Here is a 144,179-nt window from a genome sequence, read left to right on the forward strand (position 1 = left end):
CCTTGAACTTTTCTAAGTGCCCTGCTATAACGTCTTTGCTTCTAACATTTTCTCTATGACAGATGTTAAGCTAATTGGCCTGTAGTTTCCTGCTTTCTGTCTCCCTCCCATTTTGAATAAAGGAGTTATATTTGCTATTTTCCAATCTAACAGAACCTTCCCCGAAACTAGGTAATTTTAAAAAATTAAAACCAACGCACCATTTCACTAGCCACTTCTTTCAAGACCCTAGGATGAAGTCAATAAGGACCCCGGGAGTTGTCAGACTGCAGTTCCAACAATTTGCTCAATACCACTTGTCTGGTGATTGTAATTTTCCCGAGTTCCTCCCTCCCTTCCATTTCCTGATTTATAGCTATTCCTAGGATGTTATTCATTTTCTCTATAGTGAAAACCAATGCAACATACCTGTTTAATTCATCTGCCATCTCCTTCCTTTCCATTATTAATTCTCCAGACTCAACTTTCTATAGGACCAATGCTCACTTTGTTAACTTTTATTTAAATATCTAAAGAAACTCTTACTATCCATCTTTATATTTCCAGCTAGCTTTCTCTCATACTCTTTTTCCTTCCTTTTTAATTTTTTGTCATTCTTTGCTGTTCTTTATATTCTGTCCAATCTTCTGACCTGCCACCCATCTCTGCACATTAATATGCTTTTTCCTTAAGTTTGAAACTGTCTTTAACTTTTTTAAGTTAACCACGGATGGTGGGTCCTCCCCTTGGAAGTTTTCTTTCTCATTGGAATGTATCTATTCTGTGTATTCTGAAATATCCCTATAAAAGTCTGCCACTGCATCTCTATGGATCTACTATTCCTTAACCTCATTTGCCAGTTAACTTTAGCTAGCTTTGTTTTCATGCCCTCAATTATCTTTATACAAGTTTAAATTTCTAGTCTTGGACCCACTCTTCTCTCCCTCAAACTGAAGGTAAAATTCAAATCATATGATCGCTGCAGGAGGCAGCCAATCGGCCCATCATGTCTGTACCGGCCCTCCAAATGACCAATTCCCTTAGTACTATTCTTCTGCCTTCTCCCAGGAACCTTGCATATTCTCCCTTTTAAAATAAGAGTCTAATTTTCTTCTGAATACTTCGATTGAACCTGCCTCCACCACACTTGGTCAGTGTATCCTAAATCCTAACCACTCACTGTGTTAGAAAAGCTTTTTTCATAATGCTTTTGCTTCTTTTGCCAATTACTTTAAATCTGTGCTGTCTCATTCTCGATCCTTTCATGAGTAGAAACAGTTTCTCCCTATCTACTTTTTCTAGACCCCTCATGATTTTGAATACCTCTGACAAATCTACTCTCAGTCTTCTCTTTGCTAAGGAAAACTGTCCCAACTTTTCCAAACTATAATTGAAGTTCCTCATCCCTGGAACCATTCTAGCAAATCTTTTCTGCACTATCGCCAATGCCTTCACATCCTTCCTAAGGTGCGGCAGCCAGAACTGGACGCAATACTCCAGCCGAGGCCGAACTACTATCTTATACAAATTCAACATAACTTATTTGTTCTTGTACTCAATTCCCCTATTAATACAGCCTGGCATACTGAATGTTTTATTAACCCTGCTCTCAACCTGTCCTGTCACCTTCAATAACTTATGCACATATAAACTCAGGTCCCTCTGCTCCTGCATCCCCTTTAGAATTGTACCCTTTATATAGTCTCCCCATGTTCTTCCTACCAAAATGAATCATTTCACAATTCTCCGCATTGAACTTCATCTGCCACCTGTCTACCCATTCCACCAACTTGTTTATGTCCTTTTGAAGTTCTACATTATCCTCCTCTCAGTTCACAATACTTCCAAGTTTCCTATCATGTGCAAATTTGAAATTGTGCCCTGTAAACCAAGATCTAGGTCATTAATAGATACCAGGAAAAGCAAGGGTCCCAACACTGACTCCGAGGGAACTCCACTACAAACCTTCCTCCAGCCCGAAAAATATCCATTAACTATTACTGTTTCCTGTGACTCAGTCAATTTCATATCCATGTTGCTACTGTCCTTTTTATTCCATGAGCTATAACTTTGCTTACAAGTCTGTGTGTGGCACTGTATCAAACGCCTTTTGGAAGTCCATGTATACCACATCAATAGTATTGCCCTCATCAACCCTCTGTTACATCTTCAATAGAATACAAAGGCAAGGAGGTTATGTTAAACCTGTATAAAACACTGGTTCAGACTCAACTATTGTGGAAGGGTGTGAAAGGCATTAGGGAGGGTGCAGAAAAGATTCACAAGAATGATTCCAGGGATTAAGAACTTCAGTTACATGGATAGATTGGAGAAGCTTGGGCCGTTCTCCTTGGAAAAGAGAAGATTTGACAGATATTCAAAATTATGAGCTGTCTGGAAGGATTGAGAACCAGACAACACCAATTAACCAGAGAGATAAAAACAAAAAAACTGCGGATGCTGGAAATCCAAAACAAAAAATAAAAAATACCTGGAAAAACTCAGCAGGTCTGGCAGCATCGGCGGAGAAGAGTACAGTTGACGTTTCAAGTCCTCATGACCCTTCAACAGAACTACAGTTCTGAACTGTAGTTCTGTTGAAGGGTCATGAGGACTCAAAACGTCAACTGTACTCTTCTCCGCTAATGCTGCCAGACCTGCTGAGTTTTTCCAGGTATTTTTTATTTTTTGTTTTGGAACACCAATTTACACTGTTTGGCAAAGACAATAATGAGGAATTTTTTTTTAATGCAGTAAGTGGTTAGGATCTGGAATGCACTGCCCGAGTGTGTGGCAGAGGCAGATTTAATCACGGTCTTCAAAAGGGAATTGAATAATTATTGGAAAAATAAAAAATTGCAGGGCTACCAGGAAAGGTAGGGGAGTGGGACTAGGTGGGCGGTCTTGCAGACAGACATGACATGCTAAATGGCCTCCTTCTGTGCTGTGACCACTCTATGATGACTCAAAAATGAAACATTGTGACCTATGGATTTAACAGACATATACTCTAGTTCTATCATCCTATTTCAAATAGCCCCCCTAAAAGGACTGCATCTTTATTTAAATTAAGTCCAATTACCCCTTGCAGACTGCTTTCCCCCTAATTCCTGAGGCCTATCCTTAAACAAACTCAATGACTTAGCATCAGTGTGCAGGGACATAAGATGGACACAATGCATCAAATGCAGAATTTCAAACCCTTATATAGTTAAAGTATAGTGCTGTTCACTCTGTACTCTGTGATCCTTGTAATACAACCTAAAACTACTCGTTTCCCATATAACAATATCATGCTACACCTTTAACAAGTGATCAAATTCTCTCAGGTCTTTTTGCTAATCTCTTAAATTGCTATCACACCATGCTACACACATCTCTAGGCTTTCCTAACTCTGTGCACAACCCTCCTCTTGTCCATATCAACTGAAGAGACCCTCAACCAGTTGCCTAAACATGCCTTCAATCAATTTGTTCTGAATTATTAACTCCATAGGCATTTAAATCAACAACACATTTGAGAATGATTCAGTTTTAAGCACATCTCCAAGATCATTGACGAAAATTTATGTTTTTAACCTTGGCCCTAGAAAACACAAAAAACGGCTCCAAGAGATTTGCCTCTTAATAACTCAATGAATTTTTCAATTAGCCATGGACTATTACTTACTTGATACTTTTTAGAGTTAATAGCTGTTGTTACTCTGCCCTTTCTCTCAATGTTTTAGAATGTGGGAGACAATTAAACATTTGACTTTGGTGAAAGACAGAAATATAGGTTATGATCAGAAATGGTTAGTTGTAGGTTCAGTAAGCTACAAAACTTGTGAATAACCAGCAATAAACAAATTATAATCACTATAAAAGCAGAGTGTGTGTTGTTTGACCTGAATAAATCAGTACTAAAATCACTTAGAATATCAAGACAGACCCACATCTCTAGAGAGAAAGCAAAAATTAAGTTGAATGTTTTTTTCCAACAAAAATTCTAAGCTGGAACGTACTTTGTGAAACCTCATTTCCAATTGCAGCTCAAGGGAGAACAAGAATAGAACAAGAAGACTGTTGAGTTGGAGGAGGATTAGAAAAACATATAGCACATAGCCAGTTCTAGAGTACAGCACTTCTAGCTCATGAAAAATGATCAGATATAGAATGAAGCTCAGAGTAACTATGATCCATTGTGCCAGAGTCTTAATTTCAGTAATCACTTTCTACTAGTGTCAGCCATGGCTCAGTTGGTAGCACTCAGCCGAGTCAAAAAAATTCTGAATTAAAGTTCACTTCAGGACTTGAGCACAAAAATCAAGGCCAACACTCCGGTGTAGTAGAAGGAGTACTGCACTTTGGAGGTGCCGTCCTTCAGCTGAGACGTTAAATCAAGATGTTGTCTATCCTTTTAGGTGGACGTAATGGTCCCATAGCACGTTGCTGAAGGAATTAAGGTTATTGACCTGAAATGTTAACTCAGTTTCTCTATCCACAGGTGCGGCCTGACCTGCTGGGTATTTCCAGCATTTTTGCTGAGAAGTCAATGTTCATAGCCATTTAGAACTTTCTGATGTAGAAGAAGTTGCAGAGATGTCTAAATATTCTCTCCATTTTCCAATCCCAAAGTTTGAACTCCTCACACTATTTTTAAAGGACTGGAAATGAATGTATAGTTTGTTTCAAAGCTGTTTCTGGCAGACAGTCCAAACGATGCACATATTAATCGACAGCATTTCACAAAGACTCTCCATATCAACTCAAATAAATCATTTATTCAAAGTATTGTAAACAAATCAGAGGAACATAAACCATTTTACCATGCAGTATCTTCTTACAGCTTTACAACACGGGTGTAACATTTCAGAAGCACAAAAACCCAATGCAATTATTTAACTTGGAAAAAGAATAACCCCAGCCCTCCCTAAAAAGCTGCACACAGAGGCAGAACTACTGATTTTTGTTTACATGACTAAATTTGGCAATTACAGAATAAAATACCCAGAAGGAAGTTAGAAATGGTGTAATTTAATCTAGTGCTTCAGATAATGCAAGGAACCATAAAATGAAGTAATTGATAGGCCAGAAGGTTCATTATGAGCTGTATTATTTACTCCCAGTTATCCAATCGTTAATCACTAAGTTAAAAATGAATCATTTTTATATATTGCATTCCCGTGTGTCCACTCAATGGCATTGATGGGATCCCACAATTTATGGGAGATGTATTATCATTCCTATTGAAGGCTACTTTACCCCACATGAAATTAGAAGGGCCATAATAAGGTTTGCAGTGACTTGAGTTATCCCACAGAGTATATATTGCAGTATTTTATTTTTTAAATTATGAGTTTATGCTTAAAAATGCATTATTTTTCTACCCTTTGAAATCCCAATTTTTGCTCTGAACATAATTTTTTTTTGAACTTTGCAATCAAATTTATTACACCTAATAATGAACATTCTGACTCTACAGAAGATTTCAAACTCATGGAGATAGTATATTGCAATACATTTCTCGGCTGTCTAAATTTTCCAAGTCTGCAAATTGTGTATTCACAGTATTTTTGCCTCATATTTCAACAGTAAGTTAGAGGGTTATACTTTTTTTATACAATGTAGAAAATCTACAACATTCACTTTAAAAGTGATAGTGCAACATTTTACTGCCTGCTGACTTATTAGAGGGTAATACAATATTGAAACTGCTGTGATGGTTTTCAGTTCCACATATGAGACACTGTTTAAACCACAATTGAGAATTTTTATTGTATTCCGGTATCCTAATATGGGATGGCTATTAAAGCCATGGAAAAGATTCAACATAATTTCACTAGATTAATATCGGATGGGAAGAGGGAACTAGAGTGGCTGAGTGGGTAGCTCTCCTGCCTTGGCCAGATGGTCCAAGTTCAAGTCCACTCCTGGGCTTGTTGGCCACGAAAGAACCCAGCCATCAGTGCAGGCAAGCCAGCATACATCGATGCCGGTCCCTGAACCTTTAGATGGGGAGTTAATGACAGGAAGGGCAACCCAGCTGTAAAACCACCTGCCGAATCCAAAAAAAATGATGGTTGGTATGGAATGATCAACCAGCATTCAAGTGATCCCATGTAACATAGGAAAAGCCGGAAAAAAAAGTGGGTTAACTGTATCGCAAAGAATGAAAACCATATCCAAAACACCATTGTGGGCTTGTATCTTATTTAATGTCAATTTATGTTAGACATGAGAGCCAATGTTCACTCAGCAGAGTAGATTAGGAGATGGCCAATGTTTAATTCATTAGGAAAGAAATCATATTAGTACTCTACTCACCGATTGTAATAACCTAAAGGGTCACACTGCACCACAATTTTCAAGATGGTGTTCTGTTTTTTTTTTACAGAGTTCCACTGTGATACTGCTGTTAGATCCAGCAACCTCTTCACAAAACAGACTGTCAGTAGGTAGCACTGTCCAAGTTTCATTGCTGTCCCTTTTTATTTTATTTACATAGCAATAAACAAGTTGATGGAAGCAACAAAAGGAACACGTGTGAAAATTAACATCCAAGCTATGCTTCTATTGAAGACTTTTCAGATGAATTTCCTCTGCTGCATTGGGTTCAATCATTACATGTATCTATACATTCTTTCAGTGTTGAAGTTAGAACGCATTCAAATCACCAGAGTATATTCTCATTGCTTCTCCCAAAGAACCAAGAGACAATATTTATCGTTTTCACAGCACAATGCAAAAACATCACTAAGCAAAAGTAAATCTTGTAGATGGCTGTACAAACCAAAATGTTTCTATTTAGTTGCTAAACTTTTTTTAAATATGGTAAATTTAAACAGATCAGTTCTCAAATGCTACTTTGATTAACCTGAATATAGCAGATTACTGCTAGCATGGACAGTCATTTCACTGATTTTATTATATTTATGTAATGGTTTTGTGAACACTAAACCCTTCTCAAAATGAAAACTAAATTTTGTTCATAAAATCTTCAAAAGTACAAAATATACAAAATAATGTACAGAGGTAAATGAAATTCCCTCCCCCCTCAAAATGTTTGCAATTATAAATCAAATCTAAACAATTTGCTTATAATCTTTAAGAAATATTAGTCTGCATCACCTTCTATTTCACCGGACATCAACACCAGAAGTTCTCAAACTTGTCAAGTAATGCACTTGTAAAAAGAAAAGGCCATGGCATACTGTAGAACGATTTTGCATTATTGCATCAAGAGTCAGATTCAAGATTCCTTCCACAGCCTATAAATGGGATTCCATTTCATGGCAAGCAGTTACAAACCATCAGCTACAAAACGGCGATTTTCATATACAGCAGGATTGTTCAGGTCCCCTGGAAGGTCTTGTTCCTCCTCATCTGGGATTGGAAATGATAGAATTAACAAATTAGAAATGGAGCTTCAGAAATAGTATTTTAGTAATGATTCACAATATATATTTTAAACATTAGTCCAAAATTTTAGCTATTGGGTCAAACTTCATTCTTGATTGAAACAAAGAAAATGATAAACACAAAGAAGCAAATTAAACTATATTTAGAATTGATGTTTTTCTCCACCTGTCCTCTTCCGAAGGCAGTGACTTGTGGCTCTGACACCTCACTCATTGGCTATTACTCATGAAGCAGGCATTGATATTTGACCATGAAGAGAATCACGGCTGAGCCAGATTCTGTCCTTACCCAATGGTTACATGTGCATACATTCCAGGGGTAAACACTAGATCACAAATGAGAGCAAACCTCACAGATGTTTTCCTCCCTCAACCTAAGAATACTAAAGTCAACAACAGTGTACCTGAAGATGTCCAGTTGACATTCTAACTCAAAGCAGAGACACTGATCCTAAGCTCTTCTTGGCTGCTATGACCAAGTACCAGACCAGGAATGTTTTTACCCCACACAGCCACTAAAGAATTCTATTAAATTGAAACCTTGTCTGTAGCAGAGAAATTAGTTAAGTAATACAATAACCATTGTAAGCAAAATGATTTATAATATTTGCTACAGTTATTTAATAATGCTGTCTGACATTGCTCACAATACATATCCAGGAAAGCATTAAAACAAGCTACATAAATATAATGCTGGGCAATGAATAGTTTCTGATTCTTAGTTCCTATAATTTATTTTACAATGATAATCCCTATATTCTAAGATGGTTACAACCTAAAATGCATTCAAGTTGCTTAATGGGATCCAAGGAGACCAGTACTTTACAGGCTATAAATGAGGACAAGTGATATGATCACAACATTGTTGTCAGTTCATTACAACTAAGTAAATGAGACTACAATTCAAAATCTGTGTCTCAACAGCCTGTGACACAGGAGTAACTCAGTGGGGTGGCATAAGAAGCTGGTACTTTTGATCAGCACCTCCTTCAATAGGAGGAGAGTTTAAACTGGCCAAGTGAATTACAAGCATGAACTCTCACTTCGCAGCAGACTTGGTTTTTTGACAGAGTATTAAATCTGGGGAGTATTAATCTAAGTTTAAGATATTCAGCGATTACATTTTATCAGCTAGAACAATGGAGTTTTTACTCATCATCAATGGAAACTGAGACTTTAGCAGAAAAAGATTATCAAATTTGTGCAGATCAACCTACTCATGAACTAGAGAAAGAAAGAATGGTCAAGAACAATGATGGAATAAGGGAGGAGTAAGATTGTGCCCTGCGGGAGTTCCAAGAACAGGTTTTAAGGTGACTTAGTGAGGAACTGCCATTTAACCCCTGCACACACTAATGAACCATAGAAAAGTTACTGCATAGAAAGAGGCCTTTCAGCCCATCATATCTGCGCTGGCCGAAGAAAAAGTAAAAAACTAGCTGCCCATTCTAATTCCACCTTCCAGCATTTGGTCTGTATCCTTGCAGGTTACAGTACTTCAGGTGCAGATCCAGGCGCCTTTTAAAAGAGCTGAGGGTTTCTGCCTCCACCACCAAACCAGGCAGTGAATTCCAGACACCCACCACCTCTGGGTGAAGAAGTTTCTCCTCATGGCCCCTCTAATTCTTCTGCCAATCATGTTAAATCTGTGCCCCCTGGTAATTGACCTCTCTGCTAGGGGTAAACAGGTCTATAGAAAATAATTAAACCAAAGTCAGAAAGAATGAGGTATGTTGTGGATAAAAAGCACTCAATCTGGAGTAAACTGAAAGTAGGAAATTTTATTACAAGCGTGCAGGAGAGTACTTCAGCGAACCAAGGCATCTGAGATTTTTTTATCCACAACAACTTGGCGTCATGAACAGGATTTCACTGATGGCTACGATTAAAGGAAAGTCCCTGCGGTCAGCAGACACCAGAGTGAGTATTGTTTTATACCACCCCATCTCTAGTTAAGTCCAACTGACTGCTGGGTGTCCTTGGAACCTCAGAGATCACAAACACGTGTGTAGTCAGAGTGGCAGAAAGAGGGAGCAAAAAGGTAAGGCGACAACATTGTACCTGGATCACTGCCAGCCGACGTACAGGCTGGGGGACAGGGCTTAGCAGGTACTCCTCTGGCGAAGAGCCTCGCGACTTAGCTAAACAGCATTGATTTTCTCCTTATGGAAAAGCAATTTCAGGAAAGGCAATTTCTAAACAGACAACTCTAAACATTCTCTTTATGCAGCAAGGTCCTTTGGTTCAGGCTGCCAAGCTGACATTCCCAAATTGGTAGGATGGTGTCTTGTGTACCCCCTTATCAATGCAAGTGTTTAGAAAGGGCCAGGAAATGACCCTCAGCATGACGTAAAATAAAAAGCTGACCTCAAACAGGGTGATGAACAGGGGAGGTGGTAACCACGCTGACATTCTGGGTGCCTGTCCTGTATCCATTGGTCAGAAGGGTTTAAATGGGTGATTGACACCAGGTAAGCTATCAGCCCCCAGATAAAGGGTATATTAACAAGTGCTGGGAGGTGGCAGTGCTCACCTGGCAGCCGCCTTCTTCAGATGGAGGAAGAGGAGGAAGGCCAGGGAAAGAGTTCCCTAATACTTCGACTTGAGAGCACAACTCAGTTGTTACAAAAAGCTGAGATCAATACACACTGTGCTAGCCAACCATTCATCCTCTGGGATCAGTAAACCGGTCTCAACCATCACAGGTCATATACTTTTCCTATCTAATTAGTTAATGCATCATATCTAAACTGTCGCTTCTTAATAAACTCTCAATTATTTACAAATAGACGACTGTTTATCTTAGGTATCTGTGGCCCCAAATCCTAAAATCTTACAGGTTGGTGTCAGAATTGGGACCCACAGTAGTCGAGATATCATTGACTTGAAATTTGAGAAGCAGTCTTAGGTTGTAGTTAAACATGTGTAGTAGTTATTAGATGAAGCCAGGATTAATGACAGTGGCATGTGCTAGAATGTTTCTGGTAGACAGTTTGACAAAAGAGACAGGAGCATCAGGAGTAAATGATGTACTGGGGATTATAAAAGAGTACGACGGAGATTACGAGTGTATCCTTGATAGGCTTTCTAAAGAGGTTTAGAAAGGAACCAGCTGGAGAAAGTCCAGAATAGGTTGGCATACAGTGCACATGTGCCTGCCTTACAGCTGAGTAAAAAGTACAAGGAGCTAAGGGTACTGGTAGATAATTACAAAAGGGAAGTGATGACTGGCAGGAGAGTACGGCTGTCCTGAATAAATCAGTTAATTTAGGAACACGAAATGCATGATAGAGTGCGTTATACAAAGAAAAAACTGCCACCTAGACCAAACACTGGAACAAAATAATGGCCCGAAACTTTGTGCTCCCCAGCATCGGATTTGGAGTGTACCCCAAAAATGCACTAGGGAATCCCTTTGGGAAGTTCCCAGGCAAGGGTTTGCACGGCAATTGCCCAGAAGTGCACACTTCTTCTGGACAATTATGCTGCGCTGGCAACCATCTGAAAACGCAGTTATATATACCAATAGTTACACAGAAAAAAAGTTAGAAGAATTAAAACCTCTTCTGGCTTCCAAGTAACTATTGTAAAGACCCAGACTGACCCCATGGGACTCCCCAATACCCCTCCCAACCCAACCTCCCAACTCATACACTACCCCCCACGCCTGAAACACACAGAACCGGCCCCCCTTCCACCTGACACCACCCTCCAAGACGGCCCCCAGACACCCCCACAAATCCTATCTGCTTACCTTCTCCCTTGTTTGTCAATTTCCCTGGCCTTTTAAACTTACCTGCTTTACGGCAGCTAGTGCCAATAAAGAAAGTATGGCCTCCTTGAATACGCTGGAGCTAGACTTTGCTGGGGCCTGCTAGGAGTCTTTCGATGCAGGCCCCAAGCAGCTCCAGTGAACCCAAGTGGCAGCGTAATTTTCAAGACCAGATAAGTAGGTATTTATTTCTAATTCCTGCAGGCCAGCACTTTCCAACACCAGTCAGAGTTTACAGCCCATTGATTTACTGACAGAAAATACCAGACTCAGTGAGGAGTTAGAAGATGCAGGGGGCTTTGAGGAAGTTAATTTGGCCACAGTGACGCCTCCCCTGAAGCAGACCACTCCCCATGTTTAGCTAAAATCAAAACTCCATACACAGATTGGTCAACAGCGAGTTGTCGCTGCTGTCTCCAAAACTAGGGCTGGTGGTTCCAAGCTTTGCTGGAATAATACAGTTGAAAGACTTCCCCCTCTTCTCCACCTCTCTGATATAAGAAGGGAATACTGGTGTGTGTGTTTACCAAAGCCAGGGCATGGACAGAGGCAGAGGGGAATGGTGAAGAACCACTCGTGGCCAGAGAAGAGGTTGCAATCTTACACCTTTCCCCTAGTGAGGTTGGGGCCTTAAGGAGGGAGAACATTGATTTTCATGAGGTCCCAGTTAGCAACAAACGTCCCCACCAAAAGCCCAAGTGTATTCACAAAGAGATTCTGCAGCTTGAATCTTTTCCCTGCATGCTTGTAATAAAACTTCTGACTTTAACCATCTCCAGACTCTGGCATTTGTCCCACAACAGGGTACGTCTTTTGCATCACTTTCCCCAATTTACACTTATCGCAATAGCTGCAACAAAGACAAAAGAATTATGTGACTAATCAAATAAACAAACAAACCAAAAAAATCAAGTGGAATGTTTGATTTCTGTTTTCCTTTATACAGAAAAAAGACATACATTGTATTGGACAGTAAAGTTTCTCCATGGAGATAGAATAATAACTAATGGGATATTCAAAATTGTGCGAGAGGAAGTGATTGGGGACGGACGAAAAAAAGTCATTATGGGTGTAATCTGTTGTTTTTGTACATTTTAGTGAAGGATTAAGGAGATTGTAGATTAGGTGAGTAATTTGATGACTTTCTCTTGGTGATGTTTGCCTAGGTTTTCTTTTCAAGAGAACTGAATTTGACAGCCTAACTGCCACCTAAACATTGGAACCACGAAAGGGCAAGTAAGCAAAGACTCCACCACAGGCAAACCACCCACAAACACCTTGTTCTTTCGGTAAGATCACCTGCAGTTCAGAAAGAGGGGCGTGATTTGGGGTACCAATGCAAGCATCCAGTTACGGTTGGACAAGCTTCATTCTTTAATTTAATCCTTCACAGAAACGAGTGAAGTGACTAACATGCAAATGATGGTAGAATGTGCTGAAGAATGAATTTCAAACATGTTCAGCTATAAGACAGCAGCATACATGGTTTAGGTGGGCAGTATAATAAGTAGAAATTTTTAGGCCATCAAGGTATTGACACATACTCCCTAGAGAAACTAATTTCACAATAATTTGAGATAAAATTTAACATACCAGTAATTGGTTAAAGGGAATAAAATAAAAAGCAATTAGTGTTGGGTAATTGGAGGGTTAGGAAAATAATATCCAACACTTAAATCCATCCTGTGGATAAAATCCATCCTGTGGATAAAATACATCCTGTGGATAAAATCCATCCTGTGGATATTCCTAAGGAAAAAATTGGAGAATCTTTTAAGTTCATACATGTTTTGTCCTAGGACAACATGATTGTGGTGAATTGGTCAAGGCATCAGACTGCGATAAGGGGGCTAGCCAATATTCTATTCCAGAGCATACTAACATAACTGTTAAATAAAACTTCATCCCAAAATACAGTTAGACCTATGCCAAGGAGAGCTCACCAAGGATTAAATTATGGAGTATCCATATATTCCCCCCACACTGCCTGAACACATGGCAAAATCAATACAAAGGATTAATATCAACATTTGTCACCTTTACACGATACAACAAATAGATAGATTAGATATAGATTTTGAGAGGAACCAGTATAAATATCTTCTTCCTTGAGACGGGGATTGTAAGATTTAAAAAACATTCTAATTTTAGGATTTTACATTAATTATGACTAACATTTTGGAATCTCATATGAAACCATTTTAAACAGACTATTTTAAATTCTTGCCTGCGAAAGTAGTAATTAAACAGTTAAAGTGATCAGGCTGCTCGCAGTTACAACTGAGACACTTAAGGCTGTCAGTACTGACAGAACTGACTTACTGATAAGAGTTAGCTTGCCTGCTTGTTTGGAGTGCTCACAGCACCCCTTTGGCTTAGCCACATTCGAGGCTAACAGAACTGACTCTCAGCATGAATCCCTCCTTATTGTAATAAAGACTAGTATCAACACGTACCTTTTAATTAGAGTAGTTTTTTAAAACATATTGATCATTTAAATATCAATAGAGTAAGTCATTTATGACATTCTCTTTGCTTATTTTTTCCTTTTTGACCACAAAGCACCATTTAACCCTGGTACTAATAGCTTTCAGGACATGCATGACTAGTCTCCAGGTGTGTGAAAACGTCGAAAGGGCCAAATATCCATATTTTTCAATAGAGGCAACAGGTCATTTGAGCTTCCAATTCATGTAACATGTAGAGATAATAAACTTCTGTTTTCAGTCACTAGTTATGTGACTTGAGCCATGAAGATAGAGAGAGAAAGCAAGTGACCTCACTTTCAACCAACTGAAAAGGCTAATACAAACTATGTCCAAATATGGTACAAGAATTTTCAGAATTAGGGATAAATATCAAAAGTTTCAAGACATTGTGGGCACAGTCATCATCATCGCTCCTATGGTGACAACTCTCCTGAAGACACAGCTCAAAACCAAGACGAAGAGAAAGACTTCGACTGTGCTGATAGGCCGTGGATCCTCCAAGTGCTTCCAGGGTTAATCCATGCTGTCTTCACTACCCTTTGTTAAATATATTTACATTCTTGCTTAATAAATTCTCAATAAATATCATTTGATTGCGCCTTGTAGGTCAGCTCAGCAAGACCCGTTTAAATTGAGGATTTACAAAGTTAAATTGACTAAAGACACCAACAGCCCTAAATTTTAATAGCATCCAAATTCTTACAGCGGTGCTGCAAGTTAGTAAACTCATCCACAAAATACAGACCGAAATTCTCTAGCCCACTTAATCCCCCAATTTTATGAAGTCTTTGTTGCTCATTCGAAAAATTATATTTTCATTTTCAGGAAGTGGGGTTTAGTGCCAAGACCCAGGCTAATAATTCAGAGAACATGAATCCAAATCCCACCACCTCACCTCAGAGACCCAAACCAATCCAGCACCAAAAAAACCTGAGAAAAATATCAAAAGTGGCTGTAAAGCTGTCAGACCAACACAAAACTCAATTAGTTCATTAATGTCCCCCAGATGTATCAAATAAGGGATGTGCAATACTTTCCAATTACAATATGTAAAAGGAAAAAGCTACCTGCTGTAAAATGCTTACCCTTTTACATAGGATAGAATTACATTAAATTTACAGCACAAAAAGACTGAGCCCAACTCATCTCTGCCAGTGTTAGTGCTCCACACGAGCCTCCTCCCAACTGCCTTAACTCTGTCTGCTAAAAGCACAATTCTTATTCAATTAGCTCTCATTTTCCTGGTTTAAATCATGGGATTGGTCTACTGCTGTTTTTTTTTAAAAACAATCTTTTGAGACACTATTTTACCTAGGCCATAGCATCAGTTTGATTTCCATGCACAAGCTAAATCACAGAATTGTTACAGCACAGAAGGAGGCCATTCAGCCTATTGTGACTGCACCAGTTCTCCAAATGAGCAACATGACTTAGTGCCATTCTCCTGCTTTTTCCCCATACCCTTGCACATTCATCCAATTCCCATCACGAATGCCTTAACTGAATGGCCTCCACCACACTTCCTGGCAGTGCATTCCAGACTCGAACCATTGAGTGAGAGAGCTTCTTTTTCATATTATATTTGCTTCTTTTACAAATCACTAAATCTGTGCCCTCTCGTTCTTGGTCCTTTTACAAGCAGGGACAGTTTCTCCCTATCTACTCTATCCAGTCCCCTCATGATTTTGAACACCTCTATCAAATCTCCTTAGCCTTCTCTTCTCCAAGGAGAAGAGTCACAACCTCTCCAATCTATCTACATAACTGAAGTTTCTCATCCCTGGAACCATTCTTGTAAACCTCTTATGCACTCTCTCCAATGCGATCACATCCTTCCTAGTGAGGCACCCAGAACTGTACACAATACTTCAGCTGAGGTCTAATGAGTATCTTATATAAGCTCAGCATAATCTCCCTGCTCCTGTACTCTATGTCCCTATTAATAAAGCCCAGGATGCTGTATACTTTATTAACTGCCCTTTCCACCTGTCCTACCACCTTCAATAATCTATGCCATATACACCCAGGTCCCTCTGCTCCTGTACCCGTTAAGAATTGTGCCCTTAATTTTATTCTGTCTCTCCATGTTCTTCCTACCAGACTAAATCACCTCACACTTCTCCACATTGAACTTCATCTGCCACCTATCTGCCCACTCCACCAACTTGTCTATGGCCTTTTGAAGTTCTACACTGTCCTCCTCACAGTTTACAATGCTTCCAAGTTTTGCATCATCCGCAAACTTTGAAACTGTCCCCTGTATACCAAGATCTAGATCATTAATATATACACCAGGAAAAGCAAGGGTCCCAATACCGACTCCTGGGGAACTCCACTTCAACCCTGTTACCTCTTTAAAAAAACTCCTCCAAGTTAGTTGAACATGATTTCCCCTTTAGAAATCCATGCTGGCTCTTCTAATCAACCCACATTTTTCCATGTGACTACTAATCCTATTGCGAATAATTGTCTCCAGAAGCTTCCCCATCACTGAAGTTAAACTGGCTGGTCTGTAGTTGCTGGGCTTATCCTTATAACCTTTTTTGAACAAGGGTGTAATGTTTGCAATTCTCCAGTCCTCTGGCACCACCCGAGTCTAGGGAAGACTTAAAGATTATGACCAATGCCCCTGCAATTTCCACTCTTACTTCCTTCAAAATCTTTGGAAGCATCTCATCTGGTCCCAGTGCCTTGTCGATCTTAAGTACTGACAGTTTGTCCAACACTTCCTCCTTATCAATTTTGAATCCTTCCAGCGACACAGTTTCCTCCTCTGTCACCATGGCTTCGGTAGCATCTGCTTCCTTGGTAAAGACAGATGCAAAGTATTCATTTAACACCTCAACCATGCCCCCTGCCTCCATGTGTAAATCCCCTTTTTGGTCCCCAATCGACCATACTCCTCCTTTTACCATCCTCTTACTATTTATGTGCCGATAGAAGACTTTGAGATTCCCTTTTACGTTGGCTGCCAGTCTTTTCTCATAATCCCTCTGCTTCTTTGCTTTTTCACCTCCCCTCTGAACCTTCTGTATTGCGCTTGGTTCCCAGTTGTATTTTCTACCTGATACCTGTCATAAGCACACTTATCTTCTTTATCTTAATTTCTATCTCCTTTTTAATCTAGAGTGCTCTGGATTTGTTTGCCCTGCCTTTTCCTTTTGAGGGAATATACCTTGACTGTGCCCAAACCGTTTCTTCTTTGAAGATAGCCCATTATAGTTTCTCCTGCCAACCTTTGGTTCCAGTCTATCTGGCCCAGTTCCATTCTTCCCTATTGAAGTTGACTCCCCCCCCAGTTAATTATCCTTCCTCTGGATTGCATATTGTCCTTTTCTACCATCATCTGAAACCATACGATACAATGATCACTGTCTCCTAAAATGTTCCCCCACTGACATCTGATCTGCTTGGCCTCATTTCCAAGAACCAAGTCCAACAGTGCATCCTTTCTTGCTGGACAGGACACATCTGCTGTAGAAAATTCTCCAGGACATAACTTAGGAACTTTTTCCCCTCTCTGCCCTGTACACGACCACTCTCCCAGTCTACATTCAGGTAATTAAAGTCCCCCCATTATAATTGCTCTATAATGTTTGCATCTCTCTAATTTCCCTGCAGATTTGTTCACTAGTTGGCAGTCTATAGGCTACACCGAGCAATGTAAGTGCACCCTTTTTGTTCCTTAGCGCTAACCAAATTGATTCTGTCCTTGAACCCTCTGGGACATCCTTTCTCCAGCACTGCAATTCTCTCCTTAACCAGTACCACCATCCCTCCTTTTCTTCCTTTCCTTTCTGAACATCTTGTACCCTGGAATATTTAACACCCAGTCCTGGCCTTCCTTGAGCCAGGTCTCTGTTATTGCCACATCATATTTGCACATGGCAATCTGCGCCTGTAACTCCCCAATCTTATTATACTCTGTGCATTCACATACATGCATATTAACCCTGATTTAGACTTCATGACTTTTTCCCTTACTCCGACTCCACCTAGTAACTTACTATTCTCTATACTAGTGCTATCTGTCTCTGCCAGTAGTTTGTGCACCCTGTTATTCCTCTCTAATACTCTCTTCTGGTTTCCACACCCCTGCAGAGTTAGTTTAAAGCTCCCCCACCAACAGCACTAGTAAAACGCCCCACAAGGGCTCTGTTCAGGTGCAACACGTCCGGCTTGACAGGTGTCATCTTCCCCTGCCATCTTCCCCAAAGCAGTCCCAGTGTCCCAGGAATCCAAAGCCCTCCCTCCTGCACCATCTTTCGAGACACACATTCATCTGCCTTATCCTCCTATTTCTGTACTCACTTGCACATGATACTGGGAGTAATCCGGAGATTACTACATTTGACGTCCTGCTTGCTAATTTTCAACCTAGCTTCCTAAATTCCGATTTGCAGGACAACATCCACCTTCTTCCCCAAGTCATTGGTACCATTGTGGACCATGACCCCTGGCTGATCACCCTCCCCCAGAAGAATGTCCAGCAGCTGCTCGATGACATCCTTGACCCTGGTACCAGGGAGGCAACATATCATCCTGGAGTCACGTCTATAGCTGCAGAAACGCCTGTCTGTTCTCGTAACTAATGAATCCCCTATCACTATTGCTCTTCCACTCTGATTCCTCCCCTCTTTTACAGCCGGGCCGCTTGTGGAGCCACAAACTTGGCTCTGACTGCACTCCTCTGAGGAACCAACTGGTATCCAAGACAGAAAACCAATTAGCAAGCGGGATCCCAGGGGACTCCTGCACTACCTGCCTGGTTCTCTTAGACTGCTTGGCTGTCACCCATTCCTTTCTGCCAGCATGCTCCTAGCCTGCAGTGTGACCGCCTCTCTGAAAGTGCTATCTACATCGCTCTCAGCCTCACAGATGCACCACAGTGACTCCAGTCGCCGACTGCTTTTAAGGGAAAAGATCTGATGTGGATATACCCAGTGGAGACTGTTCTCCATCTGAAGTTATGCAACCACCTCTTATTTTCAATTCAAGATCCTGTTCCATCTACTTAAACATCTGTCATTTTAGATCAGGATGTTCATGAACTCAGTGAAAAGCAGACAAAGGGACTGCAACCCGACAAACATTCCAGTAGCTCTGATACCAGGGAACGGTCCTCCGGGAAGTCCGCATTCAGAGATCAAACGCTTTTCTAAAGTGCAACCACAGATTTGATCCACATACTAAGGAATGCACGATGGATTTTGACAGCCAAAGGGTACATTAATAACTTGTAAGAAAGTACACACAATGAGTGTTGCTTGTAATATGGTAAACTGATTAAACTTACTGTTCTTATATGGTTCGTAAAGATTAAATCAGAAAGCAACTGCTCTCAGCTGCTAGACAGACAGGAGCAGCAAAGTTCATTTCCCTATTGGAAGATCACCCAATCTCCCCGCAGCATCTAAACTAAGACAAGTAAAAAGAAGTTTATTTCCCCAAAAACAGGAAACTGCTGAGCACCAGGAGTAAACATTCAGAGTGAGCACCAAGATCCTTACACTGTTGTGTCCATCACAAATTCGCTTGCAATTCACTCAGTCAACTAGCAATTATTGTAATCAACATAAAACAAGGATTTCATCTTTAAAGTTGCATCACAGCATGAGGAACTGACAGTATCACCCTGTTGAAGGATCAGAACATATTTAAGAACTCAAATGGCTTTAAGGAACAATGACACTAAAGTTTGCAAAACCATTGTACATAACAAATTTTGCTGTAGAGGCTGTATATACTCTGATCAAATGGATCAGAGGACTGCAGCTCAGTGAAGTGTTTACAATAACCACCGAAGTTCCTATTGTTGCTTTACTCAACAAATCAGATGTCTTGTTATGTTATCGTAGATGCATCAGGGATGGCATTAGGTTAGGAGGACAATTAGTTCCATACAACAATCATGCCAGATTAAGGCAGCTTCTCTCAAGGGACTACTGTTCAACAAATAAAGACTGAAAGGGCCATTGTAAGTCTTTAAGTATTAATCCTATGGTTCACTTTGAATTTTACCAGGGTAAAACTAAAAGGAGAATACATGTACAGTACATTTATGAACTGTTGGGTTCCTATAACATGGAAACACTATGTTCAAAATTTTATTCTTGCTAAATAGTTGTTTGGTAATACAGAATGAGTATTGCTGAAAAGAGACACGTCAAAGCTTTTTGTCTTGCACTCATGAGGACACTTTGCAAGAATACCAATAAGGAAAAACAACAATTTATACTGTATAAGAAGAGAGTGCTGACTGGTTGGGAAGTGGACTCTGATTGGTAGAGATATTGACATGGAGAATACACCAATTGATGGTGACTGACAGTTAACTGCCAAGAATTGTTTGAAATTTGCTTTCAATAAATTGCTGTTTTCTCTTATATTGGTATTTTTGAACTGTCCTGATGAGTGCAAGATGAAAAGCTTCGACATCTCTTTTTTCAGCAATACTTTATTCTTATTGCTTTTCTTAAAACGTATTTTCTGCTGAACCAAAAAGGATGGCTGCTACAAGTCACTTGACCACAGAGCTGGCACTTTGTTCAGGTAGCTACCATCAGAAGCTACAAGAACAAACAAATTCCTCACCCCATCCTGTGGAATTTCAGACCCCAGACCCCCTGTAATCAATGAAAGCAGAGGAAGTGCAGATGAACTGGCTCCCCAAACTAAACTCTCACAAAAGAGAAATCGAAACTCATTATAGCAGAAGAGATGCTAATAACCACCTCGCCTCTCTCCTGAGGAACAATGGAATTCTGGCTAGAAGCATTAAGTTGCAATTAACCACGGATGGACCATGTCACATGACCCAAGCCTCTGGTCTTTTGGACAGTTTTAATATTACATCTTTAGCTCATAGGTAGTCTGCTGTTTAACATCCAACTGGTGAACCATCAAGAAGCAGACCTCCAGGCAGAAAAATAGCCTCAAGCCTGTCTCTTCTGGAAGATTTCCTGCCACTGCCTGCAGAACTGACCCAGTCTTTGCATATCTACTTCATCCTGCAGTATTAGCACCAACTGTAAAGTGAATTCTACAATTCTGGTCTTCATCCAGCTGAACTAGAACTCCTACATCAAAGAATTTCTCACTGGATTCTGACTCTGGAAATCACGTGAACTAATATTCATTTCTACGGTTCTTGTACTGTTACTATCTTTAGCTGTAAAAGTCAGTTTTCTTTCCCTTCACCTTTACTGTGTCAATGTACACATGTGTCTGTGCCCATGTGTAATGGAGTGGGAAGTTACAAACACTCCTCCCCAAGATTTTGATTGTGAAATAAACTAACCTTCTGAGTTAATCCTAAATCAAGTTTACGACGGGTTATTAGTAAATTGGATCTCACAAACCAAGGGTTTGGGAAAACGAGCCACCTCATACTTTAAAAGTAATTTAAAATACCTTCTGCCTCACAGGTGGTGAGAGCAAATAAGTACCGTTTGCCTGTCTCTCTCCTGCCAATAACAAAACAGTCTACAAATAGAATGCAGTGTACATTTGCCAAAAGATTTCTCAGGTAATCCTTCAGTTTTAGAATTGTAAACAAGCTGCTGAAGATGCAAAAAGCCTAAAAGATGCTGCTAGAACATAGGAGGAGGGAGGAAGAGCAAATTAATGTCCATCTCCTTAAATGTGCAAGTGCTTCATATTATGTGCAGAAAATAATTTATGAAAGATGACAAAAGAAATAAACCCACTGTAAATTGTGATGATCCAAAAGTGACATTTGAGATAAATGAAATGGCAGGCCTAGTCCATCTAAATGGGAGTCAAAACAAATAAATCCCCAGAAACATGCTTATTATGCTTAAAACGTACAGTGCTCTGGTCAAAATCAGTGAGAAATGAATCCAGCTCTTCCCACCAAAAGATATTCAAGCTCTGGAGACCATCCAGAGAAGGACCACAGGATTGAATCCGATCAAAGAATTCAGTTCCGAAGAAACATTGGAGAAACTTGGGCTTTTTAGGAAAGACATAGCCCAGGTGTGGCAGCTAAAGGGGCAAAACAGCTCCAAACGGCTGGCATTCAACTAAAAAATAAAAGGAAAATAATGTGGGAAATCTGTAATCAAAACAGAAAATGCTCGAAACATTCAGCAGGCCAGGCAGCTTCTGTGAAGAAGGAAACAGAATTGACATGGTCAATTTTAACTAAACCTACATGTTGGAAACTGACCGGATTAGCTACGGCAAAGTCTTTACACCCCACCTGATTTCACTCTCCACTGAGACCAATGTCAGAGGATGTAAAAATGAACACTCCACCCCACCCAAATAGCTTGCCATTTGCTTAGCTTGGTTAAATTTGTCCCCAATAACTGAAAAAGACCAAACTAAAATATTAACCCAACCTTTGTTCTTCCAAGACGCTGACCAGCTTGTTGAGCGTTTCCAACATTTTCTATTTTTAATCCAACTAAACAAATTATGATGCTGCTGGCAGTGCTTTGAAATGATTCAGGAGGCTTAAAGAAACAACTTATTTGAAGAGAGGCAGCACGAAGAGAGGGAATTACAGTATAGGCAAAAACAGAGCAGACGCGAGCTGAATGTGTGCGTGCCACAGACATTATTTAACTTAATTATTATATATTTACCCTACTTAACTTCATTGGTTTGTCTCAGTCAGACAGAAGTTGAAATTGTTCCGTCTCAAGTGTTGATATGCCAAATCTTTAGAATGAGAACAGGGAGCAGGAAATTGAGACACCAGTTCTTATTATATATTGGTTGGGTCTTTCTCTAGCAATGATTGCATCAGTGCTCCAAGTGGTTGACTCTGGGATCTTTAGTTATATTTCAGGTTAAACTGTATATTTCTGTTTCTTGTTTCAGTCAAGAAAAAAAGAAACATTTAAAAAAAAACTATATATAGCTTATGAATTGTACAGAGAAAATAATTTCAAATTAAACTATGACACAGAGATAGTTCAAACTAATAAAGCACAATTTTTGAACAGATTATCAGGAAGCTCTTCCTCAGATGATGGGTCAATATCTCTGGCATCAAGGAACCCTAGTAAAACTGAAGTCAATGGTAATAAGGAAAAACTCTCCACTGATTGGAGTCATACCTAGCACAAAGATGGTTGTGGTTGTTGGAGGTCAACCATCTCAGTCCCAGGTCATCACTACAGTAGTTCCTCAGGGTAGTGCCTAGACCCAACCATCTTCAGCTGCTTCATCAATGACCTCCCCTCCATCCTAAAGTCAGAAGTGGGTATGATCGTTGATGATTGCAATGTTCAGCACCATTCCTGACTGCTCAGATACAGGAAGCAGTCCTTGTCCATAAGCAGTAAGACCATTCAAGCTTAGGCTAATAAGCGGCAAGTAACATTCACGCCACAAAAGTGCTGGGCAATGATTATCTCCAACGAAAGAGAATCTAACCATCTCCTTTTGACATTCAATGGCATTACCATTGCTGAATCCCTCTCTATCAACATTCTGGGGGTTACCATTGACCAGAAATTGAACTGGACCAGCCAAATAAATGCTGTGGCTACAAGAGCAGTTCAGAGGCTAGGAATTCTGTGGCGGGTAACTCACCTGACTTCCAAAGTCTGTCCACTATCTACAAGGCTCAAGTCAGGAGTGTAATGGAATATTCACCACTTGCCTGGATGAACACAGCTCCAATGACACTCAGAAGCTCGACATCATCCAGGATGAAGCAGCCCACTTGATTGTGTTGGTGGTGAAGGGAGTGAATTTTGAAGGTTGTGGATGGGGTGCTAGAGTGGCAGCAGTGTGTACCACCTACAAGATGCACTGCAGCAACTCACCAAGGCTCCTTTGACAGCACCTTCCAAACCCACGATCTCTACCACCTTGAAGGACAAGGGCAGCAGATGCATGGGAACACCACCATCAGCTGCAAGTTCTCCTACAAGCCGCTCACCATCCTGACTTGGAATTTGAATAAAGTCCCACCGTTCACAGGTGTTATGTTCCTACAAAATCTCACAAAAGGTGAAATCTCGAAGCGGGGACATGTTTTTGAATGGGACTCAATTAGATAGGTTCCAGCCATGCGAAGGCAGTACTGGACTCTCCAGCAAAACTGTAGTGCAGTGCCTGTTTAGGACTGGCGGGGGACGCTCTGGGCAATACATCGGTGAATAGTTAAAATTGAATCGAGCTGTTATTGTAGCTCTGGACCCAGAAATTCTGATATTTCCAGGTTAGCCTTTTCATTCAGGCTGCACTTCAGCTGAAACCATTTCAGTCTCTGCTCTGTCATGGTTGCTGTCTCCCCAGGAAAAGAGACAGAAGAAACCGAGGATAAGCGAATATTGCTCACACAATGGGCGATGCTGTGTACAAAGTGCAGGTAAGTGAAAACGCGAACAAGGAAGTCGCAAATGGTGTGACTTTACTGTATACTGCCATTTCTTCACTGTCACAGTCAAAATCCTGGAACACCCTTCCTAACAGCACCATGGGTGTACCTACGCCACATGGCCTGCAGCAGTTCAAGTTGGCTCACCGTAAGCTTCAAGGGCAATTAGGAATGGGCAATAAATGCTGGTCCAGCAAGCAACGTCCATACCCCTGGGATACCGAAGACAAAATTCTAGAATAATTTAAGTTAACAGTTGCACGCTATAATGGAGAGGAGAGGGGAGAGGAAAACTGTAGACTCTTTCTTGACTTCCAAAAGAAATAACCTTCCCCTGTATCTAACTTGAGATCCCAGAGGGCAACTTAAAAAGCATTACAACATACACAGGAATGGGTAATAACATTTTAGTCAGATCCACAAGGTATAGAATGTTCGAATGTGACAAATGGTCCAGACTTCAACAATCTTTTTATTGCATCAATAAATCTACTCCTTACACTTAAACATGAGGCAATGCTCAGTTATGGGGTGGAAATTGATTTGTTGAAACATTATGTTTCTCAGTATTCAAGATATTGCAAGAAAAGGAATGTGCAAATAAAATAAAAATTGATATCAGGTTTGTTCAATGTTTCAATCCACCAGCTAAAAGAGGCAGCTTCAAAAGTCAGGAAAAAAAATGATGATTTAAGAGAAAAAAAACAATGGAATTGAGGATTGGGTTCAACCTGGAATTGCCCCATTGACATTTGATTTAAAAAAAATCAAAACAGGATCTACATTCAACGAGAAGGTATAAACAATGGAGCCCAGCTATAGGTATTGACCAGTGCCAATAAATATCACTATAACTGAATGTACAGCAATTAAACTGATCAGCACTTAGCACGATTCTGCTTAGTGTTCACCTGTTTCAAGAAAACAGAAACACAGCATTGCCAATATTTAAAGCACAAAAATTCCTTTCCAGAGGGGAATCTAAGCTGTGCATCAGGCTGAGCAAATTAATAATTATCTGAAGAGTCATAAGGACTCAAAATGTTAACTTTATTTCTCTCTCCACAGATGTTGGCAGACCTGCAGAGCTTTTCCAGGATTTTATTCTTTTATTTTGGAATTCAAGCATCCGTAGTATTTTGCTTTTATTTCAGTGATTAATTATCTGGGTATTGTTCAGCTGCTTGCACTAACAAGGATGCCTAACACGCTACATTCATCGAGTAATCTCAGGATCCCTTTTTACCCGTTCATATGCTAACTGTCCAAACAAATGCCAACCTCAGGGTTCATTTATGTGCAAACTCTTTATGATCAAATTATGATTACAATCAGCAGATAGCAAGGTTGTACAAACAGCACATCAAGGTTGTACGGTATAGGGCTAAATTTGATACAATGACATTTGCCAAGATGACAAGGAAATCTTGAAACAATTCCATTTTTGAGAAGGGGAAAATTAACCTAATGGTGATTGAAATAATTTTGTGCTAAGCACAAATCCAAAGTAGACTCTGCTTATGGTTCCCAAAATTCACCTCTCTTCCACCTTCCCTTCCACCTATTTTACTGATTCTAATATTTTATTAATTGATCTTTATTTATAACAAAATAACTGATGAGACAAAACAGCTGGTAAAACTTATGAGCTAAACATTCAAGACACAAAAACAAAATAACCAGCAAATTCAGAATGACAAGTTTTAATTAATATGAATGCACACCACATTGAAACTAGTTACACTAGATGGAAAAGGTGGAAAAATAAAACAAATGATGCCATCATATTTTTTTGAGGGGGTTGGGGTTTGCATGCAGGATTCAGTGGGAAAACTAGCCAAAGTCAAGCTTATACACATTGAGAAACAGATGGCATCATGCAGACAAAACTAAATCTAAATGTGTTATCTGCATGATCATATACTTTGAATAAAAAGAAACCATTCTTCATTTGCTAGACTTGCAAATCGGTATACAATGCTACCAATTTACCTAGGCGAGAGAGAATGCATTTGAAAAGTAAAATTCTCTAAGTACTTGGACATACTAGAGAGCATTTCATTCATTACTTTTCCTTCTTTTTCTAAGCATTTTTAAAAATCTTTTCTTCATTTATCTTTAGATAACCCATGTGCAGGCCCCAGTAGGGAGGGTAGGCAAGCAATTTGTTCATTTGGCTATTAGAGGGTATACAAGAGAAGGCCTGGGCAATTCTCTTCCTTTTCAGCGTACCAGCAAGGAAGTCCTTGACTTACTCTTGCTCCCTTCCCTGCTCACCTAACTGGAATGGATAACTTGCAGGGTGGCTCATTGTGGGGACAAACTTCATGGTTTCGCTTAATTCACTGGAACATTAACGTGCAGTTCTGTACCATTTCGCTGCCTGTCCCATCCTAATTTCTGCACCGCTACATACTACTCTTTTGATAGGATTTATTTATGCCCTGCCATGACAAAAATACTTCAGGTTCAGCTAACAAGGTGTGCTTGCTGCACCACAAGATGAAAAGGTCAGTTCCCCCCAAAGGTAGGACACAGCACACAAGTGTCCTGCTGAGTTGCACTCCAATTCTATGAATTTCTCATTCATAGCAAGATTTTTATAGCTAGTTTATTCCTACTATAAAATCAGGTATATAAGTCATACCGTTCAGTTGTTTTTTTTATTTTTCTAAATAGTACCAAGTTGTGCATTTGTTTTATTTAGTTTGGCTTAGTTTTTAATCAAATAGACAGGCATAAAAGTGATTCACAAATCAGACTATATTTGTATGAGTGTCTCAGTGGATGTCATTCTTGATGTCCCAAAAGTTACTTGGTTTAATTATAAAATGAGGACTTCAAGAGAATCAGCAGTAATAAACTCATGTCCAATAAAGCCCAACCCCACCGTCAACAGCGGGAAATAAAGGGAGAAGAAAGGATTCACTTCCACATGTCCTTGAAGCCAGTTACACTAGACAATTGACAAAAGCCTGGGAGTAACATACTGCCACCCCACTCAGCTAAGAAAACAGTACAGGGCAATAAATTATTTTATTTTAGCTTTTCCCTTTTTAAGAGAACAACTCCAATAATGTTGCAAATTAAACCAAGAATCAAGCTGAAGTTTGTGTCTCTATCTAATCCATGTGGGTGACAGTACTTCACCCCTTGAAGCCTGTCACCACTATGCTAGCTCAAGCTAGCAAGGATGAGCAGGCATGTATGGTAGTTTGATCAATGCCATTCTGAAATATGTTAAGGGATGTCAGTCATGTAAGGGAGACAGATTTGCCAGGTTTCTCACTGCAAGGATCGGAAGGTTTACTTTGTACAACATCTCACCTTGTGGCCTCAGATAATCTGAAACTCTGAACTTAGGTAGATGAATTGGTGAAAGCAGACAGCATTTATAAATAAAAACACATTTACTGCCTCTTTAATATAAGCAGTTAGTTTACAGATTGTTCTGTCCTTTTACTCATTAGAAATTGGGTTCAAATTGCCAAAGGTCATTTTAGAAAGAGAGAGGGGGAAGAAAGGCTCCTTTAAAATACAAGAGAGGGATTTAACCAGTATGCTAAAATTAGCAGAAAAACAAGACGACGGGAAGGTGGGTTGAGAGCAGGGAGCATGAGAAGATAAGAAAAAATGGTATTGACTATTATGACTGACCTGTTCATCTGATGGCAGATTGCTCTAAGTTTGCAGATGTTTGAGATTTTGTATCTTTAGAGCCAGTGTGATAAAATATGCATATAGTTTAAGAATATAAACAAAGCAACAGACTGGAAAAAGTACACCAGTCTGAATGAAAGTAAACCTGTCCTTTGGAGCTGTAAAGCAGGTATTCAGCAGATAACACACTCAGATTTAGCACAGCTCTCAATTTCAAGGAAATAAGGCCCAAGCTCACCTTGGACGTCTTCTTCCCCACCATCACCATCCTCTTCCTCATTGTAAGCCAATTCGGCCTGCTTGTCTGCCTCGTACTCACCCACATTACCATCATCCCCATTATAATCCGCCACTTTAGAGTCATGCTGCGGATCAGCTGGGGATTCATTTTCATCAAAGAACTGGCCTGAGGAATCCAAGTCAGAAGCGAGAGAAAGCAGAGGGGGTTTTGGGGGTGGGGGGAAAGAGAGACAGAAATCCATATTGAAAATGGAGAACAAAAGAACTTTAATTGTTTTCTTTTTTAAAAAGGTGCCAACAGAAGCTGGACCATTAAACCTTTCCTTCAGGAATTCCAATCCTAATTCATCATCTTTGCTCACGAGGGCTGGTGCATGTGATGCAGCACATGAAAAGTCAAAAGCATGGGGTAGGACTAAAAGCACAAGCAAGTTGTAGGGTTCAATTTCTTGTAGCTCCTTAGAAGCTTTCCTCCTTCAGTCAACAACAACATTTAAACATGCTGGCATTCTGTTGCTTTCAGCCAACTCAAGGGTGAAGGCAGTTTCTAGCTGGTTAATATAGCAGTTTCTTGTACAGCTGGGTGCTATTCAAAGTTAGAATTAAACTAAGGTACCAAAGAATTGAGTGAAGCCAAACAGAATGCATAGCAAACTGTACAAGCAGCTGGAAATCTCCTTCAGTCTGAGGCATGCTGAGGGAAACACAACACCAATACTTAAAGGTCTGATTAAAATTGAACTATATAGTATTTACAATACAGAGACAGGCCGTTTGACCCAACTGGTCTATGCTCTACATGAGGCTTCCTCCACCTTACTTCATACAACCCGAAACTGAATGGAAGATAAAGTCAAAGGCAATGTTGTTCAAATAGCTTGTCATAATCATGGCTCAAATACTTAAGACTTTTGATGGTTTGGCGAGATGAGGAAAAAGAGAATTAATTGAGCTAATTTTTCAAACCTAAAACTGTTGTGCTTGCTTTTTTTTTTAAAAGAAAAGGTGAAAATTGTGTTCCAGATAGTATCTTTTTTTTAAAAAACATGATATACCACTGCAGCTCAGAGAAAAAAAAACATTTTCATCTGCTTACTTACTTGCTGATCACTAGTTCTGGAGGAAGTGCAGAGAGTGTTAATGAAAGCTGCTCAGAAACCCACTGTTTATTGCAAACAAATGTGCTTTGTATCCAGTGCATAATATTCATAAAAATAGTATTCAAACATGTATACATATACTTTAGGTAGCCGATTCCATATGGCATTGCACATGTTAAGTCAAGAGATTACTATTATACATACCCACCTCTATCTTCAGGCTGCTGTTTCTCTCTCATTCCTCCTCTCTCTCTTTAACTCTTTTCACTTCTGAATTTTTCTTCCTTTGGATGTTGGGTAAGTATGGCAGGGAAAAAAACTACAGTCTGCATTTGGGATTGAAGGCTGCAGGGAAAATGTAGCCTTAAGTGGCTCCCATTCCACTCTTTCACTACAAATCATGTTCCCATCACTTCCCACCAAACCTTCACTCCCATTCAACCCCTTTAACCTTCCCTCCTTGCTCCACTACCATCCATCTCAACCTTAACCCTCTCGCACTCTCAATTATCCCTTGCAAGGACAAGTAGTGATATGCAAAATCTTTTCATCTTCAAACATCTTCAAGCCCTCCTCCTGGTTTGCCTTCTTAGCTGTTCCCCAGAGGGTTCATACACTTTTCAAGATAATTTAAATAGACAAATTAGAACAATTTAAATATAAATAAAATTAGAACAAAGGAAATTGTTTGCCTTTCTCTAATTGTCTTTCTCTTCTCTGCCATCCCCATATTTTAGGTGTTTGAAATTAGAATTTCTGCCTGATAGGTATAAGTTGTTAACACTGATCTAGTCAAAATACAGGTGAGCTAATTAGATCATTTCAAAAAGCAACTTTTTTTTTGAGAACTGAGGTAACATTACATGAACACACACTTGCTTCATCTACTTTACCCCATCTCTTGCTCACCCATCTCACTTTCTGATTACACATCTTTTGTAGTTAAACCTACAGAAGATGTGCAATCATAAGTTTCTTTCTGGTGCACAAACCTTTTAAGATCATACTCCATGCACTTCATCTCAGTAAAGCTTTTGAAGTTTGTTCTCTCGTTTTTCTTCCTTGAAAAAATTGTGCAGAAACTACTAGAAGCTTAGAGCAGTGGCATGAATGGTACTGATGCATCCAATCAGGAATAGGCAATAAATGCTGGCCTTGCCAGTGATGCCCACATCCCATGAATGACTGAAAAAAATCCTAGAAAGTTAAGTACACTGCATATGCTCTGACTAAAAATCCAAATTCAAGTTCTGGACAAAATTGTCAACTCCAAGTTTTTGAAAAAGACCCACAAAAGAAAAAAAAACAATTTCAGAAAGCACTAAGAATTGTGGGAACCCAGTGGCCAAATTGCAGGAACAGCTTTATTTAGCCATTTCCCATTATAAATATGGGCATCATAATCTATTAGAAAAGTTGATACAGAGTGACAAAATCTGAGAAGTGGCACAGAGAGGGATATTTGTACTTTTACATATATACAAGGCATTGACTAGCACACACACTCTTTGGTGCCATGCACAAAATGCTGTGCAGCCAGAAAATGGTAAGAATTTCAATAAGATCATCACTCCACTATGAGAGTCAATCCCCAAGAGTGACCTTTATTTGAATGTGATGCATTTTCCTTATCAAGCTATGTAATGTTTCATCTTGTGCCAGTTTTAAGATTAATTTGTTTAATTTCATTTAAGTACTTTTATGGAAAATGTCTCATTTGTTCTTCTTACTGCTACTTGGGGAATCATACATTCCTTAAAGATGATCTTCATTTAAGAAATAACTTTTCCACTCTGCTGATTCCAGGCTTACTATAAAAGATCCTCTTTCCCATCACATGAAGTAACACGTCAAAATGGCAACCATAATGGTGGCAGGAATAGAAAGGTGAACTCAAGATCAATGAGGAAACTACAGCTTTTATGGCACACAGCATACAACAAATTAACTGACTAGGACATAGTCATGATAGGATTGCCAGCTCCAGTTGACATATTCCTGGAAGTTTCATCACAAGTCCTCCCAGTTCATCAGTTTTGAACAGTCATTTTCTCCCCTTTTCCAAGATTTCTATAATTAATAAGCATGTTCAAAGAAAATGTAAACAAACTTCTTAAAAATGTCTTTATGATTTTTCACCTAAGTTGTTCAAAATTAAATTAATTCCTGGATCAGACATTCTCTGGAAATGGTGCCCATTTTGTTTTGTTTTTCACAGTGTAAGCTGTGATATCCTTGAATATGAAACAATGATTGTTACACTGACCTTAAGCCAAGTGAGGCCACATAAATCTGCCCCCAACTAATCTATCATTGGGTTAGACTAGAATAGCCTTCAATGCCAAGCTCATTGTTTCCAGGACCATCACTGACCTAATCTCCTCTGGAGATCTTCCCTCCACAGCTTCCAACCTCGAAGTCTCCCAACCTCGGAAGGCCCTCGTAGTCTCCCAACCTCGGACGGCCCACTTCTAACTCCTACCCAAAATCCACAAACAGGACTGTCCCGGCAGACCCATCATGTCAGCCTGTTCCTGCCCCACGGAACTCATTTCTTGCTATCTTGACTCCATTCTCTCTCCCCTTGTCCAGTCTCTTTCCACCTACATCCGCGATTCCTCTCACGCCCTACATCATATCAACAATTTCCAGTTCCCTGGCCCCAACCGCCTCCTCTTCACCATGGACGTCCAATCCCTCTACACCTCCATCCCCCACCGGGATGGTCTGAGGGCTCGCCGCTTCTTCCTCGAACAGAGGCTCGAACAATCCCCATCCACCGCTACTCTCCTCCGTCTGGCTGAACTTGTTCTCTCACTGAGCAATTTCTCCTTAAACTCCTCTCATTTCCTCCAAATAAAAGGTGTGACTATGGGTACCCGTATGGGCCCCAGTTATGCCTGTCTCTTTATGGGGTATGTGGAACATTCCTTGTTCCAGTCCTACTCAGGCCCCCTCCCACAACTCTTTCTCCGGTACATCGATGACTGCTTCAGTGCCGCTTCATGCTCTCGTCTGGATCTGGAAAAATTTATTAATTTTGCTTCCAATTTCCACCCCTCCATCATTTTCACATGGTCCATCACTGACATTTCCCTTCCCTTTCTTGACCTCTGTCCCAATTTCTGGTGATAGACTGTCCACCAATATTCATTACAAGCCTATCGACTCCCACAGCTACCTCGACTACAGCTCCTCACACCCCGCTTCCTGTAAGGACTCCATCCTATTCTCTCAGTTCCTTCGCCTTTGTCGCATCTGTTCTGATGACGCCACTTTCCAAAACATTTCCTTTGACATGTTTTCCTTCTTCCATAACTGAGGTTTTCCACCCACGGTGGTTGACAGGGCCCTCAACCGTGTCCGGCCCCTCTCCCGCGCATCCGCCCTCACACCTTCCTCTCCCTCCCAGAACCTTGATAGGGTCCCCCTTGTCCTCACTTATCACCCCACCAGCCTCCGCGTACAAGGGATCATCCTCCGCCATTTCCAGCATGATGCCACCACCAAACACATCTTCCCTCCGGGACACCCTGGTCCACTCCTCCATCACCCCCTACACCTCAACCCCCTCCCACAGCACCTTCCCATGCAACCGCAGAAGGTGCAACACCTGCCCCTTTACATCCCCCCTCCTCACCGTCCAAGGGCCCAAACACTCCTTTCCAGTGAAGCAGCACTTCACTTGCACTTCCCTCAATTTAGTCTACTGCATTCGCTGCTCCCAATGCGGCCTCCTCTACATTGGAGACACCAAACACAGACTGGGTGACCGCTTTGCAGTACACCTTCGGTTTGTCCGCAAGCATGACCCAGACCTCCCTGTCACTTGCCATTTCAACACACCAGTCTCATACCCACATGTCCGTCCTTGGCCTGCTGCAATGTACCAGTGAAGCTCAACGCAAACTGGAGGAACAGCACCCCATATTCCGACTAGGCACTTTACAGCCTTCTGGACTTCATATTGAGTTCAACAATTTCAGATCATGAACTCTCTCCTCCATCCCCACCCCCTTTCCAACCCCCCCTTTTCCAATGATTTATAATTTTTTATAAAATATATATTTTTCTTTTCCCACCTATTTTTAAATTTATTATTTCGATCTATCGTTTTATCTCCACCTTTTAGTCCATTTCGATCCTTTCCCCCCACCCCACCCCCACTAGGGCCATCTGCCACTAGCTTGTCCTGCTTGCTACTTTTAATGTCCCCATTAGCACATTCCTTAGATAATATCACCACGGTCAACACCCCTTTGTCCTTTTCTCTATGACATCTTTTGCAATCTCTTCTTTGCCTCCACCTATCACTGACCCCCCTATCCAGCTCTACCTGTCCCACCCCCCTCTACCAGCTTATGTTTCACCTCATTTCTCTATTTCCTTAGTTCTGATGAAGTCATTTGGACTCGAAACGTCAACTGTATTCCTCTCCGCAGATGCTGTCAGGCCTGCTGAGTTTTTCCAGGTATTTTTGTTTTTGTTTCAGATTTCCAGCATCCGCAATATTTTGCTTTTATCGATAGGAAGAGCTGTTTATCTAGATCCATTCATAATATTAGAAGTCTGTGCACACTTCTTGGCTACCTTTTCAATTTTAAATTGCTTCATCCACATTTATACTGGAAAGACTACTTGTTAGGCTTGTCAAACTAATTATATATACCCAGCAGAGGTACAGTGGCATTGGTGGGAGGGGAGGATGTAATTGGTTTATAAATTTACACAGGTAGTTTTCATGGAATGGATAAAGGAATTTTCCTGAATTACATCTGCCATCCCTCATTTAATTATCTCCTGGTTTGCAAACTTGCTTCATCTGATGTCTATACTTTGTCTCGATTCCCCATGTGCAACACCATGAACATCAACCATACAATACTTGTTATCTTCCCAATTGTAAATTCCTGTGTCCACGCTGTAATTCTACCTTCCTACTAGTCAAGCTGCTGCAGAGCAGGGGGTGCAATTACTGGATGACAAGATTACACAGGCAACATCCATAACAAATGTCAACATAGAAATTTACAACAGGAATATATCAAAATAAGGATAGAATACATGACTTTAAAATAGATCACACCGGCATGCCTGGTCCAATTATCTCTAAACCTTTAACCCTGCATCATCTTAAGACTATATCTGTTCAGCTCCGTGTATAATGCCACTGGAGATTGCATGATGTATGCAAGTCTGTTATATAGTCAATCATGTCATACTTATTTCCTCTAACATTTTCTTGTCATATCAGTCATGATTTAACTTATTTTGTTGGATACCGATTGAAATTTGTTGCTGAAATACAGTGGCACTGCATACTTATCTTTGAAACCTCCTTGCTGCCCACCAATGAAAGAGCTTACTGCAAATGCATATAAATCCAAGTTCTATTGTGATTTACCATTTACGTAAATAGCCAGAAACTCTCATCAAAACTACAAGGCAACGTGAAGACCTCATAAATAGGCCATTTAGCACCTCTCACCTGTAAGATTTAATTAAGCCATAGCTGATCAGTATCTCAACTCCAGCTACACACTTGCAACTAATTTCCTGACGCATTTGAACATGGTAGCTGTGAAGTGTGATGCCACAACATGCAATGAATCAAACTTAAAAATGGTATTTTTAGCCTGTAAGAGTAAGCTCTGCAGCTTTTGTGGGGATAAGCCCAAATTAATCGAAATACAATTTAACCTGTTACACAACAGTTGCTGGTAATCCCAAATGGTAACGCATTGATGTAAAATTCTGACGTGCAGCTGTTGATATGAAGGTGAAGAAATTTTGTAAAACAGCAGTGGCTCTTGCTATGATGATCTAGTTACGATGCCAGACAGGGATAGTGGGCCGGATTTTCAGCACCCACCCACTGGGATTCCGTCACCGGGATCTTCCGGTCCTGCCACAAGTCAACGGACTGCTGGCTGGGCGCTGCCTCGCCCGCAGCGGGTCCCGCCCGCGACAGGACCGGAAAATCCTGGCCAGTGATTCAGCGCAAACCATCAATTGTGGTATTTAGTCTGCCCCATTATAACCAAGATCATGACTCTCCAAAACATTGTCTTGTTCAAGGAGCCAAATGCAGCCAGATCCATGGTTGCCCCAGGATTTTGTCTTTAGAAGGATGTTGAAATGATTCTCTCCCAAGGGAGAAGTTCCCAATGAAAATGGCACCATGCTAATATACAGTGAAGTGGCTTACCCTATTTGGGAATACACCCAGGTTCACCTAGTGCTGCTTTCTCGGATTACGGTTTGAAGCCGTGTATTGGTGTCTCAAGAAGATACACCCGTTTTATTTTACCCAATCTTCAGCAAGTGGGAGCTAAAGGATATTCATTGGTGACTAGCACAGTAGTTTCTTCACAGGTACTGGCCCCCAGCATCACGGAAACCTCCAAACTGAAGGGTCCCTGTATGAGGGCTCCCCCGACACATGCAATTACAGACTTGGGGGATAGGTATAATAGGAGCAGAGGAACAGAAGTAGGCCACACAGCCCCTCAAGTCTGTTTTGTCAGTCAGTGAGATTATTGCTGATCTGTACTTCACTTGCCTTGGTTCTATATTTTATACTCTAGTCTGGCAAAAATTTAATGATTGTAGATTTAAAATTAATTGAGCTAGCATCAGCTGCTACTGTGGGAGATGATTCCACACTTTCACCACACTGTGAAAAAGTGTTTCTCAACTCTCTCCTGAATGAATTGGCTCTAGTTTTAAGGCTTTTCCCCCATGTCCTAGATTCACCCACCAGCAGAAAATGTTTCTCTTTATCTGCCATATTATTTATTTTCAAAATTCTAAAAACCTCTTTCAAAGCACCCTTTAATCTTCTATATTCCATGGAATACTGGCCTACTCTAAGTAATTTCTTCTTACAATCCCCTGGTAACATTCTGGTGAATCTACATTGCAAGACTAATAAATCCTTTATAAGATGCAGTGCCTAAAACAATACAAAGAACTCCAGATGTGGTTCAACCAGGGATTTATATAGCTGCAGCAAAACTTCCTCCTCTTTATATTCTGGCCCTCTAGTTATAAAGGCTAACATTTCATTTGCCTTTATCTTTTGTCTCTGACAACATTAATGATCAGTGTGCATAGACCCCTAAATATCTTTGGACCTCCATTGTTCCTTAGTTTTTAAGTTTTGAAATACAATTTGCATAATATTCCCATCTGTCCTCTTTTGGTCCAAAATGGATGGCCTCATGCTTAGCCATTTTGAAATCCATCTGCCACAGTTTTGCTTACTTAATCCATCAATGTCTCTTTGTAATTTGATGCTCCTGTCTACACACAAACTTACTATACCATTTATTTTTGTATTCTGCTCTTAATTTATATAGAATTGGGTACTGGTCAGTACTCACTATGACAGATGCAGATCAGTGTTAAGTTAGTACTGGAGTTCTCAGTGCCAGCAAGCCCTGGCACTATGTGACATAAAAAGGCTTATGCTCCCAATTGCTGTCTGCACTATGTTGACATCATGTTACAGGATAGGCTCAAATTAAGCCTTTGGCATATGTAATGGTGAAGATGCCCCAACGTTTATCAGCATCTGTCAGACACAATTGGGCATGATTAATTCTGCAGTCTTGTATGCTTGCCTAACTTGTGCCGAAAAATAGAAAAATATAGGTGCAGCTGTTCTTTATGGGTATGGCTCTGTGTAACCAAGGCAAATTCAACAAGTTGCAGTATCATGTTTTATGCAACAATGAAACATTAATGATCACAAATTGATGCTGCACTTTGCATAGTATTTGAATCCTTTGGCAGATATTAGTGCAAATGTGGAACCCATCTATGGGAAACAATTTTATTTTTGATGCAAGTTACATATTACATGATCAGTGCTGTAAAGCACAGTGAATAACCACATACTCCATATGAAACGTAAAAGTTCAATTTGTACCTAAGCACTGCAAAGGTAACATTCATTTGTTTAGTAGTACAGAACTTGAGTATTGCTGAAAAAGGACATGCTGACAGTTAATTGTTCCCTGGTGCATTCTCCATGGCAATGCCTCTACCAGTCAGACTTCACTTGCTAACCAATCAGCATTCCCTTCTCATGCAGTATAAATTGCTGTCCCCTTTACAATTGGCATTCTTGCAAATCTGCCCTGATGAGTGCAAGATGAAATGCTTCGTCGGCATTTTTTTTTTAAGCAATACTCATTTGTTTGCTTCCCCACCTGCCTTAAATATCAGTTGTCCAAGGGGCAAACATCACTGGTGTTACTACAGGGCCTAAACAGCATGGCATTCCTTTCTTTCGTAGGCTTGTCCTGTAAAGAGCAAGCTAACATGGTATTTAGGGGGAGACAGTGGCTTAGTGGTGATGTTGCTGATCTAGTAATCCAGAGACTGAGCTCTAATGTTCTGGGGACACAGTTCAAATCCCACCACGGCAGTTGGTGGAAGTTAAATTCAATTAATTAACAAATCTAGAATTACAAGCTAATCTTAGTAACGGTGAACATGAAACTATCATAACTGTTGTAAAAACCAATCAGGTTCACGAATGTTCTTCAGGGAAGGAAATCTGCCTTCCTTACCTGGTTTGATTCCAGACCCATAGCAATGTGGCTGACTCAACTGCCCCCTGAAATGGCCTAGCAAGCCACTCATTTATGCCAATCTGCTACATGGATTGCAGCAGTTCAAGGAGGTGGCTCACCACCACCTTCTCAAGGGCAATTAGGGATGGGTAATAAATACTGGCACAAATAGCACGCACATCCCACAAAGGAATTTAAAAATATATATTTTTGGAAGCGCAGCAAAGTCTAAGAAAGCTGAGAAACAGAAAATCCCAGGCTGGCTGGATAGATTAACAAGAGTTTTGATATGCTCACCTACAGATCGAACCTACTCAAGTAGGTAAGATGAAGACTTAGATCTAAGTTTTTGATGGCAAATAATTAATCACAAGGAACAGAGAATCATTGGCTGCTGAAAAGTAAACTGATTTAATGGCACAAGTCCAGAGGTGATGTAGGTACAGCAGATTTATGCGTACCTATTTGCAATCCAAGAACATTTGTGTACATACACCGTCCGTGGCTTCCCAGAATCCATCAAGCGAATTATGCTCATGTGATGTGAAGAGGATGAATGAAAAAGAAACCTAGCCCATTATAAACAATGAAAACATCAAATCCATGAGATCCTTAAAACGGATTTCTTGTAATCTTGGTATTAATGACAAACTAATTTTAAAAAACTGTATGCCTTAACATGCTCAATTTCAAGATTATGTAATGAAAGAATTGGCCATATGTGTAGTGTAATTCTATATGACATTTTAACATGACAATTAACCTGCTACAATAAAGGGGTGCCACAATACAAAAGCAAGAGGAACAGAACATGGAAAGGACTGGTTCCCCAATAAATGCAGAGAACTTTGAAATGAATGCACAGATGATGACTGATTGAAAAAAGTTGAACATTAAAGAAACACCTACCCTGTTGACCATTAGGATGCTCTCCTGGTTCATTTGCTTTCTCATGTCCTTTCCCACCACGGTGATCAAAATGATTTGGAAAGGCTTGGCCAGCAGGAAAGTGTAAAGCTTGATTAGGTGGCGGCTGCATAGCAGGTTCCTTGGCTAAATGATGCATCGGTTTTTCTTGATGTTGTTTATCCAGGCCTATGTTGGTATGGTTCAGGAAGAGGAGAAAAATCAGAATCAGGAGGAATTTATTTATTGTGAAGTGTTCTGGTGAACAACTGCCAGTCCAAAATTGGAACACACATTTTAGCCAGAGTTTAATTATGGATTGATGTTTGTCCCTGCTCCTACTCCTGTTTTATGTTCCCTGTTGTACCTGGACACCAAGGAAAGGCAAGTGGGATTTACTCGTCTTGCTATCCTCAATTCACCATTAATTCAAGGTACAGCTCATTATTGCTAGTATTCTCAGTTTTCAATAAAGTCTGTTTTACAATGATTGGTCACTGAGAACAGATTTTCAAACACTGACTGAATTAAAGTCTGCAGTATCTACAATCAAGGGAATCCCATGTATCATTAACAGCATACGTAAAGCTTGATTGGTTTATTAAAGTAATCAGGTCTCCAAAATCCAGGTCAAGGTGTGGAAATCACTCCTACCTATCCATAATTTGCAACCAGGAGAGATTTATTTTCAGCTGCAATGCCACAGTAGACCGAGACACAAAATGATCTGTGCAGCTAATGCCAGAGGATGCCCTCGCTGAAAGATTAGCAAATGTAACATGATCACTATGCAATTCATAACCAAAAAACTCAATTAACATATATCGGAGGACAATGGAAAGCCCAAAGCAATGGGATTGTAATCTACTCGAGAGATTCAAATGATCTCATTAATACAAAGTTCCAATGTTTAGAACAAATTGCTAAAACCCCAGATTTAGATTTTTGGATTGTTGGTAACCCATTTATTATTTATAATATGTGGTTTTCACATCATTTCTCACTTCAGTCAGTTTTTCAGAAGGCAACACCTATCAATGAAGCTGGAACAGTCAGTTTGGTCTTCATCATTGATGCACTACAGATCATTTAACACCCTTCCACAAGCTTACTCTAGCATCAAAACGCTCCTTAAATTAGTCCAATATTCTAGCCTCAACTACCTTTCCCTGACAACCCATTTCAGCTGTTGAATCACCTTCCATCTCAAGAAACCCTGCCTGGCACATATCCACAGGATTATTTCCACCAATAAGTATTGCTGGAGTTTGACTTTCATATCCCTCATTTTGTACAAGAATGTTCACATAATGGAGTAATCATCACGGGGTAACTGACAACAATTATGGAGAAAATTCCTGAGACTATTTGGCCAAAATATAAGTTTCACTGATCTAAAACTTTTGGTGATATCCGGTTGGCTGACTGTCAAATCCCAAGGACCGCAATAATAACTCAGAATTCCAAAAACATGTTCAGAATCTTCTATTTTACGTAGACAGCACTTCAACATGGAGTTTTCCCCCATTTATTATTTGTGGGTAAAATATAGAAAGAGAACGGTTAGCTCAGTTGGCAAGATAGCTATCGTGCAGTTCAGAAGAACGGCAACAAGTGCAGGTTGGATTCCTGTTCTGGCTGAGGTAGTAGACTTGGCACCTGCCTCCTCACCCTGCCTCTAACAGTGGAAGGCAACCACCACTGACAAAGACTGCCAAAAAAACGTGGATCAGCAGAAAATGAGCCAAGGAGCTGCCTTCAGGCAGAGCACACATGATAACAATGAAGAAAATATAAAAACCTAGATTTTCCAATTGGGTTGTATTTGAAACAGGGTGGAATTTGAGTCCTGTGCATGGCAACAGTTAGACATAAACTTGAGGCTGGCACCAGTACTTTTGTCCCCCCAACCAGGCAGGCTGGTTGGGTCCAGTTCTTCACTGATGCCAATGCCAAAACATTTTTGACACAACAGGCTCATTTTATGTTGTTAAGCATGCCTGCTGTGAAATGGGAGCTGGTGATTAGTGTGATGTGGGTGGTGGTGTAGCTGGTTCTACCATAGGGCAGTAAAACACAGGACCACTGTGTAACAAAAAGTACATGTCAGATTGGCATCTGGATATCGCAGCTTACGGAATGAGATGTCACTGCAAACCACTGCCATAATAGAGTACCTTCTTGTTCAAGTTGACTCCATGAACTGAGACATTCAAGCTGTTAAGAGTGATTTACAAGAATGTGCATGTAAATTCTAAAAATAACTTCCTCATTATTTGGAGACGAAACACTCAAAGGGCTTGTATGCCTACCTGGCTGGTGATTCTGAGATTCTCCAATTTCATCTGCTCTGACATGAAGATCTTCGTCTTCCGCATTATCTGGGTCCTCCTGGTCTACAGGGCTTGGCATATTTACAACCAATGATTTCCCAAGTTTTGGAATGTTTTGCTGGTTATCATACGGCATGGCCTGGTTTGGAGGGGGAGCCTGCATAGCTGGACCCCTCTCAAAATGACGGACAGGCTTCATTTCAGCCTCCACATTCAATTTGTCTCCAGGAATCCCACCACCCCTAGATTTGGGTTTCTCAATTTCTTCAACCACCAGTTTGTTTTTCTTGTGATCTAGGGAAAGAATTTATTTAGTATAAAGGTAATCATTTTCTGCTTTACCCATTTTACCCTATACATTTGTTTAAGGCTTTAAACAGTGGGGTGACGGGTGAGGATTGAAGGTATAAGAACGGTGTTGGAGAGCTGGGCTGAAATCCCAGCAAACCGAGGCAGGCCTTCAAACCAACCCATCTCAGCACCTAAACTCCTCCAACACTGTCTTGGGACTTGGAAAACCAAAACCCTGTCTGTCCACATCTTCAGGAGATGAAAATATGACAGGTATGGGCAGAGGTAACAGCCCAGTTTTCTGAATTTGGGAAATGGCCAACTCTTATTTCCCCCGAGCCCAAACTGATCCAGCCCACTATCACTAAACAAAAGGATGAAAAACAAACAAGACACAATTAGATGGAGTGTCATTAGGACTTTTCTGGATGGATAAATCAGATGTGCTGAATGGCCTTCTTTACAAATATCTTGTGATTTTATAAAATCAACTTGAATTTCATTTATGTTTTTAATAAATTTCCCCATTTCAAAAATATTACCACAAGGTGGCACTGCAACCACAGTCTTTTGCAGCAATGGTTTATGTATGTCCCAGTCCCCTGAGGTCCAATGTGGAGAACTACATACACCCACACACACCTCTCCTGAATTACCTGCTCAGTTATAACTTTAAAGTTATTATTTTGAACCACTACAGTAGGTAAAAATAAACAAATTTAATTAGCTGACAAGTCATTTCATAAAAAGTATTTTAATTTTTCTTTTTGGTAATGATTCAGTTGGTCAGTGACTATGTAATTAGCCAGTCTGCTCTCATTTTGAATGCTTCAAACAGATGGGCAATGCAGTGTGGGTTTAGAGCTATTGCAAACCATGCCTTGAGCAGTAAGACAGGGAGATCGGAGGAAACATAAATCTGACACACTGCTCTGCACGTAATAGCCAGTTTTAGAATTTTACCAAGTCTTTGTTTTTTGTGTGACTAAAACACATGAAATCAATTAAAAGAGGGGAAACAGGGAAAACCAAATCAAGGCAGAAATCTAAGTGTATTTAAATAAAGGAAATAGGAAGGAAAATAATTAATTTGTTTTTAGGGATTAGTAAGATAATACCTGATGGTCCCATCTATTGCCCAGTTTCTGCTGTTAGAACCAAAAGGGGAGAAATAGGTAGATGGGAGCACACTGACTCCACCAGCTACAGTCATGTGGATAGCTTCCTGGTGTCTAGGAGAGAGTGGTGACATGAGATAGGAGAGATGGTTTCAGCACAGAGAGGAGATGATATATCCACTTCCCAACAGAAATTATTATTTGCACCAATGTTAAACAGTCTGGGGAAAATCCAGCTCATTTGATAATACAATTCAAGATGTAACTACGTAAAGAAATAGATTTTTTTGCATAGGCTCCAATTCAATAATCTAAATATACTTGAAAGTTACGTGAATTTTAATGTCAGACATTTTCTCTTTGTACATACCAATCAAACGATCTACAGGTTTTGCCTGTTCATTTTCTTCTATCCCAGGCATGCCAGCATCATCATCTGCTTTGACCAGATCTGCAATGACAATACTGAAATTATAGCAGTACAAGTACATTTAAAAAAACATATTATAGATAACTGATGTTTAAAAACATTAATTCAGGTGCAAAAATCCTGATCAAATTGAAGGGTGCTTCTATTAAAAGAAAATACAAATACATTTGCTGGCATGGCCACATTTATTGTTTATCCATAGCTGTCCTGAGGGGGATAATATTGGGTCTTATCCTTGAACAATCATTGATGTTGCTAGGTAGGGATTCCTGGCCTAGCAACGAAGGCGGAATGAAAAGTGATATATGGCCAAGTCAAAATATTATGCAACTTAGAGAGAAATTTGGGAAAAGATGGCGTTTACACATTATTGTTGTCCTGTTTGGTGACATATGGCACAGGGGAGTGTAGAGCTGTCAAAGTTACCTTGGTGAACAGCTGCAGCGCATGCTGTAAATTGTACACACTGCAGGCACAGGGCTCTGGCAAAGAAGGAATAAGGTTCATAGTGAAGATACCAAGGTTGAAAACAGCAAGGAGGAAGTAATAAAAGGAAAAATTGAAGGGAGGCAGTCCCACTAAGGAAGGAATTCCACAATTCCCTGGGAAAGTACCCATTAGAGCAGGAAAAATTGCATTCTTACTGTGTTGAAATCTGAGAGGTGTATTTGTAGCTTAGGAAGGGAAAAAAAAAGTTTGAGGAATGCTAACCATAGAGGGAGAGGGGTAAGAGATTATCAGGTTATAATTTTTCTTGTATTCTGCCAAAGAATACAACAGACATGTTGAAAGCATCTTCAGTTTTGGACAGACATGAGCTTTATAGAGGTTAAAAGCTGTTGAAAAAAAAAACTTTAGCAAAGCAAAGGACCACCCAATATCCCAGAGGCAGCTTTCACAGTGGAGTTTTGGCAGTTTCCTTTAAGAGCCAGGGAAATATAGTGAGGCTAAACGTGGCAACTAATGAAAAAGTACTTAGATTGAAGACAAAGGTCAAGAAGCGCAGATAATGCAAGAGACAAAGAAAAAGAAAACTGAATGACCATTGAGACTACGCCTCAACTAATTCTGAGTGCTGGATTTTACAGGTGTTGGCGGGGGTGAGGGGTGGTGTGGACTGCTCGATCCCCTGGAAGTCAGATGGCAGCCAATGCACATGGAAGAAGGCCGCCCCACAGCCATAAATCACTACTGGTGGGCTAAACTAGGTGAGAGTGGGACTTCCATCCCTCAGTGGAAGGAAGTCCTGCCCTAGAGCGTTCCCAGCCAATGTGACTGGCTCAACAGTGGGTACAGCCAGGAGGAGCAGGAAGAAGAGCAATGGTTGCCAGAGACAGATAGGTCTCTGGCTTTTTAGGGCAGGCAGGGATCTGAGAGAGCCTTTGTGGGGGGGGGTTTTGGAAGGCAGGTGGCAAGAAATGGGGCAGGGGGAGGGGGTAACAACTTGGGGGTTACCCCCGATGAGCTCAAAGCATCCCCCCCCTCCACCCTGGAATGATGTGCCCTCCCTTCCCTTTTCAACTTGGCCTCAATAAAACAGCCTGCCCACTCCCACCATGGCGTGGGTAGCATAATATCCCAGTCAATTGGCTTTGTAACAGGCTGAATCGATCTTTAATTCTTTTTTTAAAAATGGTAGGCAGACTGCAGATTTTGGCGTCCACACCCACTTAATGCATTATGGGGGATATTTCAGGGATGGGCAGGAAAGTGGAGGGCTGGGGATTCCTCATATTTTACATCCCCCTGCCGAAAACAGGCTGGGAAGGGGGCCGTAAAATCCAGCCCTCAGCATCTGTAGAAATTAGATCAGGAAGCAGCAAAATCAGGCGAGAGAAGACCGAAAAGGCATTAATAAAAGCTAGCCAGGATAAAGAGATTATTGGAACATTTAAATATTTCACTTTAAATATCAAAGTCATATTTAACCAAGTTCCTTTGCTCACACATGTATGGAGCCTGGACTTAGTTGCATCCCAGGTTGCTGTGTAAATGATTCTTCAAACTATCGGTTGTATGAAACCAAATGTATTGAGTGATACTTAAATATTTACTCATTCAAAATTCATTGAATTAATAGTCGTTCCACTCTTTCTCCCCGCCACCAATCAGCAAGTTTTCATCACAAATAGTCAAGCTGTCCATCATTCTGCAAAGGTGGCTGTACATTGGGTAACTACAGATCCACGAAGCAAACAATTACGCCAAAAATAGCAAAATCATTTTTAGCAGTTAATAAACTGTAAATTCCAAAAGACAGTCAATACTCAAAAAGGATTAATCGGTGTCTTTTCATTTCAGAGATGTTTGCCAGTCATAAAACACATGCTTGGGTGTTTTTTTTCAAAACTGCAGTGCTATTATGACTGGTATACTTTGAACATTTTTTGTGTGATTAATCTGATCACACGTTAGCAAATCAAGTCGAACTGACATGGCCTTTCCCTTTTGTATTACCATTTATTCTATTCAAAGGGTTGGGGTATGGCGAGATAGCAATGCAACTTGTTCAAAACTGACATTTCTGATTTGTAGGAAATAAGATAAATGTAATTTGGCTTGGTCTTTTGACATTTTGTTTTTAAGAATGCAGACTGCAAATTAAAGGTGTGCTAGAATTTAAAATGTCTAACATTTTATTTCAAAACTATCAGAATTGGACTCTACCTCATAGCTGAAATGTTGTTAATGTTTTGTATATTACTTTTACTTTACATACAATACAAATGGAGCAATAGTAGGCCCAAAGATTCAATTTATTTTTCCAAAGCTCAGTGATACAAACACCAAAAATGAATCATATCCCAGAGGCAAATTGGACTGCATCTATCAAATCAGAGAATTTTCAGTATATGTACAAACAAACAACTATTCAAACATGCTTATCTGAGAGGCAGTACTTCAGTTGCTGGGTTACATGATGACAATTCATTTACAAGCCTTTCTTACTTGGTAATTTCTTGTCATCATCTCGGTGAGGCTGCAGTTTGTTTCCTTCATTAAGATTGATGCTGGGTTTATTGCTCTCAGCTGTCTGCTTCTCAATCTGAAGATTTACTTTGGCTTTGTTGTAATCCCAGTCAGATTTCCGAGGATCAGCCACTGCCTCATCCTCTCTGGGCTGTGAAAACGAAGCAAAGAGAAATGGGAGGTGGGATTAAAGTCAGATTGAAGGCACCGTTAGCAGACTTTAACTGTGTGCAAGATTTTTACTCAAAAGATAGACCTCCACTGCCTGCAGCATCCCAAGTATCCTCATGCCTTGTACCTTCTACTCAGGCTGCTAGGCGATTTAGGAAATGCTACTGAAATCAGGGATCACTTTAGAAGTTGGTTTGGTCATAATCATGGTAGTTGCTAGTGTTCAGAGTAAAAGAGGTTGGAAATGCTGACTTCCAGGAGTACTCCCTCAATTTTCCTTCCTACGATAACAAGACACAGTAATGCACAAAACATTCATATCTGGAAATCAGAAGCAGCAGAAGAGAAGCACAACAGGGCATCAAAGAGAGGAGGGAATCAGAGGCAAAATATGGATAAGGAAAAGAATGCATACAGTTTTTCAATTAAAGTGCACAGTTCAAATTTAATTTGTGACGTACAGCAAGTTAATAGTTACGTTACTGGACTAATAATCCAAAAAATGGACTAATGATCTGGAGACAGGGGTTCAAATCCCACCATGAAAGCTGGGGAATTTAAATTCAATTAATTCAGCAAATCTGGAATAAGAAGCTAGCAATGGTGACCACAAAACTATCAATTGTCATTAAAAGTCATTAGCTCTTTAGGGAGGAAATCTGCCCAGCCTGGTCTATGTGAATACAGACCTATATTGATTGGCTCTTAATGCCCTCTGAAGTGGCTTGCTAAGCCACGCAGCTGCATTCAAGAAGAGGGCTCACCCCATCTTCGGAAGGGCAATAAACACGTTACCAGCAATGCCCACATCTCATGAATGAATAGTGAAAAAAGTTACTGAACTACATAGGAGGCTACTGCTAAGTGCAAATGTGTAATTGCTCTGTTATCTTAAGTTCATTTCGAGTTGGCTCACATTGGCATCAAATCAGCTAGCTTATGTTCTTGAATTCAGTCAGCAAAAATAAGCTATCTTGTAGGGAGATGGTGGCATAGTGATGTCATTGGACTAGTAATCCAGAGGACCAGGTTAATCCTCTGGAGGTACAGGTTCAAATCCCACCACAGCAGCTGGTGATAAAAAAAAATCTAGAATATAAAGCTAGTCTCAGTGATGATCACCATGAATCAGATTGTCGAAAAAACCCATCTGATTCACTAATGTCCTTTAGGGAAGGAAATGTGTCATTTTTGCCTGGACTGACCTAGATGTGACTCCAGACCTACAGCAATGTGGTTAACTCTTAACTGCCCTCTGAAATGGCTGAGTAAGCCAAACAGCTCAAGGGCAATAAGGGATGGTGCAACATCGCTCACCAGTGACATCCACATCCCATTAAAGAATAAACTTTTTAAATCTTTTTGCATCTGGGAAGCGCTTTAGAAATGCGGGTTGCTGTTTTGTGTGCATGCTTACTGCTCTTGGAAGTTGTCTTGCAGCTTGTAATGTGGTCAGTAAATCAATGCACTTCAGGAATAATGAGTTGAAGATTTTAGGGAAATTGCATGACCAGCCTGCACAACTCCAGAAGGTTCCATTACATTCACAAAACCAGCTAAGCTGCACAAAGCAGCTTAAAGGAAGATGAACGTCCATCAATGCTCACCTTATCTATCAGATCACCATGCACCTGCCTCCCCACCTAGTAATGCAGTGATGCTAATTCGTGGGGAAAAGACTAGAAAATTCCTCCTACTCCAAGCATTTTGGAAAAGATTACCAAAAATTTAAACAGTTCTAATTAAGTTTGGTTGGTAGAAAAATTATTTTGGCCTGTATGTTTCCCCAATCTCTTTAGGGACAAAGTGAATAAATTTTTACTGAGCACAACTTTACAAAGACATTAGTCAGATCTGGAGATCATGTGAGAAACTGAGTCTGAACATTTGTTTCATTGGACAGTGCAAAGAGCGCTCCATAATTCAGGGCTTTGCAATTATCTAAACATTACATACAGGTAGATTTGACTGCAATTAATCCATTTTCAGCAACTGAAATTCAATACTAACAGCAACATGAAATGAAACAAATATTTACTAATATCGGGTGAATGGTACTGAAACGATTGTTCCAAAAACTCCATGCAGCTTACCTTGTTTTGTTTAATGGAATCTTCTTGGTATTTTGCTGGCTGGTCATGCACTTTCCCTAAAGTCTTCAACTTCTCTTCACACTGTTCCTTAAGTGCACTGATCTGCTGACCACATTGCAGGCTACAAGACAACATCCAAGAACAGTAAGCCATGCTTACAAAACAGCAACCTGCATTTCTAAAGCACTTCCCAGATGCAGGAAGATAGCTTTGTTTCTGAATTCAGCCAGCAATACAAACTAGTTGACATGACACCAATGTGAGCCGATTCAAACTGAACTGTAAGATAACAGAACAAACACTGTTTTTGGTGTTGCAGGGTGTAACTAAATTCACAAAAAGCAACACTGCTGCTGACTGACACCACAAGTGTTTGCACTGGAGAAACTACCACGAAACACAGTAAAACAGTCAATGTTTCAATTAGCATTAATGAGCTCATATTTTAACAAGCTGCCAGCAATTTATTTACTTACTGAATTGGAGAGGGCAAAATCTAGTTTGGGCAGAGGTCAGATGCCTGTTAACACTCATATTCCATCTTACATTTTCAGGCCACTCTTCCCTTCTTCAAAATTGTTCTATGGATACTGTAAGAGCATTAACATACAAAATGTTTCCTCCAGCAAATTCCCAATAGGGATGAGGATTAGTCTGTGAGTCAGTGTTTGAAATTGCAAACAGAGGCTGAAGAGGGAGACTCCACTGTCCCAACAGAAGATACACAGAAGCATCAGTCTAAACACCTTACCTGGTAAATGATACAAACACTTTGTGCCCATGGTGTCAATAAAAGTGGGGACTTTTCCTTATCAAAATCATTTTCTTAACCTCAGTACAACATTAGCTAGGAACCAATGGTTCTCTAGAAAAGTAACAATGGCACACTGCATATAATATACAAGTCTTCCAATTTACCTAGAAGAACAAATCACATGCACCATATTTTACCCGTCAGTATTGTAGGTAACCTTGCTGGCAGGAAGTTTGCCTGCAACACTGCACTTTAGGATGTGGATTGTTTGATCTGGACTTGTAAAGATGCAGGTCATCTGGGTCACCAAGTTTTTTGGGAAGAGGGAGGGAGAGAAAAAGGCAGAAAGGAAAGGAGAAATATATAAATGATAATAAAGTCAAAAGATAGTTCTGTGGGCACATAGAATCAACCATGAGAACACCACCGCCTGAAAGCTCCCCTCCAAGTCACTCACCATCCAGACTTGGAAATATATCGTCGTTCCTTCACTGTCACTGGGTCAAAATCCTGGAACTCCCTCCCTATCTACAGCACATGGATTGCAGTGGTTCAAGAAAGGAGCTCACCACCACCTTCTCGAGGGCAATTAGGGATGGGCAATAAATGCTGGCCTAGCCAGTGACACCCACATCCAATAAATTTTTTAATTTTAATTTTTTAAATTTAATTTTTAATTTGTTAAAAAGTATATATTCAACACAACTTTCAGATGTATTAAGCATTTTATGTCTACCCAAATCTTGCAAATGTCACAAATCACACAGCTGTAAAAGGACTAAAATTCTGATATTTGGCATTCTAAAGTATGGCACTGTGCTACGATTGCCCAGAAATGCTTGGATAATAATTCAAGTGTGTCAGGTCTTTACATTTTTCAACAAGCACTAAAACTGATTTTCACTGGTCTTAACGCAGCTGCAATTGTACAAGGAAATGGATATCGCATTTATTTGATAAATATTCCCAGGTTGTAGTCTGCACCGAGAACTTCCCCTTCAAAGTTATCAGAATACAATTAATGCCTTCTACTGCTTTGAACAGATCTGCCACTTTGCTCCACAGTCTGAGATTATAGCATTGGTTGCTATGCAACCATTGGAATAGGAACAGACTAAAAAGATGCCTGCAACAGTGAGACGCTGCAGCAGCTGGCAGATTTAAATGTATTCAGCCTCAGACAATGACAGGTAATCTAGATAAGAGTAATTCAAATCAGAAAACTGCTGTGTTGCAGATAAGACTGATCAGCATTTGGAAAGTAATGCAAATCTGACTAATCTAAAACCAAATGAAGCAGATATACAGAGGATGGAATTACAAAGCATTAAGAGGAAAGATGTTGTAAAATGTGTTATTTGACACCTACATCTGCTAGTTTACCACAACAACAGAACCCATATAAAATTTGCATAGAAAATCATATTGAGACAAACATCAAAACATCTTTAGTGAAAAGTTGATCTGTATAAATTACACGTTTGTCATTCATTGATATTAACACATGCAATGCATTCTCAGTTTCCACTAATGATTTCATGTATTTAAGAAAAGTGTTAGCCACATACACTGATCACTTTTAATTTTGAAGAGTCATATTGGACTCAAAATGTTAACTATGTCTCTCTCCTGCTGAGTACTTCCAGCACTTCGTTTTTATTACATGAATCACTCCCTTATTTTGTGACACATTCCCAGAATCATGTGCAAGGACTTTGGAAATCCTCAATTTATAGCATTGACAGCCATTTACAGATTTTTTTTCTTTGCTGATTAGGGAACTTTAAAAAAAGACAAATTGATGCATCTCTTCTGAAAACATAAAAATGCATTTTTATTTCAAGCTGAGCCAAAATTTATGTAATGTTTTCTATTAGAACATTTAAGTCACCTATCAAATGTGGTTAGTCAATAAAACCACAGTATTCCAGTGGCAGAACTATATTCAGTGTGACATTTTTCCCATATAGAAAATTCTTTTGAGCTGGTGCCAGCCAAATATAGGCCATTGTTTCCATACACAGGGAGGGTGGAAAACAAGGATCAATTATTGCAGCCTGCATGTTTTTAATCACAGAAACAGGCTTTCTGGTCCAATCACTCCAGGTCAGCAATTATCCCTCTCACAAGCAAACAGTTTACTGACCCTGTTCCCATATCCTTTTATATGTATTATATGTTGGAATAAGTGATTAAATAATCAAATATAAATGGTACTTGTGTACTAGTCAAAAGGAAAGGTTATTAGTGTTCATTAGTGTTTATTTTCACTGCAATGTTAGCACATAGCATTAGTTTGCATAATTTCAGCCTAATTTTTATTTATATTCCTGTCACCAGCAGAGCAAGGGTTTTCACTTCACCATTCAGAGCTGGATTCAAATTTAAGGTCCTACTGGCAAAGGTCAGCTTTCTAACCTACCATGTTATTCTATGGGACACGTTAACTTTAATTATTTTATTACCTTCATTGATTTATCTAAATTTACCTTCATTTATTTTCTTTACATGGGAATAAGTTCAAGCAACTCCTAATTAGTGTAACAGTTAGTGTTCAGATGCAAGAATAAGCTGACTGAATCAAGATGACTCTTGGGTCATTAACTTGATTTATTTCAGATCTCATTTTGGTCAAGCATCTGTAATGGCGAAAATTAGACAAGCTAAGCGACTATTGATTTGATTTAAAAACAATTTTTTGTATGCAAACTAATGCACAAGAGAAATAACATCCCAAACCAAAGATGACGACAACAGAAGAGAAGAAAAAAAATGATACTTACAATGGGGCCAGCTGTATGAAAAAAATCAAGTATAACCTATTGGACACTTTGGTTTCCAACTAATGCAATTTACTGGTTAAGTTAATCTTAGTTGATCCTAGTTTTGACCAAGTTGGCCTCGGGCAGCTTTAGATTGTGTTTTTATAGCAATGTTCTATTTAATTCTGAACCATTATATATGCATCTTGTTAACAAGAATTGGGTAAAGTTAAAAAAAGGCTTCTATTCCCTTCAAAGTAGATAAGAGGTTCCGAAGTAACTCTAAACCTTAAAATTGATAACACATGACACCATGCAATACTGACTGAGGATTTTTAGAAACATGTTTGATCACCCAATTAAACGTATAACGCTGTCTACTTATGCCAACACCAGTTTTTGAAACCACTGTCATGCGTGATAGCTCTCAATTAAATTACATTTAGTGCATCAGTCCACCTGCATAATAATTAACAATAATTAGGTTATTTGAAAGCAAGAACAAGCACTGCAGGGCACCATCGAATATTGTAACTATCAATCTCAGATGACCATCAGTGGATTGTAATAAGTAATTCAGACCAGAGTCACATCACTGACTACACATGTTCCAATTTACATAAGCAGCTCTCTAGGTATCATTTTTAAACCAGTGCCATGCATGGGATTATCTGCTTTACAACATTAAAAAAGCCTATACAAAATTTTTTTAAAGGACCCAATCAATCTAACATCCTGCACACCTTTAAAACACAATCTCACACATGGGCTTAATTTATACTCCAAGACAGAACAAACTAAAGTAGTGCTTAGACAATCGCCTGACCAGATCTCCCACCACTTGACTTTGGTGTGCTTTAAGTATCAGACAATTATAAAACTTTCATATCTGCAGTACAGCTGAAACCACTTTGTGCCATTGGGAAAGAGTCAGAAAACTGTGACTTAAAATTTCTATCCAGTATTCAATTATAACCTCTTACATTTCACAGTTGGTATTTCCATGGTTCTGACCAGACAGATCAGTGCGTTCTGCAGAGTACCTCATCATATCTTTATCGATATATTAAAACTTTCAATTAATTTTGTAAATTAAGTTTTGGCTGCCTTTCAAAATGTTGATCAGCACAGCTTTCAACCACTTTCATTAAAAATTCAGTCCTGATCTCACTTGCATTCATGTCCTTTACTCAAGATTGTAGCTGAAGTCAAAGTAACCCTGTTTTCATCAATAGTCTGTATTCTTATCATTTTAAAAGGCCTGAATCATGTCCCCTCTTACTCTACTCCCACCTCAAGCTGTGTTGAAAACACAACTACTTTATTCTTCAGTACATATTGCTCTTCCTTCAATATTAAATGGTTTTATTAATTAACCAACTTTCCTGGTTATATTATAGCATTCATTAGCATGTTCTCCAGCAGTTACAGGGTTTTTAATCCACCTCCCACCACACAAATATTTAATATTTAATTAGTCTGCCTCGTACCATTTAAGATGTAAGTTACATGTCAATGTTTTCTCAAAGCACACATACAACATTACCTCCTTGCATTGAAACTATTGCTAACATTTGCAATTCCATTAAATGGTTATTAATTTTTGGGCCATTCTTTTAATGCATGCAATTCAGATAGAATGAGAGCCAGAGAAAAATATGCTACCTTTCACCTCCCACCATGGCAGATGGTGAAAGTCAAATTCAATAAAAATCTGAAACTAAAAGCCTGGTGATCACCAAGAAACCATTGCCGATTGTTGTAAAAACCCATCTGATTCACTAATGTCCTTTAGGGAAGGAAATCTGCTGTCCTTACCTGGTCTGGCCTATGTGACTCCAGACCCACAGCAATGTGGTTGACTCTTAAATGCCCTCGAACAAGGGCAATTTGGGATGGGCGTCCACATCCCATGAATGAATTTTAAAAACTCTTTAGTCAACAAGAGGGTTTCAGCATTTTCAGACCCATCCACTTTCACTTGCATCATATCAAATAGTACTGCAGAATTCAACATAAACGTGCACTTCCACAACCACAGCAAAGAATGTATAATATGTGGAGAAAAAAAAACAAAATAAGCCTGACAAAAAAGAGAAAATGGTTCAAAATCCTGAAGCATCACATGTTGACTTAAACTTTAAATGGAAATATGTACTTTACGTGTAATGAATAGCTCATGGCTAATGAGGGGATTAATATCAAAAAGGGAAGAATTGTTGTGGTCAATAGGCAAAGTAAAATTGTAAGTGTGCTCTTTTTTGAATATATTTACAATGTCACTGTGCACTGGAAGCAGAGACCATACATCCTAAACCATAAGTAAATTAAGCTCAATGTTCTCCATTGGCAAATTCGGTTTATATATTTAGCCAAGCTAGTTTTATTTTTAAAAAAGTAACTTAAGAATTTGACAATAAAATTGGAGTGCTTCAAAACTAGTCAATACCAAGATACATAGAAAGTTTGAAGGATTAGGTGTTAAAGAGTGTATTAGCTTTTAATTTACAAGGCTCAAATTTGACTTTAGGAGCACATTCATAAAGTTACCACCAGTACCGAAAGGACTGAGAAAGGGCAAAGTTAAGGTTTCACTGTACAGGAACTGTATAGAATGGGTACTTCACCTCTCATATTCTAGTTTCTTCTCCAAGGACGTGGAGTTCCTCCGGTACTCCTGGAGCTGATCATCCTGCCTTATGTACTCTTGTCGTAACTCAGTGAGCTGTTCTGTGCAAGAGAAAACACTTCAGTTGTACCAAATATTATTGGGGCAGCAATACCACATAACATAGGAAAAGCCCTGCCACAGAACAAAGTTCACGGATGCACTAATGGGGCACTTTCACAAGAACTTAAAGAAGTGGTTTTGGTGCGTATCAAGGCAAAGGTGGCTCAGGATTATGAAATGTGTTAAAAGTTTTTGGAGTGATAGCAACCTCTGTCTCTCACTGGCTTCAGTGTACACTGAGTGCAACCCAAAAGCACATATTGGCCATTAAAAATACATTCATTTTACTTTCTTGCATTAAGTAGCCCTCAAGTAATGCTTGGAATACTGTTAGCATAGCATAGGTGTCAGGAATATTGTTATAGCTGGTAAACTACATTTGTAGCCAAAATGTGAAAACTTAGCAATTGGCCAAAAAAAAATCCATCCCTCAATTCTTACCTTGTAACCGATGGATCAAAGACAGCTGATCTGTTAGATTATTCTGAAATTTAACCTGGAAGGAAAAGAAAAAGAATTGTGAAAGCCTGTTTTATGCCAGAAATTTAGTGTGCCTATCTCAAACTTGATGCAAATTTTTCACAGTTTGAATGGTTTCAGGGTGGCAACTATCAAAAACAATCTCTGTTGATAATTCTAACAGCACAAAGTTCACAAAGCTTTAACTATGCTAACCCAACCATTCCTCTTGAATTTGACTCAGTTAATGACTCAACCAGTTTATTCAGTATAGTTTACAGACCAGGAAATTTTAATGTTTAATCCTTGGTCTTTGCCAAGCTATAACCTGTATTTAGACAACCTCCTTTAATGCAAAAAAACTGCCAATGCATTTCACACAAGTCCAATCAGACAATTAAAATTGACCACCTCCAACAAGAGGATCTAATCATCTTCCCTTGACATTCAATAGCATTACCATCGCTGAATCCCCCAACTATTAAATCCTGGGGATTACCATTGACCAGAAACTGAACTGGGCTAGCCATATAAATTCTGTGGCGACAAGAACAGGTCAGAGAGTAACTCACCTCCTGACTCCCCAAAACCTGTCCACCATCTACAAGGCACAATTGGGAGTGTGATGGAGTACTTTCCACTTGCCTGGATGAACACAGTTCCAATGACACTCAAGAAGCTTGACACCAACCTGGACAAAGCAGCCCACTCGATTGGCACCCCATTCACAACCTTCAACATTCACTCCCCCTACCAAACAACGGACGGCAGCAGTGTGTACCATCTACAAGATCCACTGCAGCAACTCACCAAGGGTCCTTCGACAGCACCTTCCAACCTCAATCTCTAGGAGGACTAGGGCAGCAGAAGCATGGGAGCCTGCTACCAATTAGTTCAGGAAGACAAATACTGGAATGCATTTACTGCATCAGGCAGCAAATCGTACCTCAGACTATTCACGTTTCAAACATCTGTTTCTAAATCACTTAAGGCAATTATTTACAATCCTTGCCTTTGCTGTCTTCATTAAGCAGTAGCAATGTCTTTTTAAAAAATAATCGGAAGTGGCGAACAACTCAACGTAAGCCACTTATGAGCATTGGGACCCTGAGGAAGGCCCATGTGTGCACACGCACGGTCCTTACGCAGGATATTAGAATTTTCAATTGCCAGTTTACCACTGCCCAGACTGCCTTGCGATTCAACAGTGGGATGAAATGGCCATAACCATGCAGACTTGGGCTGGTTTCCCTATACTTACTCTTCTTTTTACACTGATTTATTAGTTGTATTAGCAGGTATAAAGCCCCCCACCCACCATCAGCACTGTCAAGGGGTTGCTGTGCAGGGCAGGCGGTCAGCATTGTTAGGAGGGGATTTGGGTGGGGAATACTTACAAAGATAGGGACATTTAAACACTGCAATACAACGAATTGAAGACAGGTGTCAGGAAGCATGCCTTCAGTTTATGACAAAAAAGGGCTGTGGCCTAGCCGCAGTTGTCACTAGGCCTTCCACTCCCCTTGTCACTGGATCCTTGATGGAGTCGGCACTGGCAGGTCCAAAGGCTCCAGCACAAAAAAGTAAGGGTGCAGTGCAGTTTTAAACCGGATCGGGGCATGTATGCCCACTCCACCACTGACCAGAAGATCTGGGCAACACAGACACACAAAACTTCACAAATGTAAAGCAAAACATTTAGAAAAGACAGTCATCTAGACTGTTACAGGTAAATTAACCTCCCCCCTTAAGACATCGGAAGGCACAAAAATACCATCAATGTGAGAACACACATCAAGAGCTCAGTTGTGCAGTAGGAAGGGTACACATCCCTAAGGTTTGATCTGAGTTTTACCAGTTGACGAAAGTAAAAAATTATTAAAAATTTCCTGAAGCTTCAAGATAAATTATTCACATTTACCTATCACAGAATGCAGAAGAGGCCCTTCGGCCCATCGAGTCTACACCGGCACGTGAGAAGCACCTGACCTACCTACCTAATCCCATTTACCAGCCCTTGGCCCATAGCCTTGAATGTTATGACGTGCCAAGTGCTCATCCAGGTACTTTTTATAAGATGTGAGGCAACCCGCCTCTATCACAAGGGGCCTCAGTTAAATGCAACTATGAATATTCTATGTTAACACTAAGGCTACAGAAAGGAGTCCAGTCTAATGTCCACAACCATTGTGTGTCATACGAATAATCATACAGCATGATTATTTAATATTATGTAATACTTACCAACATTTACCTAAAAGATGCTGGCCAACTTTTTAGTATTCAAGGTTGGATAAAGTAAATGAAAATTGAAATGGTAAAAGTTGTCATATGCATCAGATCCCTCTGAAACCATTGGAGATTGAAAGAGAGGCTCAGATTGTGTAGGGTTATTTGTTTTCATTGTTACACCACTGTCAGAAGAAACCAAACTCTGACAGATCAAGGCATAGCTGCAGTATATGCTACTAGTGCTTTCTCAGCCAAGGTTATGGGAATTTAAAGGAAAAGGCTCAGAAGCAATGGGAAATATAAATTTATCACACATACTAAGGAAGTACCCATTAACATGCCAACTCTCATCTCAAATGTGTAGCTATGACATCAATCTTAGTGTAGATCAATACTGTATTCAGCCAAACTGCAGAACATGTTTCAGTGGCGAAAGAGAAGGAAAATACTTGTCACTGTTTCAGCCAAAATTCTTTCGGTCACTTTGAAAAATGACAAACATATCAGTGCCTTGTTTACAGAATTGAATATTGTTATATTTAGACAGTTCAGTGCAAAGGGAACAACTTGAGATCTTATTGAATTCAACTACAGTAAAACCGGAATTACATTGTCCAAGTGACAACAACACATACTGATTATATGAGAGAACTAGGAAGGATCGCTGAGACTCTTTTTTTGCCCATGCCCTAGGATTATAATTTTCCAATGCTCTTGAATTGCACTATCGACCCATGAAGCCTCACATTTAAATTTCCTCTAAACTACGTTCTATAACATTTAGCATTGTTTATAGGATTTCATTTCAGCACTAATGAACCAGTAGGAATATAGTAGGCTGTAATTTAAGAGATGCAGTTTAACTCAATCATGGTGCCATCAATTAAAACCTACTGAAATATGTTAATCACATCTTAAAAAGTAGTTTTTGCCTTTATTCCAGTGCTCCCTGCCACTCCATCCAATATGCACTTACTATTACTAGGACACAACACATGAGTGCAGACACCTCACCCAAGTGGCCAGTTGATATGTATAAGGCTGGGAGAGTTGACCATTTAAACAATCTTGCTGAGCTGAATATCATTCTCTCTCAACACAGAGATTCTGGTAGAATGCAGAAGAGTTTCTGCTCCCCCAGCCCTGAGACAGAAACTAATCCATCGACCCCAATTGCTGTTCTAGACAAGATGGCACCAACTCACACCACATCAAGAAACAAACCTGGTATCATTTTGTTTGATGATTGCACACACAATGCTGGGCACTTGTATTTCCAATATAGTTTATCAGGGGAGCAATTGCTCATTCTAAACGTCAACTGTTCTTCAAAACTCTCAACAAGGTAATCAAGTAAATTTCAGTATTTAAATGAGCTGTGATTTAAGTTGTGCAACACCAGACAGACCTGACAATAGCAGAGTAACAGTGAATCATAAATTAAAAGGACAGCCTTGACTGAAGGAATAATATCCAGGAGGGAACAAAAAATTTTCAATTATCTAAAACTATAATTTAAAAGAATATACATGACCAATTGTAAAAGCATTTGTTGAAAAAACAGTTCTGATCTGTTCTCCATCATATCAGAGCACTTGTTTATTTTTATCCTCAATTCTGTCCAGCACCCCCAAGTTATAAGAAATTAGTTTTTAAAAGCCAAGTTCCTGGTTGTTTGCTTTCTTTGCTTCTCTAAAGAAAGGAGTGGCTACCACCATACTGTGCAGGGCAAGATCAGAGTCCACATCAGCACCTGCCCTAAATCCATATTATTTAGATAAATGGTAACTGTGGGGTGTAATGTTAGAGGCAGCAGTGTAAAAGGTTAGCTATCAAATTGATATTGGATATAAGTTTGTCCCTATATTTTTTGGTTAAGTGTTTTTCTTCTATAAATTGTAGTGCTACCAGCAGCAGACTTTCAAGTCAAACTAGTGCCTCCTGGGTCTATTAGGGTAGGCCAAGCACTATTTTACAAAAAAGACAGCTTGCCTGTATACGCAAGGTAGTGTTTCTCAAAATCAAAAATAGTCAGGAAAGATAACAGGAATAATAGTCAGCAGTAGCAATCTTAATTAGAACAGGAAATTCTGGAACTACACAGCTAACTTAAGTAGGGGCTCTGGTAAAGAGTCACTTCAAAATTTTTTTTTTACAATATATTTGTTCATGGGATGTGGGCATCACTGGCTCGGCCAGCATTTATTGCCCATCTCTAATTGTCCTTGTTCAGAGGGCATTTAAGAGTCAACCACATTGCTGTGGGTCTGGAGTCACATGTAGACCAGACCAGGTAAGGACAGCAGATTTCCTTCCCTAAAGGCAATGGTTTCACAGTCATCATTAAACTTTTAATTCCAGATTTTTATTGGATTCAAATTCCACCATCTGCCGGGGTGGGATTCAAATCAGGGTCCACAGAGCATTACCCCTGGGTTTCTGGATTTCCAGTTTAGTAACAACATGATGCCACCACCTCCCCTGAAAACATTAAGCAGTTGGCTCTTCCACAAAGCATTTCCCACATTCCCCAATTTTTCAAATTACAAAAGGATATTTTGGGTTTTTTTAAAAACAGAAAATCCTTCAGCTCTTAACCGATCAAAGTGACTAACTGTTAAACCTCAGCAAACAATCCTCGATTCTCCCAAGTGTTAAGCCTGCTTTTAATTTTGCCATAGACTAGGCTGTCGCTGTTTTCTCCAGAAATGTAATACCAAGGTATAAAGAAACTAACATACCACACTCCAGTTATAAATCCCCTCAAATATCAACTCACTAGAATGTGATTTTATCCCCAAGAGGTTAAAAGTAAGTGCTCTCTTCCATTCACTTAAACATCCATTGAATAACTTCATAAAAATCATGCATGCTCCGCAGCTACATTTCAAATGTGTTTTTTGATGCAGGCTGCTAATATCTGTGATCTGCTTCTTCAACTCAATAGCTCTTCCGAACTTGAATTGATGACAACTTAGGATGCAACCTTCCATCTAACTCAGTGACTCTCTTAATCTGACAACTGTTACTGTATATTTGGTCAGTTTTATCCTCAATTTTTGTTGCAATCATAGGCTGTTATTTGGGATACAACTGCTTTGAAAACTTAAGTGAGTTTTTTTTAGCATTGAGCAAGAACCTAGACTTCATGGGATAGGATAACCCTAACCTCAGTTTGGTTAACAAGCATAAATGTTCTCTATATAGGTTGACAGACAAGGGGCTTCTTAAACAGAGAATCTGAGAAGGTCAATGTACTTTAGTGTGCTTTTTATTATAGGGTATGTAGTTCTTTCAGCTAATTTTGTCTCTTCCTGAGATATTGACTCCCTGCTAGGGTATGACTAATGGCCACTGGTAACAAATATTCATGTGCAAGCCTCAATAACAAGAACTGGCAGGCTGTTTGAACCTGGGAGTACAATTTAAGACACTTTTATTATTCAAAGCATATGTTTGAAATTTTGATCCTAATTAGCTTTGCTAGTGAAACAGAACATTTGCTACTAGTGGCTGTGCTACCACAAGCAAAAAAAAACAAAGACAGCAAAAATTACAACCCTGGCAATCCTGAATTATGTATGACAGTAATTTGATAGCTGGAAAGGAAATTCAGTACTGAGGAATTTAAATCAAATCAATTTATTTTCACATTCTGCACAGCTTAGAAATTATATTTTGATATAATTTAAACTAGTCAGCTTGCATTTTTACTTGCTCTGAATTACCAAGCGACAAGTGCATCCCAAAATTCATTTCACTGTAGCCTGTGATACTGACCTATTGAAATAGGCTCATCACTTCCCAATCTTCAGAAACAGAACACACTGCACTGCTATTCTTCATTCACTGATTGTGTTCCTTAGCAATTTAAAATTTCATAGCAAGAGATGGCTCTGTATAAGATGTAATTAAAAATGCAATAGGGAGGGTTGTTCAATTTTCTGTTCTCCACGGAACACTTAGCTTTGTTGTAAGAAACAACTATTTTCATCCTTCCAGAAGGAACAACAATGTGGCTAATAAAGTGATATAGCTATTAATCAATTCCCAAAAACAAAATCAATATGGCAGGGAAACAAGTAACAAATTCAAAATGTCATTATTAGTGTAAAATACCATGAATAAATTAGAGCAGCAATTATTAATGGGCGGTAAATATCAAACTGAATACTGCATGATTGGTTAATTGTCAATCTTGGTATGCACATTATGACCATAACATACTACTTTGAATATGAAGATGTTATTCTTACCTTCTCCTCAAAGCATTTCTTCATCAAATTCTCTTTATTTTGGAGCTGGTTACCCAGATTACTACATTCATCCTCTTTTTCATCAAGCTGCCGCCTGTGAGTGTCCACTTGCCCCATGAGCTCAGAGTTCCTCTTCTCTAAACGACTTTTAGCAGTATCTGTCTTCTTCACCTGGTGGAAGAGACACAGAGTTTGCTGCACAAACTAATGACTTAAACTTGATAGGGAACCATGAGATGCAGAATGTGGAGGATTGTTCGAAAATCTTAAACTTATCCAAACCCTACTTACATAAAACAGTTGGCTGCAGGATTCAAAGTAACTCTGATGCACATTAACCTGTCTCAAACTGTGTAGGTGACTTGTTTGCCAAACTTGTACAAAACAGTTCCATTTTAATCATTAATTTTTCTCCCACAGACACCATGTCAAGTCTCCTTTCTCAGGCAGACATTATGATACAGATTGAAATGTATCTCGGGTTTAATTTCTGGGGAGTGCCAGAATTCACTTTTCAGGACACCTGAATCTTGACCTGTGTGTATCTAAGTGAGGCAAAATCAAAAGAGATTAAGTGCACTAAGTTAGAACAAGTTCTTCCAATTTCAGCACTTCTGGTTGGCACCAAGTGCCAAATTCTATGGTCCAGCTGTAACTGTGTTATAAGAGCAGATCTGGAAGTGAAAGATGATCTAATATGGCAAGTTGCCATGGAGGACAAAATTATGGAACTGAAGCTTTAAGTTACACAGGTAAGAAATGCTTTCAAAGTATTGCTCCCCAGATTGGAATGAACAACTTCACAAGTCAATGAACAGAGACTTCAGCTGTCAAACTGCACAACCCAAACCATCACAAAATGAAAAGCAAACATGCTTAGTAGCCTTTATCTTGAGAGACAATCACACATGTTTAAACTTTGATATATATCATTCCACTCCATCATCACTGTCATGACTCACTGGGGATAGTGTGCCGTCATATCAAGTCCCGCTGTTCCCCAAGCTGTGACAAACGTGAAAAGTTTGACCAATCAGATTGCCCCCGTTCTACTAACTGTTTAATTTAGGTTAACAGATTTGTAAACTTAAGTAAATGACTGTTTATTGAACAAATTGTCTTTAACTAGTGGCAAAAGAAAGAAATATGAACTGCTAACTTATAACTCTATGACTTAAACTCTACCTCTTCTTAAGCACGCACACGCACCATGGATTTTAAAGGTGAGATAAAACAGTTCAACAGCACCAATCCAGAGTATGGGATTAGATGGGTTGATTTTGATATCTTCCAAATTGCTTGCAGTTTGTTGTTGATGACATGAGATGGTCTCCTAGCACTTTCAGTCTGTGGTTCACTGGTTGAAAAACTTGCTTTTCAATGTCTCTACCGATCATTTTTCCCATTTTCCTCTTGACAGGGGTTTTCAGAGAAAGCAGGTTAGAGATGTGAGGAATAGCCAGCTAGCTAATATGCAGAATTGCTGGAACCTTACAAACACAGGAGAGAGGGGTTTCAGGTCTTCACTCTTTGCAGACTAGGAGCTGCTCTGCCTGCACTGTTACCACACAAAAACCCTGATCACATGGTCAGGAGCCAATTAAAACACTGTTGTCAGGCAGTTCCCCCTAGTCCAGAGCTCCTTTCCAGCACCATCCTGTTCTCTTAAGACACGCTATGTTCCAGGATAACAACATTGTAGATATTCCACATCCTGCTCCATTGAACATGATTTCAACTGCAGCCATGGTAGTTTTTTTTAAAGCTACAGTCCAAGAAAAAAAATAGGTTCGTTACATGCCTCCACCCTTAAAAAGGATGAAACGCCATTTTAAAAATGCGTTTCATCATATGGTATGTGACACGTGGACAACAAAACACGAGACATTCATTCATCCATCCATCCTCCTTATACTTATTTCAGTAATTTACACCCAGGACAATGCATCCGCAATCACATTATATTTACGGGCAATGTAAACAATCTTTACATTGAATGCTTGAAACAATAGATTCCATCTAAACAGTCTCACATTTCGAATTTTAAACTTCTCAATAAATGGCAACAGTCAGTGTAAATTAGTGTTTCTTTGTTATCATGTCGGACATAAACTTCAGTGTTGAGGAGACAACAACAATGCTAGAGTTTATTTTTCTACTATAGAGTACTTCCTCTGATATTGATTTAGTTTCTTAGAAAAGTACTCCACTGGCTCTATCCCTTTCCTTGTTTTTGGATTTTGCTTTTTTTCTTGATCTTTACCCTTGCCCTGTTCCATATCATTACTACTGGCTTTAACCCAGTTTCCTTTGTGCTTTTGTTCCCTGCCTCTGCTTGAGTTTGCATGTTTCTCTTCCTTTACTTTTTCTTTTACCCTATCTTTACTTCTAGATTTGTCCTTTTCCCCTCTATCTTTGTCTTTACCCTGTTCTCTATCTCAGCTTCTAGATTCTGATTTGGCCCTTTTTTCTCACTCTCTGCTTTTACTTCGCTCTCTACTTTTAGTTTTCAACTTGGCCCATTTTGCTCTTTGCTTTCACTCTGCTTCCGATCTCTACTTCTGGATTTCGCCTCTTTACCGTTACTCTGCTCTGGATCACGTGTGCTAGATTTTGACTTGACTTCCTTCTCCAACTCTTTTCCATTAGTCTGCTCCCGAGCTACTTTAGGTCCTCCTGTTTTCGTTTTGGGTAATGGCACAAAATGACACAATCTACTAATACCCGACTGAGTGGGTATTAAAGGTGCTGGTTTGATCACATGTTGAGGGTTATCTACTACCTGACATGTATGACACATCTTACAAAATTGCATTACACCCTTATGAAATCTTGGCCAGGTAAAATGCCTGTCTATCGATGTTTGGGTTTTCTGTAATCCTACACATCCTGCCATAGGGATTTCATGTGCTACTCGCAATATCTCCTTACGATATTTGGGCGGTACCACTATCTGATGAACAGCCTTCCATTCCTCATCTGCAGGTCTGTGAGGGTGTCTCCACTTCCTCATCAGAACTCCATTTTTAAGGTAATAGCATTCCGGAACTCCTTCAGCCTCAACTTCAGTGTGAGCTGACTGTGTTAACTTGTTTAACTCTGGATCTGCTTTCTGAGCCTCAATTAATGAAGACATGCCACACTTCCTTTGAATTATCCTCATCCTTAAAGAAAGTTTTGGCTATCAAACATCTGCTTGTGGTATTACTCTGACCTCTGGTGATGGACTTTGCTTAGCCATTGCCCTGGTCACCACACACGATGGAAAAATACCACAAATTTGTTCTTGTAACTGCTCTCTTTAGCCTCTCTCGGACTTTCCGTAATTATGGGCGAAGCTATAACCTTCACTCCTGCCAAATCATTCCCCAGGAGTAAATCAACTCCATCCACAGGTAATTTCTTAACCACTCCTACAACCACCAATCCAGATAACAAATCACATTCCAATTGCACTTTGTACAATGGAACCGGGTATACTCTCCACTTATCCCGTTTACAATACTTTAGACTTCATTAAACTCTCTGGAGGCAAAACTAGGTCCTTCTCCAGCAAAAGAGTTTGAGTAGCTCCTGTGTCCCTTAATATAGTTATGGGTTTAGCTGCATCACTTGATGAAAAAGGGGTTATCTTCCCTTTAGATAAAAATCCTTTATATCTCTCATCTACTTTATTCACTTCACCTGCATTCACAGCAGTTTTTACCCCCAGATCCTTATTTGTAGTTAAAGCTACAATTTGGTCCGTGGCATTTTCTTGAGTTCCCTTTTCGGACTCACTCTTACAAACTGTAATAAGTTCCATTGGCTTCCCTCACAACTTCCAGCATTCTGAATTAATGTAACCCATTTTATTACAATGGAAACACTTAGGCCTTCAAGTTTCACCTCCACCTTGAGTACCTTCTTTCTTGATCTGGGGAGGAGATCTCAAGGTATTCCCAGCTATCCATTCTTTACCCTGACTACTTGCCTTCCTTTCACTCTCCTGCTTATTATCCTTTTCAAATTTATGGGGGTGTTGGAAAAAAGCTTTAGTTTATGGATCAGCTCATAATCATCAGCCATTACTGCTGCCTGCTAACAGTTGCAACCCTTTAGTCTTCCTCATGGATTCTTATTACAGAAGACAGGGACTTTTTAAATTCTTCCAAGAGAACTGTCTCTGAGAACTTCATAGGTAGATTCAACTCCTAGTGCTTGTATCCACCTGTCAAAACTATTTTGCTTAATCATTTCAAATTCAATGCAAGTTTTCCCAGGTTGTTTCCTTAAATTTCAAAACTTTTGTCTGTATGCTTCAGGGACCAACTCATATGCACTCAAAACGGCCTTTCTTCTCTGCATCCTAATCTTTCCTCCTTTAGCACATCTGTTTTCTTTACACCTTCAAAGCATCTTGGGACATGATCCTGTGATGGAAGCACTAGATAACTCCTAGCTGTGCTGACAGAAACAGGTCAGTGAGGGTAAAACCATAAATACAGTCTTTTAAAATGAATTTATAATTTCAGTGTAACTAACACACAGAGGAATCCTTCTTCCCATACGTTTGAGTACAATTTGTACCACTCTCACTGAACATTTCAACATGAATAACTACCAAACATTTTAATTGGGTCTTCTCAAGCTTTGCATGACTGTTCTCCTTACCCAGTGTACCCCAATTTATGACCCGTTTAATGTTTGACCACATTCATATTTTCTATTTAAGTATAGGTTGCAACGGCACATGCTACATCAGCTGCAGGAAAAAGCTCTCTGTGTGTTTAAAGTACAGATACAGTGGCTCAAGTAGCTATTTGACCATTTCTGGGCTGGGGCTAATTAGATAGAACTCTACAGCATAGGCGAAGACCATGTGGCTGATTAAGTCTGTTTTTGCTTTGCCCACTTATACATAGTCTGATCTTGGACCTTACATTAAACACAAGACAAAAGTCCTCACAAAACATAAGTCAAAAGGCCCTCTACTAACCTGCCCCCTCCACACCACACTACCCCCCAGTTACCAAAATCCATGACGAGGCCTTGGACAACACGGACCACTTTCCATCCCTCGAAAGCCTACCATCAACAAGGGAAGACAAGGATGACGAGGTTCAACACCGCCTTCACTGTGCCACCTGAGGAAGACAGTGTTTGAAGACCAGGGCCTCAAACCCGGAACCAAGTTTCCAGTCTACAGAGCAGCAGTGATACTCACCCTCCTATATGGCTCAGAGACGTGGACTATGTACAGCAGGCACCTCAAACTCTGGAGGTACCACCAACATTGCCTCCACAAGATCCTGCAAATCCATTGACAAGATAGGTGCACCAACGTCAGTGTTCTCACTCAGGCCAACATCCCCAGCATTGAAGCATTGACCACGCTCAATCAACTCCGCTGGGCGGGCCACATCATCTGCATGCCTGACACGAGACTCCTGAAACAAGCGCTCTAGCTGGAGCTACAACACAGCAAGCGAGCCCCCGGTGGGCAGAGGAAACGCTTCAAGGACACCCTCAAAGCCTCATTGAAAAAGTGGAACATCCCTCCGACATCTGGGAGTCCCTGGCCCAAGACTGCCTGAAGTGGAGGGAAAGCATTTGGGAAGGAGTTGAACACCTCGAGTCTCATCGCCAAGGACCAGCAGAAGCCAAGCATGGACAGCAAATGGGACACGTAGCAACCCAGCACCCCACCCACCCGTTCCCCCTACTACCGTCCACCCCACCTGTGACAGAAGACTGTAGGTCGCGCACTGGACTCTTCAGTCCCTTGAGAACTCATTCTTAGTGTGGAAACAAATCATCCTCCACCCCGAGGGACAGCCTAAGAAGAAGAGTCTGATCCCATTCACCTGCTTGCTCCCCGTTCTGTTAAATAGTCTTCTTTTTCAAGCAAGTCTGTTTTAATAACAGACCCTGCTTCAATGGTTTGCAGCGAAGATCTCTGCATTCTAACCACACTCTGCAGAAAACATTCTCAAATTTGCTAATTCTTCATGCAAACATTTCAACTTTGTGCCTTTGTTACTATCTCACTGACCAATGGAAATGTCATCAATATTTAACCTATAATAATTCTTCCCAAGACCCCATCATGTCACCCAAAAACTACACAGCTCCCTAACTTTGTCTCCCTTTGTAACTGTAACCTCTCATCCATAAAACAACCTATTAAATCCACACTAAACCTTTTGATTGCTTTCTTTTTAAAAACAGCTCTCCTAGAAAGGGTGACCAAAAGTATACATGATTCTTTAATTACAGCTTAAGACCTCGGACATGTTCAACATTACCACCTTATTTTTATATCGTTTTCTATAACCTCAAAATTTAAAACCAGGGGTTCCATTTACCTTTTATACACCCTTATCCTACTTGCACTGGCACCTTTAAATAATTTGCTTGCCAGTGCACCAATATGCCTCTGTCTTCTACTGCACTTAAAATCTTACCATTCAAGATGTACACAATTCCCCTATTCTAAACTACAAAACGTATTATTTTGCATTTATCTCCAATAAAACAGCATCTTCCACCTATTTGACCCTCTAAACTGTTTATTTCCAGTGTTCAGTCATCACAATTCACCATATCTACCAATTGGTCATAGCTCCCTCAATTCCCAAGTCCAGATCATCTTCAATTCCCAAGTCCAGATCATCTTAAAATGGGTCCTAATATAATGCCTTGTGGATCATGGCTCTGTGTTTCAGTCTGAGAAACTGCCATTACCTTTTGCGTGCTGATCATCAAACTTCTCTGCCCATGTGCCCACGCCCCCTTTAATCTCATTCATGATACTTTAAATGCTTTATAAAAATCCATATAAACTATATCACATTTGTTTGATCCTATTATTTCTAAGAATAATATAAAGGTGGTCAAGCATGATCAGCAGAAACAACTTGAGATTTTTTTTTATTCCAGTTCCCTTGCTCCATAATTTAAAACTCCAAAAACTATTCCTAAGATATGAAGTATTGCGATAACAGATTGGCAAGTTTCTCACATCTTAAAATTACCATCATATTTAGTGTAAAGCAGCAGTGAACTGCAGTGAAGGAACAATTCTTTAACATTATAGAACAGCATTTTTTTAAGCCTGCAAGACCTCAGACTTTTCAGTAGCCTGGCACAGCAGCTTCTCTTAACTACTTGTATAGCAGAATCTTAACTGCGTCATAGTACCATTATCCGCAAGAATTCAATCGGGTGTTGGGTGTTTTATATAAATCCACTGTAAATAAACTTTAGTTTTAATCAAATATTTTCCCCTCAGGCAACAACTGCTGAGTCAGCAAGAAAAGTCACTGTTACCTGAACGTTCAATAAAGAACCTATTTTTGGAGCTCAGCTATTTAGCTGTCAGTCAGTGGGCCAGTAGAAGTCAGGGTTTTGGGTCCAGGAAGCCAATTTAAAAAGAATGCTGGCTATTACCATTCATGTGTGCATCCCTTTCTTCCCTCCTCCCACCCAAGCCTCTCAAAATATGGGCCTTATCTGGTCATTCTGGGATCTTAATAACTAGCTAAATAAGAGGGTGGAAAAATCAGTCAGGGTTCCAAATGACAATAGATAGGATTGGGCAAGGCCATCCTGGCCTGTGCCAGTGCCTTAAAAGAGAAAAATATAAGTATGTACTGACTCATAAAATAACGTTTCCTATCCCGTGTCGACCATCCCACAGCTACTATAGCAAAAAAAATTAATTCATGTCAAAAACTACAGTTACAGAAGAGCATATAATATTATAAACTATTGATGCCAATGCAATATTTTGAGAAGTCATGGCTAGAATTTAAATAAACTTATAGGGGGGAAAGAACGATATATGTTTATTTTGAAAAAAGGCAGGTTACTTTTAATTTCTCACTTCACTCTGATCACAATGCATTACACAGTCAAAGAACCACAGGGTTTTAACGGCACAGAAGGAAGCCATTCAGCCCATCGTGTCTGCACCGGCTCTCCAAATTAGCATTATGACCTAGTGCCATTGCCCTGCCTTTTCCCCGTACCCCTGAACCATGTTTCTATTCAAATAATCATCTAATGCCCCCTTGAATGTCTTGATTGAACCTGCTTCCGCCACTCTTCCAGGCAGTGCATTCGAGACCCGAGCCACTCGTGAAAAAGTTTCTTCTCACGTCACATTTGCTTCTTTTGCAAATCACTTTAAATCTGTACCCTCTCGTTCTTGATCCTTTTATGAGCAGGAACAGCTTCTCCCTATCTACTCTGTCCAGCCCCCTGATGGTTTTGAATATCTCAATCAAATAGCCTCTTATCCTTCTTCTATCCAAGGAGAACAGACCCAACCTCTCCAATCTATCTTCATAACTGAAGTTTCTCATCCCTAGAACTATTCTTGTAAACCTCTTCTGCACACTCTCCAACGTGTTCACATCCTTCCTATAATGTGGCGTCCACAATATTCCAGCTGAAGTCTAACGAGTGTCTCAAATTCAGCATCACCGCCTCACTCTTGTACTATATGCCCCTATGAATATTATATGCTTTATTAACTGCACTCTCCACCTGACCTTCCACCTTCAATGATCGATGCACATATACAGCCAGGTCTCTGTTCCTGCAACCCCTTCAAAATTTCATCCCTTATTTTATATTGTCTGTCCAAGTTCTTCCTACCAAAATGCATCACCTCTCACTTCTCCACATTGAGCTACATCTGCCACCTATCTGCCCACTCCACCAATTTGTCAATGTCCTTTTGAAGTTCTACACTGTCCTCCTCACAGCTTACAGCACTCCCAAACTTCGTACCATCTGCAAACTTCAAAATTGTCCCCTGCACACCAAGATCTAGATCATTAATATATAGATCAGTAAAAGCAAGGGTCCCAAGACTGACCCCTGGGGAACTCCACTACAAACCTTCCTCTAGCCTGAAAAATATCCATTGACCATTACTCTCTGCTTCCTATTTTTCAGCCAATATTGTATCCACGTTGCTACTGTCCCTTTTATTCCACGAGCAATAACTTTTCTCACAAGTCTGTTGTGTGGCACTATATCAAATGCCTTTTGAAAGTCCATGTACACCACATCAACAGCATTACCCTCATCAACCTTTTCTGTTACCTCTGTTAATAGTCAAGTAAATGAGCTGAATCCTGTACTCCCAGATCCTCAGCACTACCCAAAGCTGTTGACTAGCTGCATAAGAGCAACATTTGTATTTTCTGAAGACTGTTCGATCATTTTCAAATTGGCAACGATGCTGAAAACAGTTTACCAAGCACAGAATGCCACGAGGCGGCATTAATTAGCTTTGTCCAGCTTCACAGAATCGTTACTGTGCAGGAGGCAGCCCTTTGGCCCATCGTGTCTGCACCAGCTCTCTGAATGAGGAACTCACCTGGTGCCATTCCCCTGCCTTCTCCCCGTAATCCTGAATATTCTTCCTTTTCAGGTAAATCTAATTCCCTTTTGAATGCTTCAATTGAACCTGCCTCCACCACACTCTCAGGCAGTGCATTCAGATCCTAACCATTCACTCTGTAAAAAAAAAAGTTTTCCCTCATCTCATTTTTTCTATTTACTAATTACTTTAAATCTGTGTCCTCTCGTTCTTGATCCTTTCACAAGTGGGAAGTTTCTCCCCATCTACTCTGTCCAGACCCCTCATGATTTTGAATACTACTATCAAATCTCCTCTCAGCCATTTTTTCCTCTAAGGAAAATAGTCCTAAATGCTCCAATCTACCTTTTTTGGCTTATTCTTTCATTAACGGGATGTGGGCTTCACTGGCTGGGCCAGCTTTTATTGTCCATCCCTAGTTGCCCTTGAGAAGGTGGCGGTGAGCTGCCTTCTTGAACCGCTGCAGTCCATGTGGTGTAGATGCACCCACAGTGCTGTTAGGAAGGGAGTTCCAGGATTTTGACCCAGCCACAGTGAAATATATTTCCAAGTCAGGATGGTGAGTGGCTTGGAGGGGAACTTCCAGGTGGTGGTGTTCCCATCTATCTGCTGCCTTTGTCCTTCTAGATGGTAGTGGCCATGGGTTTGGAAGGTGCTGTTGATGGAGCCTTGGTGAATTCCTGCTGTGCATCTTGTAGATGGTACACACTCCTGCTACTGTGGGCTGGTGGTGGAGGGAGTGAATGTTTGTGGATGTGGTGCCGATCAAGCAGGCTGTTTTGTCCTCGATGGTGTTAAGTTTCTTGAGTGTTGTGGGAGCTGCATTCATCAAGGCAAGTGCAGAGTATTCTATCACACTCCTGACTTGTGCCTTGTAGATGGTGGACAGGCTTTGGGGAGTCAGGTGTTGAGTTCATCATAGCAGAATTTCCAGCCTCTGATCTGCTCTTGTCGCCACAGTATTTATATGGCTAGTCCAGTTCAGTTTCTGGTCAGCAGTAACCCCCAGGATGTTGACAGTGGGGGATTCAGTGATGGCAATGCCATTGAACATCAAGGGGCGATGCGATGATTAGATTCTCTATTGGTGGAGATGGTCATTGCCTGGCACTTGTGTGGTGCGAATGTTACTTGCCACTTGTCAGCCCAAGCCTGGATATTGTCAAGGTCTTGCTACATTTGGACATGGACTGCTTCAGTATCTGAGGAGTCGTGAATGGTGATGAACATTGTGCAATCATCAGCGTACATCCCCACTTCTGACCTTATGATGGAAAGGTGGTCGTTGATGAAGCAGCTGAAGATGGTTGGGCTGAGGACACTACCCTGAGAAACTCCTGCAATGATGTCCTGGAGCTGAGGTAACTGACCTCCAACAACCACAACCATCTTCCTTTGTGCTAGGTATGACTCCAACCAGCGGAGAGTTCCCCCCCCACCCCGAAACCCATTGATTACAGTTTTGCTAGGGCTCCTTGATGCCACACTCAATCAAATGTGGCCTTGATGTCAAGGGCAGTCACTCTCACCTCACCTCGGGAGTTCAGCTATTTTGTCCATGTTTGAACCAAGGCTGCAATGATGTCAGGAGCTGAGTGGCCCTGGGCATCAGTGGGCAGGGTATTGCTAAGCAAGTGCCGCTTGATAGCACTATTGATGACCCCTTCCATTACTTTACTGATGATCGAGAGTAGACTAATGGCCGGTAATTGGCCAGGTTGGATTTGTCCTGCTTTTTGTGTACAGGACATATCTGGGTAATTTTCCTAAATGGCCAGGTAGACGCCAGTATTGTAGCTGTACTGAAACAGCTTGGCTAGGGGCACAAAAAGTTCTGGGGCACAAGTCTGTAGTACTATTGTTAGAATATTGTCAGGGCCCATAGCCTTTGGAACATCCAGCACCTTCAGCCATTTCTTGATAGCACGTGGAGTGAAACAAATTGGCTGAAGATTGGCAGCTGTGATGCTGGGGACCTCCGGAGGAGGCCAAGATGGATCATCCACTCGACACTTCTGGCTGAGGATTGTAGTGAATGCTTCAGCCTTATCTTTTGCACTGATGTGCTGGGCTCCCCCATCATGGAGGATGGGGATATTTGTGGAGCCTCCTCCTCCAGTGGGTTTAGTTGTCCACCACCATTCAGGACTGGATGTGGCAGGACTGCAGAGCTTAGATCTGATCAGTTGGTTGGGAGATCACTTAGCTCTGTCTATCACTTGCTGCTTATGCTGTATGGCACACAAGTAGACCAATGTTATAGCTTAACGAGGTTGACACCTCATTTTTAGGTTTGTTAGTGCTGCTCCTGGCATGCCCTCCTGCACTCTTCATTGAACCAGGGTTGATCTCCTGGCTTGATGGTAATGGCAGTGGAGAATATGCCGGGCCATGAGGTTACAGATTGTGTTAAGAGTACAATTCTGCTACTGCTGGTGGCCCACAGCGCCTCATGGATGCCCAGTTTTGAGTTGCTAGATCTGTTCAAAATCTATCCCATTTAGCACAGTGGTAATGCCACACAACACGATGGTGGGCATCCTCAATGTGAAGGCGGGATGCCGTCTCCACAACAACTGTGCAGTGGTCACTCCTACTGACACTGTCATGGACAGATACATCTGTGGAAGGAAGGTTGGTGAGAATGAGGTCAAGTATGTTTTTCCCCTCACCACCTGCTGCAGACCCAGTCTAGCAGCTATGTCCTTTAGGACTTGGCCAGCAGTAGTGCTACCAAGCCACTCTTGGCGATGCACAATGAAGTCTCCCACCCAGAGTACATTCTGCACCCTTGTGCTGCTCAACATGGAGGAGCACTGATTCATCAGCTGAGGGAGGGTGGTATGTGGTAATCAGCAGGAGGTTTTCTTGTCCATGTTTTACCCAATACCATAAGACTTCATGGGGTCCAGAGTTGAAGTTGAGGCATCACATGGCAACTCCCTCCCAACTGTACACCACTGTGCCGCCACCTCTGCTGGGTCTGCCCTGCCAGTGGGACAGGACAGGCATACCCAGGAATGGTGATGGTGGCGTCTGTAATTATCTGTATGATATGATTCCGTGAGGATGACTATGTCAGGCTGTTGCTTGACTAGTCTGTGAGATAGCTCTCCCAGTTTTGGCACTAGCCCCCAGATCTTAGTAAGGAGGACTTTGCAGGGTCAACAGGGCTGAGTTTGCCATTGTCGTTTCTGGTGCCTATTTCAAGGCTTTGTAGCATTTTGATACAACAGGCCATTTCAGAGGGCATTTAAGAGTCAACCACATTGCTGTGCTGAAGTCACATGTCGGCCAGACCAGGTAAGGGCAGCAGATTTCCTTCCCTAAAGGGCATTAGTTAACCAGATGGGTTTTTAAAACAATCGGCAATGGTTTCATGGTCATCATTGGACTTTTAATTTCAGATTTTTATTGAATTCAAATTCCACCAACTGCCATAGCAGGATTCGAACCCCGGTCCCCAGAGCATTACCCTGGGTCTCTGGTTACTAGTGCAGCGACAAAACCACTATGCCATCGCCTCCCCCATAACCAAGGCTCTTCATCCCTGGATCTATTCTCGTGAATCTTTTCTATACCTTCTTTAATGCCTTCACATCCTTTCTAAAGTGTGGCAGCCAGGACTGGACGCAATACTCCAGCTAAGGCCAAACTAATGTCTTATACAAGTTCCAATTTTGTATTAGATGCAATCGACAGAACATCTCCAAGTTTCATTGAAATTTAGGGCACAAAAGGAGAGCCTTCAACCTATTGTAGTTGGGCTGGCTAATTGCAACAGGAATCCATAACAATTCTATTACTCTGCTCTCTTTACACTCTTAGCCTTGTACCTACATTTGCTTCAAAAGGAAATTTATTAAAGTTTCTGACCTATGATTATAAGCTACCCAAGCTCTCTCTTAAAATCTTGTGAAATGTATGACTGCATCACAAACATCCACATGAATTCACTAATTTTCTACATCATATTTGAAATTCCTTCTTCATAACTCAAAAGATTTTTTAAATCCCTCCAATCACCAGAGTTTTAAAATGTTTTAAATGTATTATATTGACAAATGTTATTACATTTCTATTTTCTACACTGTGTTGAACTACAGAATAATGTACAGTATTTCAATAAAGCAAATAAAATCTTTTGGTTTTCTCCAGAATGGTTTTGATCGAAGATCTGGAAAGTCAAATATTTGGTCATCTAAAACTTACACTACGCTGTGCTTAATGCACAGTGCCAGTGGGCTCTGGGGCACATAGTTTTGTATTAGAGAACAGGATAATGGCGATAGTCTGTTAGGAACAAATCATAATTGTAAACCAAACCCGGAAGACACTACCAAACACTGGTATTTTCTCAAAAAAAAACTTTACCTCTTTTCACCTTTAATCCCTCAACTCACTGAGCCAGCAAACATTCTTCTACATTGAGTCATTCCTACATTTGTTATATTCTGTCTTTGGCTGTCTTTCTTGGTTTCTGTGCTTCTGTTCCATTGCTTCTGTGTCTCCACTTTTTGAAAACAAAAAGTATCAGAAAGTTTCCCCTTAACCACAACTGACCATCATCTGTACTATTGAAGTCACAGCATTAACACACAACACATCCATCCACTGTGCATCAATTTACTATTTCTCAAACTTCTAAAACAGCATTTTCGTTTTTAAGGGAAACTATACTATATGAGCTGCACAACAAAAAAACAAGAAACAGTGATGGACTTGGTGCAACATAAAGATAAAAGCAAAAAAACTGCTGGAAATCTAGAACAAAAATAAAAATACCTGGAAAAACTCAGCAGGTCTGACCCCTATCAAGCCCTCTAACCAGCTCTACTTGTCCCACCCGCCCTTAAACCAGCTTATATTTCACCTCTCTTCTATTTTTCCTTAGTTCTATTAAAAGAGTCATACGGACTCGAAACGTTAACTGTGTTGCTCTCCACAGATGCTGTCAGACCTGCTGAGTTTTTCCAGGTATTTTTATTTTTGTTTTTGTGTTGATGCAACACAAATGTTGCTTTTCTATACAGTTGGAACTTCATTACTGGTGCATCACATTAATTCTTTATTTAGTAAGAAGTGTTTCTCTTTTAAAGGCTGGATCTTCCAGGATACTGAACGTCATCATGCAGGGCATTTGCTTTTCGAAGGTCATTTATTCATGCAACACACAATGCAACACAGGTTTCTCTAAGACTACAGTGCAGAGTAGCAGGTATACCTTGTAATCAATTAAATGGTAATTTATCTTTGCAGATGTTCAGGTCCTTCAGAAGTCAAACCTGATTTCTCTTTAATTGCCCTTGAGTCACACTTTGTAGAGGCTACAGGACCAACGTAGTATAGTGCTAATGTCACTAGACTGGCAACCCAGAGGCCCAGGCTCTGAGGACATTGGTTCAAATCCCACTACAACAGCTAGGTAAAAACTGAAATTAAAAGCTAATCTCATCTACAATGACCATGAAGCCATTGTCATTTGTCGTAAAAACCCATCTGCTTCCCTTTAGGGAAGGGAAGCTAGCCTGTGTGACTCCAGACCCACAGCAAAGTCGTTGACTCTCAAAAGCCCTTTTGAAATGGCCTAGCAACCACTCAGTTGTATCAAACCGCTACGAGGTCTATGAGAAATAAAACCAGACAGACCGACCGGCATCGACCTAGACACACACAGCCCCATCAACTCTGCAAAGACCTCTTGGGGGCTTGTGCCGAAATTGGGAGAGATGTCTCAGACTAGTCAAGCAATAACCTGACAAAGGAATCATACCTTACAATGTCCCAGACACCACCATCACGATTCCTGGTTATATCCTGTCCCACCAATAAGACAGACTCACCAGAGGTGGTGGCACAGTGGTATACGGTTGTGAAGGAGTAGCCCTGGGAGTCCTCAACATTGACTCCAGAGCCCATGAAGTCACATGGCATCAGGTCAAACATGGGCAAGGAAACCTCTGGCTGGTTACCACCTACTGTACCCATCAGCTGAGGAATTAGCAGTCCTCCATGTTGAACACCACTTGGAAGAAGCACTGAGGGTGCCAAGGAACAATGTACTCTGGGTGGAATGGCTCGACAGCACCACTACTGACCAAGCTGGCCGAATCCTAAAGGACATAGTTGTTAGACTGGGTCTGTGGCAGGTAGTGAGGGAACCAACTAGACGGAACCTTGACCTCATCAGTCTACCTGCTGCAGATGCATCTGTCCATGACACTACTGGTAGGAGTGGCCATCGCACAGTCCTTGTGGAGATAAAGTCCCGTCTTCACATTGAGGATACCCTCCATCGTGTTCTGTGGCACTACCACCATGATAAATGGGATAGTCTTCGAACAGGTCTAGCAACTTAAAACTGGGCATCCATGAGTTGTTATGTGCCTTCGGCAGCAGCAGAATGGTATTCAGCCACAATCTGTAAGCCCATAGCCCAGCATATCCCCCACTCTATCATTACCATCAAGCCAGGGATCAACCCTTGTTCAATGACGAGTGCAGGAGGGCATGCCAGGAGCAGCAACAGGCAAATCTAAAAATGAGGTGTCAACCTGGTGAAGCTACGACACAGACTACTTGCATGCCAAAGAGTGTAAGCAGCATGCAATAGACAGAGCTAAGCGGTCCCACAACCAACAGATCAGATCCAAAACAAAAACAGAATTACCTGGAAAAACTCAGCAGGTCTGGGTGCATCGGCGGAGAAGAAATCAGTTAACGTTTCGAGCCTTCATGGCCCTTCGGCAGAACAGATCAGATCCAAGCTCTGCAGTCCTGTCACATCTAGTTGTGAATGGTGGTGGACAGCTAACCAATAACTGAAGGAGGAATCTCCACAAATATCCACATCCTCAATGATGGGGGACACAGCACATCAGTGCAAAAGACAAGGCTGAAGCATTTGCAACCATCTTCAGCCAGAAGTGCCAAGTGGATAATCCATCTTGGCCTCCTCCAGAGGTCCCCTGCATTACAGATACCAGTCTACAGCCAATTCGATTCACTCCACATGATATCAAGAAAGACTGAAGGCACTGGATAGTGCAAAGGCAATGGGCCCTGACAACATACCAGCTACAGTACTGAAGGCTTGTGCTCCAGAACTAGCCAAGCTATTCCAGTACAGCTACATCATGAGTATCTACTTGACAATGTGGAACATTGCCCAGGTATGTCCTGTCCACAAAAGAAAAGCAGGACAAATCCAACCCAGCCAATTACCACCCCATCAGCCTATTCTCAATCATCAAAGTGACGGAAGGGGTTGTCAACAGTGCTATCAAGCAGCACTTACTCAGAAATAACCTGCTCACTGATACTCAGTTTGGGTTCTGCCAGGGCCATTCAGCTTGTGACCTCATTACAGCCTTGGTCCAAACATGGACAAGAGAGCTGAACTCCCAAGGTGAGGAGAGTGTGACTGCCCTTGACATCAAGGGAGCATTTGACCGAGTGTGGCATCAGGAGCCTGAACAAAACTGGTGTCAATGGGAATTGGGGGGGGGTTCAACACCATCCATGACAAAGCAGCCCACTTGATTGGCACCCATTCATCACTTTCAACAATGTACAGTGGCAACAGTGCGTACAAATTACACGATGCAACGTAGCAACCCACCAAGGCTCCTTCGATATCACCTTCCAAACCACAAATTCTACCACCGAGAAGGACAAGGGCAGATGCATGGGAACACCAGCATCACCTCCAAGGCGTGCACAGTCTTGGTTTGTAACTTCTTCACCATTCCTTCACTATCACTGGGTCAAAATCCCGGAATTCCCTTCCTAACAGCACTATGGGTGTACCTACACCACAAGGACTGTAGCAGTTCAAGAAAGCAGCTCACTACCACCTTCTCAAGGGCAATTAGGGATGGGCAATAAATGCTGGCCTGGCCAGTGACACCTACATCCTATGAAAGAATTTTTTTTTAAATTTAAATAATATCTTAGTATGACAAAATCTGCAAAGAGTGAAATACAGTACCCAGTATGAGGAACAAACACAAAACACATGAACTTTCAAAAGAAATAAATGATAACTCACTGCAGCACTTCAATATTTTAAAACCCAATAGCCCCTGAACTAAACATATGGAATTCCATACATAACAAGATATCTGTCTAACTTTGTTAAAAGATTTTATAGACCCTGCTGAAAGATGCCATGTTTCTCATCACATCTGTATTAAATGTTGAACTCTGGGACCTAATTTTGAATACACGTCAGATTGACAAGATGAAAATACTAAAATTCTGCATGAAATGTGTTTGAAGACTTTCATCCAGTACTTATAATCAGACCCACGTCATAACATTGCTCACACTTAGGCACTAAATTAACAATCTCATTCCGAGAAACCATGTGATGGCTGGTGAAGTTTAAAAAAAAATTTCATAGCCCTTTAAAGGAGTAATCCAGTGTTAATATGGCAATCACCTTGTTAAAACCAATTGCTATTTAAACACGTGATGGGCATTAATTATCCCATCTAACTAGAATAAAAAAGGTACAGCTGGAACACTGCATGGAAGCTACTAGGAAGTCAGTAGCACCGAGGAGTTGTCTAGAAAATAAACCAGCTTTAACCAAAAGACCAGCCTGGATTAATTCTTGCACCACAACCTCTTTTTGTGAATAACACACTGATGTTGGGGTTGTTGTGACAGTGTAGAGGGAACTTTACTCTGTATCTAGTCATAACTTGGGAACACTAACTGCAGATACTGGGTTCCTGAAATGGAAATCATTCTATTTCTCTGCACTAATATTCCTCACCTGGAAACATGTAAAATTCACAGAACCAATGCCGATGTACATGAAAAGAATAAAGTATTCAGCAGTGCAAAAGCATTCCAAAAATAGATTTAGAAACTGTACAAAAATAAAAATCTTTGTCCACGCTAAAGATACGTCTGATTTAATACAGAATGTAAAATTTTATCCAAAAGTCCAATATCAATTTTTCCTCCTTGCATTTGAAGGTTTCAGATTCAAAGCAGGTTCTGTCTCGAGAAGAATGTGATATTTTCTGTGAAGGTCACTTGATCTTCCATGAAAGACTAACTCCAGATTCAGCATGAGCAGAAAACGGGTACAAAAGCAGTCAAAATAGACCAGTATAATAGGTGATTTTAATACAGCAAGAAACCACAGTTTGCCAATTTTCCATTCGCTAAGCAATTCTTTCAGAAAACACTAAGGTTTAATTGAGTCAAGTCATCAAGGCAGCATTTGACAAAGTGTGGCATCAGACAGCCCGAGCAAAACTGGAGTCAATGGAAATTCGGGGGAAAACTCTCTGCTGGTTGGAGTCGTACCTAGTACAAAGATGGTTGCGGTTATTGGAGGTCAATCATCTCAGTTCCAGGGCATCACTGCAGGAGTTCCTCAGGAAACGTCCTAGGCCCAACCATCTTCAGCTGTTTTATCAAAGACCTCCTTTCATCATAAGGTCAGGTGGGGATGGTCACTGATGATTGCACAAAGCTCAGCATCATTTGCAACTCCTTAGATACTGAAGCAGTCAATGTCCAAATACAGCAAGATCTGGGCAATATCCATGCTTGGGCTGATAAGTGGCAAGTAACATTCATGCCACACAAGTGCCAGGCAATGCCATTTCCAACAAGAGAACCTAACCATCTCCCCATGATATTCAATGGAATTACCATCACTGAATCCCCATTAACAACGTCCCAGGGGTTGCCATCGACCAGAAACTGAACGGGTCAATCGCTTGGAAACCTGGGGCGAGTAACTCACCTCTTGACTCCCCAAAGCCTGTCCACCATCTACAAGGCACAAGTCAGGAGTGTGATGGAATACTCCCTACTTGCCTGGATGAGTGCAGCTCCAACAACACTCAAGAAGCTTGACACCATCCAGGGCAAAGCAGCCCACTTGATTGGCACCCCATCCACAAACATTCACTCCCACCAACACACATTGGCTACAGTGTGTACCATCTAGAAGATGCACTGCAGGAACTCACCAAGGGCTCCTTTGACAGCACCTTCCAAACTCTCAACCACTACCACTGAGAAGGACAAGGGCAGCAGATAGATGGGAACACCACCACCTGCAAGTTCCCCTCCAAACCACTCAGCATCCTGACATGGAAATATATTGCCGTTCCTTCATTGTCACTGGGTCAAAATCCTGGAACTCCCTCCCCAACAGCACTGTGATTGTACCTACACCACATGGACTGCAGCCGTTCAAGAAGGCAGCTCACCGCCACCTTCTCAAGGGCAATTGGGGATGGGCAATAAATGCTGGCCTAGCCAGTGACAGCCACATTCCACAATGCATAAAAAAATTCAAGTGAAGAAATACTTGATTTGATAGATATAAAAGTGAGGGGCTTTCAACTACTGCAGTGGGCAAATTACCCCTTGAAGATCAAAAGTATAAGGGATCCTTCAAGGAAGCATTACAGGATTATAGGGTGTGCATATAAAATGCAAACAGCTTAATCTGACAGTAAAGATATTTTCTACCTTTCAATCTTTCTGATCACAGTCAAAATTTGCTATAGAGGTGCAGGCTGTAGCAACGGGGGTGGGGGGATGGTGTTGTTAGGAAGCAAGTATCCGGGCCAGAGGTCATCAAGCTCAAGTTGATCGCTAGAATTGTTTGCTTCTGTAACAAAGGCCAACAGTTTCACAGGAGCTGCACTCCTCAGGAAGTCTTACTTTAATAAAAAAACAATTTATTACTGACCAGAAATACTGGGGGAAAAGCACAATCCATAATAGCTTCTAAAAGGGCAGGGGACAATTATTTGACAGAGGCATTTTAAAGGCTATGGGGAAAGAGCAATGGATTAGGTGCAGAGCTCTTTCAAGGATCCAGTGCTGGGAAGATGTGCCAAATGGCCACCTTCTGCACTGTAAATTTCTATCCCAATAAAAGAAATTAAAACAAAACAGGACGCCTCAGACCTATTCTGCAGAATTTTCATAGTGACCTCATCGTACTGAAACTATACATCTGCAGTTTGCAGCTGTGTGGTTATGCGGTGCTTTTTTTGTAAAAGGCAATTACATGCAAAAAAATAAAACAGTTGTGAAAGGGTTGCATTTGAAACAACAGTAAGGAAAATTTCTTTTCTGAAGTGGAATATTTTGGTAGGAGAAATAGGCCACTTATTCTTTGGAAAGAGTGTCAAAATAGTATAGAGGATCAAACAAATCTAGGGGTACACATTCACAAAATCATGAAACAGCAACAAAATTTAACAAGACCATGAAAATGAAAACAAAGTATTTTGGTTCATTTTTGAGGGACGAACTGAAAAGCAGGGGAGTTACATTGAAACACTTATGCAGTTTTGGTCTCCATATTATAAGAAGATGGAGGGCAAGGGGAAGGTTCAAAAAGGATTTACCAGGGTGATACCAGAACTGAGACATTAACAACCATCAGGAAAAACTAAACAGGCTGGGACTCTTTTCACTAGGAAAAAAGAACATGTGGCTTGCCTCAAATTGTTCAGGAAAGCTTAGGCAAATTGATGAAATAAGCACACTGATGGTGGCATACAGAAAGGGAATGGTTATGTACATTCAATGGTAAAATATTGAAGGGTATGGAGGAAGACAGCAACCTACAGATGCAAATACACAAATTCCTTGAAAATGCAAATGCAGTTGGATAAAACAATAAAATAGGCCAACACTTACATGGGTTCTTTTACAAATCTGAACTATGAAAGTTCAAGTTTTGGGCACTCCCTAATAGTAGACAAAGCCATTAAGAATACATAATGTACATTCACTTGACATTGTAGTAATGAAGAAAAGACTAACATGCTGAGATGATTTTCATTGGAGCAGAGAATAAGGAAATTTTACAACAACTTATATTTATATAGCATCATTAATATAATAAAAGGTCCTAAGGTGCTCCACGGGAGCATTATAAAATATGACATCAAGCCAGAGAAAGAGATATTAGGTCAGATGATCAAAAGCTTTCTCAAAGCGGTAATTTCCAATGAGTGTCTTTAAAAAAGGAAAGTGAGGTAGGGATACGGAGAGCTGAATGGTGAGTATTTCAGAGCTTAGGGCCCAGGCAATTGAAGGAAAAGCCACTAATGATTGAGTGATTAAAATCGGAGATGTTCAAGATGTCAGAATTAGATGAGTGCAGCTATCTTGGAGGGTTGGAGAAGGTTACAGAGATAGGAACATGCGAGGCCATGGAGGGGTTTGAAAACGTGGATGAGAACTTTTAAAATCAAGATGCTGCTTGACTGACAGCCAGTGCAAGTCAGTGAGCACAAGCGTGATATGTGAACAGGACTTGCTGCTAGTTAAGACATAGGCAGTAGAGCTTTGGTTGACTTCAAGTTTCCAAAGGGTAGAATATGGGAGACCAGCCAGGAGTGTGTTAGAATAATCAGGAGGTAATGAAGGCTTCAGCGAGGTTTTCAGTAGCAGAAGAACTGAAATAGGGGCAAGTTCGAGCAATGTTACAAAAGATAGAAATAGTGATTTTAAAAGTGAAAATATTTGAAAAGGAAAAATGGGAACTTAAAGGAGGCCTTTCCCAGTGCTGGTCTTGTCACAGTTGGTGTGAGACTAAACCAAAGTCAATAATCCTTCTCTTCATTTCTCCCTGCATATTGGTACTTGGCCTCTATATGACTGACTGTCCAGGTTTTTACTTGGAGAATGAAGAGCAGGGGAAATCCCCTGATGCTGTTGTCAATATCTATCCTTCAACCAACATCACTAACAGCAGATTATCTGGTCATTATCAATGATTACATTGCTGTTTGTGGGGTGTTGCTGTGTTTCCTACACTACAACAGTGACTACACTTCAAAAATACTTTGTTGGCTGTAAAGTGCTGAGACATCCAGTGGTCGTGTAAAGCGCCAAATGAATGCAAGTCTCTTTCTTCCTTCAAAACGAAAGCAGACTGAGGATTATTCATTTGGTTTTCCATCCTCCAAGTTATATCTGTCCTCTGCTGTTGGCTCCCTGCAGCACTTTCAGAAATCAAGCTAGGGCTCCCTATGCTGCAATTCTTTCATGTTCAGGAACACCACCTCTACTCTTCAACAGAAGAGTTTCACAGACATCAAAATCCATCTATTTAAAATGTCAAGAGAGGATTAAAGAGGGAGACATAAGAGGTTAGTGTACAAAATTAAAGCACATGGGATTGGGGGTAATATATATATATATATATATATACACACACACAGGGGTCAGAGCTTGGACCCCAGCTATTCACAATATGTATCAATGATTTGGATGAGGGAATCTAATGTAATTTTTACATATTTGCTGATGGCAGAAAACTAGGTGGGAATGTGTGCAGTGAGGAGGATGTTAAGAGGCTTCAAGGCGATTTAGACAAGTTGAGTGAGTGGGCAAGTACATGGCAGATGCAGCATAACGTGGATAAGTACGAAGTTATCCAGTTTGGTAGGAAAAAACAAATGGCAGAGTATTATTTACATTGTGATAGATTGGGAAATATTGTTGTACAAAGGGACCTGTAAACAAGCATGCAGATGCAGCAAGCAGTTAAGAAGGCAAATGGTATGTTGGCCTTCATTGTGAGAGGTCTTGAGTACAGGAGCAAGGATGTGGCATTCCGCAGGGATCGTTCCCTCCGGGACACCCTGGTCCACTCCTCCATCACTCCCTACACCTCAACTCCCTCCCACAGCACCTTCCCATGCAACCGCAGAAGGTGCAACACCTGCCCCTTTACATCCCCCCCTCACCATTCAAGGGCCCGAACACTCCTTTCAAGTGAAGCAGCATTTCACTTGCACTTCCCTCAATTTAGTCTACTGCATTCGCTGCTCCCAATGCGGTTTCCTCTACATTGCAGAGACCAAACACAGACTGGGTGACCACTTTGCGGAACACCTTCAGTCTTGGAGGGAACAAGCATGACCCAGACCTCCCTGTCACTTGCCATTTCAACACACCACCCTGCTCTCATGCCCACATGTCCGTCCTTGGCCTGCTGCAAAGTTCCAGTGAAGCTGAAAGACTAGGTACTTTACAGTCTTCCGGACTGAATATTGAGTTCAACAACTTTAGATCATGAACTCTCTCCTCCATCCCCACCCCCTTTCCGATCCCCCTTTTTCCAATAATTTATATATTTTTTTATTTTCCCACCAATTTCCTTACCCAAGAAAGGATATACTTGCCATAAGGGGAGTGCAGCAAAGGTTCACCAGGCTGATTCCTGGGATGGCAGGATTGTCGTATGAGAGATTGGGCCAACTAGGCCTGTATTCACTGGAGTTTAGCAGAATGGGAGTGGATCTCATTGAACTATATAAAATTCTGACAGGGCTGGATAGACTGCAAGGAGGAATGATGTTTCCTCTGGCTGGGGGGGGTCTAGAACAAGGGGTCACAATCTCAGGATGCAGAGTAGGCCATTTAGGACCGAGAAGAGGAGAAACATCTTCACTCATGGGGTGGTGAACCTGTGGAATTCTCTACCACAGAAAGCTGTGGAGGCCAAGTCACTGAATATATTTAAGGAGGAAATACAAGGATGTGATTGCACTGGAGAGGGTGCAGAGGAGATTTACCAGGATGCTGCCTGGGTTGAAGGGTCTGAGCTATGAGGAAAGATTGGATAGTCTGGGGGGTTGTTTTCCTTGAAGGTTGGGAGGGGACCTGGTGTCTAAGATTATGAGGGGCATAAATAGGTGGATAGGAAAGCACTTTTTCCATTAGTAGAGAGGTCAGTAACCAGGGGACATAGATTTAAGGTTAGAGGTAGAAGGCTAAGAGGGGAGTTAAGGAGAGATTTTTTCACCCATAGGGTGGTGGGAGTCTGGAACTCACTGCCTGAAAGGGTGGTTGAGTCAGAAACTCTCGTAACATTTAAGAAGTGTTTAGATATTCGCTTGTGTTGCCATAGCCTCCAGGGCTATGGGCCAAGCACTGGAAAATGGGATTAGGGTAGTCAGATTTGTTGACTGCTGCAGACACGATGGGCCAAATGGCCTCCTTCTGTGCTGTAGACAATTGAGTCTATAAATTTCTAGACTCTAAAGGAGTCACGGGGTATGGAGAGAGTGTAGGAGTATGGCATTGAAATAGAGCATCAGCCATGATCATACTGAATGGCGAAGCAGGCTCCATGGGCAAATGACCTACACCTGCTTATGTTATTTATCACAAGCGATAGGGTTGGATTAACTTTGATTTTTATCAAATCTTTTCAACCACTATATTCTTGCCTGACGCATATTCAACTTACGAAACAATAATTCCAATGAATGAAGGCTCCTAAGACCATAAGACGTAGAAGCAGAAGTAGGCTGTTTGGCCCATTGAGTCTGCTCTGCCATTCAATGAGGTCATGGCTGATCTGATAACACAACTCAACTTTCCTGCCTTTTCCCCAGAACTCTCGATTCCCTTATTGATTAAAAATCTGCCTTTCTCAGCCTTGAATATACTTAACGACCCAGCCTCTACAGCCCTCTGCGGTAGGGAGTTCCACAGATTCACTATCCTCAGAAAAGATTCCTCTTCATCTCTCTCTTAAATGGGCGACCCCTTACTCTGAGAATATGCCCTCTGGTCCTCAACTCGCCCACAAGGGGAAACGGCCTCTCAGCATTTGCCCTGTCAATAAGAATCTTATGTTTCAATAAGGTCACTTCTCATTCTTCTAAGTGCCAATGAGTACAGGCCTACTCAACCTCTCCTCATAAGAAAATCCCTCCATGCCCGGGATCAATCGAGTGAACCTTCTCTGCACTGCCTCCAATACCAGTATATCTTTCCTTAGATAAGGGGACCAAAACTGTTTACAGCATTCCAGGTGTGGTCTAACGAGTGCCTTGTATAGTTTTAGCAAGACTTCCCTATTTTTATACTCCATCCCCTTTGAAATAAAGGCTAACATTCCATCTGCCTTACCTATTACCTGAACTTGTATGTTAGCTTTTTGGGATTCATGCACAAGGGCTCCCAAATCCCTCTGTGCTGTATCTTTCTGCAGTCTTTTTCCATGTAAATAATATTTGGCTCTTCTATTCTTCCTGCCAAAATGCATAACCTCACATCTTCCCACATTATATTCCATCTGCCAAGTTTTTGCCCACTCACTTGACCTGTCGAAATTCCTCTGTAGACTGTCACTCACTGCTTGCCTTCCCATCTATTTTTGTGTCATCTACAAACTTGGTGATAGATGAGGTAAGTGAATGTGCTAAGTCATTAATATATATTGTAAATAAATGTGGCCCCAGCACTGGTCCCTGTGGCACTCCACTAGTTACAGGTTGCCATCCTGAAAATGCCCCCCTTATCCCAGCTCTTTGTCTTCTATTAGTTAACCAATCCTCTATCCATGCTAATATACTACCCCCAACACCATGGGCTCTTATCTTATTAAGCAGCTTTATGTGCGGTACCTTATCGAACGCCTTTTGGGAATCCAAACATATTACACCTACTGGTTCCCCTTTATCTATCCTGCTCATCATCACCTCAAAATAATTCTGATAAATTTGTCAGGCATGATTTCCCCTTCAAGAAGCCATGCTGACTCTGCTTGATTATATCATGCATTTCTAAATGCTCTGCTATTACATCCTTTCTAATAGACTCTGACATTTGTCCATTGGCCTATAATTACCTGTTTTTCGTCTCTCTCCCTTTTTGAATAAGGGCATTAGATTGGAAGTTTTCCAATCTTCTGGGACTTCCCCAGAATCTAAGGATTCTTGGAAGATTACTACCAGTGCATCCATTATTTGTGTAGCTACTTAGGATGCAACCCATCAGTCCAGGGGACTTTTCGGGCTTTAGCCCCATTAGCTTCCCTAGTACTTATTCTCTGGTGATAGTTATTGTATTTATTTCCTCCCCACCTTTTGCCCCTTGATTATTTAGTATTTTTGGAATGCTAATAGTATCTTCTACCGTGAAGACTGATGCAAAGTATTTATTCAACTTCTCTGCCATTTCCTGGTTCCCGATAATTATTTCCCCACCCTCACTCTCTGAGGGGCCTATGTTCACTTTGGCCTCTCTCTTACCTTTTATATATTTAAAGAAGCTCTTACTGTTTGTTTTTATATTACTTGCTAGTTTATCCTCAAAATTTATTTTCTCCCCCTTTTTTTGGTCATCTTTTGTTGGTTTTTAAAACTTTCCCGCTCCTCTGGCTTATCACTAATCTTTGCCACATTGTATGTTTTTTTGTAATTTGATACTATCCTTAACTTCTTTGGTTAACCATGGTTGGTTTATCCCCTTCTGAGCATCCTTTTTTCTCACTGGGATATACCTTTGTTGTGAGTCATGAACTATTTTCTTAAATGTCTGCCATTGTTCATCAACTGTCTTTTCTGCTAAACTCCTTCCCCAGTCCACTCCAGCCAACTCTGCCCTCATTTCTTTGTAATTACCCTTATTTAAGTTTAACACAGTTGTTTCCGACTCAAGTTTCTCACTCAAACTGAATGCTAAATTCTACCATGTTATGGTCATTGTTTCCTATTGATCTTTTACTCCGAGATCATTTATTAAACCTGTCTCATTACACGTTAGCAAATCCAAAATAGCCTGATCCCTGGTTGGATCCACAACATGTTGTTCTAGGAAACTGTCCCGAGTGCACGATGAATTCTTGCTCGTGGTTACCTCTGCCAATTTGATTTTCCCAATCTACATGAAGATTAAAGACACCCATGATTAACGTACTGCCTTTTTTACATGCCCTTATTATCTCCTCTGATTTATTCTCTGTCCTACAGTATAGCTATTGTTAGGAAGCCTATAGACCATTCCCATCAGTGTCTTCTTCCCCTTGTTATTTCTTACCTCCACCCATATGGATTCTAAATCTTTCGATCCGAGATCATTTCTTGCTATCGTACTTATTCCATCTTGTACTAACAAAGCTACCCCACCACCCTTTCCTTCCTGCCTGTCCTTTTGAAAAGTCACATACCCCTGAACATTTAGTTCCCAGCTTTGATCTCCTTCTAACCACGTCTCCACAATGGCTATACGATCATAGCCATTAACCTCTATTTGTGCCATTAATTCTTTTATTTTGTTCTGAATACTAAGTATTTTTAAGTGCCATTAATTTTGCCTTTTGACCATTTTTTTACCCTTTGGCCCTATATGCTGCTTTTTTTTAATGTTTGTACACACTGTCCCTTCCTGTCACATTGGATATCAATAACTAATTAGCTGCCCTGCAATGCTGTCATATCCTTTGGCTTTGTTAGCCTATGTATCCCCACTCCAGAACCCTCCCCTTCCCCATTTAGTTTAAAGTATAGTGAGACACTGGTCCCAGGATGGTTCAAGTGAAGCCCATCCCACTGGAACAGCTCCCTTCTAACCCAGTACTGGTGCCTGTGCCCCATGAACTGAAACCCATACCTCCCACACCAATCTTTGAGCCATGTATTTAACTCCTTGACTTTATTTATCTTATGCTAGTTTGCCCGTGGCTCAGGTAGTAATCCCAAGATTATTACCTTGGAGGTTCTGCTTTTTCATTTAGTTCCTAACTGTTCAAATTATTTCAGCAGAACCTCTTTTCTAGTCCTATCAATGTCATTGGTACCAACATGGACAACGACAACTGGATCCCTCCCCTCCCACTCCAAGTTCATCGCCAGCCCTGAGGAGATGTCCTTAACCCTGGCACTGGGCAAGCAACACAGCCTTCGGGACTCACATTCTTGGCTGCAGAGAACAGTATCTATCCCCCTAATTATACTGTCCCCTACCATTAATACATTTCTATTTCCTCCTGACTTGAATGGCTCCCTGTACCACGGTATCATGGTCATTCGCTCATCGTCCCTGCAGTCCCTGCTCTGGCCCACATAGCTTGCAAGAACCCCGTAACTGCTGGACAGTGCAGCAGATGAGGCTCCTCGAACGCTACCCCCTGGGTCCCCATATCTGCTTCACCTGCAGTCACACCCACCTGTCCCTGATCACAGGCCAAATTTGAATTTCCTAATCTGAGGGGTGTGACCACCACCTGGAGCAAAGTGTCCAGGTAACTTTTCTCCTTCCTGATATGGCGCAACGTCTGCAGCTCTATCTCCAACTCCTTAACTCGGATCCGAAGCTCCTAGAGCTGCAAACACTTACTACAAATGTGTTGGCTCTGGATCACCTTGGTGTCCAGCAGTTCCCACATGCTGCAGCAGCGACACATCACCCCTCCTGCCATTGCTATCATATTTTATTTAATTACTTAACTAATTACTCTAGTATCCCTGCTCCTTACACTTCATTATAATTTTTTTTTAAACTAATTACTCTAGGCCCCGCTGCTCCTCTCGCACTCTCTCGCCGTTAAAGGTCCTGCTGCTCCTCTCTTACTGTTGCTTTTCCTCACAATAAAACTTTGCTGACATTCCATCCACAAATGTAATATGCCAACTTTTATTATAAACATTTGTCTTGTGCTGCCACAATTAGCTTATTTGGAATACACTTCCCCAGATACCTGAAACACCTTGTCCAGGAAAAGAGAGCTTACAGGCCTTTCTTTACAGGTGCCACTATCCAATTATGTGTTAAGTGAATAAAGTTTAAGGTTATATGCACATTGATTTTTCCCTCTGACCCTGTAAGTAAGCATCAGGTGACTCCTTGGTATCCCTTCCTTTCAAGCAACAATGGAAACTCAATGTGAGATACATGGTGGTTAGAAATTTACTGTGCCACTAAGATACTAGAATGAACCCAATTGTCATGCATTATACATAAGACAGACTTGAATTGCTGCTGAGGTAACATTATACAATGCAGGACCTGAAATACAATGAGCTATTAGCATTTATTTCATAGCCAGTAACTAATGCTGTTACGACAATTAAGTAATTTCAATCATCAGTTGTGTTCATTAAAAACATTACTGTTTAAATCAAAAAATAAAGTAGAACTTTAATTTTGTAATTGTACATTAGAAGAAAATAATTCAGCTTGTAGAATCAGGAAGTGCATAAAGCACTTGGCCTTTGGGTTTATGAGCTACATTTCCCTGACAAATGGTGGATTAGCTTTCATGTCTCACCAATCCCTGACCTATACCAAAATATTTTCTTCATTTCTCTAACCCCAATTCTGCTGCAGCAAGCACTGCACAAGATGGGCAGGTTAACTTGCTCCTGCACCATTTGCTACGCTCAGGAGAACAGATTACAAGATGGCGCAAGCTGGTCTTTGATGACTTTTTCATTTATATGATCATTCTATTCCTATGGGCATCACCACCTCCCCATATTTGGAATTTGAAACTTGCTATGCAAGTACAAGTGCCAACCGTGGAAACTTAATCAGCTATGCTATAAATTCCTATTCAACCTAATATGAAACTACTACTGGATCATCTTCAAATTGGACCTCTAACTCTCTTCACCACCAAGTCCACACCCCAGCCCAGGCTCTCCGAGGTAAAACCAGACACGTCACAAAGTCAGCATTCTATCTGATACTAAGTTTTCATTATCAGGACTACTATTTCAACAGGTCACGCCTGCTTTAGCTAGCGCTACCCATATAAATGTTGGAATTATTAAACCGAATACAGATATTAGCCTGTGATGCCAACACAACTAGAACAGAAGCAGAAGCTGAGCTTCCAGCACCACATCACAAAGACTGCCTCCACCTCAGCCCATCTGCAGCTGAAACCCTCATTCATACCTATTACCTCCAGACTTGAATAATCCACTGCTCTCCAGACCAACCTCCCATCTTCTATCAACTGCAGCTCATCTAAAACTCTAAAGCACAAATTATATTTCACACCAGCTCCCCCTCACCCATGACCCATGTACTCGCTGACCTCAATGAGCTCCTTGCCCCAACCATTTAACTTTTACATTCTCACGTTCAAATCTCTTTAGACCATTATGCTTACCGAACTAATGTTCTCCAGCCCTGCTAGAGCTCTGTTCCATAAGACCATAAGACATAGGAGCAGAAATTAGGCCATTTGGCCCATGAGTCTGCTCTGCCATTCAAACATGGCTGATAAGTTTCTCAACCCCATTCTCCCGCCTACTCCCCGTAACCTTTGATCCCCGTACCAATCAAGAACCTATCTATCTCGGTCTTAAATACACTCAATGACCTGGCCTCCACAGCCTTCTGTGGCAGTGAATTCCATAGATTCACCACTCTCTGGCTAAAGAAGTTTCTCCTCATCTCTGTTCTAAAAGGTCTTCCCTTTACTCTGAGGCTGTGCCCTCGGGTCCTAGTCTCTCCTACTAATGGAAACATCTTCTCCACATCCACTCTATCCAGGCCTTTCAGTATTCTGTAAGTTTCAATCAGATCCCCCCATATCCTTCTAAACTCCATCGAGTATAGACCCAGAGTCCTCAAACGTTCCTCATATGTTAAGCCTTTCATTCCTGGGATCGTTCTTGTGAACCTCTTCTGGACCCTCTGCAGGGCCAGAACATCCTTCCTGAGATACAGGGCCCAAAATTGCTCACAATATTCTAAATGTGGTCTGACCAGAGCCTTATATAGCCTCAGCAGCACATCCCTGCTTTTATATTCTAGTCCTCTCAAAATAAATGCCAACATTGCATTTGCCTTCCTAACTACCGACTCAACCTGCAAGTTACCCTTAAGAGAAAAAAACAAAAAACTACTGCGGATGCTGGAAATCCAAAACAAAAACAGAATTACCTGGAAAAACTCAGCAGGTCTGGCAGCATCGGCGGAGAAGAAATGAGTTGACGTTTCGAGTCCTCATGACCCTTCAGCAGAACTGAGTAAAGTTAGGAGAGGGGTGAAATATAAGCTGGTTTATGGTGGTGGTTGTAGGGACAAGCAAGCAGTGATAGGAGCAGATAATCAAAAGATGTCACAGACAAAAGGAACAAAGAGGTGTTGAAGGTGGTGATGTTATCTAAGAAAATGTGCTAATTAAGAATGGATGGCAGGACGCTCAAGGTACAGCTCTAGTGGGGGTGGTTATAGATTTAAAAATAATGGAAATAGGTGGGAAAAGAAAAATCTATATAAATTATTGGAAAAAACAAAAGGGAAGGGGAAGAAACGAAAAGGGGGTGGGGATGGGGGAGGGAGTTTAAGATCTAAAGTTGTTGAATTCAATATTCAGCCCGGAAGGCTGTAAAGTGCCTAGTTGGAAGATGAGGTGCTGTTCCTCCAGTTTGCGTTCGGCTTCACTGGAACAATGCAGCAAGCCAAGGACAGACATGTGGGCAAGAGAACAGGGTGGAGTGTTAAAATGGCAAGCGACAGGGAGGTTTGGGTCTTTCTTGCGGACAGACCGCAGGTGTTCTGCAAAGCGGTCGCCCAGTTTGCATTTGGTCTCTCCAATGTAGAGGAGACCGCATTGGGAGCAACGAATGCAGTAGACTAAGTTAGGGGAAATGCAAGTGAAATGCTGCTTCACTTGAAAGGAGTGTTTGGGCCCTTGGACGCTGAGGAGAGAGGAAGTGAAGGGGCAGGTGTTGCATCTTCTGCGTGGGCATGGGGAGGTGCCATAGGTGGGGGTTGAGGAGTAGGGGGTGATGGAGGAGTGGACCAGGGTGTCCCGGAGGGAACGATCCCTACGGAATGCCGCTGGGGGGGGGGTGAAGGGAAGATGTGTTTGGTGGTGGCATCATGCTGGAGTTGGCGGAAATGGCGGACGATGATCCTTTGAATGCGGAGGCTGGTGGGGTGATAAGTGAGGACAAGGGGGACCCTATCATGTTTCTGGGAGGGAGGAGAAGGCGTGAGGGCGGATGCGCGGGAGATGGGCCGGACACGGTTAAGGGCCCTGTCAACGACCGTGGGTGGAAAACCTCGGTTAAGGAAGAAGGAGGACATGTCAGAGGAACTGTTTCTGAAGGTAGCATCATCAGAACAGATGCGACGGAGGCGAAGGAACTGAGAGAATGGGATGGAGTCCTTACAGGAAGTGGGGTGTGAGAAGCTGTAGTCGAGGTAGCTGTGGGAGTCGGTAGGCTTGTAATGGATATTGGTGGACAGTCTATCATCAGAAATTGAGACAGAGAGGTCAGGGAAGGGAAGTGTCAGAGATAGGCCATGTGAAAATGATGGAAGGGTGGAGATTGGAAGCAAAATTAATAAATTTTTCCAGGAAAAAACTCTTGCAATCTTCTTTTATATTACTAGCTAGTTTACCCTCATATTTAATCTTCTCCCTCCTTATTTCTCCTTTAGTTGTCCTATGTTGGTCTTTGTAGGCTTCCCAATCCCCTGGCTTCCCACTGCTCTTCGCCGCATTGTATGCTTTCTCTTTAGCTTTTATGCTGTCCCTGACTTCCCTTGTCAGCCATGGTTGCCTCGTCCTCCCTTTAGTATGCTTCTTCTTCCTAGGGATGAATTTTTGCTGTGTCTCCCAAATTACTCCCAGAAACTCCTGCCGTTGCTGTTCCACTGTCTTTCCTGCTAGGGTCATCTCCCAGTCAATTCTGGCCAGCTCCTCCCTCATGCCTCTGTAGTTACCTTTATTCAACTGTAATACCGTTACATCTGATTCCAGCTTTTTCCTCTCAAATTGCAAGGTAAATTCTATCATATTATAGTCACTTCCTCCTAAGGGTTCCTTCACCTTAAGCACCCTTATCAAATCTGCCTCATTACACATCACTAAATCTAGAATTGCCTGTTCCCTAGTGGGCTCCAACACAAGCTGCTCCAAAAAGCCATCTCGTAGACATTCCACAAATTCCTTTTCTTGGGATCCACTACCAACCTGATTTTCCCAGTCTACCTGCATATTGAAATCCCCCATGATCACTGTAACCTTGACGTTCTTACACACCTTTTCTATCTCCTGGTGTATCTTGTGCCCCACATCCTGACTACTGTTCGGAGGCCTGTACATAACTCCCATTATGGTTTTTTTTACCTTTGCGGTTCCTCAACTCTACCCACACAGATTCTACATCATCTGACCCAACATCGTTTCTTGCTATCGATTTAACTTCATTTCTTGCTAACAAAGCAAACCCACCCCCTCTACCAACCTGCCTATCTTTTCGATAGGATGTATATCCTTGGATATTTAGCTCCCAGTCCTGATCCACCTGCAGCCATGTCTCCGCAATGCCCACCAGATCATAGCTGCCAATTTCAATCTGCGCCACAAATTCATTTACCTTATTTTGTATACTGCGTGCATACAGATACAACACCTTCAGTCCTGTATTTCCTGTCCCCCTTCTCATTGTCATCCCTTTATCTGATGTGCTTGAAGTTAGATTCCTAGCCCTTTCCAAACACTCTGTCCTATTTTGTGTTCTGGAGACTTTAATAGCCTCTCTTGGGCTCTCCTTCCTTTTCAGTTTTTTCATAATTTTCCATGAAGTTGAATCCACCCCCCCACATGCTAACCTGCTGCTTTGTTTCCCATTAGTCATACTTCTTGGAGTTTTACCCTTCCCTTCCCCCCCACTTTCTAGTTTAAAGTCCTGTTGACCACCCTATTTACCCTTTTCATTAGAACATTGGTCCCAGATCGGTTCAGGTGGAGACTGTCCCAACGGTACAGATCCCTCCTGTTCCAATACTGATGCCAGTGCCCCATGAAATAGAGCCCCTCTTTCCCACACCACTCCTTTAGCCACGTGTTTACTTCCCTTATTCTTGTGTCCCTATGCCAATTTGCACATGGCTCGGGTAGTAATCCGGAGATTATAACCCTTGAGGACCTGTTCTTTAATTTAGTTCCTAGTTCCTGATAATCCCCAAACAGGTCCTCTTTCCTAGTCTTACCTATGTTATTTGTCCCGACGTGGACCACAACAACTGGATCCTCCCCTCCCTCTCCAAAATCCTTTCAAGCCGGTCAGAGATGTCCCTCACCCTGGCACCAGGCAGGCAAGGTACCATGCGGGACTCTCGATCCTGCTTACAAAGGATGCTATCAATTCCCCAAATTATAGAATCCCCTACAACTACCACTTGTCTTTTTGCTCCCCCCTCTTGAATGGCCTCCTGTGCCACGGTGCCGTGGTCAGCTGGCTAATCTTCCCTAAAGCCCTGTTTCTCATCCACACAGGTTCCTCGTACCTGTTGGACAAGGTCAAAAGCCGAGGCTCCTGTGTTCCTGAACACAGGATCCCTCTACCTGCCTCACTTGCAGTCACACCCTGCTGACCCTGACCACTGACCGAATTTGAGGTACTTAATCTACCGGGTGTGACCACCTCCTGAAACAAAGCGTCCAGGTAACTCTCCCCCTCCCGGATGTGCCGGAGCGTCCGGAGCTCAGACTCCAGCTCATCAATTCTGAGCCGGCGTTCCTCCAGCAACCAACACTATCGGCAACCGTGCCTTCAGATGTCTAAACCCAATGCCCTAGAATCCGGCTTTTCCTAAATCTCACTTCTTAAACCTAGCTTCCAATCGCTCCTCCAAATAGTTCCTCTATTCGGCATCCATTGTTGCCTGATTATACCTCTGCGAACTACCCCGGGATATTTGCCTACACTAAAGCAACTATATACATACATGATGAAAGTATAATAATTCTCAATGTTTTTCTAGTTTGTTGTGAAGTAGGTTAATGGAGGTAAGTATGGTTGGGTCTGTATGTGATTTAATTACATCTGGAGTCAAGTAGACTGCAAGCTTGAAATCATCAAAAGAAACTAGATGCTTGACATGCTAATAAGTAAATATGGATGCTGGCTTAGCATGTAAGGTGTGAAGGGAATTTATATTTTTGGATAAATGAAGAGATTTGGATTTCAAAGGGATCTTCGTCTGTTTACAAATAGCCAGATAAGCAAAGCTAAGGAATGTGTTTATTTTTCCCAAAGGTTACTGACAATATATTGGCAACATGAAAGTTTTTGTCTTATGAGGAAGATACAGTTTCAAAGACATATGGAACAATAGAATTCACATATTAAAAAGAGAAAAACATATAAAGGAGAATGAAAGAGTGTGTCAGAAGGCCATGTAAGATCTAACAGGAGTGTGTGAAATAGCCTTAATGAAGCCTCTAGTATGTGTGCATAAGTCTGCTATATAACAAAAACTGAAGTTGGGGAAAAGCCATTTGAAATTCCACTGTCAAGTGGGTATTGTGTTAACTTGCTGATCCTGTTTTAAATCTAAAAATCTGGACTGTTGCCTTAAAGGGACTCTGTTTAATTAGGAATTTTAGGAGTTATTATGGTAGTAATTTGTAGTCTTCTGTATGTGCTTGACATCTTTTATTTTGTTAATAAATATTTCATTTTATTAATTTTTAAAATCTCTAAGGCCTTGATGGACTTACTACTTCTGAATTCAGTGCACACATCTCATAATAAATACAAATTGCAAAACTATTGCGATAGCACGACCAATCATCTGCCACGTCATAACACATACAACTGATTACTTCAGTCCTACCTAAACCTTCAGCTCACCAAAACTAGGACGTTGTATCTGCCCATCCATACTTGGATCTTTTGTCAGGGTATGCTACAATCTCAGTAGCACCTACACTGAATCGTTATGTAACTAGTCTTGTTTATTTATACATAATGCAAATGATTTCTGCAGGTGTGTTGATATATGTAGCAAAAACTCTACTATGTGATACTTCCATAAAACTAATTCACCAGTGATGCTGGATTTGTCCTAATTAGATTCTTTACCTACATTCTACTGTCTCCAAGGTACAGGAGCAATTTACTGACACCACTATGGTACAAAACAAGGAAGCAACATGGTTAGGATATGCCTGGTGGGTCCCAAAAGTATTCTCAGTACTCTACTATTTACAGTAACCCCTGAGCCTTCTTGCACATAACCTTCAATGTACATAACAGCAGTTGTTAGCTGGCCATATGTTTATTTTGCATAATCACATGTTTCTGGATATCCTATGGAAAATAAAAAATATCTGAGATCAACCAGTCCCATCCGAGTCTTGAACTTTTGGCATATACAAGACAATTTAAACTGATGTCCAATATTTAACCCCTATGAAAAAGCTTGCATAAGCTTTCAGGTGAGAGATTTTTTCAGTCTTTGGGATGTGAGCATTGTTGGCAAGGCCACCATTTGTTGTCCAACCCTACTTGCCCTTGAGCTCAGTGACTTGTTAGGCCATTTCAGAGGGCAGTTAAGAGTCAACCACATTGCTGTGGGTCTGGAGTCATGTGCAGACCAGACCAGGTAAGGATGGCAAATTTCCTTCCTGAAAGGGCACTAAAAACCCCTCTGGTTCACTAATAACAATGACAGTTGCCATAGTCAACATTACTGAGTCTAGCTATATATTCTAGGTTTATTAATTGAATTTTAATTCCACCTGTGGTGGGATTTAAACCCATGTCCCCAGATCATTAGCCAGGGCTTCTGGATTACTTGTCCAATGACATTACCACTACGCCACGAACACACACAAATGAATGTCAATGGTGAAAGAGACTAACAGAACTCCAGGTGTGTAGGGACCACCCACCCCCCTCTCCTCCTCCTCTAGGTCTGTAGGGACAACCCAACTCCCCTTCTCCTCCTCCTCCTCTAGGTGTGTAGGGACAACCCACCTCCCCTTTTACTCCTCTAGGTGTGTAGGGACAGCCCACCTCCCCTTCTCCTCCTCCTCTAGGTGTGTAGGGGCAATCCACCTCCCCTTCTCCTCCTCCTTCTCTAGGTATGTAGGGACAACCCACCTCCCCTTCTCCTCCTCTAGGTGTGTAGGGACAACCCACCTCCCCTTCTCCTTCTCCTCTAGGTGCGTAGGGACAACCCACCTCCCCTTCTCCTCCTCTAGGTGCGTAGGGACAACCCACCTCCCCTTCTCCTCCTCTAGGTGCGTAGGGACAACCCACCTCCCCTTCTCCTCCTCTAGGTGCGTAGGGACAACCCACCTCCCCTTCTCCTCCTCTAGGTGTGTAGGGACAACCCACCTCCCCTTCTCCTCCTCCTCCTCCTCTAGGTGTGTAGGGACCACCCACCTCTCCTTTTCCTCCTCTAGGTGTGTAGGGACAACCCACCTCCCCTTCTCCTCCTCCAGGTGTGTAGGGACAACCCACCTCCCCTGCTCCTCCTCCCCCTCCAGGTGTGTTGAGACAACCACCCCCCTCCCCCTCTGACTCCTCCTCTTCCAGGTGCGCAGCTGCCCTACCTGCACCTGTAGCTCGGCCACCTCCAGTTGCAGCTTATTGTGGCGGGTGGACAGCACCCAGTAGTTGAAGCCCAGGACGGCCATAAGCAGGAGCAGCCCGACCAGCAGCAGCGACGGCAGGCGGCCCCCTCGCCGGCTGTTCCCGAACATCATCACCGCCGAAAACCGAGAGACAGGAGCGGGCGGAAAAAAATAAATAAACCCACAACCCCGGCTTTACAGGGAGGGAAAAAAAACCCAGGTACAAAACAAAAATGATGAAGAATTATGTGGGCCCCACCGCCCACCTTTAACCGTGGAACTTTAGCCCAGGCCTGAGGAGACTGACGATAATAACCCGCCGCTCCAATTCACTTCATCCCTTGAGGAAAAAGAGCGATTTTAACCCGCCGAGGCCGGTACCGAACCCGCCGTTCACCGCCCTCCAAACCGCCGCTTCTCGAACAATCTCCTCAGCCCCGCGCCGACAATTTTTTTTTTCCCTCGGCGCCCGACCGATTAACGTTTATCGATTGAGATTTGCCCTTAATATTGATTAGTGAGTTTTTTTTTTCTCTAATCTCCCTCCCGACCCGCTGCGCCCGCTCCTGTTTCCCCTTACGCCTGCTTCCAGTCGTTACCTAATCCGCTCTCGGTTATGCCCGCCCACCTTGCCCCGACCCCCCCCCCGCTTATAAACATAGTGCAACCTAACCTAACCTCGCCAGGCATTGTGACGTTACCTAACGACCAGAGGGAGGCGGGGTTGGGAGTGCCGGTTTGACCAATCATTTCCAGGCCCTGTGCGTTTTCATTGGTTCCTTCCCCGGGGTGGCAGGTGGGCGGAGATGCTGCGGTAGCAAGTTCGTGCGAGCGGGCAAGCAATACTTCCGCATTCGTTGATCTTGGTCTAATGTGGAGTGGGTACTGTTCCTGTGGGTGTCACAGATGCTTTCGTGTTCCATCCACATTCCAGTTTACACGGATGTAGCATGTTGGATGCATGCCTCACCATACCCAACCCTTTCGTATTTTGCAATTTCCTGTTTCCTTAAAGAATAAAAACGTTCGACATAGCAATAGCATCCTTACCATAAACAGGTGGAATCAGCTAGTGTAATTCATGTGTTTTCATTGCCTTCTTGATTTAACTCTTAGTCATTTATGTTATCGATCTTCAAATTTTGCTTCCAGCCCCCCCCACCCTCATAATGAGTAGGAAAACATTATCAAGACTGGCTTGGAGCGTCTTGATTGAAAAGTGGGCACCCAAAGGCTAGAAAGCTGTGAAATGTGGTTCTGGAGAAGGGTGGAGGGGGTCAGTTGGAGAGAACACAGGAGCAACGAAGAAGTTCTCAGGATGGTGGAGAAGGGACCGATCATCAGTGAATACCATGGAGAAAAGATAACAAGGTTCGAGTGGCCATATTCTAAGATTTAAGAGCTTGCGGAAAGAGGTGATTGAAGGAAGATTAGAGGGAATGTAGACCAAGATGAAGAAAGAGAATGATGATGTTAGAAACTTGAAATTGAAAATGCTGCTATGAGCAACTGAAGAGGAATTCACAAGACCCTGAGGTGTGCAGCTGAGGAAACTGAGTGCAAATTTGAGAGTTTGCCCTAATTCAGTTGGCTATAAATTCAGGGTTCTTGACTGCAGCCGAGGCAAACCAGTGCAGCTTTGGAAACTTGAGTGCAAATCTGAGAATTTGCTGAATGGGTGACTTTGGTGAAGGGGTGAGGAAGGAGGTGTTTGTTTCCTTTTGCTTTTTCTACCTTTCTCACTCTTTGGGAATAGGTTCTTACTTTCTACAGGGAAAGGAACTAGCTGTTTGGTGAGTATTTGGTAAGTGGTTAAGGTCTATTCTATTCCTAAGGTTTAAAATAGTATACAAATTGGTGGTGAAGTTAATAACATATGTAAAAAAGCAACATAAATAAGTGAATAGTATAATTAAGTAATTATTTAAAACACATGAAGGATAGCAGGACAGGTGATGTGTCAAGGCTGCAGCATGTGGGAGCTCCTAGATGCCGGTGTGATCCAGGGCAAACACGTCTGCAGCAAGTGTTTGTGGCTCGAAGAACTTGGCTCAGTCATTGAGCTGGAGGCTGAGCTGCAGACTCTGTAACACATCAGGGAGGGAGAAAGTTGCCTGGATGCTTTATACCAGGAGGCAGTCACACCACTTAGGATAGAGTCTTCTGATTTGGTCAGTGGCCAGAGACAGATGAGTGTGACTGCGAATGAGGGGACCCAGAGGGCAGGAGTGTCAGCCTCTGCAATTGTCTAACAGGTTTTAGGTTCTCTCGGCTTGTTTGGATGAGAGTGGGGGCTGCAGGGCGGGTGAACAAACTGACCATGGCACCATGGTACAGAAAGCCTTCAAGTGGGTGAACAAAAAGGAATGTAGTGGTAGCAGGGGACAGTATAGTGAGGGGGATTGAGACTGTTCTCTGCAGCAAAGAGCGAGAGTCTAGACGGCTGTGTTGCCTGGCCGGTGCCAGGGTTCGGGACATCTGCTCAGGGCTGGAGAGGAACTTGCATTGGGAGGGGAAGGATCCAGTTACCGTGGTCCATGGAGGTACCAACGAAATAGGTAGAACTAGGAAAGAAGTTCTGCACAGAACATATGAGGAGCTAGGCACTAAATTACAAAGCAGAACCTCAAAGGTTATAATCTCTTGATTATTATCTGAGCCACGTGCAAATTGGCATAGGATACATAAAATTAGAGAGATCAATACATGGCTCAAAGACTGGTGTGGGAGAAGGGGTTCCAATTTGTGCGGCACTGGTACCAATACAGGGGAAGGTGGGGGGTGTACTGTTGGGATGATCTACACCAGAACCATGCTGGGACCAGTGTTCTTGTGATCCACCTAACTAGGGAAGTAGAGAGGGTTTTAAACTAAACAGCGGGGGAAAGAGATAAATGTGGAAAGATGTGGTTTATCAAAGAGTAGAGGCAAGGTAAGAGAGGAAAATAGTAATATGGGAAATGAGGATCAGAGAATGGCAGGAAGGGGCAGAGAGGAAAATTCTAAGGATGCACCAACAATCAAGACTAGATATTACAAAGAGAACAAAAAGACAAACTAAAGGCTCTGTATCTGAATGTGCGTAGCATTCAGAACAAAGTAAACTAATTGATATCGCACATTGAAGTAAATAAATATGATCTGATAGCCATTACGGAGACGTGGCTGCAGGATGACGAGGATTGGACCCTGAATATTGAGGGGTATATGACATTCAAGAAGAATAGGAAGCTAGGTAAAGGTGGAGGGGTAGCACTGTTAATCAAGGATGTCATTGGTGCAATAGTTAGGGATGACCTTGGTTCAGGAGATCAGGATGTATAGTCGGTTTGGGTGGAGATGAGGAATATTAGGGGAAAGAAGTCACTAGTGGGAGTGGTCTACAGGCCACCTAACAGTAACCACATTGTAGGACAAAGTATATAAGAAGAAATATTAGTTCCTTGTGATAAAGGGATGGCAATAATCATGGGTGAATTTAATCTACATGTAAACTGGAAAAATTATATTGGCAGCAGTAGCCTGGATGAGAAGTTCATCGGATGCTTTCAAGATAGTTTCTTAGAGCAGCATATTGTGGATCCAACCAGAAAGCAGGTTATATTAGACTTGGTATTGCAACAGGAGGCCGCACAGAGACAGAAAAGTAATCTCAGTTCAGTTTGAGTGCAGTTGGTCAGCGTGTTCCAAGGTTGAAAGGAGTTGCAGCAGAAACAGCATAAGAGAGGGACAGATAGCAAGTCCCAAAATAAAGTTGGAAGCAGTGGCCAGCAGAAGCAGGACAGGAGAGGAAACTGCAAGGAGCAGGTTCCAAAAACCAAAGAAGAAAGTCCCCATAGAAAATGTCCCAAGAGACAGTTAAGTCAAAGGACCAGGACAGGAACCTGGAAAAGATCCTATTAAGTGAAGTTAAGAGTGAGGAGCAGAGAAAGGCTCCAAGCTTAAGGGGATAAGTTACAGGACACAGATTTAATGCAATATAGGCTTGTGAGAAGCCAGAAGATCCATGGAGACAGCTAAAGATCTGTAACTCTTTACGATGGACATGTGAAGCAGTTGTGTTCTATTGGCATGGCTGAGCATTTGAGAGAGAGTGCGTAGAAGGAAGCTTGAATGCACGTGGCGTGGAGAGGGACATCAGAAGGAGAGTTCGAAACCCTGGAGGTGGACCCTTGTGGAAGGTATCTGAGAGAAAGCACTGGTTTGGGAGAAGATTCCAAAGTGAGTTCTTCGAGAGTGGAGATTGGAAACCCTTGAATGAAAGATGGAGTTCAGTGAGACTGGTTGGCTCACAGTGTGACAAGCGTCTGGGGGGAGTTGATGAAAGATCCATAGCATACGTTTGGGGTGGCATCTATCTCTTGGTTTCAAAGTGTGGTTTGTCTGACCACAGGTCACCTATTTGTTTACATGAACTGTGAACTTACTGTGAACATTAGAGTATAAATAGCTCTTGTAGCTTGTGTTATCCTTACAAATCTGTATATATCTGTAAAGGTATAGTTGTGGGTGAAGCAGTATTGTAATATAGTGCATCTTTTCCTGTTTAATAAATGTTTATTTTTTCGTTAAAAGTTCATCAGCCTGTGACTGTTCAGTAGCCATTCTCCACATATCTAAACAAAAAATAAAAGTTAGGATCTATCAAGCCAGGTTCCACCCTAGGATCTGACTTGTTCAGTAGTAACATCAGGGATCATAACAAAATATCCCCATAGAGCTGGCCTGAAGAGGCATCTACAAAGCAGTCACCAGAACCATTCCAAAGGGATAGTGCCCCATCTAAATACCTTGCCTGAAAGAGGGCTCTCCTTCCCACTCCAACAATGTGAGTTCTCCGGTGACCCAGATGTCGCAGACCATCTGATTGAATCCCTGGAATGTGCTAACTGGGCCAGATGGGAAGTGACAACAAAGCAATTGGACTTCACCTGCTTAAGTCAAAAATGTTGGAGAGTCCTAAGCCACCTCGGTGCAGCACAGCAACCATTACCGCCAAGCCATCCATCTGTAAATGCCACTTGGGTAGTGAGCCTTCTCCTCACATGGGAAAGGCAGCACTGGCAAAAAGAGTAAAGAAGACAATCTGGAGCGAGGCGGAGATCCTTCCATCAGCAGCACAATTCCAGATCAGAATCCTTCACCGCCCTGGAGTTGGACAAAGTTCTACAAACCATCAAGCTGGGCACTGCTGCTGGTTATGACAACTTACTCTCTGAGTTCCTAAAACACCTTGGCCCATGGGCCTGATCCTGGTTAGTCCAATTCCTTAGATGGGTCATATGAGAGGGAAAACCGCCAAAATAATGGCACATGTCTGAAGTCATCGGCCTCCCTAAACCGGGCAAAGAACCAATATTACCATCAAACTACTGGCCAATATCCCTGTTTATCGGTATGCTTCAAGGTAATAAAGCACCTAATCCTTCAGCAGATCAAGTCAGAAGTGGAGAACCTCCTGAGTGTGGACCAAATCGGCTTTCAACAAGGAAGAAGTACAAATGACCAGGTCCTCACATTAACCACTTTCATGACAATGGCTTTCAAAGGAATCTTAAAACAGGGGCAATTTTCCTTAACCTCACTGCAGAGTATGATACAGTTTGGCACATTGGCCTGGGTTCCTGCCACCATTGAACTGCTTCTCTGGGACAGATGGTTCCGACTAAATCTGGATGACAAGATGAGCGCCTGGAGAAAACAGACAAATGGGCTGTCCAGAGGTCTGTCTTAGCCCTGAACCTGTTCAACTTTATACCAACAACTTACCCCCAATCCAGTCCAGAAGGTTTTCTTTGCAGCTGACATGGGCTGTGGCACACAGGCTCAGGTTTTCTTTGAGCTGGAAGACACACTAAACAACAATATTACAAAGCTGGCCAACTACTGAAGATATCTTGCCTAAAACCGAGCAACAATAAAACAGTCTCTCGCATATTCCGTCTTCGCAATGCCAGTTCAGTTAAGAGGGAACTGAACATCACTTGGATGGCCAGAGACTGAAGCACGATTCCCACCCTGTTTCTCTAGGTGTCATCCTTTACAGAACCCTCACTTACAGACAGCATCTCATCAAGACTGCAGAAAAAATTAAAACCCGCAACAACCTCCCCACTAAACTGATCAGTACCTCATGGGGATCACAGGCCAAGATCCTAAAGACCTCTGCTCTTGCCATCATTTACTTAACTGCAGAATACCGTGTGCCAGTATGGTACTAATCTGCCCACACCAAACTTATCGATGTGCAACTCAACTCAACAATGCACATCATCACAGATACTCTTCGACCAACTCACCTCCCCGGCTCCCAGTCCTGAGCAATGCTGCCCCCTGCACACCCTGCCTCCACTCCCACATCAGGTGGGTAATTGTAACAGGCATATTACTGGAGAAGGTCAACTCCAACCCAAACCTGCCCTTATTCAAGGACAACATCCAAGCCACCAGCAGCAGGCCTTGCCTCATGCCACCCCATATGGCTAAACCCACCATGCCGAGGAGAACCAGCTGAAGACCCATGGCAGGAGAAAACATCCAACAGAAACCACTCTCATATTGTAGACCCTACTGCTCGTCTGCCCGGCTTTGATCTCCCACAGTGACAGTGGGCCCTTTTAATCCATTTCCAAGGTCTCTGTGCAGCCACCTAACATCAGTAGGGTGCCCAAGATCATCCAGGCTGCAGCTGTTGCGCAGTCCAAACAATGACTCATATTGTTGAGGAGTGTCCAATGACTAAGCTTGAAGGCGAGCTTAACAAACTCCATCTAGCCACTGACAAGGCTATCGCTTGGCTCTGTTACTATGCATACGCTAAATAAATACTACACCCTGATAAATTTAAGCACAGTTAATGCGGATTCATGAGAAATCTTCATTCCTTCACTGAATTGGTAATTGTGAACAGTCAGTGGCCTGCAAATCTAGGATCAGATTAAACATTTGGGGATACCTCTTTCACAAGCTGTTTGGTGTACTTTATTTTTGATTGAAATCCTTGAGTTACATGTTAATGAAGAGATGCCATAATCTTGATAAAGGATGAAAATAATTTAAAATAGCAAATGAATTGAAGAAATTCTTGATATTCACTGCTAAAATACTTCAGTTTAGGTGGAAACTCAGTCTGAACATGTGTATAATAACAACTAGTAAATTCAGGAATTCATGGTTCACTGGGATAGGGCTGTAGAGTTTGTTCTGCAATTTTAAGAACAAAAATAGTTGTATTTCTATAGCATCTTTCACAACCTCAGGAATCCCAAAGCATTTAGACAATGAAAATACTTTTTGAAGTATAATAACAGTTATAGGATACAAGGCCACAAATACTGTATAGCCAGCTCCCACAAATAGCAATATGATAATGACTAGATTTCTGTTTTAGTGATGTTGATTGAGGAATAAATATTGGCCAGGGCAACAAGGTGTACTTCCCCACTTTAAAATAGTTTCATGGGATCTCTAACGTCCACCTGAGAGGGCAAACAGGCCCTCCCTTGGTTTAACATCTCACCTGAAAGACAGCACCTCCAACAGTGCAGCACTCCTGCAGTATTGCACTGGGCATGTCAGCCTAGACTTGATGCTCAAGCCTCTGGAGTGGGTCTTGAATCCACAAGCTTCTGATCCAGAGGCTAGAGTGTCACTTACTGAGCTAGGCTCAATAAATTCTGTTATGACACGCAATTTATGACACCTTGCATTTATACCCTGCTTCTCTGTACAGGAAGATCTTTCAAAATGCTTGACAGTAATAAATAAATGGATACAATGTGCACCAAATGTTTTGAAAAAGAAGAAAGACAAGAGGCTGGGATGGAGAACAAATAGCACGGTTGAAGAGGAGGTTTTGAAAGTAGTTAGTAAAATAAGCAGGCCCAGTAGAGAGTTTCAGAAGGCAAGAGATTAGTGGCTGAATGAGTGACCACTGACATTGGAGCCAGGGAGCAAAGGTTGAGAAGTCTTTTTCGAGGATTGAACCGTGTGTGGGAAATCATGAAGGTAGGTTGGTATGAATCTATGGAGACACATAGAGAATTTGTGGAGCTTGACTTTGATTATTTATGAATGGAGCAAAACCTGTTGTGGATTGGACTGTGATCATTTTAACAAGGCACATGGTAACTGCCTTTTAGTATATTTTAAAATAAAAGGACATCTAGGAAGCCACTGTAAACCTAGCTTGTGTGATGATCCTATAGCAGGCTGTGATAGCGTCTGGGAGTTAGGGAAAGGACAGTGCCTCAAAGATCAACAGTCAAAAAGCAAAAGCTGAACATTTCAGTACAAATTGAATTGTACAGAATGCACAACACAGAGACAGGTCATTCAGCACAACTGGGCCATACCAGTGATTGTTCCCAATACAAACCCAGTCCCATCCCTCTCATCTAAACTTATCAGCAAATCTTTATATCCCTTTCTCATTATACACAATGTTATTCTGTATTCAAAGGTGCACAACCAGGAACAAGAGGCACTAATATCTCTTAGCAAATTCAAAGAATGTCATATCCAAGCTCCAACAATACAGAGCAGCAAAAGACACAAAGGCATGACAATGCAGGCACAGGATTTAAAGAGTTTAAGGCTCTGTAACAAGTAAGAATGAAATATAGAGTTAATTATACTGTACTATTTTATACCATATTTCAACCTCAGCATTTTTTTTTCAATACATTAGTGACAGGTAAATGAAGCTGCCACTGAGCGGCATACATGTATAAGTGACTCTGTGAATTATTGTGGATGATTTGCAGATAACAGGAAATATTTTTTTTTATTCATTCCCGGGATGTGGGCTTCGCTGGATGGGCCAGCATTTATTGTCCATCCCTAGTTGCCCTTGAGAAGGTGGTGGTGAGCTGCCTTCTTGAACCGCTGCAGTCCATGTGGTGTAGGTACATCCACAGTGCTGTTACGAAGGGAGTTCCAAGGTTTTTACTGAGCGACAGTGAAAGAACAGTGATATATTTCCAAGTCAGGATGATGAGTGACTTGGGGGGAACCTTCCAGGTGGTGGTGCTCCCATCCACCTGCTGCCCTTGTCCTTCTAGATGGTAGTGGTCATGGGTTTGGAAGGTGCTGTCGAAGGAGCCTTGGTGAATTCCTGCAGTGCATCTTGTAGATGGTACACACTGCTGCTACTGTGCATCGGTGTTGGAGGGAGTGAATGTTTGTGGATGTGGTGCCAATCAAGCAGGCTGCTTTGTCCTGGATAGTGTCAAGCTTCTTGAGTGTTGTTGGACCTGCACTCATCCAGGCAAGTGGAAAGTATTCCATCACACTCCTGACTTGTGCCTTGTAGATGGTGGACAGGCTTTGGGGAGTCAGGAGGTGAGTTACTCTCTGCAGGATTCCTAGCTCCTGACCTGCTCTTGTCGCCACAGTATTAATATGGCTAGTCCAGTTCAGTTTCTGGTCAATGGTAACCCCCAGGATGTTGATAGTGGGGGATTCAGCAATGGTAATGCACCATTGAATGTCAAGGGGTGATGGTTGGATTCTTTCTTGTTGGAGATAGTCACTGCCCGGCACTTGTGTGGTGTGAATGTTACTTGCCACTTGTCAGCCCAAGCCTGGATATTGTCCAGGTCTTGCTGCATTTGGACATGGACTGCTTCAGTATCTGAGGAGTCGTGAATGGTGCTGAACATTGTGCAATCATCAGCGAACATCCCCATTCCTGACCTTAAAATGGAAGGAAGATCATTGATGAAGTGGCTGAAGATGGTTGGGCCTAGGAGACTATCCTGAGGAACTCCTGCACTGATATCCTGGAACTGAGATGATTGACCTCAAACAACCACAACCATCTCCCTTTGTGCTAGGTGTGACTGCAACCAGCAGAGAGTTTTCCCCTTTCTTCCCATTGACTCCAGTTATGCCAGGGCTCCTTTGATGCCACACTCAGTAAAATGCTGCCTTGATGTCAAGGACAGTCACTCTCACCTCACCTCCAGAGTTCAGCTTTATTGTCCATGTTTGAACTGAGGCTGTAATGAGGTTAGGAGCTGAGTGGCCCTGCTGGAACCCAAACTGAGCGTAAGTGAGCAGTTTATTGCTAAGCAAGTGCCACTTGATAGCACTGTTGATGACCCCTTCCATCGCTTTACTGATGATCAAGAGTAGACTGACGGGGTGGTAAATGGCATGGTTGGATTTGTCCTGCCTTTTGTGTATAGGACATACCTGGGCAATTTTCCACATAGCCGGGTAAATATAGAAACATAGAAACTAGGAGCAGGAGTAGGCCATTCGGCTTTTCGAGCCTGCTCTGCCATTCATTATGATCATGGCTGATCGTCCAACTCAATAGCCGGCTCCCGCTTTCTCCCCATATCCTTTGATCCCTTTCACCCCAAGAGCTATATCCAACTCCTTAGACCATAAGACCATAAGACATAGGAGCAGAAATTAGGCCATTTGGCCCATCGAGTCTGCTCCGCCATTCAATCATGGCTGATAAGTTTCTCAACCCCATTCTCCCGCCTTCTCCCCGTAACCTTTGATCCCCTTACCAATCAAGAACCTATCTTTCTCCGTTTTAAATACACTCAATGACCTGGCCTCCACAGCCTTCTGTGGCAATGAATTCCATAGATTCACCACTCTCTAGCTAAAGAAGTTTATCCTCATCTTTGTTCTAAAAGGTCTTCCCTTTACTCTGAGGCTGTGCCCTCGGGTCCTAGTCTCTCCTACTAATGGAAACATCTTCCCCACGTCCACTCTATCCAGGCCCCTCAGTATTCTGTAAGTTTCAATCAGATCCCCCCTCATCCCTCTAAACTCCATCAAGTAGAGACCCAGAGTCCTCAAACGTTCCTCATATGTTAAACCTTTCATTCCAGGGATCATTCTCGTGAGCCTCCTCTGGACCCCCTCCAGGGCCAGCACACCCCCCCCCCCGAGATACAGGGCCCAAAACTGCCCACAACACTCCAAATGTGGTCTGACCAGAGCCCCACAAAGCCCCAGCAGCACATCCCTGCTTTTATACTCCAGTCCTCTCGAAACAATGCCAACATTGCATTTGCCTTCCTAACCACCAACTCAACCTGCAAGTTAACCTTAAGAGAATCCTGGACTAGGACTCCCAAGTCCCCCTGCACTCCAGACCTCTGAATTCTCTCCCCATTCAGAAAATAGTCTATGCCTTTATTCTTCCAACCAAAGTGCACGACCTCACACTTCCCCTTCTTGAAAACATACAATGTTTTGGCCTCAACTATTTTCTGTGGTAATGAATTCCACAGGCTCACCACTCTCTGGGTGAAGAAATTTCTCCTCATCTCAATCCTAAGTGGTCTACCCCGTATCCTCAGACTGTGACCTCTGATTCTGGACTCCCCCACCATCGGGAACATCCTTCCTGCATCTACCCTGTCTAGTCCTGTTAGAATTTTATAGGTTTCTATGAGATCCCCCCTCATTCTTCTGAACTCCAGCGAATATAATCCTAACCAACTCAATCTCTCCTCATATGTCAGTCCCGCCATCCCAGGAATCAGTTGGGTAAACCTTCGCTGCATTCTATAGCAAGTACATCCTTCCTCAGATAAGGAGACCAAAACTGCACACAATATTCCAGGCGTGGTCTCACCAAGGCCCTGGTACAATTGCAGCAAGACATCCCTGTTCCTGAACTTGGATCCTCTGGCTATGAAGGCCAACATACCATTTGCCTTCTTTACCGCCTGCTGCACCTGCATGCTTACCTTCAGCGACTGGTGTACGAGAACACCCAGGTCTTGTTGCACATTCCCTTCTCTCAATTTATAGCCATTCAGATAATAATCTGCCTTCCTGTTTTTGCCACCAAAGTGGATAACCTCACATTTATCCACATTATACTGCATCTGCCATGCATTTGCCCAATCACTCCGCTTGTCCAAATCACACTGAAGCATCTCTGCATCCTCCTCACAGCTCACCCTCCCACCCAGCTTTGTGTCATCTGCAAATTTGGAGACATTACATTTAGTTCCCTCATCTAAATCATTAATATATATTGTGAATAAAAGGGGTCCCAGCACCGATCCTTGCGGTACCTCACTAGTCACTGCCTGCCAACCGGAAAAAGACCCATTTATTCCTACCCTTTGTTTCCTGTCTGCCAACCGGTTTTCTATCCATCTCAATACACTACCCCCAATCCCATGCGCTTTAATTTTACACACCAATCTCTTATGTGGGACTTTGTCGAAAGACTTCTTTGTCGAAAGTCCAAATAAACCACATCCACTGGCTCCCCCTCATCAACTCTACTAGTTACATCCAATGCCAGTGTTGTAGCTGTACTGGAACAGCTTGGCTAGGGGCGCGGCAAGTTCTGGAGCACAAGGTTTTGTACTATTGCTGGAATATTGTCAGGCCCATAGCCTTTGCACTATCCAGTGCCTTCAGTCATTTCGTGATATCACTTGGAGTGAATCAATGTGGCTGAAGACAGGCATCTGTGATTCAGCGGACCTCCGAAGGAAGCCAAGATGGATCATCCACTCAGCACTTCTGACTGAAGATTGTTAGGAATGCTTCAGCCTTAGTTTTTGCACTGATGTGCTGGGCTCCCCCATCATTGAGGATGGGGATGGTTGTGGAGCCTCGTCCTCCAGTGAGTTGTTTAATTGTCCACCACTATTCACGATTGGATATGGCAGGACTGCAGAGCTTAGATCTGATCCCTTGGTTGTGGGATCGCTTAGCCCTGTCTATCACTTGCTGCTTATGCTGTTTGGCACTCATATAGTCCTGTATTGTAGCTTCACCAGGATGACATCTCATTTTTTGGTATGCCAGGTGCTGCTCCTGGCATGCCCTCCTGCACTCTTCATTGCAGAGCGATTAAAATCAGGGATGCACAAGAGACCAAAATTGGAGGAGTGCAGATACCTCTAAGGGTTGAGGGGCTGAGAGAGATTACAGACATATAGAGTGGAAGAAAGGATGGAGCAATTTGAAAACAAGGATGAGAATTTTAAAACTGAGGCATTGCTCAAGCAGGAACCAATATAGGTCAGTGAACAGAGGGGTGATGGATGAAGGGAGATTTCTTTATTTAATTATTTCTGATGAGCCAAGCCATTTTGAAACATTGAAATAATCTAATTTTTATCCCTTGGTGATTCATCTTCTTTAGGATTAGCTGAGACATTGAAATACTTATCCAGAAGGACGTACTTTGTTTTCTTATAATTGTTGGATGATGTGCTGTTGCTTTGTCAAGCAACAGCCTAACATATCAGAACCACACCCAGTGTTCCGGATTCCTTCATCACCATTCTGGATATGTTCTGTCCCACTGGCATGATAGACCCACCAGAGGTGGTGTCACAGTGGTACACAGTCAGGAAGGAGAACGCTCATCGTTGACTCTGGACTACAAGAAGTCTCATGGCATCAGGTCAAACACGGGCAAGGATTTGCAGAGCTATGCGTAAAAGAGCGAAGTAGTGGTTGTGGTTGTTGGAGGTCAGTCATCTCAGCTCCAGTACATCACCACAGGAGTTCCTCAGGGTAGTGTCCTCAGCCCAACCGTCTTCAGCTGCTTCATCAATGACCTTCCTTCCATCATAAGGTCAGAAGTAGGGATGTTCGCTGATGATTGCATAATGTTCAGCACCATTCGCAACTCCTCAGATACTGAAGCAGTCCATGTCCAAATGCAGCAAGACGTGGACAATATCCAGGCTTGAGCTGACAAGTGGCAAGTAATATTCGCACCACACAAGTGTCAGGCAATGACCATCACCAACAAGAGAGAATCCAGCCATCATCCCTTGATATTCAATGGCATTACCATCACTAAATCCCCCATTATCAACATTCTGGGGGTTACCATTGACCAGAAACTGAACTGGACTAGCCATATAAATACTGTGGCTACAACAGCAGGTCAGAGGCTAGGAATCCTGCAGAGAGTAACTCACCACTGACTCCCCAAAGCCGGTCCACCATCTGCAAGGCACAAGTCAGGAGTGTGATGGAATACTCCCCACTTGCCTGGATGAGTGCAGCTCCCACAACACTCAAGAAGCTTGTCATGTCCAGGACAAAGCAGCCCATATGATTGGCATCACATCCACAAATATTCACTGTCTCTACCACTGACACACAGTCACAGCAGTGTGTACCATCTACAAAATGCACTGCAGAAATTCACCAAGAATCCTTTGACAGCACCTTCCAAATCCATTACCATTACCACCTAGAAGGACAAGGGCAGCAGATAGATCGGAACACCACCACGTGGAAGTTCCCCTCCAAGTCACTCACCAACCTGACTTGGAAATATATCGCCATTCCTTCACTGCTGCTGGGCCAAAATCCTGGAACTCCCTCCCTAACAACACTGTGGGTGTACCTACACCACATGGACTGCTGCGGTTCAAGAAGGCAGTTCACCACCAACTTCTCAAGGGCAACTAGGGATGGGCAACAAATGCTGGCCCTGCCAGCGAGGCCCACATCCCATGAATGAGTAAAAAAAAATATTTGGATAGCTTTTCCAAAGAGCTGGCACAGGCACAGGCTCAATGGGCTGAATTACCTCTTGTGCTGTATTGTTCAATGAAATGACATCCCATTGTTATCATTAAATTGCATTGATAAAACTCAACACATGGGTAGTGGGAAATTGTCAGGTTCTTACAGTTTAACTTCTAGATGGTATCCAAATTACAATGACCCATTTCAAAAAGGGAATCATTAGTTAATATGTACAAAAGGCTGATGGTGCAGGGCAAAAAGAAATGGTAATGGGACAAGTAAAGAAACAAAAGTTGGGTCTTGGGCTGTTTTACTTTTTTTTATTCGTTTACGGGATGTGGGTGTCACTGGCTAGGCTGGCATTTATTGCTCATCCCTAATTGCCTTTGAGAAGGCGGTGGTGTGCTCCCTTCTTGAACCGCTACTGACCCTGTGGTGTAGGTACACCCACAGTGCTGTTAGGGAAGGAGTTCAAGGATTTTGACCCAGCGACAGCGAAAGAACGGTGATATATTTTCAAGTCAGGGTGGTGAGTGGCTTGGAGGGGAACTTCCAGGTGGTGATGTTCCCATGTATCTCTGCCCTTGCCCTTCTAGATGGTAGTGGGTATGGGTTTGGAAGGTGCTGCCTAAGGAGCCTTGATGAGTTGCTGCAGTTGCATCTTGTAGATGGTACACACTGCTGCCACGGTGTTGGTGGTGGAGGGAGTGAATGTTTGTGGAAGGGGTGCCAATCAAGCGGGCTGCTTTGTCCTGGATGGTGTCAAGCTTCTGGAGTGTTGTTGGAGCTGCACTCATCCAGGTAAGTCGGGAGTATTCCATCACACTCCTGACTTGTGCCTTGTAGGTGGTGGACAGGCTTTGCGGAGTCAGGAGGTGAGTTACCCACCGCATAATTCCAAGCCTCTGACCTGCTTTTGTAGCCACAGTATTGATATGGTTAGTCCAGTTCAGTTTCTGGTCAATGGTAACCCCCAGGATGTTGATAGTGGGGGGTTCAGCAATAGTAATGCCATTGAATATCAAGGGGCGATGGCTTGATTTTCTCTTGTTGGAGGCGTTCATTGCCTGGCACTTGTATGCCACTTATCAGCCCAAGCCTGGATATTGTCCAGGTCTTGCTGCATTTGGACATGGACTGCTTCAGTATCTGAGGAGCCATGAATCGTGCTGAACATTGTGCAATCATCAGCGAATATCCCCACTTCTGACCTTATGATGGAAAGAAGGTCATTGATGAAGCAGCTGTCGATGGTTGGGTCTGGGACATTACCCTGAGGAACTCCTGCAGAGATGTCCTGGAACTGAGATGATTGACCTTCAACAATGACAGCCATCTTTCCATGTGTAACTCCAACCAGCAAAGAGTGTTCCCCCGATTCTCATTGACTCCAGTTTTGCTAGGGCTCCTTGATGCCACACTCAGTCAAATGCTGCCTTGATGTCAAGGGAGTAACTCTCACCTCACCTCTGGAGTTCAGCTGTTTTGACCATGTTTGAACCAAGGCTGTAATGAAGCTGCTATATAAATAGAAGGTGATGAAGCTTGAAGCCAAAAAACACACAGTGAGCCAAAGGCAGAAAGAGGCCATATAGGCTGGAACAACAAAAATATTTCTTGGAATTGCATGGCATTAATCCAAATTGTGTAGCATTTTTATACAGTGATATTTATTAATTTACCAAAGCTGTAAAACTAACCTTAAGCAAACATGACTCTCCTTTATTGGATAAGTATGTTGAAGTGCTCATTATATTCCAGTTCCTTTAAAATAACAATAACACAGCAATAATCAGGAACCACAGAAAAGAACAATTCTGCTTGAAATTTTTGACACTTGTCTGTTGTTGGATCCCGATGAACTGAGAACCGTAGAATAATCGAGTACAAATAGAGGTAATTGGGACCATCGTGCCAATGCTATCCAGTTAGTCTTACCCCCTTGCCTTACTCCATGATCCTGTATATTTAGAAGTGTTTAACCTGTTCTGCTTTGAAAGTTTTTATTGAATCAGCTTCCCCTGCCCTTTCAGATAATGTTTTCCAGATCACAACATCTCGCTGAGTGAAAGAACATTCTCCTCATCTCCTCTCTGGTTCTTTTGTAAAATTCTCTTAAATCTTGTCCTCTTTGGTCCCCCCCGCCGCCCCGACCCCCCACCACCCCACACACACCATCACCACTGAAAACAATGTATTTAATCATATTAAAAAGCTTGCCCACTCTTTTATTTTCTGAATCTGGAGAAAGGCCCAAAGTGAAAATGTAAACTCGTGTTTTATCTGTACAGATATTGGCCAACCTGCTGAGGAATCCAGCACTTTCTATTATTGTCTCAGATATCCAGCATCTGCAGGATTTTGCTTTTTAATTGGAATTGGTAGTTACAATACTCTTGGTATCACGAACATGGAGCAGGCTTAATGGAGTAGCTGGTCTTTTCCTGCCTTGCATTTTTGTATGGCCGTGCGTTCTTTCTTTTCAACTAAAATACTGAAGCCATTGGAGTAGATGCCATAATGTCATCTCTTTGCCCCTTCAGTATCTCCCACTGAAGTTTTTTTTTATTCGTTCATAGGATGTGAGCGTCGCTGGTAGACCAGCATATATTGCCCATCCCTAATTGCCCTTGAGAAGGTGGTGGTGAGCTGCCTTCTTGAACCACTGCAGTCCCTGTGGTTTAGGTACATCCAGAGTGCAGTTAGGGAGGGAGTTCCAGGATTTTGACCCAGTGACAGTGAAGGAACAGCGATATATTTCCAAGTCAGGATGGTGAGTGGCTTGGAGGGGGAACTTGTTCCCATGCATCTGCTTCCCTTGTCCTTCTAGATGGCAGTGGTCGTGAGTTTGGAAGGTGCTGTCTATGAAGGCTTGGTGAGTTCCTACAGTACATCTTGTTGATGGTACACACTGCTGCCACTGTACATCGGTGGTGGAGGGAGAGAATGTTTGTGGATGGGGTGACAAGCAAGCAGGCTGCTTTGTCCTTGATGGTGTCAAGCCTCTTGAGTGTTGTGGGAGCCGCACTCATCCAGGCAAGTGGGGAGTATTCCATCACACTCCTGACTTGTGCCTTGTAGATGGTGGACAGGCTTTGGGGAGTCAGGAGGTGAGTTACTCACCACAGGATTCCCCATCTCTAACCTGCTCTTGGAGCCACAGTATTAATATGGCTAGTCCAGTTCAGTTTCTAGTCAATGGTAATCCCCAGGATGTTGATAGTGGGGGATTCAGTGATGGTAATGCCATTGATAGTCAAGGGGTGATGGTTAGATTCACTCCTGTTGGAGATGGTCTGACACTTGTGTGATATGAATGTTACTTGCCACTTCTCAGTCCAAGCCTGGATATTGTCCAGGTCTTGCTGCATTTGGACATGGACTGCTTCAGTATCACAAATGGTGCTGAGCTTTGTGCAATCATCAGCGAACATCCCTATTTCTGACCTTACGATGGTGATTGATGAAGCAGCTGAAGATGGCTGGGTCTAGGACACTAGCCTGAGGAACTCCTGTAGTGATGTCCTGGAACTGAGATGACTGACTTCCAACAACCACAACCATCTTCCTTTGTGCTGGGTATGATTCCAACCAATGACTCTGAACAGACTAGAGGTAACCTCAATAAATAATTAGTAAGGAGATAATATTCCCATCCAGATTCAATTCTAATTCATTTCATTTAATGAATGAATGAATCATAGATTTTTTTCATTCATTCACAGGCTGCTGCAAAAGACTAATGTAGTTGAGAAATAAATGGATTATACCCTTCGCTCATGGCAAAATTCCAAACCCACACCCAGCGTTGATGGACATGGGAAAAGGGTCCATTCAATTTCAGGAAGGGGCTGAAGATATGGGTGCTGCCAAACCACTACCCACTAATCTCCATCTCCGTTTTTGACAAGAAATGTTCTGATGAGATGGGCTTTGTGTTAAATTGACACCTGCAGTACTCCAGAAATGGAGAGCAATGCTAAGACTTCCACTGGGATCTCCTTGACTTGCACTATATTTTAGAGCTTCTGTCTCTTGACCAATAGTGATGGTGTCCAAATTGACACCTGCCAGGAATACTGAATCATGCAGGTTACATCAGAAGGTCAATTAATATCCCCATTCCAGCAATGAGTGGGATCTCCATTGGTAATCCTAAAGAAATGTGTCCAGCTCAACTGAGATCTATAACAATGGATCTGACTCCTCGGCAAACCAATATGGATTCCAGCGAATAGCCGCTTAAGGAAAGAACTTGCATTCATGTAGCATCTTTCACATCCACAGGACATCCCAAAGTGCTTTACAGCCAATGCTGAAATGCTGTCACTGTTTTAATTGGCAGCAGCCAATTCGTACACAGGAAGCTCCCCTGATAATCACCAGATATTCTAGGGTTTTTTTGTGATGTTGATTGAGGGATAAATATTGGCCAGGGGACCAGGAAAAACTCCCTGCTCTTTTTCTAAATCGTGCCCTGGGATCTATTACATCCATCTGAGGGCGGATAGGACTTCGGTTCAATGTCTCACCTGAATGACAGCACATCTAACAGTGCAGCAGTCTCCAAGCACAGCACTAGAAAATTAACGTAGGTTTTGTACTCAGCTCCCTTTGGTAAGGATCATTGTGCTCTTGGGATTGCACACGGGTTTCCTTACATTGAACTTTACCTGGATGACGCATTGTGCAGGAAAAATTAGAGCATGGGTCATGCTACCCCAGCCCACACATCTCATTGAGAGCAAGTTCTAGTGCACCACTGTCAGAGACTCCTGCAGAGTCTCGAACTGGGGGGTCATATTCTCAGAATAAAGGTGTCAGCCATTTAGGACTAAGATGAGCAGAAATTTCTTCTCACAGTTTGTGACTCTTTGAAATTCTGTATCCCAGAAGGCTGTCGATGTTCAGTCATTGAGCATATTCCAGAAGAAGATCAATAGATAATTGGGAATCAAGGAAATATGATGAGTTGAGGCTGAAGATCAGCCATCACCCTTATGAATGGTGGAGCAGATTCAGGGACCAGATGGCCTCCTCCTGCCCCTATTTCTTATGTTCTTGACATAGTATGTACGCGTCAGTTGCTGATGGTGGGAGAAGAAGAAACCTGAAAGTGGGTGTAAAAATAGAAAAACAAATTAATTTTGAAAAAAGTGAGCAAGCTGATAGAATAACAGATCTTTCCAGCACAATCACTTGGGTTTATCTAAGTCCTTGAAAGGCAATCTTACAGAGAGTGTAATATTAATTTTACCTTCAGATCCTTTAACAGGTCAATTAGCAGAATTTGTTTCTGTGATTCTGTAATCCTCCTAAACCCTTCTTTTGTTTTCTTTCTATTTCACTTGACACCCAGTTTGAGAATTCTTCCTGCTCATGGAAAATGTGATATTCCATCGTGTTTCCTTTTCATTTTCTGCTCTTCTTAAACATATTGGCCAATTGGCCTGTGGAAAGTGAGTCAGCACATGTCACCAGTAATAGGCAATAATAGGGCAGAATTTGACGTCCTGCGGGCGCATGCCCTACCCAATCGGGTGTAAAATCGCACAAGATGGCATCGGGCGAGCGTCCTGATGTCATTGCGCACTCGCGTGATATTTAGCTCGGCGGGCACCATGCCAGTCAAAAGCGTGCCCGCCAGCAGTTAAACGGGCAATCGAGCCCAATTAACAGCACAACTGAACAGGATTTTTTTGTGGCCCGTCCAACCTTATAGTTGGTGGATGGGCCAATCGGCCTGGCGGCCTTTACACTTTTCATGAAACCTCATCCAAGGGCGGGATGAAATCTCTGTTAGGAAATAAAATAGAAATGCTGTCCCCAGATATTTATTTTTATGAGGTATGCTTTCAGGTGCTTGATTGTGCTGCACGGACATTTTCTGCAGCTTTTTTATGCTTTGTTTTATTATTTCCAGGTCTGCAGCTCCCTGAGGCAGCTGTCCGCCTTCAGGGAGCTCTCTCACAGCGTTCACCCATGCTCGCGATGACCATCCTCTTCCAGCCCACCACCCTGGCAGCGCTGAGATTTTCAGCACACGTTTCACGCTGGCCGGCCATTAATTAGCCAGCCAACGTGAAATCGTGGTCGAGGGCTGATTGCGGCTGGGGCCCATTTCCCAACTGCTCCTGGGCCCAATTCAGGCCCATAAGTGTAAGGGAGGCCTGTTAGCATTCATTGGGTAAATTGCTGGTTAAAGATACCATGATAGAACATATAATTTAATATTAATGTCACCCACCCAATGGGAAACAGGTGTAACCAGACTTATTACCCCTTCTGATTTTATTTTCCATTAAAAAGGAATTGTTTTTCTATAGTGCCTTGCACAAGCTCAGGTGCTTTACAGTCAACAAAGTACTTTTTTGAAGTGTAGTTGCTGTTGTAAAAAACATGACAGCAAAATTTTTACACAGCAAGATCCCAAAAACATCAATGAAATAATGACCAGAAAATTGATTATTTTAATAATGTTGATTGGGAGATAAATATTGGCTAGGACACAAGCAAAAAATCCCTCTGTTCTTCTTTGAAATCCAGCCATGGGAACTGTTACATCCACTTAAGAGGGCAGATAAGGCCTCAATTTAACACCTCATTGACACTGTCAGCCCAGAGCTTTAGGTCCAAATTGCTGGAGTGGGACTTAAACACAAAACCATCAGACCCTGAGGTAAGAGTGCTACCACTGAGCCACAACTCATGCTGGTGACTCTGACTCAGTTGGCGGAAGCTGTTAAACAGTATGGCATTTCACGCTGTGATGGCATTGCACATACACCTGGTGTTCCTAATAAACATGCTGCATTGAAGGAAGAGGAATCTGACTGGGTCACTGTATAAGCTCCTTCACTTGGACTTCTTCCATTCACCAATTAACCTGTGCCTCTTAGATCTAACTACAGAGTCCACCATGTTCCAGAACTATTACCTTTCTCTGGTGTGATCCTCACTAAAGCTTCTTTTATTTTGTTCTTAGTGCTGCCCACAGCTTCCGATAGGCAGCCAGCAATGTACCAGCTCAATTCACCATGATACTGTATGATTGTGTTACTGGACTAATAATCTTGTGAAACACCTTGGGATGTGCTGAAGTCATGAAAGGCACTATATAAATGCAAATCTTTCTTCCTGTGCGCATGCTATTTAACTTGCACTAAGAGCACAGATCTAAAAGAATAAAGCTACCAGACTTCACATAACACAAAAGATCAGAAAAATTCTTCCTTCTCTCTCAGAATAATGACAGTGCTACCGGCTGAGGCACAGCTAACATCACATCTACATCAACTCTAACATATAACCATAACCTTAAGCACCATATAGTAATATTGTCATTCCTGCTCACAGGAACAACTGCTAGCTGTGACTTTCATGTGGGTGTGACTTAAAACACAAAGTAAGGCCTTTCAGATACCCAGCCTTCAATTTCCGTTTGACAGTTCTAAGACTAGTCTCTGCCAGAGGATATTGTATTTTTTCAATATTTACTTTTGGGATATAGATGTTGCTCTCAGGCTCAGAATTTATTGCCCATTGCCAACTGCCCTCGAGAAGGAGGCGATGAATACCCCTGGCTAGGACATTTCGCAGAACAATTAAGAATTAACCACATTGTTGTGGGTCTGCAGTCATGAGGAGGACAATGTTTCCATGTTTTAATTTCTGTGTAATCCTTGAACCCACTGTTGTCCTTGAGATTACACATAATAAAATGAGGAATAAACCCTGTAAATGTTACAAAACTTTTGCTCGTAAAACTAGCAACTTCAGGGCAATGCTACTGTCTTCAACCACAAAATGAGGGCTCTTCTGCATTACACCAGTGGCTACTGCATTTGATTGGTTGTCAAGCATTTGAGATCTCCCAAGGTAGTGAAAAGCACTATAGAAATGTAAGTTCTTGGCTTTTATTGGGCAGTGGACATTGTTTGGTTCTTTCACTCAATCTTTCATTGCAATTTGTTACAATAATCTCTTAACGGGTGCATGGTGAAGTTATTAACTCCACTTTTTTATATGCTACTAGAACCAATTTGTTTTGTCGTTTTTTTCCCTCGTCTATCTGTTCTGAGAATTTGTTTCCAAATTCCGCTTTCACTCTTTCCATTTCACTTGTGTGCTCGAGCTCCTGGCTGCTGCCACTTGATGGCACTTTATAGGAAAGAGTGAGCTACGTTGCATTTTGGGTTTCCAGCACAGTGCCAGCCAGTGGCAGGACTGGAGAATTCCAGCGATAGCTAACTCGTATTTTAAACGTTTAAAATTGTGGCAGTGATCCCCAGGTATGCAAGAATCAACAGCCCATCCATATTGCTGAGCTCAGTGATACCTCAGGAATTCAAAGGGATGGATTTTCTGTTGGTCTGGTCAGCAAGGCCATTAATCCAGGCCAGTGGATCAGTGGAGTTTTGATTTATAGCTTTTACTGTGTTCTATTGGTAAAAGTAAATTTTAATGGAAATGCAACAATTATGGAGACCCATAATGCACAGCACTTCAAGTGTGGCCTAAACAAGGTTCTATCAAAGTTTAATATAACTTACCTGCTTTTTAATTCTATTCCTCTAGAAACGAACCCCAGTGTTCTGTCTGTAATTTCTTTGGCCCTGTTAATCTGCATTGCTCTGTTTAATGGTTTGCGAGTCTGTATCCCTGGATCCCTCTGTTCCTCTACCCCTTATTTTCTAAAGGGCATGCAGCTTCCTTAATCTTACTACCAAAATTCACCACCTTGCACTTACCTAAATTGAAATTCATTTGCCATTTATACACCCATTCTGCAAGTTTAATGAAGTCTTCCCGTACTTTATCACCGGCTTCTTCCTTATTAACTATGCCACTCAACCTGGTGTCATCCACAAAGTTTGTAATTCTACTTCATCCCTATTAACAGATAAATAATTCCCTTAATGATGGGGCAGGAAGATTAAACTGTTACTGATGTAACTTTTAGCAGACCCCTTTTAATTACTCCTTCTTTGGCTCAGGATCGATTTTTGATTGTTGCACTGTAAAGCACTTTCCACTGAAAGATGCAGAATTATTGTAATTCATACAAAAAAATTCATAGAACTTACAGAAAAAGACCACTTGGGCCAACTTGTCCATAATGGTGTTTATGCTTCCTTGGAGACTCTTCCTACCCTATTTCATCTCACCTGAGCAGAATATCCTTCTATTCCTTTTTCCCACATGTGTTTATCTAGCTTTCGTTTAGATGGATCTGTGCTATTCACCTCAACTATTCCTTGTGCTGGTAGCCTTCTTGCCTTTGAACCACAAGGTTCCAGGTTCAAGTCCCACTTCAGTGCTTTTGTTAAATTCATTCACGGGATGTGGGCTTCGCTGGCTGGGCCAGCATTTATTGCTCATCCCTAGTTGCCCTTGAGAAGGTGGTGGTGAACTGCCTTCTTGAACCGTTGCAGTCCATGTGATGTAGGTACACCCACAGTGCTGTTAGGGAGGGAGTTCAAGGATTTTGACCCAGTGACAGTGAATAAACAGCGATATATTCCAAGTCAGGATGGTGAGTGACTTGGAGGGGATCTTCCACGTGGTGGTGTTCCCATCTATCTGCTGCCCTTGTCCTTCTAGATGGTAATGGTCATGGGTTTGGAAGGCGTTGTCGAAGGAGCCTTGGTGAATTCCTGCAATGCATCTTGCAGATGGTATATACTACTGCTACTGTGCGTCGGTGGTGCAGGGAATGAATGTTTGTGGATGTGGTGCCAATCAAGAGGGCTGCTTTGTCCTGGACGGTGTCAAGCTTCTTCAGTGTTGTGGGAGCTGCACTCATCCAGGCAAGATTACAGTTACACAGTTGCTTAGTCTTATAAGAGTTCTCAAAATATTTCTACTTACTAGACTCCCAACTACATACCCCTTTCAGGCAACAGTTCAAATAGATTCTTAATCTATAAAACATCCAGCTCTATTACCACAAGCACCCACTGTTGCAATAAGGGAGGTATTTCACACTTCTCTCTCCCTCTTACTTGACAATGGGATAAAAACTTTTAACAAAACCTTAGTTACTGGAACAGTAAACTTCTCCAGGGTGGCTAGGGGCTTTTCCCACAAGTCTGTTTCATGCAGTGCACCTTACAAGATCTCACATGGCCACACCCATACAGCTTTCCATCTTTCTTTCAATATACTTCTCCCTTTTGATTTGTAAATCCCATTGTTTCAACCTTTCTTTGGAAGTTATTTTTCCCCGAATATAAAATATTTCATGTCATTATGGCCAGCGCTTTCAGGAAAAATAAACGTAATAACTTTGCCTTATTTATCTTGCCAGTTGTAAACATCTTATGCAACCTCTCAACTTATCTAAAAATGCAAATTCCATTCACACTGTATGTGCTGAGACTTCATCCTAACTTACCCATTTCTATTTCCAATACAAAAACAGAATTACCTGGAAAAACTCAGTAGGTCTGGCAGCATCGGTGGAGAAGAAATCAGTTAACGTTTCGAGCCTTCACGACCCTTCGGCAGAACTGAAGCATAGTTAGGAGAAAGGAGAAATATAAGCTGGTTTAAGGTGGGGTGGGGGGGTGGGGGGAGAGAGAAGTTGAGGGTGTGGTGATTGTGGAGATAAGCAAGCAGTGATAGGAGCAGATAATCAAAAGATGTCACAGACAAAAGGATCAAAGAGGTGTTGAAGGTGGTGATATTTGTCTAAGAAAAGTGCTAATTAAGAATGGAAGACAGGACACTCAAAGTACAGCTCTAGTGGGGGTGGGGTGGAAAGACTAACAAGGTTTTAGTTTTAGATTTAAAAATAATGGAAATAGGTGGGGAAAGAAGAATCTATATAAATTATTGAAAAAAAAAAGGGGGGAGGGGGGAGAAACGGGGTGGGGATGGGGGGAGGAGGAGTTTAAGATCTAAAGTTGTTGAATTCAATATTCAGCCCGGAAGGCTGTAAAGTGCCTAGTCGGAAGATGAGGTGCTGTTCCTCCAGTTTGTGTTGGGCTTCACTGGAACAATGCAGCAAGCCAAGGACAGACATGTGGGCAAGAGAACAAGGTGGAGTGTTAAAATGGCAAGCGACAGGGAGGTTTGGGTCTTTCTTGCGGACAGACCGCAGGTGTTCTGCAAAACAGTCGCCCAGTTTGCGTTTGGTCTCTCCAATGTAGAGGAGACCGCATTGGGAGCAACGAATGCAGTAGACTAAGTTAGGGGAAATGCAAGTGAAATGCTGCTTCACTTGAAAGGAGTGTTTGGGCCCTTGGACGGTGAGGAGAGAGGAAGTGAAGGGGCAGGTGTTGCATCTTCTGCGTGGGCATGGGGAGGTGCCATAGGTGGGGGTTGAGGAGTAGGGGGTGATGGAGGAGTGGACCAGGGTGTCCCGGAGGGAACGATCCCTACAGAATGCTGCCGGAGGGGGGTGAAGGGAAGATGTGTTTGGTGGTGGCATCATGCTGGAGTTGGCGGAAATGGCGGACGATGATCCTTTGAATGCGGAGGCTGGTGGGGTGATAAGTGAGGACAAGGGGGACCCTATCATGTTTCTGGGAGGGAGGAGAAGGCGTGAGGGCGGATGCGCGGGAGATGGGCCGGACACGGTTGAGGGCCCTGTCAACAACCGTGGGTGGAAAACCTCGGTTAAGGAAGTTCCTTCGCCTCCGTCGCATCTGTTCTGATGACGCTACCTTCAAAAACAGTTCCTCTGACATGTCCTCCTTCTTCCTTAACTGAGGTTTTCCATCCACGGTCGTTGACAGGGCCCTCAACCGTGTCCGGCCCATATCCCGCGCATCCTCCCTCACGCCTTCTCCTCCTTCCCAGAAACATGATAGGGTCCCCCTTGTCCTCACTTATCACCCCACCAGCCTCCGCATTCAAAGGATCATCCTCCACCATTTCCGCCAACTCCAGCATGATGCCACCACCAAACACATCTTCCCTTCACCCCCCCTGATGGCATTCCGTAGGGATCGTTCCCTCCGGGACACCCTGGTCCACTCCTCCATCACCCCCTACTCCTCAACCCCCACCTATGGCACCTCCCCATGCCCACGCAGAAGATGCAACACCTGCCCCTTCACTTCCTCTCTCCTCACCGTCCAAGGGCCCAAACACTCCTTTCAAGTGAAGCAGCATTTCACTTGCATTTCCCCTAACTTAGTCTACTGCATTCATTGCTCCCAATGCGGTCTCCTCTACGTTGGAGAGTCCAAACGCAAACTGGGCGACCGTTTTGCAGAACACCTGCGGTCTGTCCACAAGAAAGACCCAAACCTCCCTGTCGCTTGCCATTTTAACACTCCACCTTGTTCTCTTGCCCACATGTCTGTCCTTGGCTTGCTGCATTGTTCCAGTGAAGCCCAACGCAAACTGGAAGAACAGCACCTCATCTTCCGACTAGGCACTTTACAGCCTTCCGGGCTGAATATTGAATTCAACAACTTTAGATCTTAAACTCACCCTCCCCCCATCCCCACCCCGTTTCTCCCCCCTCCCCCCTTTTTTTTTTTCAATAATTTATATAGATTCTTCTTTCCCCACCTATTTCCATTATTTTTAAATCTAAAACTAAAACCTTGTTAGTCTTTCCACCCCACCCCCACTAGAGCTGTACTTTGAGTGTCCTGTCTTCCATTCTTAATTAGCACTTTTCTTAGACAAATATCACCACCTTCAACACCTCTTTGATCCTTTTGTCTGTGACATCTTTTGATTATCTGCTCCTATCACTGCTTGCTTATCTCCACAATCACCACACCCTCAACTTCTCTCTCCCCCCCCCCCCCCCCCCCCCCGCCCCCCACCTTAAACCAGCTTATATTTCTCCTTTCTCCTAACTATGCTTCAGTTCTGCCGAAGGGTCGTGAAGGCTCGAAACGTTAACTGATTTCTTCTCCACCGATGCTGCCAGACCTGCTGAGTTTTTCCAGGTAATTCTGTTTTTGTTGTGGATTTCCAGCATCCGCAGTAGCTTTTAGCTTTTTGTTTTTACCTCTATTTCCAATGCCTGTTTTACACCTAACCCATTTTGATTATTTAAGCCTTGCAGTATTACCCTCTCTAGTTTAATTAAACTAGATACACTCACACTCACTCACTCCCCATAAGTCTGCTTCAAAGTATCCCACAATAATATTGGGGAAAAAATGGCTGAATGTGGCATCAAAGTGCTGAAGCAAAACTGGAGTCAATGGGAGTAATGCAGAAAACTCTCCGCTGGTTGGAGTCATACCTAGCACAAAAGAAGATGGCTGTGGTTGTTGGAGGTCATGATTGCACAATTCTCAGCACTATTTGTGACTCCGAAGATACTGAAGCAGTCCGTGTCCATACACAGCAAGACCCGGACAATATTCAGACTTGGGCTGATAAATGGCAACTAACATTCACACCACACAAGTGCCAGGCAATGGCCATCTCTAACAAGAGAGAATCTAACCATTGCCTCTTGACATTTAAATACAGTGGCTACAAAAGCAGGTCAGAGGCTTGGAATTATGTGGTGGGTAATTCACCTCCTGACTCCCCAGAGTCTGTCAACCATCTACAGGCACAAGTCAGGGGTGTGATGGAGTACTCTCCACTTGCCTCAGTGAGTATAACTCCAACACGCAAGAAACCCAAAACCATCATGGACTAAGCAGCATGCTTGATTAGCAGCAACCCACCACCTTAAATATTCACCCCACCCCGCCTCACACAGTGACAGCAGTGTGTACTATCTACTAAAATGCACTGCAGCAACTCAGCAAGGCTCCTTCTTTCCAAACTTGCAACCACCACCACCTAGAATTAGGGCACTACCACCTGCAAGTTTCCATCCACCTCACACACCATCCTGACTTGGAACTATATTGCAGTTCCTTCACTGTTGTTGGATTTAAAACCTGACACTCCATCCCTAACAACACCACTTGGACTGCAGCGGTTCAAGAAGGCAGCTCACCACCACCTTCTCAAGGGTAATTAGGGATGGGCAATAAATGCTGGCCCAGCCAGCGATGTCACATCCCATAGAGGAATAAAAAAACTTCACAATTTTAAAACCCTCTGTTAGGTCACCCATCAGCCGCCTTCTTCCTAGGGAAAAAAAGGATGGTTCATTAATTTCCCTCCTGTAGTTGTCTCTGATGAATTCATCCTTTCCTATCAGAGAGAACAGTTAAATGTTTGATCCTACATGCTATGTTGCTCTGTAGCTGAGCTGCTGGAAGGTATACATGAGTGACCTTGATTGTTTGGTATCCTGATTTTTCACAAATCTGTTTAAGAAGCAATGACACAGCTGAGCTGCAAAAGTCACTGTGAATGAATCCTGTCAGCAAACCTGTGTTGCATGGTATAGTGCAGATTCGCCAGAATGATTGTGAAGCTAAAGCGAGTTAAATTATGAGGGCAGGCTGCGTAGAGTGGGCTTGTATTCCCTTGAGTAAAGAAGACTAAGGGTAATCTTATTTCTTGGTGTTAAAAATGATTAAAGGAGCTGATAGGATAGAGAGGGAGAAACTATTTCCTCTTGTGAAGGAATCCAGAACAAAGAGGGCTTAACCTTAAAATTAGAGCTAAGGCATTCAAGAGGTGATGTCAGAGAGCATTTCACACATAGGGTAGTTGAAATCTGGATAGTGAGGGGATTTCCCTCCCCCCCCCAAAAAGCCGTTGAGGCTGGAGGTCAATTGGAAATTCCAAAATTGAGATCAATAGATTTTTGTTAGGCAAAAGTGGAGTCTGTCATAGAGTCATTATGGCACAAAAGGAGGCCATTCGGCCCATCGAATTCATGCTGACTCTCCATAGAGCAATCCACTCAGACCCATTTCCCACTCTATCCCCATAGCTTGCAAGTTTATTTTCCTCAACAACTATCCAATGTCCTTTTGAAATCATTGATCGTCTCTGCTTCCGCCTTCCTTGTAAGCAGCAAGTTCCAGGTCATTACCACTCACTGTGTGAGAAAGCTCTTTCTCCAACCCACCCCTCTGCCCCATATCCCTTGCCCAAAACCTTAAATCGACATCTCCTCGTCCTTGTGCCATCAGCTAATGGGTATTAAGGGATATGGAACCAATGTGGGTAAATGGAGTTAAGACACAGATCAGCCATGAACTAATTAAATGTAGTTTGGAGCAGGCACACTGACATAGACCAGTTGGGCCAAATGGCCTGTTTCTGTGCAGTACATTCTCTGTATTACAGAAACAGGCCAAATGGCCTCCTACTGTTCCCATACAGGAATCAGCCTTGGACACAATTGTGAATAGGAAAATAGTCCAAAATCCGAAATATGCCTAGAACTTTCCTTTACATTTAAAGGAAGCTTTTTTAAAATTAAGAGATTCCCACTCCAAACCAAAATCTTTACATGGTTGATGATTGGCCTGTTTGCTTTTCAATGCATTGTTGTGTAGAGTACTGGTGGGTTCCAGAAGAGGGCAGTGTTTCTCACTCGCTCTCCCTCTCCTAACTATAGATACTGGCTGGCCGATAAAGGGACAATGTCAGTCTGAATTTGATAAATTAAACTCTGCAAACTGTTAGACCCTGAACAACAGAGTTCGAGGAGGTCTGAGCAAAAATAGCCCAATTGCAAGCAGTAATTAAAGATCTTGGCAAACTTTATGTCTTTGAACAGTATAGCAGTCTAAGTAAGCTAAAAACCAGCTCCCCAAGTAATAACAGGATGGATTTTCATCAGAATTCATCAAAAGAGCTGATTTGCCATTTTTGTTCTTAATAATTTTCAGACTTAAGGGTAGAGGAGCCTAGTGGTTTTGTTTCAGAACTAATAATCCAGATAACGAGTTCAAATCCTACCACGACAATTTGAGAATTTGAATTCAGTTTTAAAACAAAATTGAAATTAAAAAGCTGGTGTCTGTAAAAGTGAGCATGAATCTGTCAGATTGTCATGAAAGTCCAACTGATTCATTAGTGTCCTTTAGGAAAAGAAATCTGCTGTCCTTACCCACTTTGGCCTGTACGTGACTCCAGTCCCAATCTGGTGTAGTTGGCTCTAAACTGCCCTCCGAAGTGGCCTAAAAGTCACTCACTACCTTTCCAAGAGCAGCTAGAGATGGGTAGTAAATTACAGGCCTTGCCAGTGACGCCCGCATTCTGAGAATTAATTTTTAAAGAACTGCCACAAAGATTTTGTTAAAATTTTATTTTTAAAAAATATACGCCAGGGCAAATCCAAAATAAATTCTTGATTTGTTTGCGTCAATCAGCCAAGCTCTTGACATTTGAACGTAAAATTTAGGCTGACACTCCCAGTGCAGTACTGAGGGAGTGCTGCACTGTCAGAGGTGCCGTCTTTCAGATGAGACGTTAAATCGGGGCCCCCACCTGTCCTCTCAGGTGGATGCAGAAGACCCATGGCACATTCACAGAAGAGCAGTCCTTTTCCTGGTGCCAATATTTATCCTTCAAACAACATCACTCAGAAAAAAATATCTGGTTATTATCTAAGTTTTTTTTAACTATTTCATGGGATGCGGGCATCATTGGTAAGGCCAGCATTTGTTGCCTATCCCTGATTGCCTTTAAACCGAGGGCAGTTAAGAGTCAACCACATTGCTGTGGGTCTGGAGTCACATGTAGGCCAGACCTGGTAAGGATGGCAGATTTCCTCCCCTAAAGGGCATTAGTGAACCAGGTGAGTTTTTACAACAATCGATGATAGTTTCATGGCCACCATTATTGAGATTAGTTTAATATTCCAGATTTTATTAATTGGATGTAATGGGATTTGACCCCATGTGCCCAGAGCATTAGCTGGGCCTCTGGATTACTAGTCATGTGACATTACCACTACGCTACCATCTCCCCCAAAGTACTGTTTGTTATGTGCAAATTGGCTGCTGCATTTCCTATAATACAACAGTGACTACATTTCAAAAGTACTTCACTGGCTGTAAAGCACTTTGGGACTTCCTGAGGTTGTAAAAGGTGCTATGGAAATGCAAGTCTCTTTCTTTCTTGTCATGTACTGAAGGAGAAAATTGTTGTGCCTCTATAGCACATTGCCATATCATTAGGTGTCACTAACCTCTGCACACTAAAAGTTATTTCCAGAATACAGCAACTGTAATTATGTAGCTAAATACAGCAAATACATTCTGATTCAGCAATGTCTCATAGACACCAATGAGATGAATGACTGGCTAATCTGAAACAAAAACAGAATTACCTGGAAAAACTCAGCAGGTCTGGCAGCATCGGCGGAGCTAAGTTGATGTTTTGAGTCCTCATGACCCTTCAACAGAACTAAGTAAAAATAGGAGAGGGGTGAAATATAAGCTGGTTTAAGGTGGCTAGGGGGGGGGGGGGGGGAGAGAGAAGTTGAGGAGGGGGGTGGTTGTAGGGACAAGCAAGCAGTGATAGGAGCAGATAATCAAAAGATGTCACAGATAAAGGAACAAAGAGGTGTTGAAGGTGGTGATATTATCTAATATATATTTTAGATAATATCATCACCTTCAACACCTCTTTGTTCCTTTATCTGTGACATCTTTTGATTATCTGCTCCTATCACTGCTTGCTTGTCCCTACAACCACCCCCCCCAACTTCTCTCCCACCCCCCCTTAAACCAGCTTATATTTCACCCCTCTCCTATTTTTACTCAGTTCTGTTGAAGGGTCATGAGGACTCGAAGCGTCAACTCTTTTCTTCTCCGCCGATGCTGCCAGACCTGCTGAGTTTTTCCAGGTAATTCTGTTTTTGTTTTGGATTTCCAGCATCCGCAGTAGTTTTTTGTTTTTATCGACTGGCTAATCTGAGATTGTTTTGGTTGATTTGTATTCTTCTTTACAAACATTCAAACATGATGGACAGCAAAGGACCAGTTACTCCACCCAGCCTGCTTCAGGTTAGGATATCATGATGGCCAGAGCATTGTGACTCAACACTTCCTGGACAGCCCACCATCCCTCCCTTGCTCGAGCTTTGTAAATAACCCGAGCAAATAAAGGAAAACAATGTTCTGGAAAATTCCTCTTGAATCCCTGAGGTGATTGAAACCAGGCCAAGGGATTGATTGCGAGTGCCATGGGATACACAATATGCCATCGACTTGGATTGTCAGGCTAGGTTGCATGTTTAAATCCTACACATAATCTCGACAGACACTGGGTAGTGGAATGCCTACCTTGAAGAAGTATTGCTCTTCTCTCTGACAGGATTTTCAGCTTATATTTCACCTCTCTTCTATTTTTACTTAGTTCTGTTGAACTCGAAACGTTAACTTTGTTCCTCTCCGCAGATGCTGCCAGACTTGCTGAGTTTTTCCAGGTATTTTTGTTTTTGTTTTGGATTTCCAGCATCCGCAGTTTTTTGCTTTTATCTGGGTAGTGCCTGAGCAGATGTGGAATAATCCACCAACATTCATGCCATCATTCCGGAAATTTACACAAACATTGCCTAGACACACAGGCACAGACCTGGTACATGAATCAGGAAAGGTTAGTGACCAGAATCTTCTGGTCGGCGTGTGGGCTGATGCATAAAATGACACGCGGTGATGTAGGGCGCGCATGATGACGTCACCGCGCGTCATTCAGATCCTCAGTTTAGCGGGCGCGCACCATAAAGACCTATTAAGGCCATTTAAATATCAATTAAAACAGTTAACTGAGCTGCCCGTCCAACCTTAAGGTTGGCAGGCAGGCGAAGAGCCCAGGCAGCCTTCGCATTTATCATGAAACCTCATCTACGGGCGGGATGAGGTTTCATGAAGGTTTTCAAAGTTTAATAAAAACTTTTAATAAAATTCACTGACATGTCCCAGCTCATGTGACACTGTCAGATGAGGGGACATGTCTCAAAAAAATTTTTTTCTTTATTGAAATTTTTTAAAAATCAAACTAATTTCCCTGAGGCAGCTCTGTGCCTCATGGAGATTTCTGCGCTCTTTCTTGAGCATGCTTCCGGGCGCATGTCACGCTGGGCCCACGCAAAATGAAGGCGCGTAGCCGATCACGGGCAGCGATTGGCTGCGTGCCCGCCCCTGCCCACTCTCGTCCCCGTCCAACTCCCCCCAACGGGGAGAAAATTCTCCCCAGTATGTAGGTCCAGCAAGTGATTAGGAAGGTAAATGAAATGTTGTTGTTTATTGCAAGGGGAATGGAATGTAAAAGTAGGGATGTTTTGCTACAGTTGTACAGGGCCACATCTAAAACACTGTGTACAGTGTCTACTGATATCTGGGATGGGGGTGCGGGATGCTGGTTATCTTATGGGGAAAGGTTGGACAGCTTGGGCCTGTGTTCATTGGAATTTAGGAGATTGAGAGGTGATCTTATTGAAACATATAAGATCCTGAGGGGACTTGACAGGGTGGATGTTGAAAGAATGTTTCCCCGTGTGGGAGAGACTAGAACTAGGGGACACAGTTTAAAAACAAGGGGTCTCCTATTTAAGACGGAGATGAAAAGAAATGTTTTCTCTCAGAGGGTCGTGAATCTTTGGAACTCTCTTCCCTAAAGATTGATGGAGGCAGGTTCAATGAATATTTTTAAGGTCAGAGGCAGATAGATTCTTGACTAACAAGGGAGTCAAAGGTTATCGGGGGTAGGCAGAATGTGGAGCTGAGGCCACAATCAGATCAGCCATGATTGTATTGAATGGCAGAGCAGGCTCGAGGGGCCGAATGGCCTACTCCTGCTCCTAATTCGTATGTTCATATCACCTTACGGGATTTTGATATGACCCGGTCAATTGTCATGCTTTGGGATTTTGATTGGTAGAAAGACTATCTCTTAGGACCAATAGAAAGAAAGAAATTGTTGCATTTATTTAGCACCTTTCATGATCTCTGGACATCCCAAAATATTTTACAGCCAAATTGAACCAATAAAAGACTTTTGAAGTCTAGTTGCTTTTGTAATGTAAGAAATGTAAGAAACGTGCAGCAAAGTCTTCTAACAGCGCTTTGATAATAACCAAAAAATATTCTGTTTTAGTGATATCAGTTGAAGGATAAATATTGGCCAGGACACCAGGGGTGAGGGGTAGCCTCCCTGCTCTTCTTCCAATCATGCCATGGTTTTTTTTTTCATACATCCACCTAGAGAACAGATAGTGCTTCAATTTAACACTTCATGCAAATGATGGCATCCCCAACAGTGCAGCACTCCCTCATTACTGCAATGGCGTATCGGCCTCGCTTTTGTGCTCAAATCTCTGCAGTGTGAATTGAACCCACAATCTTCTAACTCATAGACAAGTGAGCTGCCAACTGAGCTGTGAGAGACATCGTTAAAAGGCTATGCTTTTGAAAGTTGTCCTACCCAAAAAAAATAGATCGTAGGACCTGGGATGGAGAAGAAGTAGGCTTATCTTTAGATGGAGCAAGCAGACAGAAAGGACCAACTTCAATCCCTGGCCTACGTTAAGTTACTGATCTCCGACAGGCTGCAGTACAAAATTGGCCTCAGTCATTGTCTTGGTCAAGTCCTGACCTGTGCATCAAGTTTGAATGACATAGTCTCGAATGCACCAGCTTTAGAGTCAATTAATTACTTTTGAAGTACAGTCACTATTGCCCTGGGACGAGAATGCTAAATCTAACACTCTCTAGCACAGGAAAACAGCAAAGGCAGTATTTTATTTCAAACAACACTTTCTTATCCAATCTGATAGGTTCCCGTGACATCATACCGCAAGCCTGAAGATTTATAATTTCTAATAATTAAGCAAACCATTTCTAATGATGCTCTAGTATTTGTTATAACTCACAGTATTTCATTTTAATTGGATCTGTAGGTTTTATTTTGCTTTTAATCAAGCTATTGAACCGACTGCAAATACAAACCTGCTCCATCTCAGTGATGTGTGAAGACTTTCACATTACGAGATGAACATCCCTGAAATAATATAAGGTTCCTTGCCAGGAAACTCTAGGCCCAGTACAAAAATATGTTTCTTAAATGCTATTTTTTTCTGCCTCTAGCATGCTCTTCTGCAGTGATGTTTGAATACAAAAGCAAGGAATTCGTGCTAAACCTTTGCAAATCTCTGGTAAGCGCTTAGCAACTGGAGTGTTGTGTACAATTCTAGGCGTCACCTTTTAGGAAGACTGTCAAGGCCTTGGAGATGGTGCAGATGAGATTTACCCAGAATGATACCAGGGATGAAGGTGTTCAGTTATGTGGAGAGATTGAAGAAGCCGCAATTGTTCTCAACTTTGAGCCTTGAAACTCCCTTCATACACATCTCCAAATTCCACCTCTCTACCTCTCTTTCCTCCATTTAAGACACTCCTTAAAACTTACCCAGCTTGACCAAGCTTTTTGGTCATCTGACTTAATATTTCCTCATGTTGCTTGATGTCACATTTTGTTGTATAATGCTCCTGTAAAGCATCTTGGGACATTTTATTAAAGGCCTGACCTGAATGTAACATACACATGTCTACAAATTACTGCCATAATAACTTTTAAGCAAATCCCCAAATTAATCACTCCCAGGTAATTTTCCCCAAGGCAACAATAACCCATAGACTTTAAACAGACACCAGGCAAAGCACATTTTATTTGATGAATTCAAAATGAGGTCCCTTGCAATTTGGTCCTTCGCAGACACAGTGTAAGGCTTACAGGCTTAGATCTTACATGCCTCTGACTTCCACACACAAAACTCTTCTGTATATACCTAGCCTTACCCCTGAATGTAAATTCTCATTGTATCACCAGGCCCTTTGAACTCCACCTCTTCTAACAATAAAACCCCTTTCATAGTACCAGTTTTAATAGTAATATTGCTTCGTGTCTCCAAGATAGGTGCAAGATTTCACCCCACTCTTTGAATGGTTTATTCACCAAAATTCAAATGTCCCCTCTACCTTGTCAATATATAAATAATCACACTGTATGACAATCACCTTGTTAAAGACAATTGCTAGTTAAACAGGTGATTGGCATTGATCATCCCATCTAAATAGAATAAAAAGATACAGCTGGAACACTTTGTGTGGAAGCTACTTGGAAGTCAGTAGTATGGAGGAGCTGTCTTGAAAATAAACCAGCTTGAACCAAAAGACCAGCCGGGATTGATTCTTCCACCACAACCTCTTATTGTGAGTAACATGGTAGCAGAGGATTAACTTTAAGCTTTGCTGATTGATTGCTGTATATGAAGATTTTTGTCTCAGTCCTCTGAAGGAAAAGAAGTGCACTGTTGCTGACCATTTAAGTTATGGAATGGTGGAAGGACAATGCAAAATCACAAGCTTTGACTATCCACCAAATGTTTTTTCTGAGTCTGAACCTTATCAGCAATGGAAGGCTGAAGTTGAAATGTGGACCCGGGTTACTTCCACACCCCAGAAGAAGCAAGGTATGGCTTTAGCGTTATAACTACCAGCCAAAAGTAAGGTAAGGAGTAAGGTTTCTTCAGAGTGGAAAGTGGATAATTTGGATTATTTGAAGAGGGATCGAATCTTCTGTTACAATTTTTGGGTAAGTTATACAAAAAGGATGAGTTATTTGAAGTGTATGAAGCTTGGATGATTTTTGATAGGTTTAGGAAATCAGATGATCAGTCCATGGAAGAATATATCATGGATTTTGATAAACTGTACAGGAAACTGCAGAGATTTGAACTTGAAATTCCGGTATTGGTATTTGAATTACTGGACTGTGCTCGCATTTCCCCACGTTGATAGTCTTTTAGCACTAACAGGGATTCAGTTCCAGGGGAAAGAATAGCTCCTAGATCAAATGGCTGCTGCCCTAAAAATTTCTGGGGAAACAGTTCCTTGTCACTTTCTTAGCAAATGTGAACAACTATGTGGTGAAACAAAGGATAGAGGATTCAATGGTGGCTGAATTTTGAGGTTGACCAAATATTAGATGAAGATTCCAATACAAAGCAGGGGTTAATGACAGGGTGTCTAAAAATGGTCGTAACCCTAGACAATTTGAGAGTCGGGACAAAAAGTGTGTCTGGGATGGTGACGGTAGGCATTTAAACCCAAAAAATTCATGGGGCATGGTTAATCTGTATTTTTGGTGTGATTCCCAGTTTCATTACATGCTGAACTGCCCACAGCGAAGGAATTGTGTTTTTGAAGTGACCCATGAGACTGATTCATCTGAAACTGAAAATGATGGTGACTGCCATGATGGAATTGTATTCATCACTGAGAGTTTGAATCCGGTGATGAGCATCTTGATGGTAGATTCCTTCAACTGTGCAGTTCTGGACAGTGGTTGCACTTCTACAGTGTGTGGATGGATTGGCTTGACTGCTAACTGGAGCCTCTCGATGAAGCAGACCAGCGAAAAGTCAAGGAGTATGAAAGCTCTACCTGCTTCAGGTTTGGAGATGACAATACATTAACATCCTCCAAACGGGTGGTCCTCCCTTGTAAGATAGCAGGGGTCAATCTGTTTACCAGTACTGATGTGGTTTCTAGCAAGATACCGCTATTGTTAAGTCGATCTGCGATGAAGAAGGCTCAGATGACGCTAGATATGAAGAATGATAGTAGTCGTGTTTGGGTAAAAATGTAGATCTATATTTTACACTGTCAGGCCATTACTACTTGCCACTAAGGAAGCCAGATACTTCTCATGAAGTTTTGTTAACTGCTGAGCATAAGAATTTGGTGGACAAATTTGGAAATTAAATAGACAGTTTGCACATCTGGCGCCACAAACTGAAGATGCAGGAGTGGTCGACAAAGGATATGATAACCTTACTGAGCAAGTCACTGCTGAGTGTGAAATTTGCCTTAAATGTTGCAAGACACCACCGTGTCCTGTTGTGAGCATGCCACTAGCCAGGAAGTTTAATGATGCAGTGGCAATGGACTTGAAAGTTTGGGACAAGGAAAGGGGTATTTTTTTTACTGCACTTCATAGATATGGCAACCAGGTTTAGCCTACCCACTGTAATACATAGTAAAGACAAGAGGACCATTGTCAATAAGGTCATGGAGAAATGAATAGGAACAGGATTAGGAACACCGATGAAGTCCCTCACAGATAATGGTGGGAAATTTGCCAATGAGAAATTTCGAGATATGTGTGGAAATTTAAACAACATGGTTATGCACACTGCAGCTGAGAGTGTGTTTAGTAATGGCCTTTGTGAAAGAAACCATGCGGTAATAGATGACATGTTACATAAAATATTAGCTGAACAACCAGACTGTAAATTGCAAATGGCGCTAGCATGGGCGGCGCACGCAAAAAACTCTCTGCAAACGCTTGGGGGTGTACAGCCCCTACCAGTTTGTGTACAGAAGAAATCTGAAGTTACTTTGGTGTTGTCAGATGCTCCTCCTGCTCTAGAAGGGATGAGCATTAGCTCCACCTTTTCTGCTCGTCTGAATGCTTTGCATGCGGACAGAAAAGCTTTCATTAAAGCTGAGGCTTCGGAGAAAATTTGGTGGGCCCTACGGCACCACATAAGACCATCAGGAACACAGTGGAGACATGGTCTGTTATAAAAGGGAAGGCTGGAAAGGACCTGGCAAGGTAATAGGGAGTGATGGGAAAGTAGTAATTGTGCAACACGGCAATCAAACTGTTAGGGTACATTCTTCGCGGTTAATTGGTATTGACTATATCTTTACAGATTTTGAACAGGACGTAGAAAGCAAGGAGGCACCATGTACTGCATGCGCGCGCGCACTCTCTCTCACTCACACACACACTCATGCTAGTTACGAGGAGCAGACGATGACAGATACAGGGTTGACTGACACTGAGGAACAGGACAATGCTATTCATCCAAAAGGGCAACTACGTAAAGTAGGAACAAAGGTAACATACATGCCAGAAGGGACCAGCGTGTGGAGGGATGCCACCATCATAGGGAGAACGGGAAAGGCCACTGGTAAATACAAACATTGGCTAAATGTACAGGATGAAGGACGGGAGACAAGGTCTATTGATTGGCAAGCTGAGGTAAAGATGCGGAAACTCAGAAAGCGCAGCATGAGTCCTGACAGTGGACCAGAAAGTGGTCGTGACCCTAAAAAGAAATCACGGGCTTGCAAATGGTTTTTTTGCTCGCATGGGGGAAAGATCATGTAGAAGTAGCCTAGAAAGGGAGAGGAATGAGAGTAGACATTATAGTTTAACAAGGACGAGGACTAGAGAGCAAGACCGAGAGATTTTAGTAACTGCTAATAAATTGGAAAATAAGCTGATAAAGGAAGCCAAACAGAAAGATTTAGAAATATTGAAAGAATTTGGAGTATATTCTGAAATACCTGACGGAAGGCAGCCAACTTTATCTCGCAGATATACCTGTACAGAAAAAGTACTCACAGACGGCATATATAAGGCCAAAGCGAGATTAGTAGCCCAAGGCTTTGAAGAGAGACTCTGATCAGAATGTCAGAGTGGACTCACCTACTGTGGGGAAAATGAATTTGAAGATTTTTTTTAAGCCGTTTTGGCATCCTATTCCTGGGAGTGCAAGTCGATTGACGTAAAGGCTGCGTTTTTACAGAGGGAGAAGTTTCAAAGGGGAGTTTTTTGAAACCGCCCAAAGAAGCTGAGAATATAGAAGGAAAGCTGTGGAAATTGAACAAATCTGTTTATGGATTGAATGATGCGTCAAGAGTATGGTATTTTTCCATGAGGTATGTCCTATTGAAAACAGGATGCATTCAGTTAAAGGCAGACACTGCAATGCTCTACAGGTACCATAAGGAGAAACTAGCTGGATTATTTATCATGCATGTTGATGATTTCTTGTGGGGCGGCTCCGTAGAATTTGAACAATGGGTAATCAAGAAGATTAAGAAGGAATTCCAGGTCAGAAGTCTGGCTTCAGGAGCCTTTAAATAGATAAGTTTAGACATTAAGCAGAGCAAGTTAGGAGTGACATTGAATCAACAATCTTATTTAGAAAATGTTAATCATATCGCAATAACTCTGGGTTAGATCCTCACAAAAAGAGGATCCTGCTACCAAGGAAGAAAAGGAACAGTTGAGAAGTTTAGTTGGGCAGTTGAACTGGTTGTGCACTCAGACTAGGCCTGACACTAGTTATGATGTGTTGGAGCTGAGTAACGTGATGAAACACGCTACAGCTGAGGAAGTTCTGAGAGCAAATAAAACACTCAAAAAATTAAATTCTGAGAGACGCGCACTCAAGTTTCCAGCATTGGGTGAACCAGAAGTTATGGGGTTGGTCACTTTTAGTGATGCTTCACATGCCAACCTTCCAGATGGGTACTCTAGCACAGCGTGGGAAAGAATGATAAATGTTGTCCACTGGCTTGAGAGGCCAAGAAAATACAAAGGGTAGTGAAAAGCCCCTTAGCTGCTGAAATGCTGGCATTACTAGAAGAGATAGATATGGGGGTTTACTTATCCAATATACTGACAGAAATATTATATATGGGGCAATGTGAGAAAAGTTTGCCCATAGAATGTTATGTTGATAACCGGCCTCTTTGGGATAATATTCATTCCACAAAGCGTCGCTGAATAAAGGCTAAGAATAGACCAAGCCAGCAGAGGAATGTTAGAGAAGAGAGATCTCTAAGCTACGAGGGTTGACACAAGTCACCAACTATTTGATTGTTTTACAAAAAGAAGTGCTGGCTCTAAGAAATTATTAAATGTACTGGAAGAAGGGTATCTTATGTTATAATGATGCAATGAAAAAATCGTTTTTGTTTTATAATTGTTGATATATATTTGGTAAAGGAAATACAGGAACTATAGATGTGGACTTAAGTGACATTATTTCCTTCTGTTTGTTTTTTTAAAAAAAGTGTTAAGTTTTTATTTCAAAATTTTAATTTTAAAAAAAAAAGAAAAGAAGGGAATCTGTCAATGTACAAATAATCACATTGCAATCACCTTGTTAAAGACAATTGCTAGTTAAACAGCTGATGGGCATTGATTATCCCATCTAAACAGAATAAAAAGATACAGCTGGAACACTGTGTGGAAGCTACTTGGAAGTCAGTAGCACTGAGGAGTTGTCTTGAAGATAAACCAGCTTGAACTAAAAGACCAGCCTGGATTAATTCTTCCACCGCAACCCCTTTATTGTGAGTAACATACCTTACTGTTAACATCTCAAAACTACTATACATCAAAGCACCCATACTAGCTGGCTTTAATCCAATTAAGACACATGCACTCACACCCACAGACACAGATCCTACTACAAGACCAATTTAAAATAATTTCCAATAATGTTATATATATTAATATCTTCATGACCTTGGGCTTTTTTTCTTTAGAAAGGAGAATACTTAGAGGTGACCTGATAGAGGTCTTTAAAATTAGGAATGATTTGGACAGGATAGATGCGGAGACAACATTTTCATTTGTGAGAGAATCCAAAACTAGGGGCGATAAATACAAGATAGTTACTAATAAATCCAATAGGAAAATAAGAAGAAATTTCTTCACTCTGACTGATTACAATGTGGAACTTGCTACAACAGGAAGTGATTGTGGCAAATTGCGTTGATGCTTTCAAAAGAAATTAGATAAGTGCCTAAGAGAAAAGGGAATAGAAAGATAAGCTGAAAGGCTGAGATGAGGTCGATGGAATGGAAGGAGACTCGTGTGGATTATAAACACCAACACAGATGAGCTGGGCGGAATGCCCTGTTTCTGTTTTGTTTGTTCATGGGATGTGGATGTAGCTGGCTAGGCCAGCATTTATTGCCCAGCCCTAATTGCCCTTGAGAAGGTGGCTGCCATCTTGAACCTCTGCAGTTCATTTAATGTAGGAACACCCACAGTGCTGTTAGGATGGGAGTTCCAGGATTTTGACCCAGTGATAATGAAGGAACAGCGATATAGCTCCAAGTCAGGTGTGTGGCTTGGAGGGGAACTTGCAAGTGGTGGTGTTCCCATGCATCTGCTGCCCTTGTCCTTCTAGGTGGTAGAGGTCACAAGTTTGAAGGTGCTAAGGAGCCTTGGTGAGATGCTGCAGTACATCTTGTAGGTGGTACACACTGCTGCCAATGTGCGTCGGTGGTGGAGGCAGTGAATGTTTAAGGTGCTTAAGGCTCTGTGCAGTATATTTTGCAGAATTCTAGGTAATCGGAAACCCAAGCTCAAAAATAACATGTTTGAAATCTCCTGCTAAAACATGTGAGCTTATGTCATAAGTGCTGGTGTTAAGTGCATGTTTATTTTTTTAATGTCACGAATTTGCTAAACATAACATAATAACTAATATCTAACATTTAATGTTTTGGAGCCTATATGCTGAAGAATAAATTGCAAGTAAGGATCTCCATCCTTTACCTATACCTACCATAAAATCATAGCATTGATTCTTGAAGCTAAATAAAGACCTCCAGGTAATATAGAAGGTTCAGATCTGGGTGTTTGTTCAACTTTGATTATAATATTTTAGCCAAGATACTGGCAAGAAGACTGGAGAACATGTTGAGAAATTTATTTAGAACAGGCACATTCCATGAAAAATAGATGCTCAAGAAACATTCTCCAGGGGGAGAATTTTCCACATGTTGCGGGGTGTGGGAGCGAGTGCAGACCTGATCGCCGGCGACAGCGGGAGTGGGCGGGCGGCGGCGGATCAGCCATCGCCACCGGGTCCAATGGCGACCAGGTGGCCTGTTTAAAGGCCAAGCTGCAGCTGCTGCAAGGCTGCTGTACATGGCCAGAGGTCGGGGCCAATGCAGATCCAGGCTGGCCATGCAGGAGGGTAGGGCGGGTGGTCAGCGTGCACTCCGGTTTTCGGACGAGTGCCTTGCTGCCCTCCTCGAGGGGGTGGCAGCACGCCGGGAGGTGCTCGTCCCCCAGGGTGGGAGGAGGAGGCCACCCCACTTGACAAAACGTGTGTGGGAGGAGGTAGCGGAGGTCGTGAGCTCCCACGATTTGGTGCGACGCTCATGGATCCAGTGCCGTAAGCGCTACAATGACCTGCTGCGCATGGGAAGGGTGAGTAGCATGTTGGCATTGTTCACTTCACCCATCATGTAAGCTTCTCCCCCCACTGGTGCCCCACCCATGTCTGACTGTCCTGAATGCAATGAGTCATTGACAGCATATGTTCTTAGCTGGGTGAGCCAGCAGATATTCCCTCTGCGTTGGTCAGCCTGAGGGGGTGGATGATGAGATGGGTTCTGCACCCACAGCGTGTGGTGGACTGAGACCCACTTGACTGTGGTGGGGGCAACCTGGAGGATCTGGACCCAGGAGCAGTGCTTGAACTCCAGGACATGTTGAAGTTAGGGTGATGAAATGGCCGGAGGGGGTCTTCAAGGTGGCATGGCACAGATCGATCTACTGCCCTCTGCGCTCCACGTCATTGTGCCTACTTGCTACAGGTTAAACTGTGTGCTCCCATGTGTGATGAAGGCAGCATGTGGCCAAGGTTGTGGAGAGTGCAGCATGCAACCAAGGCATCGGAAGCGCATTATGAGAAGATCGATGGCTCTCTCCACCACAGCCCTTGTGGAGGCATGACTTCTATTGTACCACTGCTCAGCTTCTGTCCATGGATGGTGGAGAGGCGTCATGAGCCAACTTCTGAGGGGATAGCCCTTGTCACCCAGCAGCCATCCATCCAGCTGTGCCAGAGCACTGAAGAGCCCCAGAACATGAGTGTCTGAGGATGTAGGCGTTGTGGGAGCTGCCTGGGTACCTTGCACAGACTTGTAAAGTCAGCACCCTGTGATCACACACTATCTGCACGTTCATGGAGTGGAAGCCCTTCCTGTTGTCGAAGGCACCGGGCTCACCTGCTGGCACCTTGACCACGTGTGTACAGTCTATTGCACCCTGAATGCGAGGGAAGCCAGCAGTTGCCACGAAGCCTCTGGCTCGCTCTGTCTGGCTAGCCTCATCCCAGCGGTAGTGGATGAAGGTCAATGCACACCTGAACAGAGCGTTTGTGACCTGCTTGACACAAGTGTGGACAGCTGATTGGGAGACACCGCAAAGATCACCCACCGGCCCCTGGAAGGAGCCAGAGGCATAGAAGTTGAGGGCAGCTGTGACCTTTAGAGCCACTGGTATGGGGTGTCCACCCACACAGCTGAAATATCTGGCCCAATCATCTGACAGATATAGTTGACTGTCTCCCTTGAGAGGCAGAGCCTCCTTCGGCACTGCACCTCAGACATATTGAGGTAGCTGCTTCACCGCCTATAAACCCTGACAGCAGGATAGTGGCGTCTTCTGTGGCCCCTTCCACCTTGGACTACCTCTTGGCCCTGCACCCCTTGTGCCTGCGCCTCTCCTCCCAAAGGTGACTCCCCTGGAGGCTGAATGTGCACTCCTGGCTTCCTCCCCCTTCTAGCCCTCCCTTCCTCCTCAGAGGAGGTGCCTCCAGTGGAGAGATCACCTCCTGTTCCCAGGCTCAGGGAGGCTTCCTGAAACCCACAGGCCTTAAAACAAATCCTCACTGCAAAGTGCTGACCTGAAGGTTATGAGTCCAGTCCAAGCAGCAGGTGTGCATTTTTTAAATCTATAGAATCGCGACCGCACTGAGCCCTCTTCTCCTGCCCGTGGATGAGGTTTATACAAATTTCTGCTGCCCGTTGCGCCCGTGCGACGAGCTGAAGATCGCACGGGCGCCGCAAAGTCCTCATCAATTAGAGCCTCAAGGGCCTTAAATGGCCCATTAATTAATGGTGGGCGAGCAACGGAGATCATCGCGCGCCCGCCCACCGAAATATTGCGATGGTGCGCGGTGACGTCAGGACGCTCGCCCGACCCCCGCACGCTGACGGGAAAATTCTGCCCCAGGACTTTTTTTTTCCTTCAACTATTACAAGAGAAGGGAGGCTCTGCTTGGCGACCAGCTCTTTAGATGTTGCCTTTCGAAGATTTGAGTTGAAACCAACGTTTGACATATTCTAAGAAATTGGAGTTTAGATAAGGAATTATTCAATGGATTACCAATTGTTCACAAAGCTCCCACTGAATGTTTGTTTGTTTTAATGAACTGTTTCCTGTTTTCTCTCTTTTTCAATTACAGCAGACCACAAGGCAGAGAACTTCTTGTCAATTCACTGCTTTAGTGGGGGAAACTGACTTCTTTATGTAAGGCATTGGAGAATGACCCAGGTGTCTGGGAAGATGGGGGTGAGGACATACTTATGTGCAGGTAACACTGGAGCAATTGCATGCATTTTGT

The 144,179-nt window shown here is 42.1% G+C and overlaps 1 protein-coding gene across 2 annotated transcripts; it reads right to left on the reverse strand.

Moving 5' to 3' along the window:
* Positions 1 to 4,722: 4,722 nt before the first annotated feature.
* golm2 (golgi membrane protein 2) lies at positions 4,723 to 99,224 on the reverse strand. 2 transcript variants are annotated; one of them, XM_078530121.1, is made up of 11 exons: positions 98,582 to 99,224; positions 61,089 to 61,259; positions 54,583 to 54,637; positions 54,038 to 54,140; positions 47,895 to 48,015; positions 45,610 to 45,781; positions 42,601 to 42,681; positions 40,801 to 41,115; positions 38,492 to 38,677; positions 27,899 to 28,066; positions 4,723 to 7,344 (listed from the first exon to the last, which is right to left on the reverse strand). In XM_078530121.1, exons 1-11 carry the CDS (start codon positions 98,732 to 98,734, stop codon positions 7,262 to 7,264), a joined length of 1,608 nt encoding a protein of 535 aa, XP_078386247.1. In that variant the 5' UTR covers positions 98,735 to 99,224; the 3' UTR covers positions 4,723 to 7,261. The 2 variants fall into 2 exon arrangements, with proteins under 2 accessions (XP_078386247.1, XP_078386248.1); XM_078530122.1 differs by lacking the exon at positions 27,899 to 28,066.
* Between the last annotated feature and the right edge of the window lie 44,955 nt (positions 99,225 to 144,179).

Source organism: Cetorhinus maximus, chromosome 26 (assembly GCF_964194155.1).
Source record: "Cetorhinus maximus chromosome 26, sCetMax3.hap1.1, whole genome shotgun sequence".
NCBI lineage: Eukaryota > Metazoa > Chordata > Chondrichthyes > Lamniformes > Cetorhinidae > Cetorhinus > Cetorhinus maximus.

What these genes read in the sequence shown, in the direction of transcription:
- golm2 (XM_078530121.1), bottom strand. Translation starts at nt 98,734, where the DNA reads ATGATGTTCGGGAACAGCCGGCGAGGGGGCCGCCTGCCGTCGCTGCTG. An exon ending in TGGCCGAGCTACAGGTGCAG is followed by an intron (nt 61,260 to 98,581) that starts GTAGGGCAGCTG and finishes CTCTTCCACCAG; the next exon opens with GTGAAGAAGACAGATACTGC. An exon ending in ACCTGTAGATCGTTTGATTG is followed by an intron (nt 41,116 to 42,600) that starts GTATGTACAAAG and finishes TTCTTTCCCTAG; the next exon opens with ATCACAAGAAAAACAAACTG.